The sequence below is a fragment of the Bufo gargarizans genome, chromosome 6 (genome assembly GCF_014858855.1).
Source record: "Bufo gargarizans isolate SCDJY-AF-19 chromosome 6, ASM1485885v1, whole genome shotgun sequence".
In the NCBI taxonomy this organism is placed as follows: domain Eukaryota; kingdom Metazoa; phylum Chordata; class Amphibia; order Anura; family Bufonidae; genus Bufo; species Bufo gargarizans.
In genome coordinates this window covers 61,718,683-61,838,342 of record NC_058085.1, presented here as the reverse complement: position 1 = coordinate 61,838,342, position 119,660 = coordinate 61,718,683, and the positions used below count along the sequence as shown (strand labels likewise).

The following is a 119,660-nucleotide window of genomic DNA, read 5'->3' as shown; positions in this document are numbered from 1 at the left end:
GTATTGGTTCTGCTGGAGCAGTATATTGTGCTGCACTGTGGTATTTGGTTCTGCTAGGGCAGTATATTGTGCTGCACTGTGGTATTGGTTCTGCTGGAGCAGTATATTGTGCTGCACTGTGGTATTTGGTTCTGCTGGGGCAGTATATTGTGCTGCACTGTGGTATTGGTTCTGCTGGAGCAGTATATTGTGCTGCACTGTGGTATTTGGTTCTGCTGGAGCAGTATATTGTGCTGCACTGTGGTATTGGTTCTGCTGGAGCAGTATATTGTGCTGCACTGTGGTATTTGGTTCTGCTAGGGCAGTATATTGTGCTGCACTGTGGTATTGGTTCTGCTGGAGCAGTATATTGTGCTGCACTGTGGTATTTGGTTCTGCTGGAGCAGTATATTGTGCTGCACTGTGGTACTGGTTCTGCTGGAGCAGTATATTGTGCTGCACTGTGGTATTGGTTCTGCTGGAGCAGTATATTGTGCTGCACTGTGGTACTGGTTCTGCTGGAGCAGTATATTGTGCTGCACTGTGGTATTGGTTCTGCTGGAGCAGTATATTGTGCTGCACTGTGGTACTGGTTCTGCTGGAGCAGTGTCCCTAACTTACAGTATCTGGCCGGGCTCCAGCAACGCACTCTGGGGCAGTGGCACAGCTGCGATGAGTGACACATGATGCCGGTGTAGCGTTATACTACCCTACCTCGTGAGATTTCCCTACCCTCTGACTTCCTGTCGCATTAGCGATGACGTCGGGAGGCGTGCCTTACGTTTCACCATCTGCGCATGCCCAAAAGGACACTCTACTGAAAATCTCACGGCTGAATTGAGCAGCACAGCGGGAACATGCGCATGCGTCGGGGAGCCGAGGTAGGGAAAAATCACAGGTCAGTGCGCAAGCGCGGTTAACTTATTAAAATCCACACGATATACGCGCCTGCGCAATGTGGTGGTAGGGAAAAATTACATCCCAGTGCGCAAGCGCCGAGGGTAAGTATGACTATCCATGCCAAAAGCACTTTTAACCCTTTGCAGGAGCTATTCTCATATTGGTTCTTGATTGATTGTCCTCTTATATATAGGTTCTATTATATTTGGGGGTCTGTCTGCACAGTATATTTGGGGGTCTGTCTGCACAGTATATTTGGGGGTCTGTCTGCACAGTATATTTGGGGGGCTGTCTGCGCATTAAATGGGGGGGCTGTCTGCGCAGTATATGGGGGGGGTCTGTCTGCGCATTAAATGGGGGGGTCTGTCTGCGCATTAAATGGGGGGTCTGTCTGCGCATTAAATGGGGGGTCTGTCTGCGCAGTATATGGGGGGGTCTGTCTGCGCAGTATATGGGGGTCTGTCTGCGCAGTATATTGGGGGGCTATTTGTGATGTATATTAGGGGGCTGTCTGGGATGTATATTGGGGGGCTGTCTGGGATGTATATTGGGGGGCTGTCTTAGCAGTATATTGGGGGGCTGTCTTAGCAGTATATGGGGGGCTGTCTGCTCATTATATGGGGGGGGCTGTCTGCTCATTATATGGGGGGTGTCTGTGCATTATATAGGGAGGTCTGTGCAGTATATGGGGGCTGTCTGCGCAGTATATGGGGGCTGTCTGCGCAGTATATGGGGGCTGTCTGCGCAGTATATGGGGGGCTGTCTGCGCAGTATATGGGGGGCTGTCTGCGCAGTATATTGGGGGGCTGTCTGCGCAGTATATTGGGGGGCTGTCTGCACAGTATATTGGGGGGCTGTCTGCACAGTATATTGGGGGGCTGTCTGTGCAGTATATTGGGGGGCTGTCTGTGCAGTATATTGGGGGGCTGTCTTAGCAGTATATGGGGGGCTGTCTGCTCATTATATGGGGGGTGTCTGTGCATTATATAGGGAGGTCTGTGCAGTATATGGGGGGGCTGTCTGTGCAGTATATGGGGGGGCTGTCTGTGCAGTATATGGGGGGGCTGTCTGCGCAGTATATGGGGGGGCTGTCTGCGCAGTATATGGGGGGGGGCTGTCTGCGCAGTATATTGGGGGGCTGTTTGTGATGTATATTGGGGGGCTGTCTGGGATGTATATTGGGGGGCTGTCTTAGCAGTATATTGGGGGGCTGTCTTAGCAGTATATTGGGGGCTGTCTGCTCATTATATGGGGGGGCTGTCTGCTCATTATATGGGGGGGCTGTCTGCTCATTATATAGGGGGGTGTCTGTGTATTATATAGGGAGGTCTGTGCAGTATATGGGGGGCTGTCTGTGCAGTATATGGGGGGCTGTCTGTGCAGTATATGGGGGGCTGTCTGCACAGTATATTGGGGGGGCTGTCTGGGAAGTATATTGGGGGGCTGTCTGGGAAGTATATTGGGGGGCTGTCTGGGATGTATATTGGGGGGCTGTCTGGGATGTATATGAGGGGCTGTCTGTGCAGTATATTGGGGGGCTGTCTTAGCAGTATATTGGGGGGCTGTCTGCTCATTATATGGGGGGTGTCTGTGCATTATATAGGGAGGTCTGTGCAGTATATGAGGTGCTGTCTGTGCAGTATATGGGGGTCTGTCTGCGCAGTATATGGGGGGCTGTCTGCGCAGTATATGGGGGGCTGTCTGCGCAGTATATGGGGGGCTGTCTGCGCAGTATATGGGGGGGCTGTCTACGCAGCATATAGGGGGCTGTCTGCGCAGTATATGGGGGGGCTGTCTGCGCAGTATATGGGGGGGCTGTCTGCGCAGTATATGGGGGGCTGTCTGCGCAGTATATGGGGGGCTGTCTGTGCATTATATAGGGAGGTCTGTGCAGTATATGAGGCTGCTGTCTGCAGTATATGCGAGGTTTCTTTGCATTATATGGGGGTGGTGTCTGTGCATTATATAGGGAGGTCTGTGCAGTATATGGGGGGGCTGACTGTGCGGTACGGTATATTGGGGGATGTATGTGCAGCATATTTGGGGGGGCAGTGTATTATATTTGTGGGCTGTGCGTTAGATGTGGAGCTGTGCACCACGTGTGGCCTGTGTGTTAGATGTGTACAACCCTAATTTAACAAATACTACGAAACTGCAGCCATCTCGTCACTTGGAGAAGGATGAGAAGCTGCCCCCCATCCAGAGGGACACACCTGCCACCAAATCCATCGCTCACTGGATTCTGTAATCACCGTCTGCTGTGTATGTGTGGGCACCGTCGGTCTGCTGTGTATGTGTGGGCACCGTCGGTCTGCTGTGTATGTGTGCGCACCGTCGGTCTGCTGTGTATGTGTGCGCACCGTCGGTCTGCTGTGTATGTGTGCGCACCGTCGGTCTGCTGTGTATGTGTGCGCACCGTCGGTCTGCTGTGTATGTGTGCGCACCGTCGGTCTGCTGTGTATGTGTGCGCACCGTCGGTCTGCTGTGTATGTGTGCGCACCGTCGGTCTGCTGTGTATGTGTGGGCACCGTCGGTCTGCTGTGTATGTGTGCGCACCGTCGGTCTGCTGTGTATGTGTGCGCACCGTCGGTCTGCTGTGTATGTGTGCGCACCGTCGGTCTGCTGTGTATGTGTGCGCACCGTCGGTCTGCTGTGTATGTGTGCGCACCGTCGGTCTGCTGTGTATGTGTGCGCACCGTCGGTCTGCTGTGTATGTGTGGGCACCGTCGGTCTGCTGTGTATGTGTGGGCACCGTCGGTCTGCATGCACTGCGTCTGTTCTGCCATTTGCTCTAACCATTTTAATTTTTTTTTTTGTGTCACAACTCTGACCAGCATGTTCTCCTATGGAACACGAAGTACCTGAAGTGGAATGAAGAAGCCCATGTGTGAGGCCTGCGCCCTGGCGGGAGCATTGAAGGGGCATCTGACACGTGACGAGCTGCTCCTGTGTACTGTTATCACCGCGAGTTCACAGGTCGGCAACCATAGGCCGTCCACATGCTGTGAATTACATCTCCCATCGTGCTGGTAAAGTATTATGGGAGGTGTAGTCCAAAACATCTGGAATACCAAATGCGTATGAATGAAAAGCATGGTGTGTGATTGGTCAGTAACAAGGGTTGAAGCCTTGACGTGGCGTTACTGCTCACATGTGTATCCATGTGCCAATTCAACCAATGTGAGTGACTGTAATTAATACTGATTAGGTAACTATAAATACTGTGATGGAGAATTAAACGACCGTATCTCCTACACACTGCTTACACTGTGACCGTATCTCCTACACACCGCTTACACCGTGACCGTATCTCCTACACACTGCTTACACTGCGACCGTATCTCCTACACACTGCTTACACTGCGACCGTATCTCCTACACACTACTTACACCGTGACCGTATCACCTACACACTGCTTACACCGTGACCGTATCTCCTACACACTGCTTACACCGTGACCGTATCTCCTACACACTGCTTACACCGTGACCGTATCTCCTACACACTGCTTACACCGTGACCGTATCTCCTACACACTGCTTACACCGTGACCGTATCTCCTACACACTGCTTACACCGTGACCGTATCTCCTACACACTGCTTACACCGTGACCGTATCTCCTACACACTGCTTACACCGTGACCGCATCTCCTACACACTGCTTACACCGTGACCGTATCTCCTACACACTGCTTACACCGTGACCGTATCTCCTACACACTGCTTACACCGTGACCGTATCTCCTACACACTGCTTACACCGTGACCGTATCTCCTACACACTGCTTACACCGTGACCGTATCTCCTACACACTGCTTACACCGTGACCGTATCTCCTACACACTGCTTACACCGTGGCCGTATCTCCTACACACTGCTTACACCGTGGCCGTATCTCCTACACACTGCTTACACTGTGGCCGTATCTCCTACACACTGCTTACACTGTGGCCGTATCTCCTACACACCGCTTACACTGTGGCCGTATCACCTACACACCGCTTACACTGTGACCGTATCACCTACACACCGCTTACACTGTGACCGTATCACCTACACACCGCTTACACTGTGACCGTATCACCTACACACCGCTTACACTGTGACCGTATCACCTACACACCGCTTACACTGTGACCGTATCTCCTACACACTGCTTACACTGTGACCGTATCACCTACACACCGCTTACACTGTGACCGTATCTCCTACACACCGCTTACACTGTGACCGTATCTCCTACACACCGCTTACACTGTGACTGTATCACCTACACACCGCTTACACTGTGACCGTATCACCTACACACCGCTTACACTGTGACCGTATCACCTACACACCGCTTACACTGTGACCGTATCTCCTACACACCGCTTACACTGTGACCGTATCTCCTACACACCGCTTACACTGTGACTGTATCTCCTACACACCGCTTACACTGTGACCGTATCTCCTACACACCGCTTACACTGTGACCGTATCTCCTACACACCGCTTACACTGTGACCGTATCTCCTACACACCGCTTACACTGTGGCCGTATCTCCTACACACTGCTTACACTGTGGCCGTATCTCCTACACACTGCTTACACTGTGGCCGTATCTCCTACACACTGCTTACACTGTGGCCGTATCTCCTACACACTGCTTACACTGTGGCCGTATCTCCTACACACTGCTTACACTGTGGCCGTATCTCCTACACACTGCTTACACTGTGGCCGTATCTCCTACACACTGCTTACACTGTGGCCGTATCTCCTACACACTGCTTACACTGTGGCCGTATCTCCTACACACTGCTTACACTGTGGCCGTATCTCCTACACACTGCTTACACTGTGGCCGTATCTCCTACACACTGCTTACACTGTGGCCGTATCTCCTACACACTGCTTACACTGTGGCCGTATCTCCTACACACTGCTTACACTGTGGCCGTATCTCCTACACACTGCTTACACTGTGGCCGTATCTCCTACACACTGCTTACACTGTGGCCGTATCTCCTACACACTGCTTACACTGTGGCCGTATCTCCTACACACTGCTTACACTGTGGCCGTATCTCCTACACACTGCTTACACTGTGGCCGTATCTCCTACACACTGCTTACACTGTGGCCGTATCTCCTACACACTGCTTACACTGTGGCCGTATCTCCTACACACTGCTTACACTGTGGCCGTATCTCCTACACACTGCTTACACTGTGGCCGTATCTCCTACACACTGCTTACACCGTGACCGTATCTCCTTCACAATTATGTCCGGTTTCAGCTCTGATCACGGACCACACCTTTTGGACTCTTGTACAAGACTATATGCACTAAAACATGTATAGTGTTAGTTAACGGGCTATATTGATCGTGCATACAGGAGCACATGGCATCTTGATGTTGTTCATGTTGTGCCTCACAATGGGCTATTGTCCCGCATTCATATGATCTATTCTCTATTCGTGCTAAACAATAGTCCCACCTGAAGCTCGACTTGCGCAGCATCATTGTAATCTAGGATTGTGTGTACTCCTGTTGGCATGATCAATGCCAGTGTGGGAAATATGGCCCTCTTGAAGGTAATACAGTCGTGTGAAAGAGGCCTTAAAATGGGTTTTCTCATCTCAGACAACAGGGGCGTATCGCTTGGATATGCCCCCATTGTCTTATAGCTGCTGTTCCCCGCATCTATATTGAAAACTGGTCCCCGAAATTGGAGTATGGCGCAATGCGCATGCTCTGCCTCCCTCAGGAGAGCGCCATCCAAAAGAGGTCTTCCACTAGAGGGGCACCAAACCTGGGTAGGGTAGGTTCCATCGTGCACGTTTGTCTTGACCTCAGAGGGATTCTGCATGGTGGAAGACCGCCTGATGCTCTGTTCTGAGGGAATCGGTGCAAAGGTGTCCCCAGAGGCAACTGACAGAGAAGGCTTTGTCACCAGCCTCAGGCCTGTCCTGTGGCTACCCGAGGATGCCGAGGAGGGGTGGAAGCTACTTGAGACCACCCAAGGAAGGTCCGTGGGCTACTCCTTGCGTGACCCTGTATCTGAGCGTGAGCGTGGCCCATCTGCAGGGAGGACCCGGTGGGGGGGGGGGGGACCACAATTTGTAGGTAGCGCTCCAGCGACTACGCCACGGATTGGGCGAGGCAGGCAAGGTTCCCATGGTTCGACAGGGAGGGAGCCCATTCAGGGGAGGACAAGGCGACCACATTGAAACCTCCATAGACAACGGACGCACGTGAAATACGTAGCGATCCGATAGGGAGGCAGGGAGAGGATGCCCACATAGAGCAGCAGGGCTGTACTATCTGTCCCCAGATGCCACGTTCCCTAACACTATACATGTTTTAGTGCATATAGTCGTGTACAAGAGTCCAAAAGGTGTGGTCCGTGATCAGAGCTGAAACCGGACATAATTGTGAAGGAGATACGGTCACGGTGTAAGCGGTGTGTAGGAGATACGGTCACGGTGTAAGCAGTGTGTAGGAGATACGGTCACGGTGTAAGCAGTGTGTAGGAGATACGGTCGCGGTGTAAGCAGTGTGTAGGAGATACGGTCGCAGTGTAAGCAGTGTGTAGGAGATACGGTCGCAGTGTAAGCAGTGTGTAGGAGATACGGTCGCAGTGTAAGCAGTGTGTAGGAGATACGGTCACAGTGTAAGCAGTGTGTAGGAGATACAGTCAGTGTAAGCAGTGTGTAGGTGATACGGTCGCAGTGTAAGCAGTGTGTAGGAGATACGGTCACAGTGTAAGCAGTGTGTAGGAGATACAGTCAGTGTAAGCAGTGTGTAGGTGATACGGTCGCAGTGTAAGCAGTGTGTAGGAGATACGGTCACAGTGTAAGTAGTGTGTAGGAGATACGGTCACAGTGTAAGCAGTGTGTAGGAGATACGGTCACGGTGTAAGCAGTGTGTAGGAGATACGGTCGCAGTGTAAGCAGTGTGTAGGTGATACGGTCACAGTGTAAGCAGTGTGTAGGAGATACGGTCACAGTGTAAGTAGTGTGTAGGAGATACGGTCACAGTGTAAGCAGTGTGTAGGAGATACGGTCACGGTGTAAGCAGTGTGTAGGAGATACGGTCGCAGTGTAAGCAGTGTGTAGGTGATACGGTCACAGTGTAAGCAGTGTGTAGGAGATACGGTCACAGTGTAAGCAGTGTGTAGGAGATACGGTCACGGTGTAAGCAGTGTGTAGGAGATACGGTCGCAGTGTAAGCAGTGTGTAGGTGATACGGTCACAGTGTAAGCAGTGTGTAGGAGATACGGTCGCAGTGTAAGCAGTGTGTAGGAGATACGGTCACAGTGTAAGCAGTGTGTAGGAGATACGGCCACAGTGTAAGCAGTGTGTAGGAGATACGGCCACAGTGTAAGCAGTGTGTAGGAGATACGGTCGCAGTGTAAGCAGTGTGTAGGTGATACGGTCACAGTGTAAGCAGTGTGTAGGAGATACGGTCACAGTGTAAGCAGTGTGTAGGAGATACGGTCACAGTGTAAGTAGTGTGTAGGAGATACGGTCACAGTGTAAGCAGTGTGTAGGAGATACGGTCACGGTGTAAGCAGTGTGTAGGAGATACGGTCACGGTGTAAGCAGTGTGTAGGAGATACGGTCACGGTGTAAGCAGTGTGTAGGAGATACGGTCGCAGTGTAAGCAGTGTGTAGGAGATACGGTCACAGTGTAAGTAGTGTGTAGGAGATACGGTCACGGTGTAAGCAGTGTGTAGGAGATACGGTCACGGTGTAAGCAGTGTGTAGGAGATACGGCCACAGTGTAAGTAGTGTGTAGGAGATACGGTCACGGTGTAAGCAGTGTGTAGGAGATACGGTCACAGTGTAAGCAGTGTGTAGGAGATACGGTCACAGTGTAAGTAGTGTGTAGGAGATACGGTCACAGTGTAAGCAGTGTGTAGGAGATACGGTCACGGTGTAAGCAGTGTGTAGGAGATACGGTCACGGTGTAAGCAGTGTGTAGGAGATACGGTCACGGTGTAAGCAGTGTGTAGGAGATACGGTCACGGTGTAAGCAGTGTGTAGGAGATACGGTCACAGTGTAAGTAGTGTGTAGGAGATACGGTCACAGTGTAAGCAGTGTGTAGGAGATACGGTCACAGTGTAAGTAGTGTGTAGGAGATACGGTCACAGTGTAAGCAGTGTGTAGGAGATACGGTCGTTTAATTCTCCATTGTCACAGTATTTATAGTTAACTAATCAGTATTAATTACAGTCACTCACATTGGTTGAATTGGCACATGGATACACATGTGAGCAGTAACGCCACGTCAAGGCTTCAACCCTTGTTACTGACCAATCACACACCATGCTTTTCATTCATACGCATTTGGTATTCCAGATGTTTTGGACTACACCTCCCATAATACTTTACCAGCACGATGGGAGATGTAATTCACAGCATGTGGACGGCCTATGGTTGCCGACCTGTGAACTCGCGGTGATAACAGTACACAGGAGCAGCTCGTCACGTGTCAGATGCCCCTTCAATGCTCCCGCCAGGGCGCAGGCCTCACACATGGGCTTCTTCATTCCACTTCAGGTACTTCGTGTTCCATAGGAGAACATGCTGGTCAGAGTTGTGACACAAAAAAAAAAATTAAAATGGTTAGAGCAAATGGCAGAACAGACGCAGTGCATGCAGACTGACGGTGCCCACACATACACAGCAGACCGACGGTGCCCACACATACACAGCAGACCGACGGTGCGCACACATACACAGCAGACCGACGGTGCGCACACATACACAGCAGACCGACGGTGCGCACACATACACAGCAGACCGACGGTGCGCACACATACACAGCAGACCGACGGTGCGCACACATACACAGCAGACCGACGGTGCGCACACATACACAGCAGACCGACGGTGCGCACACATACACAGCAGACCGACGGTGCGCACACATACCCAGCAGACCGACGGTGATTACAGAATCTAGTGAGCGATGGATTTGGTGGCAGGTGTGTCCCTCTGGATGGGGGGCAGCGTCTAATCCTTCTCCAAGTGACGAGATGGCTGCAGTTTCGTAGTATTTGTTAAATTAGGGTTGTACACATCTAACACACAGGCCCCACGTGGTGCACAGCTCCACATCTAACGCACAGCCCACAAATATAATACACTGCCCCCCCAAATATGCTGCACATACATCCCCCAATATACCGTACCGCACAGTCAGCCCCCCCATATACTGCACAGACCTCCCTATATAATGCACAGACACCACCCCCATATAATGCAAAGAAACCCTGCATATACTGCACAGACAGCAGCCCCATATACTGCACAGACCTCCCTATATAATGCACAGACAGCCCCCCATATAATGCAAAGAAACCCCGCATATACTGCACAGACAGCAGCCCCATATACTGTGCAGACAGCCCCCCATATACTGTGCAGACAGCCCCCCATATACTGTGCAGACAGCCCCCCATATACTGTGCAGACAGCCCCCCATATACTGTGCAGACAGCCCCCCCCTATACTGCGCAGACAGCCCCCCCCTATACTGCGCAGACAGCCCCCCCCCTATACTGCGCAGACAGCCCCCCCCATATACTGTGCAGACAGCCCCCCCCATATACTGTGCAGACAGCCCCCCCCATATACTGTGCAGACAGCCCCCCCCCCATATACTGTGCAGACAGCCCCCCCCCATATACTGTGCAGACAGCCCCCCCCATATACTGTGCAGACAGCCCCCCCCATATACTGTGCAGACAGCCCCCCCCATATACTGTGCAGACAGCCCCCCCCATATATTGTGCAGACAGCCCCCCCCATATACTGCGCAGACAGCCCCCCCCCATATACTGCGCAGACAGACTTCCCCATTATACTGTGCAGACAGACCCCCAAATATACTGTGCAGAGAGCCCCCCTATATAATAGAACCTATATATAAGAGGACAATCAATCAAGAACCAATATGAGAATAGCTCCTGCAAAGGGTTAAAAGTGCTTTTGGCATGGATAGTCATACTTCCCCTCGGCGCTTGCGCACTGGAATGTAATTTTTCCCTACCACCACATTGCGCAGGCGCGTATATCGTGTGGATTTTAATAAGTTAACCGCGCTTGCGCACTGACCTGTGATTTTTCCCTACCTCGGCTCCCCGACGCATGCGCATGTTCCCGCTGTGCTGCTCAATTCAGCCGTGAGATTTTCAGTAGAGTGTCCTTTTGGGCATGCGCAGATGGTGAAACGTAAGGCACGCCTCCCGACGTCATCGCTAATGCGACAGGAAGTCAGAGGGTAGGGAAATCTCACGAGGTAGGGTAGTATAACGCTACACCGGGCTTCATCCCTGTGATGCGCAGTCCAGTCCAGGCCAAGCCGCCTGGTCACATGCCACCTAAGCCACTCCCCTAGTTATGTACAATCTTAGCCATACCCCCTGGTGACACAAATCTGTCCGTAGCAACGGAGCTCTCACTGTGTTCCTCCTGCAGCACTTGCTCGCTGGGGAGATTAACCCCTTCAAGCGACAGCCAGTTTGGACCATATGGTGCATTTGAGTTGATACGTTTTACCTTTATGCATAAAAACATCCCAAATTTCCAGAAAATTTGGAAAAATTAGCTATTTTCAAAATTATAATTTCTCTGCTTTTAAGATGGTTAGTGATACTAAATCACAGAAGAAATGCACCAAACGGATATGCCACTGACTATACTAGCTAGTCATAAATGCAGATATTAAAGGGGTTGTCCAGGTTCAGAGCTGAACCCGGACATCCCTCCATTTTCCCCCCGGCAGCCCCCCTGACATGAGCATCGGAGCAGTTCATGCTCCGATGCTCTCCTTTGCCCTGCGCTAAATCGCGCAGGGCAAAGGCATTTTTCTGAGTTCCGGTGACGTACCGGGGCTCTCTATGGGGCTCACAGGAAGCCCGGTGATGTCACCGGCACTGATGGGCGGGATTTGGCTCTGCCCTAGCCAGTAAAACGGCTAGGGCAGAGCTAAAGCCCGCCCCTCAGAGCCGGTGACGTCACCGAACACACCGCTGGGCGGAAGTTACCGCCCGGCAGTGTGTTATTGAAAACACAAGAGCCTGTGCCCTGCGCGATCTAGCGCAGGGCACTGGAGCGCATCGGAGCATGAGATGCTCCGATGCTAGGCTCAGGGGGGCTGCCGGGGTGAAAATAAGGGTATGTCCGGGTTCAGCTCTGAACCCCGACAACCCTTTTAAAAGCTGAGACTTTTGCCAATATATTCCTGTCAGGAAGATATCGGAGCCCATCATGCATCACGTCACGGTCACTCAGCATGGCAAGGGGTCCTACCACTACGCTACCTATGGTGTGAACACGGTCTGAAGGTGATGTAATCCAGCTCACAGCCAAGCTTCCACACAACCGCCTAGCAGGACAACTAGTGCAATGTGAACAAAGCCAGACTGTAAGCCACACCCATATCAGACCATGTGATGGAGGCTACCAGGTGCAAAAGAATGTTTAAATGCCAGGTAAAGGCACATACACTACATATAAAACAAAATCACTGAAATACAGTGGCAAATATAGGGGAACTGCTCAAACGCCAAACACTGTAGCGTGTTTCTCATTGGGGGAGCAGTCCCACCGCATGTGGACCGAAGCAAACGACAAACAAAATTTTTTTTTCACATAGTTTTTTTACGGCATTCACCATGCAAGATCACAGCCTGAAATCGGCATTTTCTTTTTGAAGTGCTCTGATTGGTTAGTCTGCAGAGACTAACCAATCAGAGTGCTTGCCGGCAAGGGACCATTCAGATTGGTCCCTTGCCTCTTCTCCAGTGTCTTTGCTCTCAAGGAGAACGGAGATTCCGGAGCTGTGACACCTTATACTGTCACAGCCCCAGTCAGCTGTTTGGATGTGACTGTATGTCCAAATGCACTAAGTTACTCGCAATTTGGACGTACAGTTACATCCAAATGCATGAAGGGGTTAAGTCACACAATAAAGAGACACAAAAATAAAATATGTTTAAGTTTATTGAAAAAATTAAAAATAATTTACATTTCATTATATTTTTCCATAAAAACATCACTTATTATTTCCAGACATAAACGGGAGGAAATACAGGACACTATGTAGGAGAACTGTCCATATGCAGTCAGGAGGAGTTCAGTCCGTTCTCTCTCTTGGGGTCACTGGTCTGGATCTCCAGGGGGGTTTCTTCTCCATCTCCTGGGCTCTGGGTGATAGGACTATTCCTTTCTTCAGCACCTAGTAGCGCCAGTCTAGGAGCCTGAAAGTGGAGCTGGCCATCCTTGGACAGGGAGCACAGTATGTCCTCAGGGTGGACGTCCTGCGGGATCTCAGCTTCTCGTCTCCACTCTCTGTACTCATGGAAATAGCCGCCATTCTCTGCCTCCTTTTTCTTGTCATGTTTTCCTGAGACAATGAGTCTCCTGCCTTCCGTTTTCACTGTCAGCTCCTCAGGAGAAAAGCCGCTGACGTCCAGAGTGAGCTCAAAGTTTTTCTTCCCCTCTTTGCCTGTGGTGGAAGAGTTTCTGTCAGCGGCTGCAGAGCTTCTGGTCAGATCGGCTCTCCGTTCCATGTCCTGGGCCAGGAGCTGGTAAGCCTGGTTGACACGCTGCCTTCTCCTCTCCATGTCCTTCCTCATGCCCATCATGTCATCTTCCAGCAGACCAAACATGAGCTGTGTAGCCGGCCAGAGAGTGAGGGCAGGCTCCCTGCAGACACATATTGTCCTATATGAAGACTGCAAAAAACGGAGAGGAAACATCTTTAGCTGATTCTGCTGAAGCTTCTTGTCTTGGTTGAGTTGAGGCAATGTGTCAGCGTCTGCTTTCTTGCTGCTCAGTACTGCAGACGTCCCAGCTCAGCTTCTTATATATTCACTGCTGTGTGTTCTGGTCTCTTCCAGACACTTCCATGTGCTCTCTGTATATGGAGGGTAAGGGAGGGCACTGTGCAGACAAACACTGAATCATACATGAGGGCCGGGCCGAGGCGGTGCCAGCAACTTCCAGCATGGACTGGGAAAGTGACAGGAGAGGTGGGCGGAGGAGCAAAGAGACTGCCCGAGATTGCTTGACAATGCAAGCATTTGACTTATGTTATTTTAGAAGAAATATCTGGAAATGTCTCGTAGGGTGACCACTTCCATAACCCCCAAAAAGAGGACACTATACCCAGGACAGTGGGTGACAATACAACACACAGAATAGAAACCATAATCTATATACCAGCATCAAAAGACATTATAGGGAGGAGGTATATGAGGAGAGGACTATAACTCCCATTATGTCCAGGTCATTATTATGGGTTATCACAGGACATGTCAGGGAGGAGATATAACATAAGAAGACTACAACTCCCAGCATGTCCAGGCTAATATAGTGTGATAGCAGAGCATGTTACAGGGAGGAGGTATAAGAGGAGAGAACCACAACTTCCAGCATGACCAGGATGATATTATATGGTACCATAGGACCTTAGGGTAATAAGAGAGGAGGACTACAAGTCCTAGCATGTATAGACTTTTATTATGTGATATCAGAGGAAACTACAGAGATGAGGTATAATGGAAGAGGATATCCAGGCTGTTATGAGATGTCAGAGGACCTTACAGGGAGTGGGTATAACAGAAGAGGACTACAACTCCCAGCATGTCCAGGATGTTATTGTGTGATATCAGATTACATTACAGGGAGGAAGTATAAGAGGAGAGGATTACAATTCATTAAGTTATAAAAGTCTGAAAAAAACAAAACATTGCTTAAGTGCACCTCAATCCATATTGTCTGTAACTGGAGAAAACCGAGAACTGCTGCTGCTCTCCCTAGGAGTGAGTGTCCTTTTCATATTACCCAAAGAGTACAACAGGGAATCCTGAAGTGGTGAGAAAGAAACCATGGGTAACTGCAGAAGACCTACAAAATGCAAAACATCTCTGTTCATGAGTTCGCCATTAGGACACTGACCAGGAATGGTGTTCATGGAAGGATACCACAAAGGAAGCCGCTGTTGTCCATGAAGAACATTATGGCCCCTTGCAAGTTTGCCTGGGACGACCTGGACCAAAGTGGAACTATGGAGGAAAAAGAACATTGTATGCCAACACATAAACCCCATCCCAACTGTGAAGCATGGTGGAGGAAGGATTATGGTTTGGGGCTGCTTTGCTGTCTAAAGGTCTGGACAACGTGTGAACACTGAGGGAACAATGAATTCTAAGTTGTATGAATACATTTTATCGGAGAATGTGAGGACAGCCATGTGAAGAAACATTGGGAGATCCAACAAGACAGAGACCCAAAGCACATAAGGGAATCAACTAAAGAATGACTGAAGAAGAAGGTTTGTGTTTTGAAATGGTCATGTCCGAGTCCTGATCTCAACCTAGGGTTGGGCGATATCAAAAATATTCAGACGATAACGATATCAAGAAATTTATTGCGATAGCGATATATATTGCGATAAATACCTATTTAAAAGAAAAAAACACAAGGAGACATTATACTGTATGGGGTCAGCCATAAGGAGACGTTATACTGTATGGGGCAGCCACAAGGAGACGTTATATTGTATGGGGGCAGCCATAAGGAGACGTTATACTGTATGGGGGCCACAAGGAGACGTTATACTGTATGGTGGCCACAGGGAGACGTTATACTGTATGGGGGGCCACAAGGAGACGTTATACTGTATGGGGGCCACCACAAGGAGACATACTGTATGGGGACAGCCATAAGGAGACGTTATACTGTATGGGGGCAGCCACAAGAAAACGTTATACTGTATGGGGGCAGCCATAAGGAGACGTTATACTGTATGGGGGCAGCCACAAGGAGACGTTATACTGTATGGGGACAGCCACAAGGAGCCGTTATACTGTATGGGGGCTGCCACAAGGAGAAGTTATACTGTATGGGGGCCGCCACAAGGAGACGTTATACTGTATAGGGGCAGCCACAAGGAGACGTTATACTGTATGGGGGCCGCCACAAGGAGACGTTATACTGTATGGGGCAGCCACAAGGAGACGTTATACTGTTGGGGGCAGTCACAAGGAGACGTTATATTGTATGGGGGGCCACAAGGAGACGTTATACTGTATGGGGGCAGCCACAAGGAGACATTATACTGTATGTGGACAGCCACAAGGAGACGTTATACTGTTGGGGGCAGTCACAAGGAGACGTTATATTGTATGGGGGGCCACAAGGAGACGTTATACTGTATGGGGGCAGCCACAAGGAGACATTATACTGTATGTGGACAGCCACAAGGAGACGTTATACTGTTGGGGGCAGTCACAAGGAGACGTTATATTGTATGGGGGGCCACAAGGAGACGATATACTGTATGGGGCAGCAATAAGGAGACGTTATACTGTATGGGGGCCACAAGGACATGTTATACTGTATAGGGGCCACAAGGAGACGTTATAGTGTATGGGGGCCACAAGGAGACATTACACTGTATGGGGGCCACAAGCAGACGTTACACTGTTGGGGGCGGGGGCCACAAGGAGATGTTATAATAAAGTCTTGTGGCCACAGGCCACCATACATACAATAATATTTTACGATATACTTTTCCCGCAGCTGCTTCGCTTGTGTGCTCCGATTCATTTTGTCATCAGAGCACACGAGCGAGGCAGCCGCAGGAAAAGTCTCTCCATAGACACCCTACTCACACAGAGTTCGCCACATACAATAGAACCAGCACGGGTGGGTGACAGACGGTGATGTCAGATGGTGGGTGGAGTCTGGAGACTTGAATAAGGGAGGCGGAGCAAGAAGGAGCCAGGAGCGAGTGGAAGTAATGTGTTTGTACTCACTACAGAGCGCTATGCAAGGTGCAGGGGCGGGCGGAAGCAGATTTAGAAGCGGTCAGCGCACATGACCGCTTCGATGACCTCACAAAATACAGCGGTAATTAGGAAACAGCGATATCGCCGGTTTTTTATACCGCAGTATATCGTGAACACCAGTATATCGCCCAACCCTATCTCAACCTTATCGAGATTCTGTGGCTTGACCTGAAAAGGGCTGAGCATGAAAGGCATCCCAGAAGTAGTGCTGAACTGAAAGACATTTACAGGGAGGAATAGTCCAAAATTCCCTTACGTCCTACCAGCAGCACAGATGGGGTTAACTGCCCCCCGTGGACTGGTAGGAACGGCGGAATTTTTAATGAGCCCAAGAGTAACCAATGAAAGAACTCCAGCTCCCTTAAAGGGAGGGGTTCACCCCCCAGCCCACCGTGTTTTTTTCTGTCCTTTGGACAGGTGGACTGGCGAGTTTTCCTCTCCTTCTGGGGAGTTTGGAGACGCTTCTGACTCTATTTGAGTTGTCTCCTTTTTTCTTTTAAACATAGGAGCGCTTATATTTGCGCTTTATTTTTTAAAATAATTTTTTCCCCCTTTTGATTGCGCTGCGGTACCTGGGGGCATGCTTGCCTCATCTGCGCCTCCCCTCCTGCGGTGTAGACTCTGTGGCGCTCCGCCGCCGGCGTGGCATGGGCGCCGCCATGACCGGAAGTGACGCGCGGCCTGTTCCACAGGGGGGGGGATGTGATGTGAGGGCTCTCCTCACTTAGTCATAAGTTGTTTTTTTTGGAAAAAAAATTAAAAATAATAATCTTATTAAGGGAGTGTGTAAGGGCCCATTCTATTGGGTGCGCAGCTACCTCTGTCGCGGGGAGAAATCTTCTCCCCCTACAGTTGATCTTTAAGGTGTTTTTTCCTGGAGCTCTGAAATCAACCTTCATCTCTCATTATAGAATAGATGCTAAGGTAGCAGAGTTTTCGGGCCTTTGGGCAGACAGTTATTAATTTCTGCCAGGCATGAGGACCCTCCCTAGGGGATTCTTCTTGCTATCCCCATCTGTGCTGCTGGTAGGACGTAAGGGAATCGTTAATTTCTAACAATAATTTGTTTTCCCTTAGTCCTAACAGCAGCACTCAAATTTCCCACCCTAAAGTACTTTCTTGTTATAGACACGGTGGGCTGGGGGGTGAACCCCTCCCTTTAAGGGAGCTGGAGTTCTTTCATTGGTTACTCTTGGGCTCATTAAAAATTCCGCCGGTCCTAACAGTCCACGGGGGGCAGTTAACCCCATCTGTGCTGCTGTTAGGACTAAGGGAAAACAAATTATCGTTAGAAATTAACGATTCTTCTTCAGCATTGTGCAAGTCTTATTTGTAGCTACAGGTTTGGTGGAGTTGATTGCTGTTTAAGGGGGATCTAAAGGTTATTACTCTCATGGGTTCTCATACTTTTCTCTTTGCACCATAGATATTCTCTTAGTGTGCTCAGTAGTATACAAGTGGTAAAACTGTATGATATTACTTTAGTTTTTCATTTTGATGCTAATTAAAATGTAACCACATTTAATTGATAAGCAATGACGGATTTCAGATGATTCCAAAGGGTTCACTTACTTTTTCTTGGGATTGTATATAATGTGGATATAACAGATTACAATATTTATTGTATTTCTCTGATTTACGAAGCACAATATGTAGTGTATGATTATGATTGATGCCAGAACTTGTGGCAGTTTAACCCTTTCCAGACCTCTGCCGTACATGTACAGTGGAAGTCCGATTTTAAAAATGGCACCCACTTGTGGGCGCCATAATCAAGAGTTTCTGTTGTTTTACAAAGCAGAGGCCCGGGGATAATATCTGCGATGGTGGTAATGCTGATTGCGGACATTTAACCCCTTAGATGACGTGGCCAAATGTGACCATGTCACCTGGGACAGCTAAAACCGAGAGATATGCGCTTGCTTTCCCGAGCCGCCTAACCCTGTACAAGACTTACAGGTCGATTAGTAGTATATTCTAATGCCGGCCTGTAGGTGGCAGCACTGCATTGGAATATATTGAATTCAGTATTCTGTATTGCATAGATATGCATTTATAGAATACAATATGCTATCAAATGATTGCATATTGTATGACGTCAGCCCTACACCCGGAAGAGAAGACCTCTTTTCCGGGTGCAGGGCTGACGTAATCGGCGCAGGCGCACTGAGGAAGGAGCGGCTGTCCTTCTCTCAGAGCGCCTGCGCCGAATGACGACCGGTATGGCGTGGGATTTGTGGCTGCAGGCAGGGCCAGCGAGAGGAGCAGAGGGGGCGTTTTTTCTAACAGAGGATGCGGCGGCTACCAGCAAGTCCGCCCAACTTGCTGGTAGTGAAGAAATTTACATATAATAAAAGTATGTTTTTACTGTATTTCCTGCACTGCCCGAGGTAAGAGAGGCATATATGGAATCTGCTTACATTAACAAATATAATAAGTCAAAAACTGAAAATTGGGGGTTGGGGGGGTGACAGAAGCCCTTTAAATCACTACCCCTAGAATAAAAAAATAAATACATAAATACAAAAAAAAATAAAGATCTTGGGCATCTCCACATCCAAAAATGCCCATACTAGTAAAATATAAATATAATATAAAAATATGTAACATAAAAAAAAAATCAAAATGGCAGATTCTCAATTTTTGGGTCACTTCACCTCCCCAATAAAATATAATAAAAAGTGATCAATTAGGGTACTTTCACACTAGCGTTTTTCTTTTCCGGCACTGGGTTCCGTCCTAGGGGCTCAAATCCGGAAAAGAACTGATCAGTTTTATACTAATGCATTCTGAATGGAGAGTAATCTGTTCAGGATGCATCAGGATGTCTTCAGTTCAGTCTTTTTGACTGATCAGGCTTTTCAGAAAACCGTAGCATGTTGTATTTTTACCTCCGGCCAAAAATCCGGAACACTTTGACTGAACAGCGGATCCGGCCTTTTTCCCATTGACTTGCATTAATGCCAGATCCGGCGCCGTGTGTTCCGTCAAACCGGATCCGGCTTTTGCATGTTAAACCCAAAAAATGTGAAAAAAAAGTTTAAGTCCGTAAATGCCGGATCCGTTTTTTGCAATGCATTTTTTCATCGTGATCAAAATCCTGATCAGGATTCAATTGTAATCCGTTTTCACACGTCTTTCCGGATCCGGCAGGCAGTTCCGGTGACGGAATTCAACGCCGGATTCAAACAAACGCTAGTGTGAAAGTAGCCTAAGTCGTACATGCTCCAAAAATGGATCAATAAAAACTACAGATCATCCCTCAAAAAATCAATCCTAAACATACTACTATAGAAAAATGATGGGGGTCAGAATATGGCGATGAAATAAGAAAATTTATTCAGACAACCAGTTAGTCCTGTGTGATAATATGGTGTATGTTTACATTGATGAGAACACTGGCGTAGCTACAGGGGTTGCAGTGGTCGCAGTTGCGACCTGACTCCTAAGCCGGGGGGCCCAGCTTGCTCTTCCCAGGGCCTGCAATGCTGTGTCCTGGCTGCATGCAGCATTAGGGCATATAGAGCACTATGACCTAACGCTGCAGGCAGTCAGGTGACTGTGCAATGCGGTCCCCGAGATGAGAGCATGAAGACTGTCAGACCAGAAGAGTGGGGGCGGGGCAGGAAAGGTAAGTTAATTTATTTATTTCACAGTCTGATCTGAGGTCTGATATGGGGGATCTGTCATCTAATGGGGGTCTGGAAATGTGGTCTGATGTCTGTTATGGGGGTCTGGAAGTCTAATTGGGCTCTGATATGAGGGTCTGGAGGTCGAATGGGGGTCTGTAGGTCTAGTCTGAAGTATGATTGTGAGTTTGGAAGTCTAATGGGGGGTCTTATATGGAGGTCTAATGGAGGTCTGGTCTAAGGTCTGATAGGGGGTCTGGGGGTTTAATGGGGGTCTGGAGGTCTGATAGGGGGTCTGGTCTGATATGGGGGTTTCTAGGTCTAATGAGGGTCTGAAGGTCTAATAGGGATCTGGTCTGAGGTCTGATATGGGGGGTCTCGAGGTCGAATGGGGGGGGGGGGTCTGGAGGTCTGGTCTAAAGTCTGATTGTGGGTCTGGAAGTCTAATGAGGGTCTGATATAGAGGTCTAATGGAGGTCTGGTCTAAGGTCTGATAGGGTGTCTGGAGTTCTAATGGGGTCTGGTCTGAGGTCTTATATGGGGGTCTCTAGGTCTAATGAGGGTCTGATATGGGGTCTGAAGGTCTAATAGGGATCTGCTCTGAGGTCTGATATATGGGGGTCTAATCTGAGGTCTGATATTGGGGGGTTTGACATGGAGGTCTAATGGGGGTCTGATATGGGGTCTGACATAGAGGTCTAAAGAAGGTCTAGTCAGACATGGGGGGGTATCATCTGAGGTTTGATATGGGGGTCTTATCTGAAAGGTAACAGAGTATTTTTTTGTACTGATGCACTACCTGTGTGGTACCAATATTTTCATGGGGAACTGTTTCTGCAGGATAGTATTGGGGGGCACAGCGGACACAGTATTGGGGGTGGCAGGATGGGCTGTTGAGAAGGTGGGGACAATGGTGGAAAATTAGGAAACTAAGATATCTGTTTGTCAAACTTTCCAGAGAGAAGAGATGTCTGAAAGAAATCATCATGGTGGTCTGGTCTGAAAGGAGAAGATGAGGAAAGAGAATATCTATATCAGAGGAGACATTACTGGATGTAAGAGTTACATATGTGGGGCTGTATTACCCTGTATGTTCTGTTGCGCTGTATGTAATGTTTTCCAAGTATGTCTTTAAAGGGGTTGTCCGTCTTTTCTTTCTTACGAGCGCTGCCTTTTCTGCTCTGTTTACCTGCTCACCACTGCAATTGCTGCGGCAAGCAGGTGAACAGAGCAGAGAAAGCAGCTCTCATATGAGCGATGCCTTCTCTTCAAACAGCTGATCCGTGGAGGTGCTGGGGGAGGGGGTTGGATCCTCGCCGATCTGATGTCAGTAGTAAAAAAAAAAAGAAGAAGAAAAGGACAAGAGGATAACCCCTTTAACGGTAGAACTGGAGGGAATGCGTTAGGTTGAGAATTTGGCATGGGGGGGGTTACATTTTTACCTCAGGCAGCAGAAAGGCTAGGTGAACCCCTGTCCCTGGCCACAAAGCAGTGAAGGGGACCCCCTTCATTTTTTAAGCCCAAAACACCTCAGTCGGATGTTACATTTACACCAACTGTTCTAACTTCTATTATTTAGGGTAAAAACTCCACATTTCACAGATAGACATAGGGGACCATTTATTAAGAATGGCGTTTTAGACGCCGGTCTTAATAAGCCCCTGCAGTAACGGTGGATCTGCCGAAGTGATGTAGAGGTGCCGACCTCTCCATAACTTCGGAGTATCCAGTGCCGGTCTAAATGTAAGACAGCTTCCTTACTGGCTTACAGTTAGATAATTTTCTACGCCTAAAACAGGAGTAGAAAATGATGAATGAGACTGGGCTCCAGCTTCTCCCCTTCCCGCCAACACCCACTTTTTTTAGACCTAGCATGAGCTGGGAAAAGTCGCAGATTGCGGCGCAAATAAACTAGCCTAATATAGACATATTTCTGATAATAAATGACCCCCATAATACATAATAGGATTCTATAGCGGCGCCTTTCACTTGTAAACCTTCAATCACATATTCTTCTTATTAATCCTCACAATAAAGAGACAGAAATAAAATATGTTTAACCGTTTATTGAAAAAAATAAAAAATTATTTACATTTCATTCTATTTTTCCATAAAAAGTCACTTATTATTTCCAGACATAAACAGGAGGATATACAGGACACTATGTAGGAGAACTGTCCATATGCAGTCAGGAGGAGTTCAGTCCGTTCTCTCCCTCGGGGTCACTGGTCTGGATCTCCAGGGGGTTTTCTTCTCCATCTCCTGGGCTCTGGGTGATAGGAATAGTCCTTTCTTCAGCAGCTAGTAGCGCCAGTCTAGGAGCCTGAAAGTGGAGCTGGCCATCCTTGGACAGGGAGCACAGTATGTCCTCAGGGTGGACGTCCTGCGGGAGCTCAGCTTCTCGTCTCCACTCTCTGTACTCATGGAAATAGCCGCCATTCTCTGCCTCCTTTTTCTTGTCATGTTTTCCTGAGACAATGAGTCTCCTGCCTTCTGTTTTCACTGTCAGCTCCTCAGGAGAAAAGCCGCTGACGTCCAGGGTGAGCTCAAAGTTTTCCTGCCCCTCTTTGCCTGTGGTGGAAGCGTTTCTGTCAGCGGCTGCAGAGCTTCTGGTCAGATCGGCTCTCCGTTCCATGTCCTGGGCCAGGAGCTGGTAAGCCTGGTTGACACGCTGCCTTCTCCTCTCCATGTCCTTCCTCATGCTCATCATGTCATCTTCCAGCAGACCAAACATGAGCTGTGTAGCCGGCCAGAGAGTGAGGGCAGGCTCCCTGCAGACACACAGAGGGCTGGATGATGGCTGCAGAAGACGGAGAGGAGACATCTTTAGCTGATTCTGCTGAAGCTTCTTGTCTTGGTTGAGTTGAGGCAATGTGTCAGCGTCTGCTTTCTTGCTGCTCAGTACTGCAGACGTCCCAGCTCAGCTTCTTATATATTCACTGCTGTGTTCTGGTCTCTTCCAGACACTTCCATGTGCTCTCTGTATATGGAGGGTAAGGGAGGGCACTGTGCAGACAAACACTGAATCATACATGAGGGTCGGGCCGAGGCGGTGCCAGCAACTTCCAGCATGGACTGGGAAAGTGACAGGAGAGGTGGGCGGAGGAGCAAAGAGAGTGCCCGAGATTGCTAGACAATTCAAGCATTTGACTTATGTTATTTTAGAAGAAATATCTGGAAACTTCTCGTAGGGTGACCACTTCCATAACCCCCTAAAAGAGGACACTATACCCGGGACAGTGGGTGACAATACAACGCACAGAATGGTAACCATAATCTATATACCAGCATCAAAAGACATTATAGGGCGGAGGTATATGAGGAGAGGACTATAACTCCCATTATGTCCAGGTCATTATTATGGGTTATCACAGGACATGGCAGGAAGGAGATATAACATAAGAAGACTACAACTCCCAGCATGTCCAGGCTAATATAGTGTGATAGCAGAGCATGTTACAGGGAGGAGGTAAAGGGGGGAGAACCACAACTTCCAGCATGACCAGGATGATATTATATGGTACCATAGGACCTTAGGGTAATAAGAGAGGAGGACTACAAGTCCTAGCATGTATAGACTTTTATTATGTGATATCAGAGGAAACTACAGGAATGAGGTATAAGGAAAGAGGATATCCAGGCTGTTATTATGAGATGTCAGAGGACCTTACAGGGAGTGGGTATAAAAGAAGAGGACTACAACTCCCAGCATGTCCAGGATGTTATTGTGTGATATCAGATTACATTACAGGGAGGAAGTATAAGAGGAGAGGATTACAATTCATTAAGTTATAAAAGTCTGGGGGGAAAAAAACATTGCTTAAGTGCACCTCAATCCATATTGTCTGTAACTGGAGAAAACTGAGAACTGCTGCTGCTCTCCCTAGGAGTGAGTGTCCTTTTCATATTACCCAAAGAGTACAACAGGGAATCCTGAAGAAGTGAGAAAGAAACCATGGGTAACTGCAGAAGACCTACAAAATGCAAAACATCTCTGTTCATGAGTTCACCATTAGAAGGACACTGACCAGGAATGGTGTTCATGGAAGGATACCACGAAGGAAGTCGCTGTTGTCCGTGAAGAACATTATGGCCCCTTGCAAGTTTGCCTGAGACGACCTGGACCAAAGTGGAACTATGGAGGAAAAAGAACATTCTACGCCAACACAAAAACCTCATCCCAACTGTGAAGCATGGTCGAGGAAGGATTATGGTTTGGGGCTGCTTTGCTGTATAAGGGCTGTTTCACACGAGCGGATGCCGTGCGTGACATCCGCTCCGTGAAAGAGTGCCAAGACCCGATGCAGACTGCAGAGGCACGGAGCATTAACATGATTGATAATGCTCCGTGCCTCTCTGTGACCTCTTTACTACGCAATCACAGTGACCACTTTATCTCGCTGTGATTTCGTAATAAAGAGATCACAGAGAGGCACGGAGCATTATCAATCATGTTAATGCTCCGTGCCTCTGCAGTCTGCATCGGGTCTTGGCACTCTTTCACGGAGTGGATGTCATGCACGGCATCCGCTCGTGTGAAACAGCCCTAAAGGTCTGGACAACTTGTGAACACTGAGGGAACAATGAATTCTAAGTTGTATGAATACATTTTATCGGAGAATGTGAGGACAGCCATGTGAAGAAACATTGGGAGATGCAACAAGACAGAGACCCAAAGCACATAAGGGAATCAACTAAAGAATGACTGAAGAAGGTGGTTTGTGTTTTGAAATGGTCATGTCCGAGTCCTGATCTCAACCGAGATTCTGTGGCTTGACCTGAAAAGGGCTGTGCATGAAAAGCATCCCAGATGTAGTGCTGAAGTAAAGGACATTTACAGGGAGGAATAGTCCAAAATTCTTCTTCAGCATTGTGCAAGTCTTATTTGTAGCTACAGGTTTGGTGGAGTTGATTGCTGCTTAAGGGGGATCTAAAGGTTATTACACTCATGGGTTCTCATACTTTTTCTCTTTGCACCATAGATATTTACTTAGTGTGCTCAGTAGGGTTCACTTACTATTTCTTCGGATTGTATATAATGTGGATATCACAGATTAGAATATTTATTGTATTTCTCTGATTTACAAAGCACAATATGTAGTTCATGATTGATGCCAGAACATGTTGCAGTTTAACCCTTTCCAGACCTCTGCCGTACATGTACAGTGGAAGTCCGGTTTTAAAAATGGCACCCACTTGTGAGCGCAGTGGGTGTCATAATTAAGAGTTTCTGTTGTTTTACAAAGCAGAGGCCAGGGGATAATATCTGAGATCGGTGGTAATGCTGATTGCGGACATTTAACCCCTTAGATGACTTGGCCAAATGTGATCATATCACCTGGGACAGCTAAAACTGTGAGATATGCGCTTGCTTTGCCGAGCCGCCTTCCCCTGACTGAGATGGCGCCCTGTACAAGTAATAGACCTGATCCTGTACAAGGCTTACAGGTCGATTAGTAGTATATTCTGATGCCGTCCTGCAGGTGGCAGCACTGCATTGGAATATATTAAATTCAGTGAGGCGCCCTGTACAAGTAGTAGACCTGATCCTGTACAAGGCTTACAGGTTGATTAGTAGTATATTCTGATGCCGTCCTGCAGGTGGCAGCACTGCATTGGAATATATTAAATTCAGTATTCTGTATTGCATAGATATGCATTATAGAATACAATATGCTATCAAATGATTGCATATTATAGTCACTTAGTAAAAAAAAAAAAAAAAAAAAAAAATTTTTTTTTTTTATTAATATTAAAAAAATATAACATTTAAATCACTACCCCTAGAATAAAAAAAATATATATATAAATATGAAAAAAAAAATATAAACATCTTGGGCATCTCCAAGTCCCAAAATGCCTTTAAGGCGGTGTAACATCAAAAAAAAAAATTTAATGCCAGATTCTCAATTTTTTGGTAACTTCACCTCCCCAATAAAATATTATAAAAAGTACATGCACTGGTCTGGATCTCCAGGGAGTTTTCTTCTCCATCTCCTGGGATCTGGGTGATAGGAATAGTCCTTTCTTCAGCAGTTGGTATGGGTGGCAGCACTGCATTGGAATATATTGAATTCAGAATTCTGTATTGCATAGATATGCATTATAGAATACAATATGCTAACTAATAATAGCACATTATAGTCACAGAAAAAAATAAAAATAAAAATAAAAAAATAAATAAATGTTTACACTGTTGCCCCCCCTCACACACCACAAAATCCGGAAAATCAACAGACAACCCTGGCACACCAACCTGACCCAAAAACTCAGACAAGGTTCCAGGGCTGCTGAGCGGCGATGGAAGAAATCCCATTCTAAAGATCATTTCACTGCATACAAGCAATCCCTTCTCATATTCAAATCCTCACTCGCTGATGCAAAATAGGCCTACTTCTCATCTCTCATATCTTCCCTGTCACACAGCCCTAAACAACTTTTTAGCACTTTTAACTCCCTTCTCTGTCCCCCAGCGCCCCCACCCTCTCCTCTCTTCTCAGCTAAGGATTTTGCCAAATATTTCAAACAAAAGATAGTCCTCATCAGAGAAAGCTTTACTACACAGTCCCCACAGACCCTCTACACAACTGCTCAGTCCTCTTCTCCCAAAACCCGCTTCTCCGCCATTACAGAAGAAAAACCTCCACTCTACTCTCCAAATCTCATCTGACCACCTGTACACTTGACCCAATCCCATCCTACCTCATCCCTAACCTCACCGCAGTGTTTATCCCAGCCCTAACTCATCTCTTCAACCTATCACTAAACTCAGGTGTCTTCCCCTCTGCTTTTAATCATGCTACCATTACACCCATCCTCAAAAAGCCTTCACTTGACCCATCTTCCTTGTCCAGTTATCACCCCATATCACTTCTTCCGTATGCCTCAAAGCTACTTGAACAACATGTCCATTCAGAGCTGTCCTCCCACCTCCTCCTGCTCCCTCTTTGACCGCCTACAATCCGGCTTCTGACCCCACCACTCAACCGAGACTGCCCTTACCAAAGTCACCAATGACCTACTGACAGCCAAAACCAAGAAACAATACTCTGTCCTCCTTCTCCTTGACCTGTCCTCTGCCTTCGACACTGTTGACCACTCCCTTCTGTTGCAAACTCTCACATCTCTTGGTATCTCTGACCTGGCCCTCTCCTGGATTACATCATACCTCACAGACCGGATGTTTAGCGTCTCCCACTCCCGCACCACCTCCTCGTCTCATTCCCTGCACACTCTTCCCAGTCAACAAAGCCCGCTGCCTTGGAGTGACCTTGGATTCTGCCCTTTCCTTCCGACCGCATATCCAAGCCCTTTCCACCACCTGCCACCTCCAACTCAAAAACATCTCCCTCATCCATGCTTTCCTTAACTTTGAATCTGCAAAAATACTTGTACATGCCCTCATTATCTCCCGCCTAGACTACTGCAACATTCTCCTCTGTGGCCTTCCATCTAGCACTCTCGCACCCCTCCAATCTATCCTCAACTCTGCTGCCCGACTAATCCACCTCTCACCCTATTACTCCTCTGCCTCTCTTCTTTGCCAATCCCTTCACTGGCTCCCCATTGCCCAACAAATTCACTTCAAAGTACTAACAAATACATACAAGGCCGTCCATAACCTGTCCCCTCTCTACATCTCTGAGCTACTTTCCCGATACACCCCCACACGCACTCTCCGATCCTCACAAGACCTCCTTCTCTCCTCTCCTCTTATTGCCTCTTCCCACAATCGGCTCCAAGATTTCTCCCGTGCATCCCCCATACTCTGGAACTCGCTACCCCAACATATCAGACTCTCACCTACAGTGGAATCCTTCAAAAGAAACCTGAAAACCCACCTCTTCAGACAAGCCTACAACCAGTGACCATGCTGCCTCTATACCGCCATAACCAACTTAACCCGCACCTACTGTGTCCTTCTCCCATACCATGTAGATTGTAAGCCCTCACGGGCAGGGCCCTCTCTCCTTCTGTACCAGTTTGTAACTCATCTTGTTTATGATTAGTGCAATTGTCTGTATTATGTATGTGCACCCCTTATTATATGTACAGCGCTATGGAATGAATGGCGCTTTAATAATGAATAATAATAATAATAATATTAAAAAAATATACAATTTAAATCACTACCCCTAGAATAAAAAAATAAATACATAAACAATAAAAAAAAAACTAAAGATCTTGGGCATCTCCACGTCCAAAAATGCCCATACTAGTGTAAATTATAAAATTATTTATGCCATTAAGGTGGTGTGACATAAAAAAAAAATCTAAATGGCAGATTCTCAATTTTTTGGTCACTTCACCTCCCCAATAAAATATAATAAATATATAAATAAGTCGTACATGCTCCAAAAATGGATCAATAAAAACTACAGATCATTCCTCAAAAAATGAATCCTAAACATACTACCATAGAAAAATTATGTGGGTCAGAATATGGCGATGAAATACATTTTTTTATTCAGATGACCAGTTAGTCCTGTGTGATAATATGGTGTATGTGTACAATGATGAGAACACTGGCGTAGCTACAGGGGTTGCAGTGGTTGCAGTTGCGACCTGACCACTAAGCCTGGGGGCCCAGAGGGCCCCCCTTGCCAGCGACGCTGTACTTTTTCCATTGTAAGATGCAGTGCATCTTATAAAGCGAGTACTAGTGAGCGTTCACTAGTCTGCAGGAGGTGCAGGGAGTGAAGTGCTGTGAGCACTGTAGGTTACCTCTCCTCCTGCTTGCTCTTCCCAGAGCCTGCACTGCTGTGTCCTGGCTGCCTGCAGCATCAGGTCATATAGAGCGCACTATGACCTGACGCTGCAGGCAGTCAGGTGACTGTGCAGCGCGGTCCCCGAGATGAGAGCATGAAGACCGCCAGACCAAGAGAGCGGGGGCAGGGCAGGAGAGGTAAGTTAAATTATTTATTATACAGTCGGATCTGAGGTCTGATATCCGGGATCTGTGGTCTAATAGGGGGTCTGGTCTGATATTGGAGTTTGTAAGTCTAATGGGGGTCTGGAGGTCTAATGAAGGTCTAGAGGTAGGATTGTGGGTCTGGAAGTCTAATGAGGGGTCTGGTCTAAGGTCTGATAGGGGGTGTGGAGGTCTGATAGGGGATCCGAGATGTCTAATGGGAGTCTTGTCTGAGGTCTGATATGGGGGGTCTATTGGTCTAATCCGAGGTTTGATATTGGGGGTCTGACATGGAGGTCTAATGGGGGTCTGAAAGTGGGGGCGGGGTAAGTTAATTTATTTAATTTACAGTCTAATCTGAGGTCTGATATGGGGGATCTGTCATCTAATGGGGGTCTGTCTGGAAATGTGGTCTGATGTCTGTTATGGGGGTCTGGAAGTCTAATTGGGCTCTGAAATGAGGGTCTGGAGGTCTGGTCTGAAGTCTGATGGCGGGAAACCCACTTTTTTAGACCTGGCATAAGCTGGGAAAAGTCACAGATTGCGGCGCAAATAAATTAGCCTAATATAGGCATATTTCTGATCATGAATGACCCCCATATTACATAATAGGATTCTATAGCGGCAACTTTCACTTGTAAACCTTCAATCACATATTCTTCTTATTAATCCTCACAATAAAGAGACAAAAATAAAATATGTTTAAACGTTTATTGAAAAAATAAAAAAATATTCACATTTCATTATATTTTTCCATAAAAACATCACTTATTATTTCCAGACATAAACAGGAGGATATACAGGACACTATGTAGGAGAACTGTCCATATGCAGTCAGGAGGAGTTCAGTCCGTTCTCTCCCTCGGGGTCACTGGTCTGGATCTCCAGGGGGTTTTCTTCTCCATCTCCTGGGCTCTGGGTGATAGGAATAGTCCTTTCTTCAGCACCTAGTAGCGCCAGTCTAGGAGCCTGAAAGTGGAGCTGGCCATCCTTGGACAGGGAGCACAGTATGTCCTCAGGGTGGACGTCCTGCGGGAGCTCAGCTTCTCGTCTCCACTCTCTGTACTCATGGAAATAGCCGCCATTCTCTGCCTCCTTTTTCTTGTCATGTTTTCCTGAGACAATGAGTCTCCTGCCTTCCGTTTTCACTGTCAGCTCCTTAGGAGAAAAGCCGCTGACGTCCAGGGTGAGCTCAAAGTTTTCCTTCCCCTCTTTGCCTGTGGTGGAAGGGTTTCTGTCAGCGGCTGCAGAGCTTCTGGTCAGATTGGCTCTCCGTTCCATGTCCTGGGCCAGGAGCTGGTAAGCCTGGTTGACACGCTGCCTTCTCCTCTCCATGTCCTTCCTCATGCCCATCATGTCATCTTCCAGCAGACCAAACATGAGCTGTGTAGCCGGCCAGAGAGTGAGGGCAGGCTCCCTGCAGACACACAGAGGGCTGGATGATGGCTGCAGAAGACAGAGAGGTGACATCTTTAGCTGATTCTGCTGAAGCTACTTGTCTTTGTTGAGTTGAGGCAATGTGTCAGCGTCTGCTTTCTTGCTGCTCAGTACTGCAGACGTCCCAGCTCAGCTTCTTATATATTCACTGCTATGTGTTCCCGTCTCTTCCAGACACTTCCATGTGCTCTCTGTATATGGAGGGTAAGGGAGGGCACTGTGCAGACAAACACTGAATCATACATGAGGGCCGGGCCGAGGCGGTGCCAGCAACTTCCAGCATGGACTGGGAAAGTGACAGGAGAGGTGGGCGGAGGAGCAAAGAGACTGCCCGAGATTGCTAGACAATTCAAGCATTTGACTTATGTTTTTTTAGAATAAATATCTGGAAACTTCTCGTAGGGTGACCACTTCCATAACCCCCAAAAAGAGGACACTGTACGCAGAACAGTGGGTGACAATACAACGCACAGAATGGTAACCATAATATATGTACCAGCATCACAGGACATATCAGGGAGGAGGTATGAGATAAGATTACAACTCCCAGCATGTCCAGGCTAATATAATGTGATAGCAGAGCATGTTACAGGGAGAAGGTATAAGAGGAGAGGACCACAACTTCCAGCATGTCCAGACAGATATTATGTGGTATCATAGGACCTTAAAAGGAGGGGTAATAAGAGGGGAGGACTACAAGTCCTAGCATGTATAGACTTGTATTATGTGATATCAAAGGAAACTACAGGGATGAGGTATAAGGAAGGAGGATATCCAGGAAATTATTATGAGATGTCAGAGGACCTTACAGGGAGTGGGTATAACAGAAGAGGACTACAACTCCTAGCAGGTCCCGGCTGTTATTATGGGATAACATAACAGAGGATATTCCATGGAGGGAATATAAGAGGAGAGGACTACAACTCCCAGCATGTCCAGGATGTTATTGTGTGATATCAGATTAGATTAGAGGGAGGAAGTATAGGAGGAGAGGATTACAATTCATGAAGTTATAAAAGTCTGAAAAAAAAAAAAAAAAAAGAAAACATTGCTTAAGTGCACCTCAATCCATATTGTCTGTATCCCTAGGAGTGAGTGTCCTTTTCATGTTAACCAAAGTGTCACCACCAGACATCTGAGAAGCTCTGACAGATGTTCTTCAGAACCTCCTGCTTGAGGTTCCTTTTGTTTTGCTTTCGTTTTCTCATCTCGTTAGCCTCTCTCAGCTGTCATGTAGTTGCACTGATTGCATCCCTTTAAATCCCTTCCCATACTGCATCACTTTGCGGTTTATACAACTTCCTAGAGTGTGCTGATGCTAGAAGCTGTTACTACTGCATCCACAAGATAAGTCTGTTTTCTTTATTTCTGTTTGCCTGTGGGCTTGATCCTAGGTGACCCTGACTCCCTCCGTATTAAGTGTAGGGAGCCGGTGGTCGTGTCCCCTCACTATTATAGGGTGTTCAGGTGCATACAGTCGAGGAACGAGGATATGCAATTTTCTACCATTGAGATTTTTGCATAGGCTGAGCAGTAAGGGAGAGAGCCTCCTGTTCCTTAGTTTTGGATCAAGTCAGTCGGATCTCCATTTGTGTCTTCTAGTTATCTGTACACCTTCCGTGACACAAAGAGTACAACAGGGAATCCTGAAGAGGTGAGAATGAATCAGGGCTGGTGCAAGGATTTTTGCCGCCCTAGGCAAGATAAAAATTGCCGCCGCCCCCCCCCATCAGATGATCTGCCCATATCATGACATCACATATTTCCCCTTTCGCCTTCGTCCTCCGACAGCACATCATGGGTTAATAGGTTGTCATCTTCTTTCTAGGACCGCCCACCTATCCAAACAACAAGTAGTCAATGAATTAATTAGACTAATAGCTTGCCCTATAAGGGTCACCTCTCATAATGCATCGGCGTGTTTTTTTTATTGTCCTCTTCCTAAGGATGAAGCCCACCTAAGAAGACTACCGCACGGCCGCTCATACCTTGACAAGGTTTTAAGGCCCAGAAGTGGGAATAGCCATGTGTGTGTCCCTGGCTCCACTCCCGTCTGCTCCAGCGCCATCCCCGAAGTCCCTGGGTTCTTTAGCAGTGGGGCATGCATCTCCGGCACAGCGCGATCCTCTTACCGGAAGTTAATTGCCAAACTTCCGGTCTCCCTGGTGGAACGCACCGTGACACGCAGGCACCGCTGGATGACATCACAGGCGCGCCCCCTGCCCCGTTTGAGCGCCCAAATTAAAAAAAATTAAGTATTTAGGAGCGGATCTAGCTGGAGCTTGGTGCCCATTGTACCAGGCAGCAGAGCTCCAGCATTTAGAGGTATTGTTGGGGATCTGTAGTTACTCTATTATGGGAGTGTCTTTGTCTCTGCTTCCACTTGGCTTATTGTACCTCCCTTTATTGCAGATGTCCAGCACATCAAGCAGGGGGGAAAAGAGATCCAGGAAGAGCAGACATAGGATGTGTCAGGCTTGTGAGCAAACTCTCCCAGATGATTTTCTTCAGGATCTATGTGTCAGGTGTCACCGTGATACGCAAGATTCCTCTCCCTCCAAGAAGAAACAGAAATCTCAAACATCCCTCTGTATCTCATGTCTTCGTCAGTTACCTGCGGACCATTCCTCCAATATTTGTGAGGATTATACTCATCCAAATAATCCATCAGATGTTGAGAGAGATAAAATTATATCTCTATTGAAATCGTTCCTCAAGCAGTCTAAGAAGAAGGGGTCAAGGAAGCCGTGTTTATCCCCATCATCTTCTGAGGAGTCTCTTTGTTCGGAAGGCGAAATTTGCACTTCAATTGGCTTAGCCAATTAGGCAGAGATATTGAAGATGGCGTTTCCAGGGAGGATCTACTCCGGCAGCTACCGACTTTGAAACTGGTGGCAGAATTTCGTTAGAAGAACGATATGGCTGAAACTCTGGTCTGGAGATCCCTCTTCAAAAAGTAACCTATGTTCCCTTCCCTTTGAGCCAGGCAAATTTTTTGGCTCTCATCTGGATAAACTCTGTTCATGAGTTCCCCATTAGAAGGACACTGACCAGGAATGGTGTTCATGGAAGGATACCACGAAGGAAGCCAAAGTTCTAGAAGTTCAAAAGGATGAAGACAAACTAGTAAGAAGATTGTTGTTACAAATAGGAGACTCAAAACTTGACAAAAAAGGAAAACGTCTCACTACTCGACTCAGGTTTGAACGTCCTATATCGAAGTTAGTTGTTCTACTTGAGAGTAATAAAAGACACTTGGAAGATGAGAACCTGATGGAAAATTCCTCAAATTCATGTTCAAGTTCTACCACTAAGAACATAGATTTATAGGTGTGAGGAATATGGATTATTATTATTATTTCATGTCAGCCATGTTCTCACACCAGCCATCAGCTGTCAGATAGCAGAGGTAGTGAACTCCAAAGGGGGACCCTGCTTCGAAGCCCAGCAAACTGGCAGGCCACCTTTGTTTACAATTTCTCACCTCCATTCAGCCAGCCAGGAACCCAGGTAATGGAACAGAAAAAAATGCTCTGCAGGGGGTCTAGGCCATTACGCAGTTCAAGGAACATTATCAGACATCATGGAACCGGTGATTTATAAGGAATTATGAAATGCCCGTCCATCAAAGCATAAATCAGATGCATATTTGTGTCCCTGTGGCCACGATGAACAGGCCAGTGGTCATAGTTTGGTGGCGGGATGCCTGGGAGGTGAGATATACATATCTCCCCACAGAAACCAAATAACGGTACCATGCTTGGACTCCACTGGTAGCCGGAACCCAGACGGATCTATTGGTTCCAGAAACACCTCCCTGAAACATTCTGGTCTGGAGCCATGAGCCATAAGCAGTTTTGTGGCTTATGTGCTGCCAGCCCAGCAGAGGGGGGTGGACCTCTCCCAGAGGCCGGGAGGGGAAGGGCCGGTTACAGGTTAAAAGGCTTGTGCCAGCAAGCAGGCGTGTCTTTCTCTGAGGTCACATCATGCCATGTGTTTAGAGGGACCTGCAACCAGCTCACATCACTGCTTCCCATGTGACCACAGCTAAGAACTCATCACAACCCAAAGGACTCCTATACCTGGTAAACTGACTTTATTTCTGCTTAACCCTGTTTGTACCACGCCGTCTGTATTTGGAAATTCAGACCACTGTCTATATTCTGTGTGTATAGTGTTATTTCTAGTGAGCCCTTAAGGCGATTAAATATATAATTTAATCTTGTGCTGTCTTATATCTCGATCACGAATCCTCACGTCAGCCTAGTAATACGCTACCGAGGGTTGGTTTCTTACCTCATATAATCCCGTTAGCGGGCCAGGCTTCTATCAAACAAGAAACTGGTGGCAGTATACCCCCGGGCTGAGAACGTGCTGTTTCACTGGGGCAGTGAAAAGGCTCTCTCAGCTTGTTGCCTCTCTGTGCCCGTTTGGACAGGAGGAGTCTGTGAACATTGTACCAAGCTGACCTTACCTGCTCCTCAGGGACAGCATAACATCACGCCTTGGTAACCTGTGACCATAAAGTATCTCGCTGGCTCTACATAGTTGACGTCCAACGTCAATCGAGGTACGGTATTCGTGACAACAGGTAATTTTGGTGGGAGTGTAGCTGGCCAGCTAATACCTGTACTAGGTTGCTAATATAGTTATGTTTAGACAGCTAAACCTGCCAATAACCTTAATACAGTTCTTATGTTTGTGTTAAAGACAAAAGCAGAGTTATTTACAGTGACTTCATGTTTGGATGTCATATAACTGTTATATATTGTGTTCACAAAAGCAGAAAAGATAATATGCCTTAAAGATTCATTATATGGATGTGAGGTAAGCTCAATGACACAACAGAAAGCATAGAGTTAAACTGTTGTTGCTGGGCAGAATTCTAGACCAATCCTAGCTAGTCTCACACAGCCCATGAGTTTTGACCAATCACAGCCAGCCTCACACAGCTTGTGTGGAAAATTCCCCTAGCAGGAGCTGCTGGAATCATTATTCACCAGAGAGAGGAGCTGAACAGACACACACACTCCACTAAGAGGTGTGTTTATGCTTTTTAAAACAGTTATATAATGTTCCTACTGTTAATATAGTGATTAGAACTGATTATATGTATGCTTACTTACAGTTCCACCATACATACAAACAAACTACTGAGCCATACAATCCAAACAAATTGCATACAAATGCAAACTGCTCATACCAGATTATAAGCTATTGTATAGAGCAAACTTCAAACCAAGTAGAGCAAGTGAACTATTGGTTAACCTCAGATATACCTCTCAGAGAGATCATAAAGTGCTTAAATAACTTAAAGTGAGAGTACAGATACTGAAGAGAGAAATATATCCACCATTTTATGTTGACTGACAAGATTGAACAGTTGAACCACCATCCTTTGATACTTTATTCAACACGTGTTTTGTACATGGACTATCTGCTGCGGAGGTGTAATAGACAGTCTGGTTAGACTAATAAGTCAGAGATCTCAACATTCTTCTAATGCCACAGCTCAAAAGGCACTTTATAGTGCTGCGCCTGCCACAAGAGGGCCCCCTTTCTGAGCGGCGCTGTACTTTTCCCATTTCAAGATGCAGTGCATCTTATAAAGCAAGTACTAGTGAGCACTCACTAGTCTGCAGGAGGTGCAGGGAGTAAAGTGCTGTGAGCGCTGTAGTTACCTCTCCTCCTGCTTGCTCTTCCCAGAGCCTGCACTGCTGTGTCCTGGCTGCCTGCAGCGTTAGGGCATAAAGAGCGCACTATGACCTGATGCTGCAGGCAGTCAGGTGACTGTGCAGCGTGGTCCCCGAGAAGAGAGCATGGAGACTGCCAGACCAGGAGAGTGGGGGCGGGGCAGGAGAGGCAAGTTAATTTATTTATTATACAGTCTGATCTGAGGTCTGATATGGGGGATCTGTGGTCTAATGGGGGTCTGGAGGTTTAATGAGGGTCTGGAGGTATAATTAGGGGTCTGATATGGAGGTCTGGTCTAAGGTCTGACAGGGGTGTGTGGAGGTCTAATGAGGGTCTGAAGGTCTGATAGGGGTCTGGTCTGAGGTCTGATATGGGGGGGGGGGGGGTCTGGAGGTCTAATCCGAGGTTTGATATTGGGGGAGGGGGGTCTGACAGAGGTCTAATGGGGGTCTGATCTTAGGTCTGATATGAAGTCTGACAGAGGTCTAAAGAAGGTCTGGTCTGAGATGGGGGGGGGGGGATCTCATCTGAGGTTTGATATGGGGGTCTGATCTGAAAGGTAAGTTTTTTTTTTGTTCTGGTGCACAATATAAAAGGTCTGGTCTGAGGTCTGATATGGGGGTCTGACTGAGGTCTAAAGAAGGTCTGGTCGGAGATGGGGAGCATCATCTGAGGTTTGATATGGGAGTCTCATCTGAAAAGTAAGGGGGTTTTTGTACTGGTGCACTATTTATGTACCAGTATTTTCAGGGGGACTGTTTCTGCGGGATTGCATTGGGGGGCACAGCGAACACAGTATTGAGGGTGGCAGGATGGGGTATTGAGAAAGTGGGGAGGATGATGGAAAATTAGGAAACTAAGATATCTGTTTGTCAAACTCTGCACAGAGGTGGTCTGGTCTGAAAGGAGAAGATAAGGAAAGAATATCTACATCAGAGACATCACTGGATGTAAGAGTTATGTGTGCTGTATTACACTGTATGTTCTGTAGCGCTGTATATAATGTTTTCCAAGTATGTCTTTAAAAAGTTTGTCCGCTTTTTTTGTGTAAGAGCTGCCACTGTAATTGCTGCGGTGAGCAGGTAAACAGAGCAGAGAAAGCAGCTCTCATATGAGCGCTGCCTTCTCTTCAAACAGCTGATCGGCAGGGGTGCTGTGCCTGTTTACCCCAGGCAGCCCCTGCCCACAAAGCAGTGAGGGGGCCCAAGCTGAACTCTTGCATCAGGGTCCATGATCTTTATGCTACGCCCCTGGATAAGAACACTCTTCCTATCACCTAAAACACTGACATCTGCTAGTTCTGTGCAGCTGCTGGATTTATGGTCAGAATATCTTCATTTTTTTAAGCCCAAAACACCCGAGTCAGATGTTACATTTACACCAACTGTTCTCACTTCTATTATTTAGGGTAAAAGTTCCACATTTATTATACAGACAAAGTGGGTAATTGACCTGGCAGGAGCTTGGAAAAGTCGCAGATTGCGGGGCAAATAAAATTTCTAACCTAATATAGGCATATTTCTGATCATAAATGACCCCCATATTACATAATAGGGTTGTATAGCAGCTGATTTTACTTGTAAATGTTCAATCTCATAAAGCATCACATATTATTCTTATTAATCCTCACTATAAAAGACACAAAAATAAAATATGTTTAACTGTTTATTGGAAAAATAGAAAAATTATTTACAATTCATTATAAATTTCCATAAAAACATCACTTATTATTTGCAGACAAACAGGAGGATATACAGGACACTATGTAGGAGAACTGTCCATATGCAGTCAGGAGGAGTTCAGTCCGTTCTCTCCCTCGGGTCACTGGTCTGGATCTCCAGGGGGTTTTCTTCTCCATCTCCTGGGCTCTGGGTGATAGGAATAGTCCTTTCTTCAGCAGCTGGTAGCGCCAGTCTAGGAGCCTGAAAGTGGAGCTGGCCATCCTTGGACAGGGAGCACAGTATGTCCTCAGGGTGGACGTCCTGCGGGATCTCAGCTTCTCGTCTCCACTCTCTGTACTCATGGAAATAACCGCCATTCTCTGCCTCCTTTTTCTTGTCATGTTTTCCTGAGACAATGAGTCTCCTGCTTTCCGTTTTCACTGTCAGCTCCTCAGGAGAAAAGCCGCTGACGTCCAGGGTGAGCTCAAAGTTTTCCTTCCCCTCTTTGCCTGTGGTGGAAGGGTTTCTGTCAGCGGCTGCAGAGCTTCTGGTCAGATCGGCTCTCCGTTCCATGTCCTGGGCCAGGAGCTGGTAAGCCTGGTTGACACGCTGCCTTCTCCTCTCCATGTCCTTCCTCATGCCCATCATGTCATCTTCCAGCAGACCAAACATGAGCTGTGTAGCCGGCCAGAGAGTGAGGGCAGGCTCCCTGCAGACACACAGAGGGCTGGATGATGGCTGCAGAAGACGGAGAGGAGACATCTTTAGCTGATTCTGCTGAAGCTTCTTGTCTTGGTTGAGTTGAGGCAATGTGTCAGCGTCTGCTTTCTTGCTGCTCAGTACTGCAGACGTCCCAGCTCAGCTTCTTATATATTCACTACTGTGTGTTCTGGTCTCTTCCAGACACTTCCATGTGCTCTCTGTATACGGAGGGTAAGGGAGGGCACTGTGCAGACAAACACTGAATCATACATGAGGGCCGGGCCGAGGCGGTGCCAGCAACTTCCAGCATGGACTGGGAAAGTGACAGGAGAGGTGGGCGGAGGAGCAAAGAGACTGCCCGAGATTGCTAGACAATTCACACTGGTGTCTGTTATGTCACTTACCTCATTTTAGAAGAAATATACGCAAACTTATCAAGAAAAATATACAAATTCAACATTTTTAAGGCAAACAGCAGTAGATGACAGTAAATGTGGAAAGAATGGACTTTTATATACACACAACTACAGCCTATTTTTACGTAACCAAAATAAACACACAAATATAATGTCTGATTAAGGCTACTTTCACACTCGTGTTTTGTGCGGATCGGTCATGGACGGACCCATTCAGATAATACAACCGTTTGCATCCGTTCAGAACGGATCCGTTTGTATTATCTTTAACCTAGCCAAAACTGATCCGTCTTGAACACCATTGAAAGTCAATGGAGGACGGATCTGTTTTCTATTGTGCCAGATTGTGTCAGTGAAAACAGTTTGTCTCAGTTTTATCAGACGGACACCAAAACGCTGCAAGCCGGAGAGCTTATTATGTAATACATTATGTATTGTAATGCATTGTACCAGCGATCAAGGCAGAAGAAGATTACATCCCCTTGGGGGACTAAAATAAAAAGTAAAAAAAACAAATAAAAAGGTCCATTTACAAATGTGTTTGCGTCAAAAATCTGCCTATAAAGTGGCATAATTTAACTAAGTCTAAGGGTTTATACACTTTTTTCCACATGCTCAACATCGATGAAGAGTTAGCTGGAAAGGGGCAGGTCGAGATGACCCATTTTGTGCCAAAATTGCACCCATAATTCTGGAATCAAAATATGTCTGAAAGTAAATAATAAATCTGGGCCAGTGTGTTTTAGAAAAAAAGAAAAGTTTCATTATTTTCTGTCATCAACCCTTTTTCTACTGAAGTAGTAAAAAAACAAAAAACAACATGTTATTGCCATGTCCATAACGACCCGCTATATATCACATGATCTATCCGGTCAGATAAAAGCCATAAAAATAAATACAACCATTTTTTGTCACCTTGCCTCCCAAAAAAGCATAATATCGAGCAATGAAAAAGTCATGTGTACCCCAAAATGACACTAATGGAAACAGGCCAACACATGACATCAGAAAATTAAAGAAAAAATAATTGTAAAACTTAAAAAGTTTACATATTGTTACACCATAAACAACCCTCCACAAATAAAAAAATAATTATATATATTTTTATTTTTTATTTTATTTTTTTCGCTCCCTTAAGACCACCCCCCAAAAAAGTGGAGGGAAAATGGCAGTGCGTCTTATGGGGCAAACGCTGTCATTTTTACTCTAACACTGATACATCGCGGGCCACTATGCTGGACAGCGCAGCCTGCGATGTATCAGCGAGGAGGGGCTGGAGGCCAGCAACTGGTGTTGGAATTGCGTCAGGGCCCGGTGCAGTCACTGTACTCTATTACACTGGGCCCGCACACAGCAGTGTTCATATGTAAAGTGTAGGCAATCCATATGTAAAGTATAGCAATCCTCTGGGTGGATTGCGCTACCGCAGAGGATTGCTATACTTTACATATGGATTGCCTACACTTTACATATGAATACTGCTGTGTGTGGGGCCTGGTGTAATAGAGTACAGTGACTGCACCGGGCCCCGCCGTGATTTCAACACCAGTTGCCGGCCTCCATCGCCTGTATTGGGGGTCACTATTTACACAGGGACACTGTTATGGGGGGGATCTGTGCATGACACATATAGAAACATAGACTGTGTCGGCAGATAAGAACCATATGGCCCATCTAGTCTGCCCAATATATCTGAATCCTATGAATAGTCCCTGGCCTTATCTTATATGAAGGATAGCCTTATGCCTATCCCATGCATGCTTAAACTCCTTCACTGTATTTGCAGCTACCACTTCTGCAGGAAGGCTATTCCATGCATCCACTACTCTCTCAGTAAAGTAATACTTCCTTATGTTACTTTTAAACCTTTGCCCCTCTAATTTAAAACGATGTCCTCTTGTAGCAGTTTTTCTTCTTTTAAATATTATCTCCTCTTTTACCTTGTTGATTCCCTTTATGTATTTAAAAGTTTCTATCATATCCCCTCTGTCTCGTCTTTCTTCCAAGCTATACATGTTAAGGTCCTTTAAGTTTTATCCTGCAATCCATGTACTAGTTTAGTAGCTCTTCTCTGAACTCTCTCCAAAGTATCAATATCCTTCTGGAGATATGGTCTCCAGAACTGAGCACAATACTCCAAATGAGGTCTCACTAGTGCCCTGTAGAGCGACATGAGCACCTCCCTCTTTCTACTGGTAATGCCTCTCCCTATACACCCAAGCATTCTGCTAGCATTTCCTGCTGCTCTATGACATTGTCTGCCTACCTTTAAGTCTTCTGAAATAATGATCCCTAAATCCCTTTCCTCAGATACTGAGGTTAGGACTGTATCACTGATTTTATATTCTGCTCTTAGGTTTTTACGCCCCAGGTGCATTATCTTGCACTTATCAACATTAAATTTTAGTTGCCAGATTTTTGACCATTCCTCTAGTTTTCCTAAATCCTTTTCCATTTGGTGTATTCCTCCAGGAACATAAACCTTTTTACAAATCTTTGTGTCATCAGCAAAAAGACACACCTTACCATTGAGGCCTTCTGCAATTTCGCTGATAAAGATATTAAACAATATGGGTCCCAGAACAGATCCCTGTGGTACCCCACTGGTAACAAGACTTTGGTCTGAATATACTCCATTGACTACAACCCTCTGTTGTCTGTCCCTCAGCCACTGCCTAATCCATTCAACGCACCCAATATGCAAGTGTGTGAATAACTGCCCTAAGGAAGTCTACTTTGCCCAAATTAAAAGCACAGTAATCACCCTACATGTTTTGTTTTAAAGGCTACAAACCCCTTCAGAAATAAAATTTAATTTTTCATTTCATGTCCTAATTTAAAAAAACATATATGAAAGATCTGTGGAATCAAGCCAATCACTATAGCCCAAGTTGAATTCCTTGAAAGGTGTAGTTTCCAAAACGGGTGTCACTTTTTTAGGTTTCGACTGTAGCGGTACCTCAGGGGCTTTGAAAATGTGACGTGTCGGGAGAGAACCATTCCAGCGAAACCTGCACTCCTTCCCTTCTAAGCTCTACTGTGTGCCAATAAAGCAGTTTCTGACCGCATCTGGTGCGTTACCATATTCAGGAAAAAAATCCATACATTTTGAGGTGCTTTTTCTCCTGTTACCCCTTGTAAAAATGTAAATCTGTGGTTAAAGAAACATTTCATTGGAAACATATTTTTTTTTCACAGCTCAAGGTTATTACATTTTATTAAACACTTGTGGGGGAAAACTGCTCCCCTAGATACATTTTTTGAGAAGTGTAGTTTCCAAAATGGGGTCACTCCTTGGAGGTTTCTGCTGTACTAGTACCTCAGGGTCTCTGCCAATGCTACATGGTACTCTAAAACTATTCCAGCATAAAAATCACTCTACATGTTTTTGTTTCAAAGGCTACAGACCTTCATTGAATTTTTTTATGGTTGCATTTTACTCATTTCAAGCTAACAATCATTTAATTCAATTGGTCTTTAATAATAATGTTCAGTCGTTTTTTAGCACAAAGGTTAAAAAAACAAACAAAAAAAAAACTCATGCTTGACAGCTCACATGAAGCCTATCTCTGACCTCATAGCTAAACTCTTAGCAAACTGCTAAGAATATGGCCTTATGAGGTTAGGAGAACAGAGCTAAGACTTCACATGAGCCGCTGACCATACTCTGCAGACACTGATTTTGTAACCCTTGTATTTCGAAAACGTCTGAACATTTAGACCAACTGAAAAACTAAAACTGCAATCATTAAAATAATTGCCCAAAGGTGACCACAGCCTTTAAGTAGATACGTTAGGGAGAAATGCAAAATCTATCTATCCTATCCAGTCTAATCTAGCTATCCCATCTATAAATATATACACACACCTATCTTTTTAATTGTGCCAGCATGCAAAACCTTCCAGCACTTTAACCACTTCATTACCGGAGTGTTTATCCCCCTTCCTTACCAGGCCAATCTTTCAGTTGTAGCAATGCACTTATCTAATTGGAAATAACTGATTCATTTCTGAGCCAAACTACATGTATTTGATATTATTTTTCTCGGGACACCTTAGACCTTTTGTGCCATTAGATAATGGCTATAAGATTTAAAAAAAATATTTAAGGAAAAACTGTTAAAATGATTTAAAAAAATATATATACATTTTCCCTTTCTGATAATTTTTTTTTCTAACTATTATAAAAGGTTCCAAGACAAAACATTTCTAAAAACTATTCCCGTACGCTTGTACTCTGAAAATAGACGCCATTTATGCAATTTATCTACTGGCTGGGCCTGCCACAATACTTCAAAAGACTGGAGCGGGCCCCGGATAGGCGCTACAGTATTTCCTTGTAATCTTTTATGTCGAGTTCCACTTGATGTTTGGGTCCCTCTCTGATACATGTTGCTCTCACCCGGGTTTGACGGAACTTCATCTACTGTGAATATATTGATATTTGAACAAGTATGTATTTGCCTTGAATACCTATTTTTCTTTCTGTATTTCATTTGAAGTATTTTGTTCTGTAAGTTTTCTCGCTTACTTTCTCAAAAACCAAATAAATGATTTTTGAAACCAAAAGACTGGAGCGCACTTTGGATTTTAGGGCTCTTTCACACCTGCGTTCTTTTCTTCCGGCATAGAGTTCAGTCGTCGGGGCTCTATGCTGGAAGAATCCTGATCAGTTTTATCCTAATGCATTCTGAATGGAGAGAAATCCGTTCAGGATGCATCAGGATGTCTTCAGTTCCGGACCGGAATGTTTTTTGGCCGGAGAAAATACCTCAGCATGCTGCGCTTTTTGCTCCGGCCAAAAATCCTGAACACTTGCCGCAAGGCCGGATCCGGAATTAATGCCCATTGAAAGGCATTGATCCGGATCCGGCCTTAAGCTAAACGTCGTTTCGGCGCATTGCCGGATGCGACGTTTAGCTTTTTCTGAATGGTTACCATGGCTGCCGGGACGCTAAAGTCCTGTTTGCCATGGTAAAGTGTAGTGGGGAGCGGGGGAGCAGCATACTTACCGTCCGTGCGGCTCCCGGGGCGCTCCAGAGTGACGTCAGGGCGCCCCAAGCGCATGGATGACGTGATTGCATGGCACGTCATCCATGCGCATGGGGAGCTCTGACGTCATTCTGGAGCGCCCTGGGAGCCGCACGGACTGTAAGTATACCGCTCCCCTACTCCCCACTACTACTATGGCAACCAGGACTTTAATAGCGTCCTGGCTGCCATAGTTACACTGAACGCATTTTGATCCGTCTTCAAATGCTTTCAGTTCACTTGCGTTTTTCCGGATCCGGCGTGTAATTCCAGCAAGTGGAGTACACGCCGGATCCGGACAACGCAAGTGTGAAAGAGGCCTTAGTGGCCTATTTTTCTGTTGCTAGTTCCATTGCACTGTACTGCCAGAAAAATCTTGTACAGCGCCAAAACGTTACAAGCCCCTTCAAAGTTACTTTTTTATGTTATTCCCCTAAGGCAGACCCGGCACTACCATAAGGCAGACCAAGCGGCTGCCTTAGGGCGCACCCAATGCAGAGAAGGGGTGGGCGGAAAATAACGAACCTGTGCTGCATGTGTGTGCGCGGCCCCGGCGGCAGCTCACTCACAGAGCAGCATGTGAGTGAGCACGACCAGTCATGGGGTGTGACTGGCATGGCTCGCGGCAGCGGGCAGCAGCAGGGACTGGAGGGAGCTGGTGGTGTCTCATGCTGTGAGTCACACACAGCCAGACTGGGGTGGTAGGTGAGCGCCATGGAGGAGGAGAAATGTGCCATGGGGGGAGGGAGAAATTTGACACAATAGGGGTCATGGGGGTGATGTGCCATGGAGGGGGAGAAATGTGACATGGGGGGCATGATGGTTGACATGGGGGGTCTGATCTGAGGTCCGATTAACATTGGGGGTCTGATTGCTGGTCTGACCTGAGGTGTAATGGAAAAAAAATCTTTTTCTTATTATCCTCCTCTAAAACCTAGGTGCGTCTTAAAGGACGAAAAATACGGACCTCAAACCAGCGATTGTCTGAAGCAGAGAAAAAAAGATACCAGGACCACACAGAAGCAGCTTCAGACGGGACCAGAGCCAGGTGAGCTGCGAGGGGGGCGACAAATGTAGCTTTGCTTGTGTTGGCAAAAATCCTTGCACCGGCCCTACCCTAAGGTATTCATCTTGGGGAAATTGAAACATGAAAGATTTTTTTTTTTTTTTTTTATAAACGAAAAAAAATATATATAATATGCGTGTGTTTGTATATTTCACACATAAAAAACCCTGCTATACAAAACATAGCTAAAATGAATACCTAGATTTTTAAAATAAAAAAAGAGTGTGTATGGTTGTATATTTTATACAAAGAAATTCCACTATACTATTTGCTAAAACTAATATATTTTTATTATTGAAAAAAGGGTTGGGATGTTTGTATGGGTGTGTACATAGTCTAGTATACTATTGCTAATACTAGTAACTATTGCCATAACGTTATAATTTTTGTTATTTTCAGTATTTTTCTTTTCTTTTTTATGAATTATTTATTTAAATATTTTTTTTTTTTAAAGTGAATTAACCCCCTTCCTGCCACAGTCAAGGCAGAATGAGGTTAATTCCCACCCTGCAGTTCAATTTATAGCCAGCAGGTGGTGCTCTTACATAACAAAAAGAGCTCCCTGCCGGCTTTTAGATATGACAATGTAATAGACGCTTGAAGCTGGATGCTACAAGCGTCTATCACTGCCTGACCGCTCCAGCTGTCCACGGCAAATCTCCCTGTGACTGCAGCTGTCTAATGACAGCTGCATTAAGGTGATCGGCAGGAAGGGCCACCGGCAGATCGCGGAGTAACCAGATGCTTTTATACGTTGGGTTACAGATAAGAGCCTACTGCCGCGATGTATAAAGTTGTGCGATGGTAGGCAAGTGGTTAACAAAAAAACCTTACTCACCTCTTCAGCCCACTACCGTTTCAGCACAAACACTCCGGCGGTCCCCACAGTGTTTGATTACAAGCAGCCAGCACAGTGGCGTCAGAAATCACGTGTTGTACTACTGGCATCAAAGCTATGGGAGCCATGATGCCAGTGGTACAGGACACTAAGGCTATGTTCAGTCTAGGTTTCCCATACGGCATACCTATGGTGGCTCCGTTATGGACTGAAGTCAAGACCCAGACACAAAACACCACAATCATTTCTCTTCTAATGCAGAGGCCGGCTAATATACAATGCAAACAACCTGAAGGTTTATTAAAAATATCTTTTAATAAAAAGACCAAGGAGACACCAGCTGGAGTTTCAGACGTACATTCAAAAAAAAACGGTTACCTCCCAAACTTCCACCATCTTTATTAAATATGATCAGTAATAGTAAAAATGGCATTTGGAGCATTTGTTTTATAAAATAATTTAATTCCAGATCATCAGATAAATTCAATTCCTTCATACTTTACGTTACCAATCTTCGTCTCGGGTAACAGGACTCGACCATCCAAAATGAAGACTGTGATGTACGTCGCCACTTCCCCGTTGTTCTCTTCCGATTTCAGAGCTATGATCATCTGATCGTCTGTGCTTGGGATGAATTTGAACGAGGAGAATCCATGGGTGGGATTTTGTGCTCCCACGTGAGAAAGCGTTATGTCGGAGAAATCAGCAGACGCTCGTAGGAAGATGTTCGTACCGCGCTGTTCGTCCTCTTTCTCGCTGTACCGTTCCTTACTGGCGCGGCGTGGGAGGAAAAACCAGCTATGTAGTGAATCGCTCCAGGCTGCAGACTCATGGATCAAGTAACCTGGATTGTGAAGAAAAGGGTATAAAAGGTGTGACATGTGGTGGAAATTACAGCAAAGCAGCAAATAATGACTAGAAAAGAGTTTGCTCCCGATAACTGTCCCGCGCAAAGGAACCGCCGATCGCCCCAATCAAAGAGTAAATGCCCGTTCATCAAGTGAAAGCATTGACGCAGACAACAAATTCACAGTTTTTGGGCAACAGATCATCCTGTGTAAACAGGGATTTTCTGCCCAGTGGCAATGATTCTCCACAGGGATGAATGATCACAGTAGTGATTGATCGCCCCCCCTATAGAGGAGATGATTATGTCATGTAAATGCACATCCTCTAACAGGCAGGCAATTATCGAGTTTGTTCCAAATAAACTGTATTGTCCGAAAAAGTGTGCAGCTTAGGAGCAGACTACCCCCTAGGTCCTAAGCTGTGGCCCAAAAAAAAACCTCTCCTGTCTGCGTTACCCCCATACCCGTGCCTCTGTGTTGTGCCATTCAAGCAGATGTGACCTCAGCGTTCACAGGACTATGCCAGTTCCTGGTGCTGCTGGAACTGGAAGCAGCCGGAAACGGGGCAGCACTGTGGGCATGGTGGGACTATGGCAGATCAGCAATTTTTTGTTTTTGTTTTTTGTGGGGCACAAGTTAGGACTACTTGTGTTGCCAACCCCTTTAAAGCTAAGCCCTGACAGAGTAAATTAATATTCTTTTCATGAGACAATCCCCCTTTATGGAATGGCCTGTAGGGACTTAAAGGGTTACTACAGTCAGTGGCACGTATTACCCCCCCCCCTCCCAGTCACAAGACCGGTCCAGCCTGTACTCTGCGACTCCACTCAAAGTTTAGCTTAGGCAGAGTGCAAAGAGGTATTTTCTAAGGAAGAGATCCATCTCGCCAGCGCCACCTATTGGAAGTGGTTTCCTAGGAGATCTGACTTTTGAACACACCTTGGGATATGAGAAGGGAATATAGCCAAGCCAGAAATCCAATCCGTAGACAACTGTTTAAGGGGTGCTTGCCCCTCGTCAGTATGAAGTAAGACTCTGGATGGCTGAATACTATGGAGAACTTCCAGCGAGTCTCCATACAGGGCTGGCCAGTACCGTGCCTAAGCTACATCCAAGGAATCGTGCCCAGCCAGCCAGCCAGCCAGAATCCTACTCCGTACTGAGGAGGCGCAAGCACCCCGAAACAGCTGTCTAAGGCTACGCCTACTTTCACACTAGCGGCAGGACGGATCCGACAGGCTGTTCACCTTGTCTGATCCGTCCTGCCGCTATTTCGCCGTGCCGCCGCTCCGTCCTCATTGACTATAATGGGGATGGGCGTGGAGCTCCGGTGCAGCATGGCAGTACGCAGTGAGAGGCCGCTGGACTAAAAAGTTGGACATGCAGTACTTTTAGTCCGGCGGCCTCTCGCCGTGCACTGCCGGAGCTCCGCCCCCATTATAGTCAATAGGGACGGAGCAGCAGTCCGGCGAAATAGCGGCAGGACGGATCAGACAAGGTGAACAGCCTGTCGGATCCGTCCTGCCGCTAGTGTGAAAGTAGCCTAAGGATGGATATTTTGCATGGCTATATTCCCTTGTCATATTCCAAGGCTTGTTGAAAAGTCAGATTTTGACTCATAGGGAGCCACTTTACAAGGTGGCGCTAGCGAGATGGTTCTCCTTCCTTGGGAGATAAGCTCTTTGCCTATTCAAAGTTTAGGGCACTGATGGAAACGGCGGAGCCCTCTTTCCATCAGTACCACGAGCTTCGAATGGAGCGTCGACGCACAAGCGGCTTCTTCTCACCAGCAATGAACACATTAGGTAGACATTCCCCAAATCAATAAACCAGCAGGAGGCGCAATAACAAGTACTGTATGTAATGGCAATATCTAGACACAGGAGCATTTGTGTCTCTCTAAGTAACTAATATCCGGCCGATACACAGGACGTCAGGTCCAGCAAACAGATCATTGGCCATTATCCAATGTGCGTGTTCACACACATCCTCTTCATTATCCTGTTCTGCATGCGATCTTTGCATTTTAACCCTTTAACTCAGGTCTGAAAAGGCAATGACCACATCATTTTTTTTTTCATATATAAAAAAAGAAAAGAAAGTAATCGCACATCCAGCTGCTATGCTTTGATCTCATCCCTGCCATTTTTGCAGAAAACAGCGCTAAATAGCGCACGTGTACCTCCTCCTGTGCTACATGCTAAATGAGGCATCAGTATACATTTTGATCAAAAGGCATAAGCCCACTTACCACGCCAAGGTTGCCTTTATGGGGGGGGGGGGGCGTGGCCTTGCGGAGTATGTGAGCGGACGTGCGGTACAGAGCTCCTCCGCTACCTCGGCTAATTTATCCTGACAGGCTCCTAGATTTGAGCTTATCCTGAGTGTACCTTATCAGTAGGACATTAGAGAACCCCCCTGAACTGGTGGGGAGACTGCATCCGATCATTATGACCCACAGGAATGAGCAGAGAGGGTTGGAGAAGGAGAGCCAAGATGGCGCTGGCGCCACTCCTGGACGCTAAGGAAAGAAGCGGCGGCTAAGCTGGAGAAATATGCCCGACTATCAACTACAGCCTCTGGGAAAGGTACTCCTAGAAAGTCAGTGGCTACGGGAGACCTGTCTGATAGGGACTCTGACACTGAAGGACCTGATCCTGATAGCATCTCGGCGGCCCGTTCAAATCGATTTGGCGCTCTAGCTGATGTAAGCGATCGTCTACCCTCAGAAACGCCTGACTCCGATTCGGAGGAACCGACTTTAAAAGATGTCATGCAGGCTATAACTAGATGTGGCAAGTCGCTTAACACCCTTACCATGCAGGTGGGGGCTATTAAGGAAGATGTCTCCATAGTGCGACACGATATGCGAAAATTGGCTGATCGCACGACTGCCTTGGAGGGTCGGATAGGAGAAATGAAGGACGCCATGACACCTCTGACTACAAATGTGAGGGACTATTCAATGAGATTGGACATTATTGCTGCAAAGCAGGGTGATCTCGAAAACCGATCCCGCTGGTATAACGTACGGGTGGTGGGGGCACCAGAGAAAAAGTGGAAGCAGGAAACCTGTAGGAATTTTTTTATCCTGGCTAAGGGAGAACTTTGGCGCAGAGGTTCTAACTCCTTTATTTGCTGTGGAAAGGGCTCACAGGGTCCCTACGCGTCCATTACCGCCGGGTGCCCCACCCAGAACAGTCCTGATCAAGATCCTGTACTTCAGAGACCGGGACATTATTTTAAGGAAAGCACGGGATAAACCTGACCTGTCTGTTGATGGACATAAAGTAGCACTCTTCCCGGATTATTCGCAAGAGGTCCAGAAGCGAAGGGCCAGATTTACAGATTTGAAGAGGCGTTTAAGGGCACAAGGAGTGTCTTATTCCATGATGTATCCGGCCAAGTTACGGGTAGCTGCACTGGGGACCACACATTTTTTTGAGGATCCTAAAGAGGCAGCAAGGTGGATGGATCGTCATGAGAGGCAGCTAGCAGCGGAGCACAACTGATCTACAAATGGAGAGGCGCCGTCATGTTTATTTGCTCAGGTCGTATAATTCGGCTTGATGTGGCCTGGTTGTGTTTGGGTGTGAGTGCTCAGGAGTGGTGTTGTGTATGATGAGGGTATGTGAATGGGAATCTTGCTGTAATATCATTGGAATGTATAGTCAGATAGGTATAACCATTCCTTAACTGTTTTCACATGTAATTGTCCGAGGAGTAAGGAGAGGGGAGGTTCTGGGCCCTTTTTTTGAGCTCACCGCCTAGTAGTTACGCACCCACATTTGTTTCTGGGTATACTTTAATCTTTTCTCCAAGTGACAGGAGAGAGGTTTTAGACACTCGACTAACCTTAACAGCGGGTAGTGTGTTTCTTCCCACAGGCCTTATTTAGGTGTTATAGTGGGACTTGTTATTGAGGTAGCCGCGGTGTTGAGTAATAGCTTTAAATGTTTGGAAGGGAAATTTTCGGGGAGAGGGGTGGGGGGGGGGGGGGGGGATGTTTTGTTTAACCTAAATGCACGCACTGTATATGAAGATGTAGGTATTGGTCTACTGTCTGAGTATGATATGACTTACTGCTATATTTGCTCTCCTAGTGCTATTACTCTGAGCGCTAGATTTACACATTTCTGGATATTCGAGTATGGCGGGGAAGGTTAATGCTCTTAGCTGGAATGTACGGGGGATTAAGGATGTAATTAAAAGGCGAGCGGTTATGGACTGCTTGAATCAGCATCAACCGTTGATTTGTTGCGTGCAGGAGACTCATCTTACCTTGGACCAGACTCAATTGCTTACTCCTAAGTGGGCAGGACACTGCTACCATTCTACTTTCTCGTCCTATGCAAGATCAATTGCGTTTACCTGCATTACTAAAAAGGTGGACAAAGAGGGGAGATATGTATGTTTACACTGTGTGATCTATGCAACTACATGTGTCCTGGTGGGTGTATACATCCCGCTGCCATACTCTCCGGTGGTACTTAAAAGGTATACTACAGTTTATAGCAGATATGCCTGATGTCCCAGTTTTATTAATGGGGGACTTCAATAATGTCTTTGATTATAATTTGGATAGAATGGGGGCGGGTCAAACTTCTCAAACGAATGGAGCGACACCCTTTGGGATTCTGATGCAAGAAGCTATGATGTTGGATTTTTGGAGGTTGAAAAACCCGTCGGTGAAGCAGTTTTCTTGCTGCTCTAGCACATATCATTCTTTATCCAGAATTGATCTCATTATTGGGAATGCTCTTATAGGTCAATATGTAAGGGAAATACAGTATTTGCCACGCAGAGTTTCAGATCACCCGCCGGTGATTGCAGTGCTTGCTTAATCCTTACTCGCTACCTCTTCTACCAGATGCTGGCGGAATTGGTGAAAAACTTAAGGAATTTTTCCAGATTAATTTACCGTCCGCATCTAAGTCGGTAGTGTGGGAGACTATGAAGGCGTTCTTGAGGGGTCTGCTTATAGCGGAAGTCAATAGGGGGGGCGGGGGGAAGTGAATCTAGGGCGCACACAAGAAAGTTAATTTTGGAAGTAGAAGCAGCAGAGGCAGAATATATTTTGCAACCACATGATGATACTAGAGATAAATGGAAAGAATCCCAACAAAAATTGAATGACAGGTTATTGGTGCAGGCGAAAAACAAACGATTTTTTCAAAAACAAACCTATGAGGAAGGGGAGAGAGCGGGTAGACTTTTGGCACTGGTATCTAAAGCTCAGCTACAGCCTACGTACATTGCAGCCTTGAGGGATTCGTATGGTGTTATTCAAAAGGAACCACCTCATTTGCTCCAGGTCATGTATTCCTTTTATTCCACACTATATAAATCTAGACTGACAGTTATGGATGCGGAAATTGATCTGTTTTTGCAGCCCCTAAAATTATGTACCCTATCAAGTGAACATAAGGTGCTGTTAGATGGTCCTATTACTGTTCAGGAGCTAGAGGTGGCATTAGGTACAATGTCCAATAATAAAGCCCCAGGCAGGGATGTCTTGCCGGCTGAGGTATACAAACGCTATTCCAACATTCTCCTTCCTCAATTACTTGAGGTCTGTAATGGTGCCAAGCAGCGGGGTCGGCTCCGTGATTCCATGAATGAAGCGGTCATTGCTCTCTTGCCTAAACCAGGTAAAGATCTACTTGAAGCTGAATCTTATATAGACCCATTTCTTTACTCCCAGTTGATATTAAGCTTTTAGCAAAAGTATTAGCGAATCGTCTGAACTCAGTGATAACCACCTTAATATGTCAGGATCAAGCAGGCTTTATGCCCAATATGTCGACTGCGGTTAATATCAGACGTCTGTTTCTGAACATTCAAGCAACTCATGTCCACGCCTCGACCGCGGCGGTCGCATCTCTTGATGCGGCCAAGGCGTTTGATAGCGTGGAATGGCGTTATCTATGGTTGGTACTTAAGAAAATGGGTTTTGGAGTTGAATTTATTTCATGGGTTCAACTACTGTATGCATGCCCTAGAGCGGCTGTGAGGGTTTATCTGACCCATTTATGCTCTTTAGCGGTACGAGACAGGGGTGTCCACTGTCACCGCTACTTTTCGCGGTGGAGCCCTTGGCGGAAGCTCTGAGAATGGCCGCTGCTGTCAAGGGTCTTCAATATGGACCTAGAATAGAAAAAGTGGCCTTATATGCCGATGACTTGCTTTTATTCTTGGATGACTGGAAGCGGTCCCTTCCTGCTGCAATGGCAATCATTAATCAATTTGGGAATATGTCTGGATTAGTGATTAACTGGTCAAAATCCGGCCTTATTACCCTTAGGTAGTAGTAATGTTAGGTCTCCACCGGATACAGGAGGGCTACAAGTGGTGACATCCTTAAAGTATTTAGGAGTGTGGGTAACTACAAATTTAGGTGACTATGAACGTTCGAATCTAGTACCCATGCTAGGTGAATTTCGGAAAAAAATACAGGCCTGGAGCAAATTGCCTTTATCTGCAATTGGTCAGGTCAATCTCTTGAAAATGATACTAATGCCAAAACTTCTATACCTCCTCCATAATGCACCGATTTGGATCCCACTTAGGTTCTTTAACACTGTTAACACAGTATTCAGAGATTTAATATGGAGGGGAGGTGTGCCTAGGATTAAACTTTCAACCCTTCAGAGACTTAAAACACAAGGAGGTTTGGCGGTACCAGACCCCTGGTCTTATTATATTGCAGCCCAGCTACAGCATCTCAGAGGATGGGGGGGGGGGGGGGGGGATGAGTCTCAATTGAACAATTTGGGTCGTATTATTCAGCATTTGATACACCGTACTTGTTTATTGTCAGCTTTGGAGGATGGATCATTTCATTCTCGTGCTCAATATCCGTTGATAAACATGATACATAAAATTTGGTGGAAAACTAAAGAAAGGATGTGTATTAATGGGTATAATGCCCATACACCTATATGGCCTAATTGCCTATACCCTGAACTAAACAAGGTTAGTGGAGTGCAGCAATGGGAACAATATGGATTGGGTAAGATGGCTCAATTGTTCTCGGACAAGTCATTGAAGAGTTTTGAAGTGTTGAGACAGGAATTTGATATTCCACATAGATATTTTTATGTATATTTACAGCTGAGGCATGCTATTCAGACTCAGGAGAAAAAGGGGAAGATCCAGCAGGCATCCAGATGTTCTATCGATGATTATACAGTAAGGGCAGGGACCACTAGTGGGGTGATATCCCTTTATTACAACACACTCGGGCGGAAGTTGATAAATCCAACCCACTGAAGTTATATGAGAAATTGAAGACTGATATTGAGGATCTGACTGAGGAGAAATGGGAAGAAAGTCTCACCGACTTACCAACGTTGTCATTAAGGGCTCTTTCACACCTGCGTTCTTGTCTTCCGGCATAGAGTTCCGTCGTCGGGGCTCTATGCCGGAAGAATCCTGATCAGGATTATCCCCATGCATTCTGAATGGAGTGAAATCCGTTCAGGATGCATCAGGATGTCTTCAGTACCGGAACGGAACGTTTTTTGGCCGGAGAAAATACTGCAGCATGCTGCGCTTTTTGCTCCGGCCAAAAATACTGAAGACTTGCCGCAAGGCCGGATCCGGAATAATGCCCATTGAAAGGCATTGATCCGGCCTTAAGCTAAACGTCGTTTCGGCGCATCGCCGGATCCGACGTTTAGCTTTTTCTCAATCGTTACCATGGCTGCCGGGACGCTAAAGTCCTGGCAGCCATAGTAAAGTGTAGTGGGGAGCGGGGGAGCAGCATACTTACCATCCGTGCGGCTCCCGGGGCGCTCCAGAGTGACATCAGGGCGCCCCAAGCGCATGGCACGTCATCCATGCGCATGGGGCGCTCTGACGTCATTCTGGAGCGCCCCGGGAGCCGCGCGGACTGTAAGTATACCGCTCCCCCGCTCCTACTATGGCAACCAGGACTTTAATAGCGTCCTGGGTGCCAAAGTAACACTGAAAGCATTTTGAAGACGGATCAGTCTTCAAATGCTTTCAGTACACTTGCGTTTTTCCGGATCCAGCATGTAATTCCGGCAAGTGGAGTACACGCCGGATCCGGACAACGCAAATGTGAAAGAGGCCTTAGCGAGTCTTATAGGATCTCTCAACTGCATCTCCTACATAGGGTTTATAGAACACCTGCATTACTATTGAAAATGGGCTATGGGGGGGGGGGGGGGGGGATGATGTATGCCCACGTTGTAATGCCACGAGTGCAAACTTGATTAATTTGATGTGGAACTGCCCGCTCTTGAGGAGGTATTGGATTGAGATAGTGGAACTTATAAATAAGGTTTTTCAAATAGGTCTAGAGGTCAACCCACTGACCTGCCTACTTGGCTTTGCGAAAGTGCCAAGGAACATGCTGAAAAAAAAGGTGGCTGTTATGAGAGTATTGTATCAAGCAAGGAAATGCATAGCATTTCATTGGATTGATGAGTTAGCTCCCACTAGTCAGGAAGTAGTGGGTAGGCTGCACGCACTAGTTAAGTTGGAGGAGTATGTTTACTTGAAAAGGAACACGATAAAAAAATTGGAATCGATTTGGTCCTCGTGGATTTCACATTATGATCTGTCAGAGTAGGGTTGTGGGATTTGAATAGAGTGCTATGGGTGAAAGATGTATGTGTATGAGAGTGACGAGATATGGGATAGTGGACGATGACTGAATGTTTGTGCCGAAACATTATGTGGATATAGCCTGGAACACAGAAGCTCTTCGATGTCATCTACCCTGTCTCAGAAGAATGGACCGTGAGGTCTTCAGATGGACTTGCAAATTACAGATATGGACCGTACCTGACGTCTTCTAAGTGATTGTGCTTTGGGGAGGGGCAGAGGTGGGGTTGGGTTGGATGGGGGGGTTGTTACTGTACGTGTACAACAAACTTACTTGAAAAAGCAATAATAAAAATTATCCGATTCAAAAAAAGGTTGCCTTTATGAGTGGGTCCTACTCTAAAATTGGCGCGGCGCTGCACGGTGACCACCAACGCTGTAGCGCCAATCCGGCTGGCGGCGGAACCCAGCAGTCCAACAGCACCAAAGGCTGTCTGGGCATGCTGGGAGGTGTAGTTTTGCAACAGCTGGAGGCACGCTGGTTGGGAAACACTGGTCTAGCGAGCAATCAGCAGAGGAAATAAAATGCCCGCCGTCCTATTAGTACACACAGAACGTGTAGTCAGTTCATATCTGATTGTGGATCTACTGTACTGTACTCACATAATGATGTTAAAACAGTACAACAGCCTCAGGATCAGATAGGAACTGACTGTATCATAAATTACTATGGGACAGGAGAGCCACGGTCGGCCCAGGAGATCACTTTCATGTGAATCAGCTTATATTTTGCACTTTTTTAAGTGTAACTGGGGATCCATATGGGGGGGCCCCCCATTTACAAGAGAAAACATCCCATGGGTGCTACCTGTAACTGGCAGAGCTCATCTGGGTCTGCTTACACTCCGCAGCACTACTATGCTTGGAGACCTCCGGTGATCACCTGATCGCCGGCTCCCATAGAATCAGCGGTGTTGTCACTTCCTCTATTCACTGCACAGTAGTCACTCAGCGCTATGTGTTTGTTGTAAACCGCTCCTGCAGTGACACAATAGACAGAGCCTTGAATAATAACGCAGCCTGTATTCATTTACCTGGGGGCTTTATACCAGCAGCCTCTCGTAAAAAGTTGTAGTTGGGAACCCAGTTTTGGTGCTGCACATCACCGCGGGGCCCTACTACCTTTATCCATTCAGGGTTTTCATTCAGCACCTTGCCAGTAGTCGTCGTCCACTCCTTTCCCAGCCCCCCGACATACAAGAGCTCATCTTTTACGGCCAACCACTCAGCTTTAAAACCTATAATAAGAATAGGTAAAAGAACATACAATATTAGTGGTAACAACCATACACAACACCACCCAGCGTGGAGACGGTTATGCAATTTGCATGACTGAAGACACTTACAAGGCTGCTCTTACACCTCTCCAGAGACAGTTTAATCACAGCTGTTAGCTTCACTCATGCAATCTGCAATCAACATTTTAAAGGGGTTGTCTGCTTTTTACTATTTATGACCTCAGGATAGGTCATCAGTATCAGATTGGCGGGGGTCTGACCCCTAGCACACCTGCCGATCAGCTGTTTGAAGAGAAGGCAGCCCATTCACTTCTATAGACGGCTCTGTCCAAGTGCATAGGAAAAAGTAGTCCCATAGAAGTGACTGGTGACGCCATACTTGTAATTACACCTGCTCACCACTGCAAATGCTGTGGAGAGCGGGTAAACAGAGCAAAGAAGGCAGCGCTCATATGAGCACTGCGTTCTCTTCAAACAGCTTATTGGTGGAGGTGCCAAGGGTCGGAACTGATATTGATAACCTATCCAGAAGATAGGTCAACAGTAAAAAGTAGACAACCCCCTTTACACTGCTCAATATTCGGGCAGATTATCGCTAACGAGCATTCGTACAAATCCTTTCCCAAAGGTGTAATTACAAGTATGGCGTCACCAGTCACTTCTATGGGACGGCTTTTTCCTATGCATCTGAACAGACAGTTTAAAGGTGCCACCGATTACCTGATGTAAGAGTGAAAAGCTTGTTCAACGGTTAATAGATAGTTTGTGTGGTCACCTAAATTATCGTTTGGGGACCGCAGATCAGGACATCTTAAATCTAAATACAATCTGCTGCTGGCAAACAACGAATCTGTATGGAGATGAGCGATGGCATTAGCGATCTCTCCTCCCAATACCGAGGAGAAGATCGCTACATGGAAATACAGAGGTCTTCTCCACTGACAAGCAGGCGATTGTCGGGAAGGAACGCTTCCCTTCCTTCCGTCTGCTCCTTCGAGCAGTGTACAGGGGCCACCATTAACTCTATTAGGTCTTTGACCCGTGTTGATTATGATAAGCACACTATGCTGACTGAAGCGTGAGTGACCAGTATTTAGTGCCAGAGATTTCTTGTACAAGTCATTTTAATTGAGAAAGCCAGTAACGTCTTCGAGAGACAACCCAACAAGTTTATTTAACATTCCCAGAAAACTAATTGTTCTACACAAGTAAAAAGTCAGCCATTACATCAAATAGTGACACCCTATGATTGGATATCATGTGCATGAGAACTTGTGTGCGGAATTCAAACCGCGGATTCGCAAGATATGGATACGGGTTGTGCGCATTTTGCGCACATCAGTAAAAATGACTATTCTTGTCTGCAAAATGGAAAAGAATAGAACATGAGTGCAATCCCCCCCCAAAAAGGGCGGATCGGACGTGGACCAAAACTATGATCATATGCCTGACACCAATGACAGGATATTACACAGATCCACTCCAGAAACTGATGCAAGCTTCTTGTATCTATCTTTCCACCAGCAGAGGGTGCAATGTGGGATTACATAGGGGAGAGCAGTGTAAGGGCTCATGCACACGACTGTATGCCCTCCGAGACATACGGTCCGTGAGCGGGCCATATGTCCCGGAGCGGCATACATCGTGCCCACAGGAGTACACAGCATCATAAGTTTTATGATGCTCTGCGCATCGGGCCGCCCGCGGGACTATTGTCCTGCACTCATATGATATTATGAGCGCGGGACAATAGCCCTGTGGGCAGCCCGATGCACACAATGTATGCCGCTCTAGGACATAGGGCATGCTCACGGACCGTATGTCTTGGAGGGCATACAGTCGTGTGCATGAGCCCTAAGCCTGTGAATAATAGTTTGGGGTGGACCTCTTGCTGGCCGGTGGGTATTGTGACTACTGTGGAAAAAGGGAGAAAATCAGCTGTGATTATTGGAGAAGTAGGGGGCTGCCGTGAAGTCTGTGGAGGGGAGAGAGGCAGGGGGGGCTGAACAGTGCAAGGCCAGACTTGCAGAGTCTCCACTGCTGGAGGTCCACATCCTCCTAGAGATGTGTGGGTCAGGCCCCAGGAGGAGCCTCTGTTAGCTCCTACACCTGGCCAAGGGTGCGTCCACATGTCCGTCAATCCGAAGCCAACCCTGGACAGGAAAGTCAGATGAGCTGGATGCAGTGATCGCACTACGTTTTTTTCAGGAAGAGTAGAAATACTCCTCTTACCATTTTTGAGGAGTATTTTAGCCGAGGAGAAGTACAAAGGTCGCAGTAATTCTAATACATAAAATGTAGGCCTGCACTTGTTCACATCTGCGTTGGGGGCTCTGTCGTAGATTCTGTCAAAAAGACCTCCGTTCCTGTCAGTTAGGCTGGTTCACATCATGTTTTTGTCATTCATTTAAAATGGCCTGAACAGGCGTCCGACGCTTGGACAGGCGTTATTGCGACCTCTGGCTGGATGTGCAACATGTAGTGTGCGCTCCGTTATGGCAACTAGCTGGGAGGAAAAATGCTGCAGTAACAATTTTGTGAGCCTACGTACGCCCACCCTACTATACTATATATACTACAAGCGGAAATACACGCGCTCCCGCTCATTAAGATTAATCACTACATAATTAACTTTCTGGTAACTTTGCATCAATAGTACAGTGTGTACATGAGGAAAAGGGTAAATTACTCTTACCGGTAATTGGATTTTCCAATAGCCTCCACAACGGCATTCACAGGAGGGTGTCCCCGCCTCCAGGACAGGAAACAACGAGGAAGCACAGGATTTAAGGAGCCTCCTCCCCTTACCTTACCAGTCAATAAGAGAGGACACAGAAGTGATGCATAACAAATTATATATTATAGTAAACAAATTACATCATTCATTTACATTTAAAGCTTGGGAGGGAACCCAATGCCGTTGTGGAGGCTATTGGAAAATCCAATTACCGGTAAGAGTAATTTACCCTTTTCCCCGGCGCCTCCACAACGGCATTCACAGGAGGATTAACAGAGTAATCAATATTAGGGGGGGGCCACACTAGATAGGACCTCACGACCAAAGGACAAGTCCTGTTCCCTTACTACATCTAGCTTATAGTGCCGAAAAAAAGTCATAGGGTTGGCCCATGTGGCGGCCCTGCAGATCTGTTCCAGAGGGACTGCCTTCGTTTCTGCCCAGGATGAGGCTACTGCCCTTGTAGAATGAGCTTTTAGTACCTCCGGCGGCTGACAGTTCTTGGTAACATAGGCAGAGGATATTATGTTCCTAATCCACCTAGCTATGGTTGACTTGCTAGCCGCTTGCCCCTTATTAGGGCCCTGGAATTGTAAAAAGAGATGGTCCGATTTTCTAAGCGGTTTAGTGGCCTGAAGGTAAGAAAGGACTGATCTCCTGACGTCCAGATTATGGAGAGTATCTTCCGAATCATTAGAAGGAGACTGAAAAAAAGAGGGTAGGGAGACTTCCTGCTCACGATGAAATCTGGATACCACCTTTGGGAGAAAGGCTGGACAGTGCCTGAGGATTATATGATCATCCAGAATTGTAAGATAGGGAGGCTTGCAAGAGAAAGCTTGAATTTCCCCCACTCTTCTGGCAGAGGTTATGGCAACTAAAAAAACCGTCTTCATGGTGAGGAGCCTCAGAGGGATCTCATCAATTGGCTCAAACGGAGGAGTAGTGAGAGCAGAAAGAACCAGGCCCAAATCCCAGGGAGGAACCACTGGACGAGGGAGGATCGAAGTTCTTCCTGCCCCCCTCAAAAACCGCTTGATCAGAGGGGAATCTGCTAGTTTTACGTCCAGGAAGGCGCTGAGCGCGGAAATCTGAACCTTCAGAGTTGATGGACGGAGGCCTTTTTCTAGCCCCGCTTGCAGGAACTGGAGGACCTGAGGAACATCAGGAGAATCTACACTTCCCAAGAAGGACAAAAAGGCATTCCAGGTTCTCAGGTAGATCCGGGAAGTTACCGGTTTCCGGCTTTTGAGCATCGTGGAGATGACTGCGTCCGACAGACCCTTCTGTTTTAGCAGGAGGCGTTCAGATTCCAGGCCGTCAAACTGAGTTGATTTACACTGGGGTGATTTATTGGTCCCTGGTGGAGTAGGTCCGGGATTGATGGCAGTGTCCAATAAACACCGGCTGACAGTCTGAGCAGGAGTGGAAACCAAGCCCTTCTTGGCCAGAAGGGGGCCACCATAATTACGTGGACCCCTTCTTCCTGAGTCTTTACCAGGACCCTTGAAATGAGGCTGAATGGAGGGAAGGCATAAAGGAGCTGTCTTGGCCACGGCCTGGAGAGGGCGTCTAGCCATACCGGGCGATCCATTTGCGAGAGGGAACAGAACTTTCTGACCTGCTTGTTGCTTTTGGTGGCGAACAGATCTAACACTGGGGTCCCCCACATTCGGCAGATCTGGCTGAAGACGCGGTGATTTAAAGACCATTCGGCCTCCCTTAAGAGGTGTCGACTGAGATAATCGGCCACCACATTTTTTTCCCCCTTGATATGCACCGCCGAAAGGGACAGAAGGTTTCTTTCTGCCCAACAAAAAATGCCCTTTGACACTTCCGCCAGTGAGCGACTTCTGGTTCCCCCCTGTTTGTTTATGTACGCCACGACTGTAGTGTTGTCTGTTAATATTCTTACGTGTCTTGGAGAGGGAATTTTGTAAAGGGAAAGGAGAACTCTGTGGACAGCTGACAGCTCTCTTAAATTTGAGGAGGCGTCCTGCATGTCTCTTCCCCAGGATCCTTGAACTACCGCTCCTGAAGAGTGACCTCCCCACCCTGAGTTGCTGGCGTCTGTTGTAATGACCATGACATCTCTTGGGCGCCAGTGAACTCCTATGCTCAGGTTCCCTTTTACTCTCCACCAGGTTAGTGACTGTTTTACCTGTCTGGGAACGTGAACCTTTCTGTCTAGAGACGAGTTCTTTCCGTCCCATGAAGATAGGAGAAAGGTCTGAAGGACTCTTGTGTGACTCTGGGCCCACCTTACTGACGAGATTGCGGCTGTTAGCAGTCCCAGTACCGCCATGATGTCTCTTATCGAGGACCGATCTTTGCTGGAAAAAAGAGACACTGTCTGGATTAAGTGAGACTGTTTGTCTTGAGGAAGAAAGGACATTAGACGCCTTGAGTCCAACAGCACCCCTAAAAACACTTTTTCCTGACTGGGGATAAGGTCTGATTTTTTGGGATTTATTATCCACCCTAGAGTTGTAAGACAGTCCTGGATTTGTTTGAGGCGTGAATGTAGAAGTTGGCGCGACTCCGCAAACACCAGAAAGTCGTCCAGGTACGGGACGATCTGTACCCCCTGAAGGTGAAGGAACTTCATGACATCTGACATTATTTTTGAAAAAACTCTGGGGGCAGAGGATAGGCCGAAAGGAAGGGCTGTGAACTGAAAATGGGACAATCTTCCCTGATAATAAATTGCGATCCTCAGAAAACGCTGGTGCCTGTGGTATATTGGGACGTGGTAGTAAGCGTCCTGAAGGTCGACGGTAGCCATAAAGCAGTCCTGCGGAAGGATCTGAGTGGTAGATTTTATGGTCTCCATTTTGAATCTTTTGTAAACGATGGATTTGTTTAAGGACTTCAAATTTATTATCAGACGAAAGGAGCCATTTGGTTTTTTTATCAAAAATATAGGGGAATAGAAGCCTTTGCCGTGTTGTTCTTCCGGAACAGGGATGAGCACTCCTTTGAGGATTAAGGTAGTTATTTCTGACTCTAGGGATGCCTGTTTGTCGGGCTGTTGCCTTTGGTTGATACAAAAAAGACTTGGGGGTGGGGAAACAAACTCTAGCTTTAGGCCCTCCTTTACGGTACGAGTGACCCAAGGGGAGGCGTGAATTTCTTGCCAGGCGGAGGAGAATTGCTTTAGCCTGCCCCCTACCTGGGTTGGCGTGTCACTGGGTAGGGCGGGTAGAGGTTTCTGGCTTAGGAAGGTATCCTCTTCCTCTACCCCTAGAAGGTTGCCATCTTTTTGAGCCATCCCTTTTACTCTGATCAGATCTTGCCCTTTTTTGACTTTGAAAGGAGCGTCTCTGTTGGTAAAAACGGTTATCAGAGGGGAAACCTTTTTTCCTATCGGAGGCCTTCTCCAGAATATCGTCCAGGGCGGAGCCGAACAATCTATCCCCCTCACATGGGATGGAGCACAGGCGGTTTTTAGAACCTGCGTCCCCAGTCCATGAACGGAGCCATACCGCCCTACGGGTCGCATTGGCCAGAGCACTGCTCCTTGCAGAGAGTCTAACCAAGTCGGCCGAGGCGTCTGCTAAAAAATTGGATGCTCTTTTCAGGGAGGGAAGAGAGTTTAAGATCTCCTCTCTGGACGTACCCCCCGACAGATTGCTCTCAAGCTGGTCTAGCCAAACCGAGAGGGTTCTGGCCGTACAAGTGGACGCTATGCTGGGGCGCAACATTGCTGTATTTGTCTCCCAGGATTTCTTTAGTAGGTTTTCACATTTTTTGTCCATTGGGTCTTTCAGGAGACCCATATCCTCAAAGGGCAGCGAGGATTTTTTAGAAATACGGGCCACTGGCGCATCTATTCTGGGAGTTTTGTCCCACAAATCAGAGTCAGATTCCGAAAAGGGGTACTTGCGTTTAAAGGCGGCCGAGACAGTCCACCTTTTATCAGGATCCCTCCATTCCCTGGAAATAAGGGCTTTGAGGTTATTGTGGATGGGGAAGGATCTCTTCTTTTTCTCCCCCAAGCCCTGAAAGATTTGATCGTGAAGGGACTGAGTCTCTTTGACATCTTCTAATCCCAGCGTAGATTTAATATCCTTCAGTAGGGACTGTGTTTCCTCGGGAAAGCACATAGGCCTCCCTGCGGCCTCCTCAGAGGATAAGGAGACCTGATCATCCTGCAACTCCCCTTCATCCAGATCCACCTGCTCTGATATTTCCAGATTTAGGGAACGGGAAGGCCCAGGGGAAGGTGCCAGTTGTCTAGAGTCAGCTGCAGCCTTAATCTCTTCTCTAATGAGGGTTCGCATGGACTCCACGAAGGAAGGGGATTCTTCAGCGATAACCCTTTCAATACATCTAGGGCAGAGGGACTTTTTTGGGTCCGACACCAGGCCCTTACGGCAACCACCACACTTCCGGCGCCCCGAATCCCCTTTGGCTTTAAGCTTCCTGGACTCACTGTCCTAAGGGAATAAAACAAACTTTGTATAGGCCAAAGAGGGACCCGGAGTAATGGTGGTGAGGGGTCAGTATAGTGAACTACGGACACCCAGCGTGTAGAGGGGGGGGGGGGGGGGTTCGGGATCCCATAACCTGTATAAACCTACTGCTAGGAAGGACATAAGGAAATAGGGATTACTCCCCCCTGGGAGGAGGCTTACCGGGCTGAGGGCCGAGACAGCAGGATCACCGGAGCGTTTGGACGACTCTCTGTCGCTGGAAGGCATCTCTGCAGATCACCGGCGCAGGAGGATATGATTGCTCTTTTTAAATCTCCCGCCGCGCGCAGGAGCGTCCCGCGAGAACCTCTTGCCCAAGGAGATCTCGCTCCGCTGACGTCACCACGCCAGATCCCGCGCGAGTTCCGACGGACTCGCAAGCCCGGGGATGCCTGAAGACAGGGCTTACTCCGCAGGATCGAGGAGGGGAGGCAATGCGTCCCCGGAGTCTCTCAATCCCTGCACCGACCCTCCTGAACAACAGGGAAGGGACCAGGCCGGTGCGGTATTCAATTTCCTGGATGACCCCAGGAGCGGCTTCCACGCACGTCCGAGGACAGGAAACAACGACTGGTAAGGTAAGGGGAGGAGGCTCCTTAAATCCTGTGCTTCCTCGTTGTTTCCTGTCCTGGAGGCGGGGACACCCTCCTGTGAATGCCGTTGTGGAGGCGCCGGGGAAAAACACCATTTCTGGCCGTCATATCACTTGCATCTGGCATTTTTTAGTAGTTTTGCTGAACCTCTGGTTTGCGGATCTCTCGGACATGGTGGGTAGAGACAAGCGGCCATCCACTACGCACACAAAGTAGAGGAAGATCTGTCTCCTATGTAGCTGTGCCTGGCTCCTGTAGTCCAAGTAGGTTAGCTCCCAGAGGACTGCCTGGTCGGGATGTAACGTGTAAAAAAAAAAAAAATCTTGAAAAGGATGAGCACGTATATAGATAGAAGGCTAGACGCACAAGCAGCGGATCCGCAAAATACGGAGACTGGCCGTGAGCAAAATGGACAAGAATAGGACATGTTGTATAATTTGCAGAATGGCTGCAAGGATGACATCCATGTGCAGTTTACTTTTTTGCGAACCCATAAGAATGATAGGGGCATGGCCTGAAAGGGCTTTGCCCCTCAAGGTGCCATTAAAACATTGATTTTTAGTTCTGTGGTGTTTTCTACCCCCCCCCCCCCCTTTTTTTTCCTCAGATGTCAAGGGAGCCGGTATTATGCTGGGCAGCTTCAGGATTGGACAGTTAGATGGCTGGTCAGCGCTGCCATTGGTTAGTTCGGTTGCTGTCCAGTTGCTGGGCCTGTTTCTATTTTTATCTAGTATCCTGATTGGTTTTCAGTGGACTGTGGCGGGAAGGTCACCTATTTATTGAGGCTCCTTACCTGTAGAATTCAGTTGCCGTGTCAAGATCATGGAGAAGCTCATCCCACCCGCCCTCCGTGCAGTATTTGTCGCGGTCTTTGTTGATTTTGAGGGGGGTTCGTCACTCAGAATTCTGGGTGGACTTAAATTAATTTGTAATAGACTTTATTTTTTTTTCAGAATGGTATTTATAACGTTATTTCAAAATTGGTTGGTTTATGTAACCCCCCCCAAGATTTTAATAAAGACCACGGCCTTTTCATTTACAAGAGGTTTGTGTCATTTATTTATTAATTAGTTAATTATTGTTAAATATATGGCACCATGAATGGTACTTTTTTCAGTCCGCACAAAAAAAGCGGATCGGATGCAGACCCAAACAACGGTCGTGTGCATGAGCCCTAAGTTATAGAACTCTTTGTTATACAATCATTTAAAGGGGTATCGCTAGGATAGGTCCCCAATGTCTGCTAGCTGTGGGTCCCACACCTATACTTAGAACGGAGCAGGGAGCACCCGCGCATGAGCGGTCGCCCTCCATTCATTCCCACGGGAAGAGACGAAAATAGTGGAGCTACGTGCGTCGGCTATTTTCTGCAGTCCCATTTAAATGAATGGGAGCTCACCACGCAAGCGGTGCCACCAACCCAGTCACTTCTATGGGGCTTATGGAAATAGTTGAGGCAGCCCCATAGGAATGAATAGAGGGTGGCCACGCATGCACGGTGCGCCCACCTTCACTTTGTGGGCTCTATTCTAAAGATACCGATCAGACATTGGGTGCATATCCTACCGATATAACCCCTATGTCTGAGGTAGGACAACCCCTTTAAGGGGTATTCCTATCTAAGGCTACTTTCACACTAGCAGCAGGCTTCTCCGGCGGGGGAACAGCCTGCATGATCTGTGCTGCCGCTAGTGCACCGTGACGCCGGAAGACTATATGGGGCTGGATGACATGTCGTAGTTTTATTCGGGACACCTATCTCGGCATGTTTGCCGTGCTGTGACCAGACCTCCGGCCCCATTGACTAGAACACGCCCTTATAGAATGATGGCAAATTGTGAGGACTTGCCATCACTTTATAATGATAGGGGGGGGGGGCCCAACCTTCACCACTCCTGAGAAGAAAGGGGGCTACAGGACTAGACTGGCACTGTGGCTGCTTTTGTTTGCCTTCGCTGCTGTGCTCTGGGCCACCAGGGTGGGCAGAGAATTGCAGTGGGGCAGTTCATATACTTGAATGGAGCCACAGAGCAGCTCCCTGGGTGGCCGCTGTGCAGGAACAAACAGCGAACAGGATGCGGCACTGCGCCAGCACCATGATCCTGCATTTTCAGGACTGATGGGGGTCCCAGAAGCGAGACCATAAATTGATGGTGGAGGTCTCACTTTCAGTGGGAACACTGCTTTGAAATAGATTTACAATCCGGCTTGTCCAAAAGGATTCCCCCCCACCCCCCTCACCGGATGCGGCGGTGATCGGTGAAGATAATACAAATAAATAAGTGTAATCCTGCCAGACAACCCCTTTAACCACTTGTTTTTCTTGATGTTCTCACCTTTATCCACCGTGCCATCTCCGTCCGTCAGTATGACCCACGGTACGGCTTTGCTTCCGTCCAGCCTGTAAATGACCCCTGTACGATCATCCACCGAATACAACTTCCCATTGAACACTATTAGCTCAGACAGTTCCATTCCTCGCCCTTTTTCGGCCAAGTGCGTCTCCAAGACAATGTCCTCTTTCTCCCACTCTACCGTCACTCGGTCGCCACTGTCGAAAAGCGTTAGGTGACCCTTCTTGAGGTAGCTGAACCAAGTGTTGTCTTTGGCGCTGCGGGAGTCCGTGTCCAAGTCTGCAATAACTGCAATTTGGTAGCGCAGCCCATCTGGGGTCCTCTGGGGCGGGGTCAGGGGGTAGGTGTCATTATACAGTTCACCCCCTAAGGACTGAACCAGCTTCCAGTTGTGAGCATTAGGTAAGACCGTTCTGGGGCTTGAAGAGCGATGATAGCAGAGCAGCAACAGCAATAATGCTAATCCCAATAGGGACGCTATGATGGCACGCCAGCGTGGCCTGAAACGGGGGTCTGCAGTCTTTGTCATGGAGGCCAAAACAGGGAGACCACCCACACTGATCCGCAGGGGGTTCATAGACTCTTTACATTCCAGTGGTGTGTAGGGATTCATAAGGCATCAGTGTTGCAAGTCAGGACCCTGGTAGAAAATAAGAAGCCGCAATGAATGGAAAAAAAACATCAAACTGGCGCTAAACACATATTTAAAGGGTTTTCAGAGATTATTTAACTGATGGCTTATCCTCTTAACAGGTCATCAGTATCTCATTGGTGAGGCTCCGACTCCCGACACCCCCGCCAATCAGGCTACAGGGCTCCTTGCAGCTTACCAAGCACAGCACCGTACATTGTATAGCGGTCGTGCTTGGTATCGCAGCTCAGTCCATTCACTTCTATGGGGCTGAGCTGCGCTATATGAACAATGATGTCACCAATGAATGTGATGTCACTGGCCTAGGGTAAGCTGCGAGAAGGCCGTGGCACTACTGTGAGCGCCAAAGTTAGGTAGAGGCTGGCGCCTCTATATAACTTCAGCGGATCTAACGCCAGCGCAGGGGTTATTAAGATCGGCGTCTGAAACGCTGTTCTTAATAAATTACCCCCATAGTTTATGACTTTTTAATGCCACTTTTCAGTCGCAAGGGAGAGGCTTACAAGAGGTGACTCATGCCATTACCGGGGTTGTCCCATCTTGGACATATCGCTAGGATAGGCCACCGATGTCTGATAGAAGCGGATCCCACCTCTGGGACCGGCACCTACGAAGTGCAGGAGGGCGCACCATGCCTCCATTCATTTCTAAGGGACTACCCAAAACAGCTGAGCGGCTCAAATATTTTAGGAAATGAATGGGAAGAGCACAGCACACGCACAGCCACCGCTCTATTCACTTCTATGGGGCTGATGGAAATAGCTGAGACAGTGCTTGGTTATTTTTGGCAGGCCATAGAAACGAATGGAGGGCGGCAGCGCACGCACGGGAAGCCCCCCTGCACTTTGCAGGCTCCGTTCTAAGGATAGGTGCGGGTCCCAGAGGTGGGACATTGTCCAAGAGGGGAGAACCCCTTTAAGTACTGGCACATAGGCTCACACAGTCCGCACGTATGATTACGAGATCTGCAGATAGTTTTACGGGTCGAGATACTGAATCCCTCTTTACTATTTAGGTTTAGTTCATGTTTTTTTTTTGTCATTTTTAGTTACCCAGAGGTGCCTGGTGTGATGAGGTGTATACTAGGAAAAACTTGTTTCTCAAGCCAACACGGATCTACACATTTCAGGGTGTGCCGCCCTTTAAAGTCATTCTTTCAGCAGCTGCACCTGCTGACGTTTCTCATCTGATAACACGTGGTGGTGAACGCCCATTTGTCTTCTACATTGGGGCAATGAAAGCAAATGACCCTGGCTTCAGCTGACGTGTGCACGGGCCATCACCTGCTGTCACTAGGCCACAATGCCTACGCTCCATGCCACGAGGACACGCGCCCTCAACAAGCCCGGGCTGCACCTCAGTTGGAATCTGAAGGTCCGGCTGATATTAATCCAAGGCCTCATGCACACAACCGTATTCTGCACCCGTGTCCAATCCGCATTCTTTACGGACCCATTTATTTTATAGGTCCGCAAAAAAAAAAAGCATGCGGATTTCAAACTATAGAACAGGGGTAGCCAACCTCCAACACTCCAGCTGTTGTGAGACTACAACACCCAGCATGCATACTTACTCTGCTCTTCTCCAAACTCCTATAAAAGTGAATGGAGCATGCTGGGAATTGTAGTTTCAGTACACAGTGTGCTCTCTGCATCCGTATGTCCGTTCCGCCGCCCCGTAAAAAAATAGAATATGTCCTATTCTTGCCTGTTTTTTACGGACAAGGATAGGACTGTTCTATAAGAGGGCAAAATGCAGAACGGCCGCTATCCGAAATTTGCGGACAGCAGAAAGGACCACGTGCATGAGCAGTCCTGGAAGCACAGGCTGAAGGCGCCTCCTCTGACGCAAACTCACTGCATGATAGTAAATTTAAGATGCACTGAGTTCTTAGGACACTGTCAGGTCATGTCAGAGGAGCCGCCAGCAGTTCTGGAGGTGCGGCTGACACACGGGCGGCGTTTCCCTGTCTGCGCGCGAACCCTTAGGCCTCATTCACAGGGCAGACTCTGTATCCCGCAGTAGTACTGCGTAAACCGCGGATGATGTGCTGGGAGATTTTTCCGACACACGCCTTAGGCTTCGTTCACATTGCTGCCATTGATTTCCGTCGTCCTGCTCCATCCCGAACGCTTAAAATAACGGAAGCGCGTCTCGCAAATCAATGGCCCACAACGGACCCCAATGACATCAGAGATAATGGCGCCTCCATCGCTCATCAGACTGGTTGCTACGGGCAACAGCACCCCTTGCAGCGGTTCATACATCCTGCCATACAGTTGACGACCAGCGCTGACTTTCCTGTGTCTGACACCCATCAATCAAACATAAATGGGAAGACATGGCACTGGGGGGGGTCATAACCCAAATCACATCCCTGCCCCTCTATGTACATTGTAGCAACAAGGGATCACAAGCTACAATGTCACAGGCAGCCTCCTATGAAGTCCAGACCCTGCACAGTGTATAGGAAGCTGCCTCCTGACACATCTCCCCCGGGGGTCAGTGACTACTCACCGGTGTTCTGGTCCTGGGCTGCCGGTGTGCGGAAGATCACTGCTCCATAGTCACAATCCAGCACAGGCGCCGCACTTCCGCCTTCCTGCGGCAAACTACAATACCCGGCGTGCCTCGCGAATGGCCTCCCATATTCCCGGCATGCCTCGGGGTCCAGTTGCTAGGCAGCCGTCGCCGCTGATGTGTAACTGACCGGCTGCCCGCAGTTTATGTCCGTTTCCTTGGGCTCATATGAGAGGAGATCTATCAAACTGGCTTAGTTGCCCATAGCAACCAATCAGAGTTCACCTTTCATTTTCCAAAGGAGCTGTAAAAAATGAAAGGAGGAATCTGATTGGTTGCTATGGGCAACCAAGCCACTCTTCCTTAACACCAGTTATGATAAAGCTACCCCATGGACTCCAATGTTCAGGGTCCTTGTGCATCCCCCCAAATAGAAATTAAATAGTCCTCTTGCGATTTTGCAGACCCTAAATACAGTAGTGTGAATGGGGTTTTCTGCACAGAAAAGTGGAACATACACATATATATATATATATATATATATATATATATATGTATGTTAATTTTTGCTATTGCAGCTGTATACTGGGTGGTAGAAAGGGGAAGGAGATTGAAAAACGCATTAAAGATAAAACGCATACCAAACGAAGCACTGATTTCACTGCGGCGCCTCGCCGAACTAGCGCTCCTGTGTCTCCCCCTAGAGACACATTATGGGTACTGCACCCTGTCAGCGGATGCAGCGTTGACATTGAACGACTCTGCAAAAAAAATAAAAAAAAAATAAAGCTTCTGGTTTGGAAGACGCGGCCAGAGATCGCTGCTGCGGTGCCGCACCAAGACCCTGGTCAGAGGAAACCTTTCGTGATTCGTCTTTAAAAGGCGGGGACGCGAGCACAGACGCCCCCGCCGCTCCGTGACGGGAAAATGAGGAGGCGGAAGTGCATAAGAGAAAAAAACAGAAGCGTGGACGAAAAACCGCATCCCTGCCGGATAAATGAGCCAAAAAAGCGCATGACAGAGCGAGCCCCCCGCTGTGCGCCATCTTTCTGCAGGTGTCGCATGGGTAGGCAGTGTGAACGGTGACCTTGTGTGCACATGTAGTGTGCTGTCATGGCCACGCTCTGCAGCTCTTATATATCCATTTCTGCTCTTCCAGGTTCTCCCTCCTCCTCCTCCTCTTCCTCACTCCCACGCCTCCATTGTGGTCGACGCCTCAGCAGAAGCGACAATCAGAGGGACGTCGCCTCCTCGTACGGACGGGTATTGGGTGTGTTGTCACCTTTGTTGTATTTTGTGTAACTGAAAGCCATTGCGGTGGGTTCACTCCCCGCGTTGCGTTCGCTGGGTGTATATATACGTCTACTGTGTCTGTACCTGGCATTTATAATCGGCGCCTTCAGGCAGCAGACGCCGCTATACGGTAGCGCGCATTGGAGGGACGCATCTGGAAATTGGGTACGGGGCCCAAACCCTTTCAGTGCCCAATGCTGGGGCCGAGGCGCCCGCCTCCTGACCTAAGATCGCTGCTGTGTGGCCATTGAACCGAATCGGGTCACAGCCCGACTCTTCCCCAGGATCGCCGATAACATCGACACTTTGCACCAGTCGTTTGATTGATCCCTAAGTCATGCAGTTTTTTTTCGGAGGGTCCATCTTGCCGGTGACTCTGGGCGAGTCACGCTGCAACCCGATACGGTTGAATGGCCGCACAGCAGCGATCTTTGGCCAGGAGGCGGGTGTTGCGGCCCGAGATCCCGATGTGCCCCTCCAATGGACTCTACTGTATAGCGGCGTCCGCTGCCCGTAGGCTCCGATTATAAATGACAGATACATTAGACCTATACACTGATATTTGGGCTTGACAGGGGCACGCCACGTGCCCAAAATCGCCATGTATCCGTACCCTTCTGCCTGCACTTGTAATATTCATCTAGGTATATACAGATGTGATATACATTCCCTCAAACTCCCCCCCCCCCCCCCCCCCGACTCCAGTGGAACCCCGATAGTTTTCCTCTGTGCCTGTCCCTTACCCCATCTCTACTTTGAAGGGTAGAAAAATCCACCGCACATCCATCCATCATCGGATTTGACCGCAGAAAATCCATTGTGTGACGTGCAGAATTGCTGCGGTTTTCACTTCTCTTCATCGAAAAGGGGTGAAAATCCGCGACAAAAGGGACCTTGAAATTCCGCACGGCAGGTCAGAAAATTCTACCTCACGCGGTTGAGATTTCTTCGCGATGCGTCCGTATGGCTTGTGCTGTGATCCACTATGTATTTTCCGCGCACAGACCCCGGCCTGGAAGCCTGCAGCTATTTTGCTACCCTTCACCTATCAACCGTATCAATGTGTTGGAATAAGGCTCCCGAAACTTGTCCTACACTCGCGCCCCTTGTGGTGGTAGGGGACAGTTTTTTCCACTAAGGAGTACACCTCTCCGAATACCCCCTAAGGGCACCGTAAAATACTTCACGTCCACACCAGGTTTGCCCAGGGAGTTGCTACGATCTCAAAAGATTCAGGGTCCAAGGCCTATATCCGACCCCCCCCCCCCCCCCAAATGCTTAAGGCATATTTGGATGGACCTTAGAGTCAGCACTAACTTACAGGAGAATACAGCACCACACACCTCTTATCTCCATTGCTGCCTGATGTAGACGTTCTCTTTCCTTATCTTCTCCGTTCAGCCCACCATGACGACTTCTTCCAGCCACATCTGGTCTCAGTTATCCATAACAGACATCTTAGCTTCCACACTTTTTTCTATTCTCCTCCTCCTGGTGGCTCAGATGTCTTATCCTGCTGCTACCCCACAATACGGTCCCCCCGGGGTTCTTAATTTCCCCCTGACCCTATACTGCAGACATAAGGTAGATAGTCCCTGTAGTGTTCCCAAAAGTCCAATCCAATAGTAATAATTCTCTCCCAGTGTCCCCTTACTAATAACAGTGCCCCCTAATGTGATAATGCTCCCTGAGAGCGCCCCTATTCTTAGTAGTTACCGTCTATATCAGGGATGGCCAACCTGCGGCCCTCCAGCTGTTGCAAAGCTACAACTCCCATCATGCCCGGACAGTCTACAGCTATCGGCCTACAGCAGGGCATGATGGGAGATGTAGTTTTACAACAGCTGGAGAGCCTCAGGTTGGCCATGCCTGGTCTATATAGTGCCCAATGATAATGCCCCCACAGAACCCCCCAGTGCTTGTGCCGTCTCCAGTAGTGCCCCCCAGTACTATCTTCCTCCAAAGTGACGAAAAGCGCAAAAAACCCCCCCAAAATACTCGCCTGACTTCCAGCTCCCCGCCGCCATCTGCAATGCAGGCCATAGAGCTCTTCCGACAAGCAGCCTGAGATGCCAGTTATCTGCCCAGGCAATAACGATGACGTCATTGCTCCACCTGAGACCTGGCACAAGGCGGTTGTGGTGATGTCACCGCTTTGCGATTGCCTGAACTAACCTCTTGCCTGTAGCCTATGAGGGTGAATAGCGGGACAGAGAGCCATTGACTTCTGTGTCCCGCTGCAGTAAATTGACTGTATTGCCGCCCCTAGGACAGTGATACAATTGCATTGTTGGGGGCCACTACATCGGGGCCCCTGGACAGTACATTGGGACCCAAGCCCCAGACATTTTGACCTACAGACACCCCTGGGTTTGCTGATTTCTTACAGTTTTGGATCCCTAAGGTTCCATATTGCAGACCTGTAGGTGCTCCGCCTGTTGCTGTACGGCGCGTTGCATCGTATTCCTCCCTAGGAATGGCTCTGAAGGGGAACACCCACCTAACAGTGACTAGAGACGAGCAAAGTTCATATTTTGAAATTCGTTCACGCTTCGTTTGGTGGTAAAAGCAGAATTGCGTTATGGATTCCGTTTACTCCCCTGCATAACAAAAACGGGACGGATCAGTTTTGAAGCCCATAGACTTCTATTATAACGGAATGAAAAACGGAATGCCTCTAAAGGCATTTCATCATAGAATTGCGTTATGGTCCGCGGTAAAAGAATCCATAACGCAATTCTGCTTTTACCACCAAAGTAAGCGTGAACGAATTTCAGAATATGAAATTCGCTCATCTCTAACAGTGACTCGCATGCCACCATTTTTTACTCCTTGTGGCTGTATAGAGTCAGAGGATGCATTCACACTGTAGTGTACGGTGCCGATATCCGGAGATTCCTCAGACCTATGCTGTGGTATACGGCACCTATAGGCTCCCATTTACGTATACCGTGTGTCCGAACCTCACTGATCTGATATTGAAGGAGTATCTTGTGCAAAAAAATATGTAAAATATGTGTTCAGACCACACGTGGAGTCAATGCTTTTTCTTTCTTGTTTTATTTTAGCTAATATCGTATTCCAGACATGAAAGTTTATAAAGAAGTCATCAGATATGAATCTGCTCCGCTGTCAGGTAAGAAGCCGCTTTACTGCGGTGTAACGCATGATACAGGTACATAATGGCATGACCTGGCGCATGCGCTGTACCCGCCAACTGTACTCCTAGGCTCTGAGCATTCCCTGCGTATGTATGTGAACTGTGGGTTTGGTGGACCAAGAAAAACGGACAGAGTAACAGGCGCAAATCCACAACCAATGGTAGAAAACAAATTGGTTTATTCAGGACAACGCGTTTCGGGGTGCATGACCCCTTTATCAAGTCTACAGAAAGAAATGTATCGATCACATACATGAACTTCGGTGAAAATAGATAAGTGTGGATAATAAACCGTAGCGAGAGTAAATATGCATATACATGTATAAAAGAGTAAATGCATTCGAATAATGAATTAAATTAAATGGAATAGAAGATATTAAATATATACATATATCCTGGGAACACTTACTGATAAAAACTATATATATATATATGTGAGAGATAAAATAATATGATGATAATATAATAATAAAAGTACAGTAGTCTCAAGGGGATTCATTGGAGGCATCTTGGACGTTGGCATTGGAATATGCGCCTATCGCTGGCTATCTACTGAGAACGTTAGGTTTTGATGTCAAGACTTTGTGGCTATAGTGGCATAATTATGGCCATGTGTAAGGTGCATTTTGGTCCTTTGGGAGGCGCAGGAGGAATGTGGGAGAGAGGGGAACACTTGGTAAAAAAAGGATATGGTTAAATATAAGGTATAAAATGGAATTGGGATAGAGTGTGGCTGAGGGTGTAAATGTTTGTCTATATGTATGTATGGGAATAACAAAGGGTAATGGGGAGGTGTGATGGGTAAAATTGATAAAGTTTGGGTGAATAAGTAGTACCCCCAAATGGTGGGGGACAGGGTAGAATGTGTGTCCAGGATGAGGAAGATAAGTTAGCATATTGAAGAGGAGGTGCTGGCTTGCATGGAGGTAACTGACCTGGTGGATCACAGTGGAGCCGCTCGTATCCCAGCACGTGGGGTGTCTGGAGCGATCGATTCACAAAAAGGCGTGCACTGTCAGTGTTTTTGAAGGGGCCGGCGTTGGATCGTTGGACACGTGGGGTGGGCGGGGCTGTGGTGGTGACACTGGTCAGAGGGAGGGCGGGGATGGCGAGAGGTACTGGAGGTGGGCGGGTGCGGTAATGGTGACGCTGGCCGGAGGGCGGGTGGAGGCGGGGCATGGTGCTGCCGGAGTTGGAGCGCTCATCGCATGGGGTGGGCGGAGCTGCGAAAGTGATGCGGGCGGGGAGCAGGGACGGCGAGAGGCACTGGCGGTGGGCAACAACCAAATTCAAATCCTCCTTCATCACCACGTTCAATTCAAATCACGATGTCCTGAGGAACATCCTCTCAAAACACTGGAACATCCTAAAAAATGACCCCTTTCTCAAAGAAACCATTCCGGCCAAACCCCAGATTATCTTCAGAAGGGCGAGGACATTGAAAACATACTAGCCCCCAGCAAACGAAAAAACCCACAGCAACAACCACTCCAGCCTTTTTCCCAGATTTGATAGGAAGTTACAAATCAATGCAAATGCTGCATGAGTATCGCCAACCGAACAAAAAAAATTCAGAAGCAATGCCACAGGAGAAGAGTTCCAAATAAAGAGCTTCATGAACTGCTCCTCCTCATTTATAGTATATCTGTCGGAATGTGAACTGCAATATGTTGGTCGAACCATACAGACACTCGGGGAACGCCTAAATAAACATCGGTTGAACATTGTACACGGATTCCAGAAGCATAGCGTTTCAAGACATTTCTTATCGCGTCACGACAAAGGCCCTGCCAAACTCCACATCATACTGATCAAATCCATTAACGAAACCTGCCCACATAGATTCAGAACACTCCAAAAAAGGGAGATGTTTCAAATTGCAGATGCTAGAACCTTATGGTCTCAACGAGAGTCTAGAGAACAGGTGCTTCTGACTCTAAAAACCTGTTTTTCCTCCCCTTTTTGTTTTTAATGTCCCTTTTTCTTTCTTTACTTTTTTCCTTCCTTCACCATGTCTCTATACATATATAGTTTTTATCAGTAAGTGTTCCCAGGATATATGTATATATTTTATATCTTCTATTCCATTTAATTTAATTCATTATTCGAATGCAGATTTACGCATCTACTCTTTTATACATGTATATGCATATTTACTCTCGCTACGGTTTATTATCCACTCTTATCTATTTTCACCGAAGTTCATGTATGTGATCGATACATTTCTTTCTGTAGACTTGATAAAGGGGTCATGCACCCCGAAACGCTTTGTCCTGAATAAACCAATTTGTTTTCTACCATTGGTTGTGGATTTGCGCCTGTTACTCTGTCCGTTTTTCTTGGACTTTCTTGGTCCACCAAACCAACAGTTCGGCACCGACCGAAGGGTGTTTGGACAAAGCCGGCGGCACCAACCCTCACGAGTACTCAGCTCTCATTGTAGTTGCACCCAATTGGTGCAACTCTAACATGGGGGGAATATTCACCCTATGAGTGCCTTCTCTTTCCTTCTTTTTTTTTTTTTTTTTTTTTTTTTTTTTTTTTTTGTTTTTGTCTACAACCGCTGCGTATGTATGTGAAATGTATCCTTAGAGCTCCATTCACATGGCTAAGGACCTTCTGATCTCCATGGGCAGGTGTACATTATTATATCTTTTTCTACTGCATAGCACAACGCAGCAGGCTGCACTCTCCTGTACACAGGGTATATAGCACGACGCAGCAGGCTGCACTCTCCTGTACACAGGGTATATAGCACGACGCAGCAGGCTGCACTCTCCTGTACACAGGGTATATAGCACAACGCAGCAGGCTGCACTCTCCTGTACACCGGGAATGTAGCACAATGCAGCAGGCTGCACTCTCCTGTACACCGGGTATATAGCACAACGCAGCAGGCTGCACTCTCCTATACACAGGGTATATAGCACAATGCAGCAGGCTGCACTCTCCTGTACACAGGGTATATAGCACAATGCAGCAGGCTGCACTCTCCTGTACACAGGGTATATAGAACAATGCAGCAGGCTGCACTCTCCTGTACACCGGGTATATAGCACAATGCAGCAGACTGCACTCTCCTGTACACAGGGTATATGGCAGTACGCAGCAGGCTGCACTCTCCTATACACAGGGTATATGGCAGTACGCAGCAGGCTGCACTCTCCTATACACAGGGTATATGGCAGTACGCAGCAGGCTGCACTCTCCTGTACACAGGGTATATAGCACAATGCAGCAGGCTGCACTCTCCTGTACAGAGGGTATATTGAAGTACGCAGCAGGCTGCACTCTCCTATACACAGGGTATATGGCAGTACGCAGCAGGCTGCACTCTCCTGTACAGAGGGTATGTAGCACAATGCAGCAGGCTGCACTCTCCTGTACAGAGGGTATATGGAAGTACGCAGCAGGCTGCACTCTCCTATACAGAGGGTATATAGCACAACGCAGCAGGCCGCACTCTCCTGTACACAGGGTATATAGCACAACGCAGCAGGCTGCACTCTCCTGTACAGAGGGTATATGGAAGTAGGCTGCACTCTCCTGTACACAGGGTATATGGCAGTACGCAGCAGGCTGCACTCTCCTGTACACAGGGTATATAGCACAATGCAGCAGGCTGCACTCTCCTGTACAGAGGGTATATGGCAGTACGCAGCAGGCTGCACTCTCCTGTACAGAGGGTATGTAGCACAATGCAGCAGGCTGCACTCTCCTGTACAGAGGGTATATGGAAGTACGCAGCAGGCTGCACTCTCCTATACAGAGGGTATATAGCACAACGCAGCAGGCCGCACTCTCCTGTACACAGGGTATATAGCACAACGCAGCAGGCTGCACTCTCCTGTACAGAGGGTATATGGAAGTAGGCTGCACTCTCCTGTACACAGGGTATATAGCACAACGCAGCAGGCCACACTCTCCTGTACACAGGGTATATGAAGTTATGTGCGGGTTTCCCTGCGGACATTCTCCACAGCGTGTGGATGACATATTTTTTAATCTCATCCGCTTTGCTGTTTCAGTAAATGCTGTGAATTTTTACACACAGTTTTTCACTTTGGAAAAATCCAAAGCCTTTACGCTGCACGTGGGCACAGCCGAGTTCACCTACCATCCAACGCCACTCATGAATATTTCTTTCCCATTCAGCTAGACATCATGACCGAGGGACGACCGAGCCGATCAGCTTTTTCTTCTCAAACCTGGAGGAACTGCTTTCATGGAAACCGACCAGCCAAGACATGTTTAATATCGCCGTGACCCCTCTGGCAAAACGATATCCACCTATCGGTAGCCAGAGGCCGAGGACTCTCGTCTGCCATGACATGATGGGAGGGTATCTGGATGACAGGTAGGACAGATGATCTGAGACCTCTGTAACTTTTATATAACATCAGACATGCGGGACGTAGATCTGTATAACCAGACGCAATCTCTTCTGCAGGTTTATTCAGGGCACTGACGCTAAGGAGCCGTATGTTTTCTACCATTGGCAGTACATTGATATTTTTGTCTACTTCAGTCATCGGATGTTCACCCTTCCTCCTGTGTGTTGGACAAATGCTGCTCACAAACACGGCGTTTCTGTCTTGGGTAAGACTTGCAGGATGACTGACATTACATTACCTATCCATAAGGGATGCTTGTGCAGAGGAAAACACTTATAGGGGCTATCCAACCCCTATAATGCCCGGGTACCTCATACAGGTTATATTTACCTCGCTCTCCAGCGCAAATGTCGCTACTGATACCCTGTCGCACAGATCAAAACATCCGGTGTCGGGGGGAGCACCAATAGCAGGCCACGACGGGAACGACCCTCCCTAGCACCGTGGGTGACGTTAGGGACACTAGTCCCCGTTACGGCCTGCTCTTGGCTGCTCCCCCCGACACCGGATGCTTTGATCTGGGAGATGCAGCCGTGCGGGTATCAGTAGCGATGTGGCTGTAAGTATAACCTGTAAGAGGTGCCGGGCATTATAGGTGTTGGGAAACCCCTTTTAAAGCAGATTTGTCACTATAACATACCCCACAATATGGGGGCAGTTTTGGAATCCAAAATCAGGAATGGATCATAAAAGGACAGATACAACTTCTCCCCTTTTTTAATTCTCTCCTGGATTTGGCTTCCAAAACTGCATCAGGAAACCTGACTGTGTGACCAAGTCTGATAAGTTACTAAAACCTTTGGTACAAATATGTATAATTTTGTCTGTGTAATAAGCCCAAAGAATACATCAGTCTCCTCGAGCCCAGTGTATTCATGACAAGTGCCACTGCCTCTTCCCACCCTGCTCACTAATGACTGACGTTAGCAGCTATATGGGGCTCTGTTCACATCTGGTCTTTAAAATGTCAGGGATATTCCCCAGTGTATGTATCTCAGAAAGGAGCCTCTGATATATGGCGCTGTACAGTCATACAAAGGGAAATTTTGGCCATAATAAAAATACGCCATCCTCTAAAATATATTTCTCGCTCGTATCATTGGGGGACACAGGACCGTGGGTATAGCTGTTTGCTGCCACTAGGAGGCGACACTAGGCTGAAAACTGTTAGCTCCTCCTCTGCCAGCTATACCCCCTCCAGCCTGGAGCGAGCATATCGGTTTTTAGCTTAGTGTCGTAGGAGGCAGACCTCCCAGGGTGGCTTTCTTTGATTTTTATTTTTATTTTTCTCCTGTTTCGTCTAGATGGGGAAGAGTCGCATTGCCTCTCTGTCTACCCTGGGGGATATCGATTTCGGGAAGGGGGGGGGGTAGCGATTTCCACTTCTCGGGCGCCATTCGCGCCGTCGCCGGCCATGCAGGGTTAATTATTTTGCGGGTCCAACCTTGGGGGCGGCTCCGCTATTGTGGGCACTAGGGGCGCTCTTCTTTTTAAACCCAGCGCCTCTTTATCTTTCTCACTTCCCCGCCGCTGTGCCCTGCTACACGTACCATCCTAGGGTCCCGACCGTCCTGTCGGGATCCCTATGTGCCGTAGAGTGCACGCAGAAAATGACAGGAGGGCGTGGCTAGTCGGCAGCGCATGGCGTTTGTCAGCGTCGCGCCAGTCAGGACGCAGAGTTCTCTCCTCCTCCTTCTTGCGTGGATAACTGCAGCTCTGCGTGTGGGAACACAGGACCTGGCTTTGCTGGCCATTTTGGTAGGATATCGCTACCCCCTCCAGCATTGAGCTATCCACAGCATACCATGTCTGACCCAATCAATACTTCCCCCTCAGTCCACCCGCAAGGCCACCTACTATGCATGCGCCATTTGCAAAGTAAAATTCCCTCGTGGACAGGTAGACTCTCTGTGCTTGGCATGCCATGCGCCCAGGTAGGTCCAACCCCTTCCCCCCTAAGATATCCCAATCCACCCTTTCTCGCTTGGGTTGTTTGGTTGATAAATCGCGACCTGTGCAGTCCGCACCGTCTCAGGGCGGCCACTCCAGGGGCAGGCCTCCTAACAAGTGTTACAGAGCAGGACACCATTCCTCCTCTGACGCCTCGGCATCCCCCTCCTGGTTTCCAATCACAGGCTTCCTCCCTCCTGGGAGAAGCTGTCTGGGATACCTTCCAGGTGTAGGATGACCTTCCCTCCACCAGCCACCAAGGGGTGTCTTTTCTGTGCTTGAAGCATGCACCCAAGACTTTCCCCATGCACAAGGACTTCTATGTTGTTGTCGCCAAAGCATGGGACCAGGCAGGTCTGCGCTTTCTGATCCCAAAGCGAGGCTAAATGGTCCTCTCCTCCGAAGGGGATCCCCCAGTCGCTCGCCTGGCGAAAAATACGGCTATTCCGGTAGCCGACAGATCCTCTCCATGACCCAATAAAACATGCATAAAGTCTCTCACCAAGTCTGTATTTGTGGCCAATGGCTCAGCACTATGGCCCATTTTCGCCTCTGCCTGGGTAGCCAAGGCAGTCTCGTAGTGTGCCCTCCATTTGAACCAAGACTTGGCGGCGGATCTTCCCCCAGCTGAGCTCTAATCCTTGGCAGTGCAAATCTCGTAGGCAGGAAAATATCTGTGAGGCGGCCCTGGACGCTGGGGCTATGGTTGAGCACTCCTCGGCTATCGCGGTATCTGGCTTAAAGTTTGGGCGGTGGATTTATTCTCTAAGCGCTCACTTATGGGCCTTCCTTTTGCTGGATCCCGACTCTTTGGTTCCCGGCTAGACGAAATCATTTCTGAAGCAATGGGTGGAAAAAGCACCCATCTTCCACAGCAAAAGACCAAGCACACATTCTGTCCTAGGGCTTCAGCATCCCGTTCTCATTCCTTTCGCTGATTCTTGGGCACCCGGCCAGCAGCTAACTTGTCTGCCAGACCGCCCCCACACAGGACCAGTGGAAAAAAAAACGTCTTTTAAACCACAACCGGCATGGCGCCCGCGCACTCACCTGTCACGTTCCTCTTCCGGTAAGCAGTCTTCCGCATGAAGGCACGCCCCTACCCTTGCGGGTTGGGGTAGTCTCCTCCTCTTTCAGGAGACCTGGCAGGCTCACATCTCAGATGCATGGGCACTCGAGATTGTAAGCTCCGGTTAAAAGATCGAGTTCACTTCCACCCCTCCCAATCGTTTTTTCCTCTCTCAACCCCCCCAGGGATTCAATTCGGGCGGTGGCTTTCTTCCAAGCAGTTCAATCCCTCCTCACACGGGGGGTGATGACTCTGGTTCCTCTGGAGGAACGGTTTACGGGTTTTTATTCAAACCTGTTCGTGGTGCCCAAAAAGGAGGGCTGTTCTAGATCTCAAGGTTATAGACCGGTTTCTCCGTGTTCAACGATTCAGAATGGAGTCCCTGCACTCAGTGATTGCAGCCGCCCACCAACGTTTTCTCCGTTTCTCGCTGCCCTCCTTGCCCTTTTGCGATCCAGGGGCATTACTCTGCTCCCCTATCTGGGCGACATCCTGATCAAGGCTCCTACAGTCACTCAGTGCAAAGGAAGTCTGCGGATCACACTGGACACACTCTCTCGCTTCGGCCGGCTAGTGAACTTGCAGAAGTCTTCACTGCGGCCCGCCACGCAGATCAGGTTCCTCGGCATGATATTTGATTCTGGCTCGGCGTTGGTTCGCCTCCCCCCGGACAAGAGGCTGGATCTTCAGCGGTCGATCCGTCTTCTCCTCCAGTGCCGGAGCACGTCAATCCGCAATTGTATGCGGATACTGGGTGTGATGGTAGCCTCCTTCGAGGCAGTTCCTTTCGCACAGTTTCACACCCGGTCATTTCAACGTGCCAAGATGTCATTATGGGACAAGTCCCCGAATTCCCTGGACCAGCGTATGCACCTGTCTCAGCAGGTACAGTCGTCACTCAGGTGGTGGATGACCGTCCATATTACTGGGAGAAAGAACTTCCCCACTTCCAGATGTCATCACCACAGACGCTAGCCTTCAAGGTTGGGGCGGGGTCTTCGCCACCCGGACAGTCCAGGGCGTTTTGGTTTCTATTGGAATCCAAACTGCCCATCAATATCTTGGAGCTCCGAGCCATTTTATCTGTCCCTTCGGCATTGGACCCCTCTCCTGGACGGCCGACCATTCGGGGTACAGTTGGACAATGCCACTGCGGTGGCTTATATCACCAAGGGGGGACCCGCAGCCTTGCGGTGATGAAGGAATCAGCAAAGATCCTACAGTGAGCGGAAGCCCACGTTCCGGTGATCTCGGCGGTCTCTCCGTTGGGGCCGACTGGATGTGGACTTCATGGCGTCCAGGCTCAATCACAAGCTCCCTTGCTTCTTCTCTCGCACAAGGGACCTCAAGGCATACGACAGACGCCCTTGTTTAGCCATGGGACGGCTTTTCTCTCCTGTAAGTCTTCCCAACCCTTACTCTTCTGCCTCGGATTCTAAGCGGAATCAGAATGGAGGGCATCCGGACAATCCTAATTACCCTGGACAGGCCCCGTCGAGCTTGGTATACCAACCTCATTCTTCTTCTAGGAGACGCACCGTGGCCCCTTCCACTCAGGGACGCTACGTTTGACGGCGTGGCTATTGAAACCTTTATTCTGAGGTGGAAAGGTTTCTCTGACAGGGTCATTCGTGCGATAATTAAAGCCAGAAAACCCACGTCGTCCAAAATCTATTACAGGACCTGGAAGTCCTTCCTGCGTTTCTGTGAGGAACGCGGTCTCCCTCCCAGATGTTTCTCCCTTCCTACTATTCTTGCATTTCTTCAGTCCGGATTGGAACTTGGACTCGCGCTTACTTCCTTGAAGGGACAGGTCTCAGCCCTGTCCATATTTTTGCAGCGTTCCCTGGCTCTGTTAGGCCCTGTAAAGACATTTCTGCAGGGGGTGGCTCATTGTCGTCCTTTCATGTCAACGAGGATATTGTTCTCCCATCGTTCTGCCCGCAGCCTTCTCATCCGAGAGAGCGTGAGCTCCATCGGCTTAATGTTGTGCGGGCTTTGAGGATCTACCTGTCCGATTATGGTTCTTTTCGGCGTACGGACTCCTTGTTCGTAATCCCGGAAGGTCCTCGCAAGGGGTTGGCGGCCTCCAAGGTGACGATTGCCAGGTGGATTTGTCAGCTATTGCTGAGGCATTCCAGGGCAGGGCTTAATCCCCTGGGATCATGGCCCACTCTACCAGAGCGGTCGGTGCTCACCTTCACCATGCATCTGCATCTCAATTGTGCAAGGCTGTGACTTGATCCTCCTTGCACATGTTCACCAAGTTTTACCGGGTGCACTCTCTGGCCTCGGCGGATGCTGCTCTGGGCCGCAGGGTCTTGCAGGCCGCAGTGTAGTAACTTTCGCGAGCGAGTTGTTTTACATGGGGTTCTGGTTTTCCCTCCCCGTGGACTGCTTTAGGACGTCCAACGGTCCTGTGTACCCCAATGATACGAGTGAGAAAGCAAGATTTTTGTGAACTCGCCTGTAAAATCTTTCTCGCTTAGTTCATTGGGGGACACCGCATCTTCTTCATGTGGCATGTAGGGGCAGTTGAGTGCCGGTTGGGACCTCGGTTCTGGTTTGGCCCTACGGTAGTGTGCGGTTCTAGTTTGTTTTTCAGTTTACTTTCTGCTTCTCCTACTACTAGGGTACAAACTGATATGCTCTCTCCAGGCTGGAGGGGGTATAGCTGGCAGAGGAGCTAACAGTTTTCAGCCTAGTGTCCCCTCCTAGTGGCAGCAAACTGCTATACCCACGGTCCTGTGTCGTCGTCTTCTCCCCCCCCCCCCCCTCCAATGAACTAAGCGAGAAAGAGATTTTACAGGTGAGTTCACAAAAATCTCGTTATTGGCACGGTGTACTCCGGCATAGTTCCGTCCTAGGGGCTCAATACCAGAAAATAACTGATCAGTTTTATCCCTATGCATTCTGAATGGAGAGCACTCCGTTCAGGATGCATCAGGATGTCTTCAGTTCAGTCTTTTTGACTGATCAGGACGGAGATAATACCGCAGCATGCTACGGTTTTATCTCCAGCCCAAAAAACTGAACACTTGCCTGAATGCCGGCATTTTTTTTCCATAGGAATGTATTAGTGCTGGATCAGGCATTCAAAATACCGCAATGCCGGATTCGTCGACCGAAAAAATTGTAAAAAAAATATATAATAATGCCGGATCCGTTTTCCGGATGACACCGCAAAGACTGATCCGGAATTTCAATGCATTTGTCATACGGATCAGGATCCTGATCAGTCTTACAAATGCCATCAGTTGGCATTCGTTTTGACGGATCCGGCAGGCAGTTCCGGCGACGGAACTGCTTGCTGGATCACTCTTCCGCAAGTGTGAAAGTACCCTTAGGCTACTTTCACACTAGCGTTAATATTTTCCAGTATTGAGATTCTTTATAGGGTCTCAATACCGGTGTTCTGCCAAATCTCTATACCTTGCGAAAAGTCTGTACCGGAAGTGACGCGGCTGCACCGGAATCAGCTGGAGGAGGGTGTGCGCTGCGCAAGCGCACATCCACTAGCTTAGCAAAAAATCATTGCAGTGCCGCGATAGAAGTAATTCGTGCACCGCGTGTGCGCACTTAGGGGTATAGAGATTTGGCAGAACACCGGGAAAAAAAACTCTTCAGTTTTGTCCCCATTCATTGTCAATGGGGACAGAACAGAATGTTCCAGAACGCATTCCATTCCGTTTGGTTGCGTTCCCATACTGCATTCTGCGGTTTTCATTCCGTCATGGGATGCGGAGCAAGACGGATCCGGCATGATCCACAATGGGGACGGATCCGGCATGATCCACAATGGGGACGGATCCATTTTCTGACACAATCTAACACAATAGAAAATGTATTCGTCCCCCATTGATTTTCAGTGGAGTTGATTAGGGTCTTTCCTTACTATGTTAAAAATAATACAACCGGATCCGTTCATAACGGATGCAGATGGTTGTATTATCAGTAACAGAAGCGTTTTTGCTGAACCCTGCCGGATCCAGTAAAAAACGCTAATGTGAAAGTAGCCTTACTAAATGGACGCCTGCTGCATTTGTGCCATTATTTTGCATTAAATACACTATCTTAGGACTTTTATAAGTATCATTCATATTTGCTGCCTTTTGACCTTCGCACAGGTACGTTTATCACAGAATGGGAAGATGGCGGTAAAGTTTGTGAATCGTTTCTGGCTGGCGATGAGGCCACATATAAAGCAGTCGCAGATCAGATGGTGTCACTCGCACGTTTCTACAGGTTCGATGGATGGTTGATTAACATTGAGAATGTGCTCAGTGTAAGTAGTCAATATCTCCTTTAACCACAATTATTTCCTGCTATTACAAGAGAAAATATTACCTGCCCTGAAGTTTTAGCTAGTTTTTCGTTGTTTTTTTTACGTGTAGCCTGCTGCAGTAGCCCAGGTGCCCTTGTTCCTCTCCTATTTAACAGAGAAGCTGCACTCACAAGTTCCAGGCGGCCTGGTCCTCTGGTATGACAGCGTGCTCCACAGTGGGGAGCTGAAGTGGCAGAACGAACTCAATGACGAAAACAGGTAAATCTTCATTGATGATTATTTTTATTTTCTCTGCCAGTTAAAGACAGATAGTAGCACATATCCTTTTTTTTTCTAATCTGTTTTTATTTTCTGATTGCAGATTATTATTTTTTTTATTCTGTTTCCTGAACATGATTATGTGGACAGCCATCTTGCCTCTGAGCTATTCTTAAAGGGGTTATCCAATTTCTCAAATAGCCCCCCATGTGCTGGGCCCCTCACAGGTTATATACCTACTCTGCTCCCTGCGCCCCTCCTGGTCCCCGCCACGCCGCTGCTGCTTCTCCCTGTACACGGATAAAAACATCTGGTGTCAGGGGGGAAGCAGCCAATGGCAGGTGGGGACAAGGACGAGCCTCCCTAGCATCTCGGGTGATGCTAGGAAGGCTCGTCCCCGCCTGCCATTGGCTGCTCACCCCCCCCTGTGTACAGGGAGAAGCAGCAGCGGTGGTGTGGGGACCAGGAGCTGGGTAAGTATATTACCTGTGAGGGGCCCGGGGGGGGGGGGCTGTTTGAGCAATTGGATAACCCCTTTTAACAGCATTTAGAAAGCATTGAGGCTAGGTTTACACGACGACATGTGTTGCGTGTCAGATGGGGCACAACTACACTGCAACATTTTGTCGCACCAATTTCGCACGACAGTTTTTATAATGATAGTCTATGGTGTCGCACTGCGACATGCTGCGACGCGACAGTCGCTGAAAAATCCATCTTGAATGGATTTTTTGTGACAGTCGCAGCATGTCGCAGTGCGACACCATAGACTATCATTATAAAAATTGGCGCGCAGCAAATGTCGTCGTGTAGACCTAGTCTAAGAAAATTGCTTTACGGCAGCCCCATGGTCCATAGACACAGTGGTCAGGAGGGGACCTCATTGACTTCTATGGGAGAGTTTTCTGGGCATGCTCTGTGACCTGTGCAGAGGTCATTGTACTGCCCTGTGTCTCCCCTCCCACTGGATTCTTCAGGAAAGTTTAACCCCTTCAACCATGAGCAGCACAGACTCAGGGCTGAAGGCTCTGCCTCAGTTACTGAGCAGCTGCAGGGTTTCCTCTTCTCCAGGCTGTGAAGAAACAAATGCTGTGCACAGGATCTTCCCTCCCTTCTTGCCCTGCAAATGCAGAGCTGATGGAGACCGGAGGAGTCCTCTCCTCTGTACTCTTCTGCTGGCTGTGAGAAAGTGTCTGCAGTGCATTGCACAAGAACAGATAGGAGTAAGATCTTGTGTGTATCAGCAATGTCATTGTACTGTACAGCTGATACAAGAGTATCCCAGCAGTCAGACTGCAGGACAGCAATTTTATTCACTCCCTTTGCAGAGTAAGGGGAAGGGAAAGGCAGTCTTTGACACCCACAAGTATTTATGAGGAAAATCTCACCCTACAGCTCTGCAACAGCATATCAACAAAGGGGCCAGAACAGAAATAGGGAAACGAAGAAAAAAAAAATATATAATAATATATATACACACAAACCGGATTCCAAAAAAGTTGGGACACTATACAAATTGTGAATAAAAACTGAATGCAATGACGTGGAGATGGCAAATGTCAATAGTTTTTGTAATAGAACGTAGATGACAGATCAAACGTTTAATCCGAGTAAATGTATCATTTTAAAGGAAAAATACGTTGATTTAAAATTTCACGGTGTCAACAAATCCCCAAAAAGTTGGGACAAGTAGCAATAACGCTGGGTTCAGACCTGAGCATTCGCGATGGAGCGCTCTGTATGCGCGATTGTACGGGCGTTTGCAATCGCGCATACAGAGACAAGCGAACGCCCATTGTCGCGCGTTCCCGCTAAAGTCTATGTACGGGAACGCGCGACAAGACGCCCCAAAGAAGCTCATGTACTTCTTGGGGCGTCGGGCATTTACAGCGCAATCGTATGCGCTGTAAAACGCTCAGGTGAGAACCATTCCCATAGGGAATCATTGGTTCTTGCCTGTTGAGCGTTTTACAGCGCGTAGGAACTCGCTGTAAAACGCTCAGGTCTGAACCCAGCCTAAGAGGCTGGAAAAAGTAAATTTGAGCATAACGAAGATCTGGAAGACCAATTAACACTAATTAGGTCAATTGGCAACATGATTGGGTATAAAAAGAGCTTCTCAGAGTGGCAGTGTCTCTCAGAAGCCAAGATGGGTAGAGGATCACCAATTCCCACAATGTTGCGCAGAAAGATAGTGGAGCAATATCAGAAAGGTGTTACCCAGCAAAAAATTGCAAAGACTTTGCATCTATCATCATCAACTGTGCATAACATCATCCGAAGATTCAGAGAATCTGGAGCAATCTCTGTGCGTAAGGGTCAAGGCCATAAAACCATACTGGATGCCCGTGATCTCCGGGCCCTTAAACGACACTGCACCACAAACAGGAAGGCTACTGTAAAGGAAATCACAGAATGGGCTCAGGAATACTTCCAGAAACCATTGTCAGTGAACACAATCCACCGTGCCATCCGCCGTTGCCAGCTGAAACTCTACAGTGCAAAGAAGAAGCCATTTCTAAGCAAGATCCACAAGCTCAGGCGTTTTCACTGGGCCAGGGATCATTTAAAATGGAGTCTGGCAAAATGGAAGACTGTTCTGTGGTCAGACGAGTCACGATTCAAAGTTCTTTTTGAAAATCTGGGACGCCATGTCATCCGGACCAAAGAGGACAAGGACAACCCAAGTTGTTATCAACGCTCAGTTCAGAAGCCTGCATCTCTGATGGTATGGGGTTGCATGAGTGCGTGTGGCATGGGCAGCTTGCATGTCTGGAAAGGCACCATCAATGCAGAAAAATATATTCAGGTTCTAGAACAACATCTGCTCCCATCCAGACGTCATCTCTTTCAGGGAAGACCCTGCATTTTTCAACAAGATAATGCCAGACCACATTCTGCATCAATCACAACATCATGGCTGCGTAGGAGAAGGATCCGGGTACTGAAATGGCCAGTCTGCAGTCCAGATCTTTAACCTATAGAGAACATTTGGCGCATCATAAAGAGGAAGGTGCAACAAAGAAGGCCCAAGACGATTGAACAGTTAGAGGCCTGTATTAGACAAGAATGGGAGAGCATTCCTAGTTCTAAACTTGAGAAACTGGTCTCCTCGGTCCCCGGACGTCTGTTGAGTGTTGTAAGAAGAAGGGGAGATGCCACACAGTGGTGAAAATGGCCTTGTCCCAACTTTTTGGGGATTTGTTGACGCCATGAAATTCTGATTCAACATATTATATAATTTATTTTATTTTATTTTTAACCAAAACTTGCTTAGCTTATGTATACCGGTCATCAGATTTACAGTGCTTTATTTATTATTATTATTTTTTTTTTTAACATAATTTGGACAACCGTCTACATAAAAGATACAATCCCGTGGCAACCGAGCACTGATTCAGCGCTGCATACCCTCCTAACTTTTACCTACATGGCAGATTCACTTGAATGTGATAGGCCACAGCTCCCTTCACTTGGTTGGTCGAAGAGCTGCAGGGCAAGACAAAGCAGTGATGTGGCCCCTTCAGTCTCAGGAAAAGTAGGTGGCCCCAAACCCTGATGATTATAACGCGGTGGCCATCTTTACAAGATGGGAATACCCATTTAAGAATTGTTATATTACTATAACGTTACATAATCCTGTATGTATTATGTACTTAACCCTTAACGTCACCAGTGCCTTACATGTATGGCGCGGTAGCGATGTGCGAACATGGCGCCCGCTCGCACGTGCAGCGGGCGTCATGGCCGGGAAGTCACTGCTGTTTCAAACAGCAGAGACCTGCGGCTATTTGCCGTGACCGGCAATAATGCCGATTGCGGTAATTAAAGGCTTTAGATGCTGTGATCATGTGAGATCACAGCATCTAAATGCGCGAAAACCCTAAAGCTTGTTTTCAAAGTTTAAATGTATTTTGACACTATTTAGACATACAAAACCTATACATATGGGGTATCGTTGTAATTGTCAGTTTTGCTGCAACTGTGGGAACAAAAGCCCTAAAATAGTGGAGGAATTTTTCACCCCATTTGTAATTTTTTTCACCGCTTTACACTACATTGTATTACATAGTTATTGGTAGCATTAGAAAGTACAACTTGTCTCATACAGTTATGTGAACGGAAATATAAAAAAGTTATGGCTCAAGGAAGAAAAATGAAAAAACAAAACAAAAAACGCCAGTAGTGAAAGGGTTAACCTAACATTAGGGCTCTGTAAACAATAACTTTAGTATGAACATTACCAGCTAGGACCTGGAGCTGCCCAGTTATGGAGGATCTGCCAGCGATTAGGTCGCATGTGTTCCTGAATCTTCCGGTTTACAGCATATACTGTAAATGCAGCTGAACAGGAAGACATCCATTTGGGACCTGAGCAGAAGAGCTCACATCCTGTCTCGGTGGTAACATGAGCGCAGAGGAGACAGCGGCATCAGCATTGCAATGGAGGGATAGGTACAGATTGGACTGTCTCCCCCTCCATAGGTCGGCACACAGCAACATTTTCAAGAAAGCCCAGAAAATCTCTTTTTAGCAAGTGCTTGATCTAATGGCATGGCTGCATCATCAATGATCTCTGCATGTGCATCGGAGCATCTCTCCAGATCTCTAGGGGAGGCTTCCGCAGACATACAGGCCCCAAGGCCATGGGTAATGAAGCCAAGAAACCTCTTCCAAGCTGCCAGGAGCAGGGGGAAGCCGACTGTGAGGAAAGCTCTGATTAGTTAGTGTACGTAAATGTCACATTGCTTAGTTCAGGGATGCTCAACCTGCGGCCCTCCAGCTGTTGTAAAACTACAACTCCCATCATGCCGTGCTGTAGGCTGTCCGGGCATGCTGGGAGTTGTAGTTTTGCGACAGCTGGAGGGCCGCAGGTTGGGCATCCCTGGCTTAGTTTAAATATTTGTAGCTTATTTTAATCTACATCCCTACGTTGGTCACGTTTTTCCTGTGTCCATAGACAGTTTTTCGCTGCATGTGATGGAATTTTCACAAACTACAACTGGAAGGAAGAACACCTGCAGCGCATGACCGCAGAGCCGCGCAGGACAGATATTTATGTTGGCGTGGATATCTTCGCCCGGGGAGACGTTGTAGGAGGAAAGTTTGAAACTTTTAAGGTAACTCAGTATGTTGTCGTGTAGCTGCTTCTACTATGAAAGCATTTCTTATACTTCTTGCAGGAAGACACAGGATGAACAGGTACCTTGCAGAAGATTTATATCTTGTTTTTTTTGTGATCTGTTTTTCTCTTTGTGAGAAGAGCTTAAAGGGGTTGTCTCAACTCCAACATAGCTGGCATACCACTACTAGCTGCAGAAGTGGACAGGAGCGCACTGCGCATGCGCGACCACCCTCCATTTATTTCTGTTAGAGAGCCAAAAATCGGCTATTGCCTGCAGTCCCATAGAAGTGAATGGAGCTGTGGCTGCGCTTGCGCAGTGCGCTCCTGTTTAACTTGGGAGCTCCACTTGGCTGTTTTCATAGAAATTAAAGGAGGGCGACCGCACATGTGCAGTGTGCTTTCCTTTACTTTGAGTGTCCTGTTCCAGAGATAGGTGTGGGACCAGCACCTATCTGACATTGGTGGCATATCCTAGCTATATGCCACCAATGTTGGAGGTGAGGCACTTCCCCTTTATAGGGGGGTTTTCTGCGATTTGTACTCTTCACTTAGGCTAGACTGCCGGTATAATCAGCAGAATGGAGGGGCAGCATTGTGTCTTGTACTGCAGCTTAGTCCATTCAAGTGCAGTCCTGAAATCCCTTATTAGAGTGCATTCACACGGTGTTTGTAGTATACATTTTGGGTAGTGCCAGGACAGCTCCTGGTGTAAACGTCAAACATATCCATAGGACATTCATCTGAAAGCCAAATGAGTGTCCTCTTCACCTCTGCATCAATATATGTTTTTATTTTCCGATTACACTATTCTATAGAGGGGCATCCCACAAAGAAGCCTTTACCATTCATTGTACAGGTTATATAGGCCAGCCTATGAGCAACACAGTCCTCTGCCTACATCTGAGGCATCTGTTGAAGAGCTATATCTCAGACAGTCAATGTAAGGGCACCCTTAATCATTTGAGAACTGCAGGTTTAATCTTGCCTGTTTTGGCAATTTGGTTCCCAGTTGACAATGTTTTTTTATTGACCTGCTGCATACATTATAGTCTACATGTACAGCAGGTCACCAGACAGTCTATAAGATTTCTAAGGAAAGTACATGGCCAGAGATCACTGATGACTACTTCTTGTAAAGTCTACAACTCCCATATTATCATATCACTTGTCCATGTCAATATCTCTTAAATCTACTTATTTATTTATTTTTTTAGTCATTGGAGATGATCCGGCAGTATGGCTTCTCCGCGGCGTTGTTTGCTCCAGGATGGGTGTACGAATGCTTCAATAGGGAACAATTCCTTGAGAACCAACACAGGTAAAAGTATAGGACACCTACATGTCAAAATGGTTGAAAGGGTTTTCCAGGATTTTTGTTTATCCTCGAGACCCCCGCCGATCAGCTGTTTGAGAAGGCACTGTCACTCCTGTGAGCTCTGCGGCCTTCTCTGAGCTTACCAAGCACAGCGCCGTACATTATATAGTGGCCATGATTGGTAATGCGGCTGAGCTGCTCCTAGGCTACGTGACACATGACTGTGGCGCCAATGGCCCAGCAAAAGCGGAGAGAAGGCTGTGGCGCTCACAGGAACGCCGGTGCCTTCTCAAACAGCTGATCGGCAGGAGTCCCAGGTGTCGGACCCCCACTGATCAGATACTGATGACCTCTATACCCCTTTAACAAGTCTATAGCTGTCCGTACACTGAGGATGGAAGTTAAATGTAATCGCCGGTCAGGACCATTTCAGGCATTCTTCAGTTTAAAATGATATGTGACCGGTTACTGCCTGCTGGAAAGTGATCTGTTACACTTGATTTTATTCCGCTGTCGTCGGCTAAAATTAGGTCTCAACATTGTAAAGATGCTACTGCCGTCACCTGCTAATAGTGCCCCAACACAGTAATAGCCCCTGAATTTTTTTTATTTTTTATTAAGTTATATAAAACCATTCCCACAATGAAAGTATCAGCCTTGCTGTCAATGGCAGGCTGCTGGCGTATGTTATAATGTCACTGCATCATGCTGACCCGCCAGGTCCTAGCACCTAGTAAGTCGTAGGCATGAAGTGACCTATGCGAGTGAACAGCAGAGCAGAGAGCTCTGCCATATATGTGTCCTGAGGTGGCAGATACCAGTGAAATGTATTGCCCAACGAAGAGTAATCCATCTTTCTAATATATGTCAGGCACAGTAATAATACTGCTCCACAGTCAGACTGTACGCCAGTGTGTAATTACAGCATGGTGCTTGTCTATTATGCAAAAGTCTATAGTGGGAAAAGAGTTTTAGGGTCCATTCACACGTCCGTAGTGCATTGCGGATCTGCAATACACCTGGCCAGCACCCTCCTAAAAATGCCTATTCTTGTCCGCATTTGCAGACAAGAATAGGACAATCTCTCTTTTCTTCCGGATGATCAGTGGCGCGCTCCGGAAATGTGCTCCTGTCCAAGTTGCTGGTGCTGCAGTCCCTCCCTTTCAAAGTGGTGGACTCTGCACCTTTCAGAGAACTGATGGCTTGTGGAGAGTCCCAAGCCATCATTTCTTTGCCAAAAAGGCAGTACCAGCCCTGCACACACCTGTAGAACAGAAGGTGGGCGAGTCCTTGAGCCTGTATGTGTCTGCCAAAATGCACGGCAGCGCCGACGTGTGGAGCTCTAACTATGGTCATGTCAGACAGGATCCGTTTTTTGGGTGTTATTGTTCTGAAGGATCAGAGGAAGGGCAAAATAATCAGTGACGTCAGCAGTAAGTTTGTTTTGACACCCTCTCCACTCTGTCGGGGGGGGGGGGGCTCTACTTTTATAAGCATTTAATAGAACAGGTTCTGTAGACATCTATGTGGAATCAGCTGGTGACAGTGTAAAAGGAGTGCGCTTCTTCTTAGTGCTAACATCGACCTGTAAGGCTGAGCTCATACTTGAGTTATTTGGTCAGTTTTGGCCCCGTAACCGCCCAAATAAGTGAAGTGTTCAGTGATTCTAAGAGCGACGCCTGTCATCTGCATGTCATACTGACTCACAGTATTGTTTTACTACCACAGCAGACTCCCTATGCGTGTTACTGCAAGGCACAGTGTTCTACACCACTATAAAGGCTCTCTGCAGCCTAGAAATAGGCATTTCTTTAAAAGTAATTCACTAAAAATTCGGATCGAACCGGTGAATCTAATTTTTGAAAAATTCGCTCATCTCTAGTCCTTTTTATTTTTTTAGGATGTTAGAAGGCTTTGAATTTTGACATTTTCAAGAAAACTTTCCAAACCGTGGGCCACATTTATTAAGACCAGCGATATAACCCGTATTTCTGGCGGTGGATCCGCCGCAGTTATGTAGAGGCACCAGCCTCAGTGTAAGACCGTTTCCGAGCTGTCTGACATTTAGACCATTTTCTATGCCTACACCAGGATCACAGGTTAAACTAGATGGATGTTTTCTCTCATCCTTCCTAAGTTAATACCATATGTGGCAAAAAAAAATCCTACTCCATGTTGTGCGTCTGATGGTATCTTTGAATATTCTTCTGAATTTCTGTGTGCTTTTTTTATGCAGGTTCTGGTCCCTCTTGGAGAATCGCCTCTACAATCACAGCCTCAGGACACTCCCTATCTGCTCCTCTTTCTGTCTTGGCCGTGGGAAAAAGCGATTTTCGTATGGACAGGTGCAACACATGTTCTGTCATTGAACTCTCCGATACGTGTGGAACAAGGACCTTTTTTTTTTTATTATTGTAAAAGTACTACAACTCACAATTTTCCAAATATGTGCATGTCATTGAATGTGAACACTATTGTTTACATTCACAGACAGCAAACCGGTACATGGCTAGCCCAGCTGTCAGCTAAGAAGCGCTCTGTAAGCGAAGGCTAGGTTCACATCTACAGGCAGAAAATTGACAAATACCACTGCATGCAAAAGCTTATGTCTGAATCGGGCCTTGGTCAAGGCGCATGTGTGACCGGCACTTCATTCAAATACCTACTCATTGCATTTGAATGGAGGACTTGAGACCCCTGTTTTATTGATGACTCGGGGTCCCGGCAATCAGACATTTAAAACCTATCCTATGGATGGGTGATGATTGTGCTTTGTGGGGCATCCAGTTTAAAATATAGATCATCAGGGTACATTGGCATCTTCCTCACCTTCCGGTAATCTGTGGGCCCTCTGTAAATCTACAGAAATAATCTGTCCGCCCACAGTAGGTGGAGGGAAGGAAGGGTTGCAACCGCAGCTTCGTTCTCTGTGGTCCTTTGAAACTGCATGCTATCTCTGCTGAGTAGTAGCAAAAGGGGAGGATATCTGAATGGAGGCAGCATAAAATAACACCAACGGGTGAGGGCGTATATTACACCAAGAAGCGTCTGGCCACTCGGCAATCATGCAAAAGATAAAGGGGGTCATTTATTAAGACCGAAGTTTTGGAAGCCGGTCTTAAAAAGCCCTTTAGCTGGCGGTGGACCCTCCGAAGTTATGTAGAGGCGCTAGCCTCTACAAACCTTCGACGTGTCCACCGCCAGTCGAAATATAGGCCAACTTCCTTGCTGGCTTAAATTTAGACCATTTTCTACGGGCGTAGAAAATGATGAATAGGACATGCCCCTTCCCTGCCCATGCCACGCCCAAAATTTTAGACCTGGCGTTACTGGGGAAAAGTCGCAGACTGCAGCGCAAATAACCTCTGCGCCACAATCTGCGCCAGTAATACGCCTAATGTAGGCATATTTCTGATAGTAAATGACCTCCAAAGTTTTTAAGAATGGATAGAAGAGGGATCGAAAAGGCAAGGAATGTTTGGTTCTCTTCTGGCTCATGGGGGAGGGGGTATCCCGTGTGTGATGTCCATATGTCCTAGTAGGGTGTATGGTCTGAGGTCGATTTTATACACACGTTGCTGACCTTAAATGTTTTAATCGAAGATGCTTCTCCTATTTAGTAATACTGTCTTCAACATATATTAGGCAGAAGAAATCGGTCCTTGGTTTAACCTGAGCGCTCAGGAGTTACAGCCCATCTTTTCGGATGTAGCTGTTGATGAAGGTGCCAGTTATGTCAGGTCTCGGATCTGCCCACAAGATGCCTGGCATGGAGGCAACTCCCTCCTCATTGAAGGAACACTGTCAGGAGAAACCAATGCAGTGTCTTTGAGGTAAGTGTTGTTGGGTAGATTTCCTGTGACGTTGCGGTATATAATAATTACAAGGTGGAAGGTATTAGTTTTGAGGACGAGTAGTCAAGCCTCATGCTCGTCTGTATGATTGTATCATTTTTGACCAATGAGATTTTTATAATTTTATTTAAAATATTTAGCATGAATAAAGAAATATTGCCTTTTTCGTGGTGGGTGCATGTGCAGCATTGCATTCACAAATCATTTCTATGCTCAGAACTTTCTATACATTTAAAAGGGATATTTTTTTTATTTAATATTCATTATAGTTTTTCACTTATGTAAATTGCCGTTAAAGGGCTATTCCCATCTCAGACAATGGGGCCATATTGCTTGTATAGGCCCCATTGTCTGATTGAGACCTGCACCTAACTCGTAAACAGAGGTTTGAAAGTCACGGAGGGCGCACTGCGCAGAGGTCCTCCATCCATTTCTATGGGGTTGCCAAAAATATGTTAGCTCCATAGAAATTAATGGGAGTGGTGGCCATGCAAGCGCTGTGCGCTTCTATTGATTTTCTATGGGGCCGACAGAAATAGCCGAGCGGTGGCCCCACAGAAATGAATGGAGGGCGGACTCGCATGCACCCTCTGTGACTTTCAAGGCTCCGTTTACGAGATGGGTGCGGGTCCCACCTCTGAGACCCGCACCTATCAGACAGTGAGGCATATGCCCCCATTGTCTGAGATGGGAATAACCCTTTAAAGGTGCATTAGATTATATTCTAGTTTTCAGTGAGTATGTGAAGGTTTCCTTTCCCTATCTGCCTCTGATGTCACTCGTGTCCTGTCCTGATCTGCAACATTTTCTTAATTCTAGGTTGTTCTCTCTACATGTTCCCACTCCGGATAAACTCCTGCTGTCCATGGTGTACAAGCTGGAGGGTGATCCCAATGTTTCGGTGTCACTGGAGCTCTCCACACAAGATGCTCCTCTTTGCAGTGTGGAAAGTGTTGCTGAAATAACTGGTAAGATTATTGCTTTATATGCCGTGTGTATCTGCAAGCTCCACTAAGGCACAGTGATATGCGACTTACCGGGATATGGAAGAGAACTGTAGGATGCCCGAATAATCACACTAGTTCCATAGTTTGGTTAGGAAACCTACTTAAGGGCACCCGTGTGGAGAGTAACTATAAAGAGTGTCTCTTGCTCTGGAGGACCTTGCACATTGATGCACTAAACAGACAGCCTATAGATAGGGCACTGCACAGCATTCATTCCTATGGGGCTTCCCTTTAGGGCAGAGATGCCCAACCTGTGGCCCTCCAGCTGTTGCAAAACTACAACTCTCAGCATGCCTCGACAGCTATCAGCCTACCACAGGGCATGATGGAAGTTGTAGTTTTACAACAGCTGGAGGGCTGCAGGTTGAGCATCCCTGCTTTAGGGGAATTGAACACTGCATGCTACTTGGCGTAATCCATTTGATGTAGCTGTATACCATAATGGTGCTCCATACGTGTCAAGTATGGCACAATCGGCGCTACCAAACCAGTTTAATCGTCATGCACACTATGACCATGCCAGTGACAAGGACAAAGGGCTATGTGACCTTACAGAAAAGACTTCACCACAAATGGATGGTCACCGTTCATGTTGGGGAACTTGAACTACAGAAACTGCAAGAGACCTGTTTCTGTATCTACCTCAAAATATAATGGCGAATTGAAGCTTTGGGGAGAGGGGGGATTAGCTACCTCTCCAATGCAGGTAGGGGACGTGACACACACCGAACGTAATATATGGTTCCAAATGCAATCAAGGCAAGAATTTTTACTTGTTGTTTCTGTTACATGATATCATAATTGTTGCTGTTACTATTTTTCTCCAGCAGGGGCACTGAGTGAGACACATACTCTGGAAGCCCTATCAGAACCTCCTGCGCTTCTTACGACTCCTGAACAGGACAAATCACCTGAATGGTTAAAACGGTAAGTTAAATGTGGTGTGAAAAAATGAAAAAAAACATGACATTCCTGTAATCCCATGATCTTACCCACAACCTTGGGGTACATTCACATGACCGTGCCTTGTTTTGCGGTCTGCATATTGCGGATCCGCAAAACACAGATACCGGCTGTGGGCATTCCGCATTTTCTTGTCCGCGGATAAGAATAGGACATGCTCTACATTTTATGCAGAGCTACGGAGTGCTGTCCGCATCTTTTGTGGCCCCATTGACATAAATGGGTCTGCCCCCGTTCAGCAAAATTCCAGAATGAATGCGGACCTTTTCATGGAAAAAATTAACTCCTTAAGAACAGGCAGCAACGCGTCTGAAAAAAGTTGGGACAGGGGCAACAAAAAGCTGGAAATGTAAGTGGCAGGGATGTAACTACCATAGCGGCAGACCATGCGACTGTTATGGGGCCCAGGGCAAGAGGGGGCCCAGTCTTAGTTGGGATCATCTCTTCTACTGGAGGTACAAACTTGGTCAGGACTCTACCCTCTAAAACAGAGATGCTCTACCTGTGGCCCTCAAGCTGTTGCAAAAGTACAACTCCCAGAATGCCCTAATAGCTGTAGGCTGTCCAGGCATGCTGGGAGTAGTAGTTTTGAAACAGCTGGAGGGCCGCAGGTTGGGCATCTCTGCTCTAAAGGAACTACTTTTAGCAAATGAGGCAGTGGAAAAATGGCCCAAGGGTCATTGAAATAGGTTTAGTCAGAAACCCTTCTGTCCTGGGGGGGGGGACCTTTTTTGATCCTTGCTATGGGGCCCCCTACTTCTCTACGCCACTGGTAAGTCGCATGACTGGGTATGAAAAGAGCGTGTTAGAGAGACGTGTCAGAAGCAAAGATGGGCAGAGGTTCACCAATCTGCCGAGAACGGTCTAAAACTTGTGGAAACATTTCCAAAAGATGTTCCTCAATGTAAAATTGTGAAGACTTGGAATATCTGAGCATCTACAGTACATAATATCAAAAGATTCACAGAATCTGGGGATATCCAGGTGCTCAAGGTATGAGGCCAACTGTCAATATTAGGTGCCTGTAACCTACAGGCCCTCATTCAAAACTGGTATGGTTCTGTACTGGAAATCACTGCAGGGGCTCAGGGCACCTCTAGAATTCACAGTTCACTCTGAAATCTGCAAAAGCCGCCAAAGAAGAACCTATATATAAACACGACCCAGAAATGCTGCCATCTTCTTTGGGCCAGAGCTCCTTAAAAATGGACTGAGGCAAAATGGAAAAACCTGTTCTGTGGTCAGAATTCTTTTTGGAAACCACGGATGCTGGATTCTGTAGACTCGGGAGGAGAGGGACCATCCAGCTTGTTATCAGATGGTATGAGGTTGCATTAGTTCCTATGGTGTGGGCAGCTTACACACCTGGAAAGGCTCCATCAATGCTGAACAGTATATACAGAGGTTTTTGGATGACACATGCTCTATCTAGAGAACGTCTCTTTCAGGAAAGGCCTTGCATATTTCAGGAGGACAATGCTAAACCACATACTGTATCCCTCACAACAGCATGGCTTCACAGAAGAGTCTGGGTGGTGAACTGGCCGCCTGCAGTCCACACATTTCGCCCATAGAAATCATTTGGCGAATCATGAAAATAAAAATAAAACTGCAAAGAAGACGCTGGACTGTGGAGCAGCAAGAATCCTACATCAGACCAGAACAGGACAACAGTCCTCTCCAAATGTCCAGCAATTGGTCTCATCACTCCCCAGATGTTTACAGACTGTTGTTAAAAGAAGAGGGGATGCTACACAATGGTAGACATGTCCTGTCCCAACTATTTTGAGATGCGTTCCTGGCATCAAGTTCTAAATTAGTGAATTTTTCTCATGAAATTGTAAAATGTCTCGCTTTCATCATCTGATGTGTGTATGATCTATTGTGAATAAAATATGGGCCTGTGAGATTTTGCAAATGATTGCATTCTGGTGTTATCTATATTTACTTACATTTTACACAGTGCCCCAACTTTTTGGGAATTGGGGTTGTCTAATCCAGAGTGAGCCCCTGTGATAAATCTGGAGCAGGCCTAGGAGACCTGTCTTAGTAAATCTGCCCCAGTATTGTGTAAATTACAATCAAATTGTTTCTTTCCCCCTCCACTATCGGTTTCTGTAGTCTGTCCTCCTCTTCCTTGGTTTTGAGTCCTCATGCACATAGATATAGTTGTATGCACGTGGTCGTCCTGCCTGGTACATGCCTTATACAAAAGTTGCCCTTCACATGAGGCTGTAGTCAAAGCCCTGACTACAGAGCAGGTCTTGCAGGAGGCTGGCAAATGTCTTGAAAAAGAGAAAATAAAGAAATCAAAATTTGAAAGTGTCTTGACGTTAAAAATTCAAGGGGTTTTCAAAATATATATATATATATATATATATATATATATATATTTTTAAACTGATGACCTATCTCTCAGTATCTGATCAGTGGGGGGTCGACACCTGGGACCCCCTCCGATCAGCTGTTTGAGAAGGCATTGGAGCTCACAGAAGCACTGTGGCTTTCTCCCTGCTCACGAAGCACGGTGCCATACATTGTACTTGCTTTGTATTGGGGCTGCTCACTTATGTCTCTTTCATTTTAGGTTTTATGAGGTGCAGCTTAGTGGATGCCTGCTGACCAGTTTATCTGTACATTTTGCAAAAAACAAGCACGACGGAGAAGATGAGAACTTTGTGTGCCGCGTTGGAGAAATCAGGGTATATTCTCAAGGAACTATGCTTTTATTTTTTTTTCCCTATATTTATGAGCTCTTTGAATATGGGGGGTCATTTATTAAGATCGTCGTGTTAGATGCCGGCGGCAGCCTATATGTAACTTTGGCTCATCCAGCGCCAGCCTAAATGTCGGCCAGCTTCCTTGCTGTCTTACATTTAGACCATTTTCTACGCCTAGAAGGCATACAAAATAATAAATGAGACTGGCCTGCTGGCCCGGTCCCTTCCCCACCCACGCCACATCCACTTTTTTACACCTGCCGTAGACTGGGAATAGTCTTAGATTGCGGTGCAATCTGCACCAGAAATATGCAAAATATAGGCTTATTTCTGGATAGTACATAACCCCCATAGTGTTTATGGAGATCCTTCTGATGTAGGGAGTGTAAAGGGCCCTTTATACAGGTGGAGAATCCACCAGGTAAGCGCTCATAGGCATGCTCTATAGTGATTATCTGCCAGTGTAAAGTTGCTGCTGATTTACACATTGAATGCGCGACAAGCTTGTTCATCGGGTAATTGGATAGTTTGTGTAGGCACATAAATCGCCAGCAGCAAACAATGAGTCTGTATGGGGATGAGCGATGGCATTAGCGATCTCTCCTCCTCGTACTGTAGAGGAGATCACTGCATGTAAATGCAGCACTCTCCTTCACCAACGAGCAGGGGACTGCAGGGAAGGAAACGCTCCTTCCCGACCATTGCCTGAAAACTGGCCCCTGTAAAGGGACGTTACAGGTAATGCACCCTGGGAAAAAGTATGGAAGTTAGCTTTCCTCCACCTGCTATAGGTAGCAACCCTGTAAGTCCAAAAAGAACTAGTATTCCTTTAGAGCTGCCTCAAAGGTGCCTCGTCCAGCCAAACAGAAGCCTACTCTGTATTGATAAGTATTAAAAACTGTAGTCATGTTTCAAGACCCTTTAACCCTTTCCTGACCAAGCAGTTTTCTGTTTCTTCATTTTAGTTTTTCACTCCCTGCCTTCTGAGCCATAACTTTTTTGTTTTTTTTTTGTTTTTTTTTTTGTTTTAGTTTTTTTATGTCCACATAGCCGTATGAGGGCTTCTTTTTTGCAGGACAAATTGTGCTTTCTAATAACACCATTTAATATTGCATAAAGTGTAGTAGAAAGCATGGGGAAAAAAAAATCCAAATGGGGTGGAATTAGGGGGGAAGATAACACAATTCACCTATAGTTTTATGGTTTTAAATTTTTACAGCATTCCCCATGCCGTAAAACTGACCTGTTTCCTTTCATTCTCCGGGTCAGCATAATTATGACGATACTACACTTATATACTTGTGTTTTATTTTTTTATATAAATTCTTTATTTAGGTTTTCCATTATGTTATACAGCAACCAAAAATATCATGTATGGGACGCAGCCTAACAATACCAGATATATTGCACATGTGAGCAACTGTCCTTAAAGATTAAATGGCACTGACAGACAAAAAATACCGGATGTTATTAATCAAATACATGAAATACTGGTTGGGGAATATGGAGTCTAAGGAGAGGTGGGAAGGGTAGGAAAGAGAAGAAAAAACCAAAACCCCTAATTATGTTGTCCACAACAGTTTAAATTCCTGTCGCCATGTTCTATAGAATTTAGTATCTGTACCTCTCAAAGATGCTGTCGGGTCCTCCATTCTCATGACCTCTTGTATTTTGTTAATCTACATGGTTATCGTGGGAGTGGATGTTTGCCTCCTCTTGCGGCATTAACCATATGTCACCGACCTCCTGTATGTAGATACGGGGATCTCGCTATGATGGAGCAGGAAGAATGCAGGTGTCTTAGGAAGAGCATAGGAGGTAAATTTAGACATGATGCGCCATACCTCACTCCAAAAGCCGGCTAGCGCGGGACACTCCCAAAAAACACGTAACATCGACCCTCTAGTTCTCCCACAGCGCCAACATAGTGGGGAAACTGTAGGGAATGCAGCTTGGAAGGTACCCTGTACCATCTGGAGAGGACCTTAAACCCTGTTTCCTGGATATTGCTGGCAATGGAGGTCTTGTGTGTAAATGTGTACATACGTTCTTTCTGTTCCAGTGAAAAGCTAAGACCCAGGTCTCTTTCCCAATTGAGTATGTAGGTAGGAGAAGGTTGGTTAGATGGTGAGATGAGTAGGCCGTATAGTCGAGACAGCGCATGTCTAATTATCCCCCTCGCCTCACAGATTTGTTCAAAATCAGTTCTGTCTTTTTTGTACGTAGCGGCTGGAGGTAGCGATGCAAAAGAGTGTTGTAGTTGTTGGGATTGCCAACTCTAGAGACCTAATGGGTCTGAGGTGTCAGTGAGTGACTGAGAAGAGGGCCAGGAGTTGGACGTAATAAAGTGATGTGCTCTAAACCTATTGGCCTTCATCCGCCTCCGGGACGAACCTTGCTCTAACCCCAGAGGGAACATGGGGTTACCCAAATTTGGCAACATCGGTGAGGGAGACTGAGAAATGTCCGGTAGTTCAAGGATAGATGAAACTGACCGATGTTGTCCTATCGTGGGGTGAGTGCGTGCCGCCAATGGTATTTGGGATCCCAACCAGGGTGTTGTGGCCAGCGGAGTAGGTAAAAAGGATTGCTCTGCTGCTATTCATTGTTTATTCGACTGATGACAACACCAGTCTACCACTCTAAGTAGGTGTGTGACTCGGTGATGGGAAATGAAATCCGGCAAACCTAGACCTCCACGAAGTTTGGGTTGGAATAGAACTGAACGGGCTATTCGTGGGGTTTTTCCTGCCCATATCGCCTTCACAAGTGTTCTGCATTGAGGACCATCGGCCTGTATAAAACGTGTAAGGATGGATAATAAAGTATGAAAAAATAATCTGGGAATATGTATGGGCATAGCTTGTAAGAAATATAATATTCTGGGGAGGATATTAATTTTAAAAATGGAGATCCGTCCGAAACAGGTGAAGATGCCTTTTTGTTCCAGAGGTCTAAGTCCGTTTTTATTACCTGTATAAGGCCTCATGCAGACCACCGTTGTTTTGGCAGTTTTTGCGGCTTGGATGCGGACCCATTTACTTCAGTGGGGCCGCAAAAGATGCGGACAGTACTCCGTGTGCTGTCCGCATCCGTTGCTCCGTTCCGTCCTCCGCAAAAAAAATATAACCTGTCCTATTCTTGTCCGTTTTGCAGACAAGAATAGTCAGTTATATCAATGGCTGTCCGTGTCATTCTACAAATTGCGGAACGCACATGGACGCCATCCGTGTTTTGCAGATCCGTGTTTTGAGTATAGGTCGGATAGATTTGGGGTTAATTGTATGCCTATGTATTTAAGTGAGGATTTGGTGTCTTTAAATGGGAAGTTATCCGCCATCTCGGTGGGAGCGTTATGTTTAGTGCTTCTGATTTTTGGAAGTTCATCTTAAAATTAGATAAATTCAAATAGTGTTTTAAGTTCTTTCAAAAGATTTGGTAGTGAAATGCGGGGACTAGTTGGAAAGATAAAGAGGTCATGCGAGATTCCCTGAATCTATATCCCAGTTATTTCATGATTAGCTCTTATGTGGCCTAGTAGTGGTTCTAGACAAAGAATAAATATCAAGGGGGATGGGGGCACCCTTATCTCGTACCGTTTCTTATTGAGAAAGGCGCTGAAAACGGTCCATTCACCTTGACTGATGCTGTGGGGTTCGAGTATAAGTTGTGAATGCGGGCCATCATTGCCTCCCCCAACCCTATATGCCCCAGTGTTTGAAACATGAAGACCCAGTCAACCCTGTCAAACGCTTTGTTGGCATCAGTAGAAAGAAGAAACATGGGAATTTTAGATGTAATCGCATGGTATATCATATTTATAGCCCTAATAGTGTTGTCTCGGGCTTCCCTCAAGTGCATGAAGCCAGTCTGATCTAAGTGTATGAGTTGTTGCATATGTGGAATGAAGCGGGTAGCTTTTTCTTGTGTTTTAATACCTAAAAAAGAAATAAAAACTGTGTGAGGGCTTTTTTTTAAATTATTGATTATGTTTTAGAGTGTGTATGACTTTTTGATCACTTTTTATTCTATTTTTTATTTTTTTTGTGGAGATTAAGTGGTGAAAAAACTGAAATGGTCACTTAGATTTATTTTAATTTTTATTCTTCATATGGGAAAAGGGGGTGATTTGAATTAAAATATTTTTTTTAAACTTTTATGAGTCCTCCTAGGGGACTTGTACATGCGATCATCTGATCTCTTCTCTCATACACTGCAATGAAGTACTGTTGCAGTCTATGGGAGATTTGCTTTGTTCCTATGAAGCCCTGACACCTTCCTATTGCTGGCCCTGGAGCATTCAGAAGGCCCAAGGCTGCCTCAGCAATGGTTCCCCCTATCTTAGCGCTGGGGAGCCAATTAGGCTGCAGGAGCAGAGGCCTCCTGGGGAATGCCCTCTGCCACAATTGACCATGGCATCTAAAGGGTTAAATGTCAGTGATCGGCGAGATCGTCGACCACAGTCATTGCCTCCAGGTGTCTGATTGTAAAACGGCAGGCATCTGGTGGCTATGGTGCCCTTTCAGCTTCTGAGGGGCGCCATGTTTAAAGACTTCTGCCATACATGTACCGCAGAAGTCTGGAAGGGGTTAAGTGAATTCAGAGATCCAATTAGATTTACTGGCTGTTGAAAAATAAAAAAAATCTTTAAAATGTACTTACAATCCTGAGAAATACTGTTTCCAGTGTCTCAGCCCACTGCTTCCCTCATTCAGGTCGTGAGGTCATGTGACATGACCATGTTGTATAGTCCCGTAGTGACATAATGTATTACCAGACAGTAACTGTGATCCCCGCTTTGTGTCGTAGATTCTGGACGCTTCTCTACCTCGACTACCTCCTGCCCAGCCTTCTGACCTCACCTTGTCTCATATACATTGGCGAAGAGACCAGCAAAGCAATCAGTTGTTTGTCAGCTTAACCCTTCACTGGAGCCATCCCATGGACAACATTCGGCACTTTCGCATATACTGCCGTGGCGTTACCTGTCATCGTGCCCCAGAGTCTCAGCCTCATCTCCTTGGGTTGGCGCATGCTTGCATTTACCGTGTGGTTGATGTAGCCATACCAGATCCATGTCCCCCAGCTCCTGGCAAGCTGGAGTTTACAGTTCAGCCAGTTCATAAGGATACTGTTGAAATCTTGCCTCCTGTATGGGGCCATCTGGCCTTGGAGTTTGTGGAGCAGACACACACTGAAGTGTGACACCGATCGTACGTTTTCAGCACAGGAACAAGTTACCTGGGATTATTACTGTTTTTTATAATATGTACCAGTGAATTTAGCCTTCCAAAACTATGAACAGGAAATTCAGTCCTGCGCTATATACTACAAATACTGTATACATCATTGTATGTTACTTATTAAGAAAAGGGCTCTTGTCGGCCATGTTTAACCTTATTTTTCAGATCATTTCTATAGCATTTACTGCTAGATTATACCCATTAATGCATCAGGCTCTTTTATAAATGCTGACATACTATGTGCTGTTACTACCTCTTGGGGTAGGACATTCCATAGTTTGACAGCTGTAACTGTAAAGAATCCTTTCCTGTAGTGATGTCTATATTGACTTTCCTCCAGACATTTTTTTTTTATTTATATATTTTTTCCAATCCCTCATTATGGGAGAGGTCTCCCATCCCGTCTATTACCGTAGTCGCCCACCTTTGAACTCGCTCTAGGTACCTTTTTTTTAAAATCTGTTTTACCATGTACAGCCCCAAATATTTTTGGTCACATGGCCTATGTGCAACTCGGTCCCATTCAAGTAAAATGGGCCTAGGCTGCAATACCAAGCACAGCCACTATACAATGTACGGCGCTGTGAGGAGGCCGCAGCACTTGGCTGCTTCGAACAGCTGATCGCTGGTCGTGCCGAATCTGCACTGATCTGAAATTTTTGATCAATCCTAAGAATTGATCATCAATATTTTACTGTTGGTTCAAAATTGTTTGCCGTATTCTTGCCCATGTGTTTGCTCATTTTAAACCACACATGATCATAAATTGTCCATTCTCCAACGGTCATGTGCATGTAGCCTAACTTTTGTAAAGGTAAAAAAAAAAAAAAAAAAAAATCATGAACATTATACACTTTCCTAGGCGATGATTTCCGTTATAGGGAGAAACAATATTTGGTCACAATAATTTCACGTGGTTGAAAATCATTTCTAACACAGGTTCACCTTTTGGCGTAAATCTATTTTACAGCACCTCTTATGTATATCTGTAACTTTGTAATTACTCGCTGTTACTTTTACTGGTTCTAGTTCAAAGCATGTATTATAGTCCAGAGCTGTAATCCTAGTTTTGGTCATGGTGGAACCAGAAATCATGGGCCATGTATCTCAAGTCGTTTACACCAGTTGCCAGAGCGAGCGGCACGGCTGAAATGAAACCTATGATAATGTGCAATGTTTTAGCGGTAAAATGGCCACTTTATGCATCACCAAGTGACGAGAAAAGTGAACGTGGTTGGAAGTATTAACTAGAATAAGTGGAAATTATGCAAAATGATAGGTTTAATTTCGTATATCTACATTTAAACAAAAAAAACATAAAATCCTGCAGTTTTCGCACTGGCTATGAAGGCCCGCTTTACCCCTCTGCATTGTGAACTCCAGCTCTGTAATCGAGACACTATATGGCGGCTTTCAGCACGACAAAAAATGCTACATGCAACATTCTTGTCCGACCCAAAGTCAGCATATATGCCGGAAAGCAGCCGGATTACCCCCAGATCCCATAACAGTGAATGGTGGTATCCCGCTGTGCCGGACACTGAACTCCAGCAGTCTGTTCCTCTGCCGGAACAGAATGCCAGAGTTTACACGTCAGTTATTTCCATCAGCTTTTGTGAGCCAAAACCAGGAGTGGAGGTTACACAGAGATAAGGGAAAGATCGGCACCTGTTGTGTGTGTTTTTGACCCGCAGCTGGTTTTGGCTCATAATCTCTGATCTAAATAACTGACGTTTGAACAAGGCCTTAGCCTAATAATAGGAGCTACTTCTTGCTCTGTACAGAGCACTTTACTGCAGTTATCTGCTTATGTCATTCTAATCCTGCCTGTAATGATACCACTTCTGTGTAGAGATAAGACCTGATCCACCATTCACAACAGGCGATATCACAGCTTGTCTTCTCCCTCCTCACCTCTGTACAGGTCACAGAGAATGCCTAAAAAAACTCTACCATTAAAGTCAATGAGGTCCCCTGCTTTCTAAATGCTGTTAAGAGCAGCCCAGGCAGGATGGCCATCATGTTCAGGACATAGAATAAAAAAAAAATGTAACTAGAAAATAAAAAACAATTTCGAAGAAAAGGAAATGTCGCTATCTGGCGTAACTGGCAGATGACATTTTTGGTGAAACATTTCCGTTAAAGAAATAGTTTAATGCACGTACACAAAGTGACTCCTGAATGTCGATCAGGCCACACGTCTAGTTTTGGCCAACAATGGCCCAAAAAATTGTTACAGGGCAGACCATTTTTTTTGTATGTTATCGGTCATGCAGATAATTTTAAAACCATGGTCAGATGAAGTTTTATCTCTTTTGTGTAAATGTGTACTAGCGTTTCTATGCCATGTATGGATAATGAAGAAATTCATATTGTTGGCTGATTGATAGGAGTCTGGTTACCCCCTCATACTTTTCTTTTTTGTGAAGACTAAACTAGCAACCTCATTCGCTCTAAACCTCACGTTTTATACTATTTTATTCAACTTGTATAAAAGGGAAAGAGAGAATTTCCTGTTTTTTGAAAATAATTTTTGTTTCCTTCTGTGTAAAGTACAAGTGACTGGTTCATTTGTATGGTGTACACAGCCAGTTTAGTGATAAACTGTAGATGAAATATTACTGTTTTATATGGAATTGTGCAATGTGCTATTTCTGATGTAACCAACTTACAATAAATATTTTGCAATGAAATCTTTGTTAGTTTGTTAATACTGGAAAAACAGAACCTTTACCTTCTGTGGTTTGTACAAGATAATGGAAGAAGGAGGAACTTGCCCATTACAGTGGAAACCGCAAGACCCCAATGTTGGATTAGGCCAGGGGTCAGCAACCTCCGGCACTTCAACTGTTGTGAAACTACAATTCCCAGCGTGTTCCAGTTCTGAGTTGCTTACCCCTGAATTAGGCACAAAGACCACAAGAATCCAGGAAAAAATGTATGCAGGGGGGACATTTATGAAGACCAGCGTTTTACCCTCCAGTCTCAAGTCCCTCTGCGCTGCTGGAGGAAGCACCAAAGTTATGTAGAGGCACTTAGTCCGGCAGGCTGTGCTACAGACTTAACTCTGGCGTAGATTTAAAGGCCATCTACACCTTCAGGAGCATTTTTAATTGAATGATTGCATTTTACTCATTTTGGGCTAAAAATATTTTTTTTCAATTGGTCTTTATTAAAAATATTGAGCCGTTCTGTCACAAAGGGTTAGCAGTTTTTCTAGCTGTGTGACTGGTACTTTCACTTTGTGCCGGTCATCTAATAATCTTTTATCTCTAAATTACTAAGAGGTCATAAACACTTAAAGGCTGTATTAGACAGCCGATACTGTAGGCGATTGTCGGGAAGGAAGCCTGCTTGCTAGTGAGGAGACGGCTGCTATTACATGCAGAGATCTCCTCCACGGCATGGGGAGTAACAATAGTTATGCCATCGCTTACCCCATGCTGTCCAGTTTGCCAGCAGCATATCTTGATCACACAGCTTGATACTGCTGCTGATTACTCAATGAACGAGTATGGAGTGAGCCCATCGAATATAGGGATATTCACCTCCTCGCTATTAAAAATAAAATAAAGAGGACCAGTAATTGTCTATAGTAAGAGGTTTACTTACTAATATGTCATAGGCTACTTTTACACCTTGGGTGTTGAAGTCCAGCAAGGCTGTTCCGGCAGACGCGTGGGGGATCGGCTGGACGCAGACAGAAGCATGCAACGGTTTGTGTCCGGACAGTTCTACGCTTGTCTGCTGGAATGCGTACCGATCTCTGCCAGACCCTATTATGCTTAATTGGGCTGGTGGATATTCCATCCGCATCTGACAGTGCCGGATCTGGAGAATTACGGCATCCTGTTTTCTGCTGGAATTCACTCCGGGGGGTGTGAAAATAGGAATTAGACTTACCGGTAATTCGATTTCCAGGGATTCCCTCATGATGGCACCACAGGAGGATGTTCACCTTTTGACCTTCTTGGGAGAGGAAACAGAGGTTAAAAGGTCCCTCCCACCACCACCCACCAGTGTTTTCCAGATTACTACACCGGGATGGATGCAACCGATTTATTAAAATCCTAAGAAAATCTTATGCAATATTTACATAGTAGTTAGTAAGGGAGGGAATGTACAGGTGCTGTCATTAGGGAATTCCTGGAAATCGAATTACCGGTAAGTCTAATTCCTATTTTCCAGCTCATCCCTCATGACGGCACAACCGGAGACGTACCAAATTATAATTTTAGGGGGGTGGGGGGCTAGTCTAGGAACAACATATCTCAGATATGTATCATTAGATGAAAATACAATTTCATAGAGGCCGGAATAAACCTGAGATAGAAACTTTTTGATTCTGCCAGAAAACTAAATCATTGACAGAATTTGTGAACTCAGGCCTAACTCTGAAATGTCTCTTCATCTGCATCCTTGACCAACAGACCTACCTCTGTTTATAGACTTAAATACTTAATTAGGAAGAATAAATTGTCTTATTAAACATCGGCAATTAAAAAGGATGCTTTACTTCTAAGCTTATTCTATATGGTAAGTACCATTGCATAAAAGTGACCTGTTCCCAGATAAAATATATATAACCTGTAACAGCGGCTGCTGTGCGCCGCTGTTCCCCTGCTTACCACCGCGGTCCTGGGCGCTGTGCTCAGCGGTGATCTGTGGCCAGAGCTTCCCATTCACCGCTGCAGCTCTGGGCTCTTTTGTGTAGGGGCTGTGCTTCTGAGGATCCGCTCAACAGTTTCATCTCAGCCCTGGCCACAGCATGGTTGCTGCTGTTTTTTAGCAGCACTTCCTCAAGGGTCGGCATGTGTCACTTCCTGGGTTTTATGGGTTAGGTCATGTGACCCCCGCTGACCAATCCTAGCCCTCATGCGCATATATAAGTGACTCAGCCCTCTTCCCAGATGCCTCAGTGTAAAGGTCCTTGTGTTTTGCTAAAGAGCCTAATACTCACGTATGTTCCTGACTTGTACTTCGTTCCTGAATTCTGCTAACTGTCTGATCCCTGCCTGCTTGCCTTGACTCTCCTGTTGCCAACCTAGATTGCCTGACCTATGCCGCATGCCCTGACCTTTTGCCTCTCTTACTACGCCTCTGCCTCATCTTTCAGTGCTGCACTGTTGCTCCTGGTAACTACTCAGCTTGCCTGACTACGCCTGTACTTCTGGTACCTCCTGGTCTGCCTGGACCAGCTGCCTCGTGTACCTATTCTCCTCAAGAGGTAGCGACCTGGTGTTCCCCTTGGGAAAGTCTATCCCCACCATCAGGGATATTGTGAAGAATTGAGGGGTTCACTTAGACAACACCCTTAGAGGCGTTGGTTTGTGATAGTGCACTGAGGCCATGGACCCCGCTGGTCACCCCAAGCCTGTCGTTCAGGAATTGTTACGTGAAGTGAGGCGCCAGAGCGAACGTCATTGTGTCCCTGCTGTCTAATGAAGCCCTTGCTTGGGCAAATTCTATTCGAGAACATGGTGGTTCAGAGACCACTAATCTGCAGACTTTCCTGGCTATCTTCCGGCTGGTCTTTGAAGAGCCCAGCCGCACGTCCTCCGCTGCATCAGCAATGCTGCGTATACAACAGGGTTCATAGTCTGTGGGTCAGTACGCCATCCAGTTTCGTACCCTGACTGACTAACTTGCATGGAACAATGAGGCTCAACTGGCGGTGTTCTGGGAGGGCCTTTCTGACTGGATTAAGGATGAATTAGCTAGTCACGACCGTCCATCTACTCTGAATGACCTGATCACCTTGGCCACAAGGATAGATCTGCATTTCAGAAAATGTTCTAAGGAGGTCACATTCACCAGAAGACCACCTCGCTTGGCTCCATCCTTCCAGAGGCCGGTTCTTCCTCTAGTGTCCACCCCATCTGAAGAGCCCATGCAAATAGAGCGCCTTTGATTGCCTGACCAGGAATGTTTACGCCGCAAAGCAGAGAACCTGTGTCTGTATTGTGGTGGCAAGGCCCACTTTGTGCGTAATTGTCCACAGAAGCCGGGAAACGCTAATGTCTAGGTTCAGTTGGAGAGGTGGTCATAGACAAGGAGAAGTCCGCCCCGAAACTTTCAGTTCCGGTGGTTCTCTCTCTCTCTCTCTCTCTCACAAAGGAGTCACACTGCCTGCATTCTTGGATTCTGGGTCAGCCAGTAACTTCATTCAGCAAGCTCTGGTCCATCAGTACCGGCTTCCTATCATCCGTCTAGAAAGGCCTCTGTCAGTGGCTTCCATAAATGGACTGCCACTCCCTGAACCTGTGCTCTCTGTTACTATGCCCCTTAAAGGGAACCTGTCATTGGGATTTGATGTATAGAGCTGAGGACATGGGTTGATAGATGGCCACTAGCACGTCTGCAATACCCAGTCCCCAAAGCTCTGTGTGCTTTTTATTGTGTAAAAAAACCCAGATTTGATCCATATGCAAATTAACCTGAGATGTGTCCTGTACGTAAGGAGTCCAGCGTGAAGCAGCCCAGCACCGCCCCGCATCCTCAGAATCTCCTCCTTGCTCCCCAATGTCAGAAAGCCAGATCGCAGTAATCTGGCGACGCGCGAGCTAGCGCATGCGCAGTATCGTCATAGTGTTCCTTCCCTGTGCTGGCATCAGCCTCATGGAAGGAACTGCCCATGCTCTAGCTCGCGCTTCGCGAGATTACAGTGCTTTGGCTTTCTGACGTTGGGGAGCAAGGAGGAGATTCGGAGGATGCGGGGCAGTGCTGGGCTCCTTCACGCTGGACTCTTCTCAGGGACAGGACTTCTCTCAGGTTAATTTGCATATGGATCAAATCATTTTTTTTTTACACAATAAAAGCACACAGAGCTATGGGGACTGGGTATTGCAGATGTGCTAGCTCTATACATCAAATCCCGATGACAGGTTCCCTTTAGGTTGCAAATAGGGGTTCTGTACTATGTGCTGCTAGCGTCCGTGAATCCAGTTATCCATGGTCTTCCCTGGCTGCGTCTGCACACTCCAATTCTGGACTGGCACTCTGGTCAGCATTGGGGATCTTCCTGCCAGTCTACCTGCTTATCAGAGGTCCGACCTGCTTCCTCACCTACTGTAACTGAAGATCTGCCTGGACTTCGGCAGCAGTATGCCAGTTTTGCAGATTTCTTCAGTAAGAAAGAAGCCAAGACCCTGCCTCCGCATCGTCCATATGATTGTCCGATTGACCTTCTGCCTGGTGCCACTCCTCCCCAAGTCTACCCACTCTCACTTCTCGAGAGGGGTTTTATACGGAAGTCTACTTCACCAGCCGGTGCCGGGTTCTTCTTTGTGCAGAAGAAAGATTGTTCCTTGCGGCCCTGTATCGACTATCTGGGTCTGAATAAGGTAACAGTCAAGAATCAATACCCTCTTCCGCTAATCTCCGAACTCTTTGACAGGATCTGGGAAGCTAAGGTTTTCACAAAATTAGACTAAAAGAAGACCTTTCACCTGAAAATGCAAGTTAAACTAAAGATATACCTTTACTTGCCGGCCCCCAGTGGTGCTTATTCAGTTCTTAGTTTTGCACTCAGTGCCCCCGTTTTTCTGCGATGCCCCCCACAATATTTCCCGCCTTCTATGGTAATGAGCCATTAGGCTCAACTGGGCAGCCTGCAAAAGTTCTCCCGTGTGTGTCTTTCTTCTCCCTGGCACGGATTACATCCAATCAGCGCGTTCCGCTCTTAGCCAGGGAGAAATGGAGCGATTTCATCGATCCTGAGCCGGCGCCATCTTGGATTCCCGCGGCGAGCATTGGAGCAGCGTTGGATGGATAAAATTGCTTCAGTTCTCGTGAATCTCGCGAGAACTGGAGCTTCTTCTCCCTGGCTAAGAGCGGAGCGCGCTGATTGGATGCGCTCCATGCCAGGGAGAAGAAAGACACGCCCAGTTGAGCCGAATGGCTCATTAGCATAGAAGTCGGGAAATATTGCGGGGGGGACCGAGGACAAACTAGGGCACTGAGTGCAAAATGAAGAACTGAATAAGCACCACCGGGGGCCGGCAAGTAAGGGTATATCTTTAGTTTAACTTGCGTTTTCAGGTGAAAGATCCTCTTTAAGCGGTGCATACAACCTTATCCGCATTCGAGAGGGCGATGAGTTGAAGACTGCTTCCAACACTCGTGATGGACACTACGAGTATGTCGTCATGCCCTTCGGTTTGTGCAAAGCTCCCACAGTATTCCAGGAGTTGGTAAACTATATCTTCCGGGACCTCCTCTATGTCTGCATGATAGTCTACCTAATCTATTCTCCAGATTTGATCACTCACTGGAAGCACGTACGATTAGTTTTAAAGTGGTTGAGAGACAAGCGACTTTATGCTAAACTAGAGAAATGCATCTTTGAAAAATCTACCGTACCGTTCCTCAGATACATAATCTCGGATACCGGGTTGCAGATGGATACTGAGAAATTGAATACAGTGATGGACTGGCCCCGCCCACAGGGTGTTCATGCTATACAGAGCTTTCTTGGATTTGCAAATTTCTATCATCAGTTCATCCCAAATTTTTCATCTCTTACATCTCCGATCTCCGCTCTTACCAGGAAAGGGGGGAATGCCAGAGGGTGGACTCCTGAGGCAGAGGCCGCCTTCATCCAATTAAAAAGGTATTTTGCTTCTGCACCTGTTCTGCGTCATCCCGATGTCTCCCGCCAATTCTTTTTAGAAGCAGACGCCTCCTCCACAGGAGCTGGCGCTGTTTTACTACAAAAAAAGTTCCAAGGGCAAGATGTTTACATGTGGATTCTCCTCCAGGCTCTTCTCCCCTGCTGAGAGGAATTAATTTACAGGAGACAGGGAGCTTCTGGCCATAAAACTTGCCTTGGAGGAATGGCGTTATCTATTGGAGGGGGCCCAGCATCCAGTAATTCTCTTATGTCCTACCAGCAGCACAGACAGGGTTAACCACCCCCCGTGGACTGGTAGGAGCGGCGGAATGTTTAATGAGCCCAAGCATAATAACTCAATTAAAAAATTAGGTATCCCCTTAAAAGGAGGGAGTCAACCCCCCAGCCCACTGTTTTTTTCTGTCCTCCCGGACAGGTGGACTAGGCGGTTGATCCCCCCCCTTTCTCATTGGGTAACGCGGTTGCCCCTTTTTTTTCTTATGTACCTCGTTAGTTGGCCGGCACCTTATCTGCTGCCAGGCCCCGTGCCGTTGCGCCTGGCTGAGGTAGATTGGCGGCATTCTCGTTCCAGATTTTCGGTCCCTGGGCGCCGCCATCTTCCGGAAGTGATGCGGGGATTCTCAGTCGCGTCTCTTCTGGGTATTTTGTTCAATGCGATTTTTTTTTTCTTGTTCTCGCGCGCATATTTTATTAATTTTTTTTTCGCATGTTTCCCCCTGTTGGAGGATTTTCTGTGACCTCTGCTTCTATAGGGATTTTTAGTTAAATCTATGACTGAGCCCTCCCCTTCCTCTATTTAAGGAAGCAGTGTGCACCAGTTCAGTCTTTGCCTGCACATGCTTTTCAAACTAGCTACCAGAGTCCTGAGCTTGGTGTTGTTCCACTTGTGTCTTTTTCCTCCAGTCCTTATTCACAGCTGCCTAGGCAATTTACAAATGTCTTATTTGTCCTTTTTTTCCCCGCAGTGATGTCGTCTCCACGGTATTCGGAAGGCAGGAAAGTGAGTTCCAAGAGGAAGCATCTAGCCTGCTACGATTGTAGTGCCCTGCTGAAGGACAGCTGTCCCTACCCCAGATGTGACAGGTGTCGTTCGAGGGTTCAGCCCTCTAGGGAACCTACGATGCAGGAGATGTATCGGTGGGTGAAGACTTATGTGGATGGCTCTATTAAGGGAGTTATAGGCCTGCTGGATGAAAGGCTTCCTATGCCTGCCCAGGCCCCTATGGAGACCTCTGTCCCAGTGGAGAGACCTTCTGTGGTCTCATTAGGTTCTTCCTCCTCGGATGAGGAGGAGCTGACGTTGTGTTTTCTCCCCCCCTGAAAAGACACAGAAATTGCTCAAGTCCATCAGGTCGGGAGACCATGATGTTGACCCTGGGGAGCCTTCCAATCCCGCTAGTCGGGCACCTCGTGTCTTCCAAGCGGATGAGACCCTCTTCTCTTGTCATGCATACAGAGTGGGAAAAAAACGGAGAAAGGTCCGGTTTTAACAAAGAAGTTTAAATCCACGTTCCCGATGGCTAAACCCTTGGTGGATTCAAGGGGGTCCATTCCCAAGGTAGACATGGCTATTGCCAAGTTGTCCAAGAACACTCTGGTCCCTGCAGACGATGGGTCTAGTCTGCAGGATCCCCTTGACAGGAGAGCAGAGTGCACCCTAAGACGGGGTTATGCGGCTTCCGCTTCCACAGCCATAGCGGCTTCTGAGGTCTCTACTTTCCTCCGGTCTTGCCTGAATCAAATCCAAGTTGACGTGGACCAGAGGGTTTCCCAGGACGACATACTGGCTGCCTTCAAGACCATCAACCTGGCTACAGACTTTTTGTGCAATACCGCACAGCTCCAGTTGAAGCTAACGGCCAAATCCATAGCCCTGGTGTCGGCGGCCAGTAGGCCTTTATGGCTTAAGCCTTGGGTCGCTAAAAATCCACCTCCTGACTACGGGCTTCCACTTTCCTATGTTTCATGTACCTGTCGGGGGTAGTCTTTCCCACTTCAGGGAAGAGTGGATCCGAGAGATCTCTGATCCCTGGGTCCTGAACACCATTTCCGAGGGATATTTAAATCAACCTCACCTCTATTTCTCTTGACAGGTTTGTCAAGACCAACCTTCTTCAAGCTACCAGGCAGGCGATCCTGGAGTCTTACATTCAGGACTACATCTGCAATGGGGCCCTGGAGGAGGTTCCGACAGGAGAACGGGGGCCTAAGGATCTATTTACCAGTTTTTCTGTTTATAAGGAAGGTGAAGTTTCGTATGGAAACTGTCAGGTCAGTTCATGCCCTTAATCCTAGGGACGTGATGGCAACCCTGGACCTCAAGGATGCATATCTGCACATCCCGATCCATCCTGCTTCCAGGAAGTATCTCAGGATCATGGTCCAGGTTTCCGGGGTCATCAGGCATCTTCAGTTTGTTGCCCTTCTCTTTGGCATTTCTTCTGCCCCTCAGACTTTTACCAAAGTGGTGGTTTCTGTGGTGGCAGCTTTGAGACTTCAAGGACTGACCATCATTACTTATTTGGACGACTGGCTTTTGAAAGCCTCTTCTCTAACAGTCCTAACTCAATATCTTCAGGTAGCAATCTCCTTTCTGTTCCGCCTAGGTTGGATCATCAACTGGCAGAAGTCGAACGTGAGCCCGTCGACTTCAGTAAGATATCTAGGCTTCCCTCCGTTTTCCATGATTTCGAGGGTATGATAGCCATCATACCATTTTGGCTGAAAAGATCCTGGTTTACCCAGCTCACCCAGATGAGTCGAGGACAATATTGGAGGCTTCCCCCGCAGCAGACCCTGGTGTCATGGGACACTCACCTCTGCTCAGATCTGCACAGATTCAACCTGACAGCCTGGAGGTTGATCAGTCCCTTCCCGGAGTAGAGACTTTCAGAGTTTGTCCTGAGAACGCAGTCTCATTCTAGAGAAGACTCTACCAAGAGAGCCTACTCTTGTATTATGAGGATATTCTCATCCTGGTGTACCTCAAAGGAGGTGGCATCTGCAGATCCGCCCCTCTCTGCTATCCTTCAGTTCCTGCAAGACGGCCTTGATAGAGGCTTTGCCCCTTCTACTCTGAGGGTTCAAGTCTCAGCTATCTCAGCTTGCCTCAACAGGCCTTTTTCTCAGGACCTGCTAATCAAACAGTTCCTTAAAGGAGCTGAAAGATTAAAGCCTACAGTACTGAGACCTATTCCTCAATGGGATTTATCAGTAGTTCTCAGGGGGTTAGCATCCCCCCCCCCTTTTAACCGTTAATGGAGGTGGATTTCAAGTTTGTCACTTGGAAGCTTGTGTTTCTCCTTGCAGTGACTTTGGCTAAGAAGGTCTCTGAGCTTTCAAGCTCTCTCAGCACATGAGCCCTATGCGATCTTTTTACATGACCGGGTCCTTCTTAGATTCCTCCCATATTTTAGGCCTAAAGTTCCTTCCTTCCAGAACATCAACCAGGTGATATCTCTCCCGGTTCTGACGACATCTTCCACCTCCTACGAGGAACCTGCTAGACATCCGCTGGACGTCTCCAGATGTCTCCGGATCTATATTGATAGATCAAAGGAGTTCAGGAAAGATGAAAATCTTCTAATCCTGTTTGCCGGTAAGTTTAAAGGCTGTAAGGCATCCAAACCTTCCATCAGGAGCAGCCAGAGTAGCTACAGGGCGATGAAGAAGATGAGGCAGAGGACCCAGACACACCGTGGCAGTATGCAGTGGCATGGAGGCAGGCAGTCCCTCCGAGTCACTTGCGCAAATGGCCTGCTGCATGCACACTTGCTTGGGTAGTGACAGCCGAATTGTTGCCATTCGGCAGAGGGGTGGCTTCTGGCTCTCCACCTTGTTGGACCCTCTCTACCATTCCAAAATGGGGGCATTTTTTTACAGCCGCTGAGAGGGAGGACAAACTGAACTACTATAGAGACATCCTACGTAGTCAGTTGGCCGCTGCCTATATGCACCATCATCCATCCTTTTGCAGGTCTGACTGGGGGGGCCCTCTGCGCTCACGTTCCACTGCCATGGCTTTTGGGGAGTGGTGAGGGGGCAGTACCAGCTCCATCAGCAGCAGCCTGAGTCTACAGTCGCTGATGAGCAGCTTTTTTCAGCCACATACTGAAGAAACTACTCGCCAGCAGCTAGACATAGAGCAGAACCTGAACCAGCAGGTGGTGGCATGCTTGGTGTGGACTCGACCTTGAAGATCCGCTGGACTACTG

At 47.0% G+C, this 119,660-nt stretch overlaps 6 protein-coding genes across 9 annotated transcripts; 1 reads left to right on the top strand and 5 right to left on the bottom strand.

Annotated features, from left to right (window-relative positions):
• Positions 1-12,958: 12,958 nt before the first annotated feature.
• Positions 12,959-13,792, bottom strand: LOC122941046 (heat shock protein 30C-like). Its single transcript, XM_044298033.1, has one exon. The coding sequence runs from the start codon at positions 13,644-13,646 to the stop codon at positions 13,011-13,013; it is 636 nt and encodes a 211-aa protein (XP_044153968.1). The 5' UTR covers positions 13,647-13,792; the 3' UTR covers positions 12,959-13,010.
• An 8,709-nt stretch (positions 13,793-22,501) lies between these two features.
• Positions 22,502-23,345, bottom strand: LOC122941047 (heat shock protein 30C-like). The gene has a single exon (XM_044298034.1). The coding sequence runs from the start codon at positions 23,193-23,195 to the stop codon at positions 22,560-22,562; it is 636 nt and encodes a 211-aa protein (XP_044153969.1). The 5' UTR covers positions 23,196-23,345; the 3' UTR covers positions 22,502-22,559.
• A 6,634-nt stretch (positions 23,346-29,979) lies between these two features.
• LOC122941654 (heat shock protein 30C-like) lies at positions 29,980-30,907 on the bottom strand. The gene has a single exon (XM_044299064.1). The coding sequence runs from the start codon at positions 30,750-30,752 to the stop codon at positions 30,117-30,119; it is 636 nt and encodes a 211-aa protein (XP_044154999.1). The 5' UTR covers positions 30,753-30,907; the 3' UTR covers positions 29,980-30,116.
• A 7,183-nt stretch (positions 30,908-38,090) lies between these two features.
• Positions 38,091-39,015, bottom strand: LOC122941599 (heat shock protein 30C-like). The gene has a single exon (XM_044298959.1). It carries the CDS (start codon positions 38,834-38,836, stop codon positions 38,213-38,215), a length of 624 nt encoding a protein of 207 aa, XP_044154894.1. The 5' UTR covers positions 38,837-39,015; the 3' UTR covers positions 38,091-38,212.
• Positions 39,016-46,423: 7,408 nt separating this feature from the next.
• CANT1 (calcium activated nucleotidase 1) lies at positions 46,424-70,300 on the bottom strand. Its single transcript, XM_044296911.1, has 4 exons — positions 70,176-70,300; positions 66,989-67,646; positions 56,644-56,847; positions 46,424-46,971 (listed from the first exon to the last, which is right to left on the bottom strand). The coding sequence occupies exons 2-4, from the start codon at positions 67,617-67,619 to the stop codon at positions 46,601-46,603; spliced, it is 1,206 nt and encodes a 401-aa protein (XP_044152846.1). The 5' UTR covers positions 67,620-67,646; positions 70,176-70,300; the 3' UTR covers positions 46,424-46,600.
• Positions 70,301-71,083: 783 nt separating this feature from the next.
• Positions 71,084-109,507, top strand: ENGASE (endo-beta-N-acetylglucosaminidase). Of its 4 annotated transcripts, none has more exons than XM_044297806.1 (15): positions 71,084-71,244; positions 71,338-71,431; positions 74,540-74,607; positions 78,787-78,988; positions 79,082-79,230; positions 86,172-86,329; positions 86,439-86,587; positions 91,548-91,707; positions 92,927-93,030; positions 95,264-95,372; positions 96,673-96,860; positions 97,701-97,849; positions 98,716-98,815; positions 101,439-101,553; positions 106,381-109,507. In XM_044297806.1, exons 3-15 carry the CDS (start codon positions 74,559-74,561, stop codon positions 106,774-106,776), a joined length of 2,028 nt encoding a protein of 675 aa, XP_044153741.1. In that variant the 5' UTR covers positions 71,084-71,244; positions 71,338-71,431; positions 74,540-74,558; the 3' UTR covers positions 106,777-109,507. The 4 variants fall into 4 exon arrangements, with proteins under 4 accessions (XP_044153741.1, XP_044153742.1, XP_044153743.1 ...); XM_044297807.1 differs by having other exon boundaries at positions 71,338-71,441; XM_044297808.1 differs by having other exon boundaries at positions 71,338-71,448; positions 98,719-98,815.
• The last annotated feature ends 10,153 nt before the right edge of the window (positions 109,508-119,660 follow it).

Bases quoted from the DNA above. Each gene is read 5' to 3' on its own strand.
- LOC122941599 (XM_044298959.1), bottom strand. From the start codon at position 38,836: ATGTCTCCTCTCCGTCTTCTGCAGCCATCATCCAGCCCTCTGTGTGTC.
- ENGASE (XM_044297806.1), top strand. From the start codon at position 74,559: ATGAAAGTTTATAAAGAAGTCATCAGATATGAATCTGCTCCGCTGTCA. The intron at 74,608-78,786 runs GTAAGAAGCCGC...TTTCCCATTCAG, and splicing joins TGAATCTGCTCCGCTGTCAG to CTAGACATCATGACCGAGGG. The intron at 101,554-106,380 runs GTATATTCTCAA...TTTGTGTCGTAG, and splicing joins GCCGCGTTGGAGAAATCAGG to ATTCTGGACGCTTCTCTACC.
- LOC122941047 (XM_044298034.1), bottom strand. From the start codon at position 23,195: ATGTCTCCTCTCCGTCTTCTGCAGCCATCATCCAGCCCTCTGTGTGTC.
- LOC122941046 (XM_044298033.1), bottom strand. From the start codon at position 13,646: ATGTTTCCTCTCCGTTTTTTGCAGTCTTCATATAGGACAATATGTGTC.
- LOC122941654 (XM_044299064.1), bottom strand. From the start codon at position 30,752: ATGTCACCTCTCTGTCTTCTGCAGCCATCATCCAGCCCTCTGTGTGTC.
- CANT1 (XM_044296911.1), bottom strand. From the start codon at position 67,619: ATGAATCCCTACACACCACTGGAATGTAAAGAGTCTATGAACCCCCTG. The intron at 56,848-66,988 runs GTGAGAACATCA...TTCTTATTATAG, and splicing joins AGATGGCACGGTGGATAAAG to GTTTTAAAGCTGAGTGGTTG. The intron at 46,972-56,643 runs GTAAATGAATAC...TTCACAATCCAG, and splicing joins TGCTGGTATAAAGCCCCCAG to GTTACTTGATCCATGAGTCT.